At 39.7% G+C, this 144,179-nt stretch overlaps 1 protein-coding gene across 6 annotated transcripts; it reads right to left on the minus strand.

Moving 5' to 3' along the window:
• Window positions 1–35,637: 35,637 nt before the first annotated feature.
• Window positions 35,638–64,873, minus strand: LOC148022204 (uncharacterized). Of its 6 annotated transcripts, none has more exons than XM_087697851.1 (8): window positions 64,363–64,870; window positions 63,465–63,532; window positions 59,364–59,508; window positions 59,106–59,212; window positions 58,951–59,001; window positions 58,795–58,860; window positions 46,072–46,108; window positions 35,638–35,660 (listed from the first exon to the last, which is right to left on the minus strand). In XM_087697851.1, the coding sequence occupies exons 1-8, from the start codon at window positions 64,673–64,675 to the stop codon at window positions 35,653–35,655; spliced, it is 795 nt and encodes a 264-aa protein (XP_087553977.1). In that variant the 5' UTR covers window positions 64,676–64,870; the 3' UTR covers window positions 35,638–35,652. The 6 variants fall into 6 exon arrangements, 4 of the variants coding, with proteins under 4 accessions (XP_087553977.1, XP_087553974.1, XP_087553973.1 ...); XM_087697848.1 differs by lacking the exon at window positions 35,638–35,660 and adding an exon at window positions 43,891–44,968 and having other exon boundaries at window positions 64,363–64,873; XR_015694471.1 differs by lacking the exons at window positions 35,638–35,660; window positions 46,072–46,108 and adding exons at window positions 46,257–46,835; window positions 47,249–47,448 and having other exon boundaries at window positions 64,363–64,860.
• Window positions 64,874–144,179: the final 79,306 nt, after the last annotated feature.

The raw sequence follows: 144,179 nt of genomic DNA on the forward strand, positions 1-144,179 counted from the left end.
CCCCCCTCTCTCCTCCTTAAAACAAGGAAAAGAGGAGAGAAGAATAGTAAAATAATTCTCTTCTCTTTTCACTTTTGCAATCTTGTTTTGCCTTTTTTATATTATCTACAAAGATATACTCAGATTCCTTCTCTCTCCTCATTCAAGAAGTCTTTTTCAACCAAATTTTATATTAAAAAAGGAGTTAGTTACAGGAGTGTGGTGCTTTGTTTTTAATGCAAAATGATTAATAGATACAATGTAATTGATTTTTTAATCGAGAAAAAGAAAAATGAAATTTTGGAAGTTCCTTTTAAGATATTTTGGTAATTTTTTATATTTTGGCTTTTGGTCAAAAAACAAACCAACTAGTCAAATTTCGTGTTTTTTGGAAATATTTTTGGAGGTAAAATAGAAATGTCCAAAATATGAAAATTCTTGGGCATCCCTACCCTCTGAGCTATTTTTCCCCATATCTATACTCTCTCATGGCTCTATTGTGACCTCTTCTCTGTGTTTATTCAGCCTTCATTAACAGAGTGAATTACTTACACCCTCCTTTCCCTTGGCACCTTTGTGTGCCTCTCCGTGCATCTCCACTCCACCTCCTGTGACAACCAAGTAGGCTCCCCATTTCTATTAATAGTAAAATGAATACAAGAAAGAAGGAGCTGCATATTGAGGTAGAGATTGAATACATCCCATTATTCAAAAGAACCCAGTATACTAGTGTCAACCCTAAGGTTTTGCAGAGTTACAAGCAAATGGGATTGAAACATGTGGACTTGTGGGTTGATGGGGGAATCTACCCAATTGACTCCTTAAACAATAGACCTCCAACTTTCTCAGGAATCACAAATTTGTTGAAGTATGTGTGCAAGGGTGAAAATGGGTTGCTCAATTATACTAGGCGAATCAATGATCAAGCTTTCAAAGTATTTACAACTTGCCAAGGGACCATAACAAATTATCATGATGTGATTGTTGCACATCAACTTCATATATAACAGCTCATAGGATAAGTGGTATAGCTGAATGACACTATAGTTCAACAAAACAATCAAATTATTTCAATGCAGGACACTATCCATAACATTGGTATCTCATATGAGGAGGCAAAGGCATAATTGGACGACTTAAGAACGATCAATAGCAAGCTAACACAGGAGTGCAAACGAAAGGAGAAGCCAATCAATGAGTTAATTGTGAATAGCGGCCAGTGGAAGTGACGTATCAAAGCATGTAAGGTAGCTTAGAATGAGAACCTAGGTGAGGGTGAGGTTGGATCATGTATTAGTAGATTGTTGAAGGCAAGTACATTGGAAAACACTTTGAGCAATCCTAAGTTTAAGGCTGTGAAGGAAAAGGTGATTGAGTGCACATTAAAAGATGTGTCAAATGAGTTCTCAACTATGGATGCACAATCCATTTGTGACAGGACCGGCATTAGCACAATGACTTACTCAAAGATATTCAAAGGTGTGAAGGCTGGGTTTGGTTGTGTGCTAAAGAGAAATAGAATCATGCATTTTCCTCAATCTTCAAAGTTAATAGAGCCTGATGGAAACTTAATACAAAGGTTTCTGAGCTAATAGGAGATCCCATGTATGTTCAATGTGCGAAAACACTAAATATTGGGACAAAAAATGCATATGAGGTGAAGTTCACTAAACTCAACAATTACTATTTAGATTTGTACAAGGTGGAGTTGACAATGGTAGTGTACTACAATATGTCTGTTGAGGAATGTAATGGTAAATTGCTGTTTGTTATAAAATTAGATGAAAGTGAGGTCGTCACAGGAGTAAAGCTTGAAAGAATAGTGTAACTTTGATAAATAGAGCTTTACAATTCGACAAGAACAACCTAGGTAACTTTAGTGCTCAATCCGAGTGCCATGTAGGGAAACATTTGAGGTGATGTAGCTATTCTTTATGCACACAAGCATTCCAAGCATCATTGATTATTAGGAATATGGAGAGATGCTCTCAGTTGAAGGGTATGACCAAAACTTGGTTGAATGGCATCTTGCAGGAGATTTGAAAACTTTAAAATGCATGTGTGGAATTTCCAATGGTGCAAATACAAAGAATCCATGCCTATATTTCTTGTCAGAGAGGGTGAAAGGAAAGGACGTAAATAAGAATTGGCAAAGGGTGACAAAGTGTTGCATCGACGCACAATAGAGAAGATCCCACTTGAAAGCCCATCTTCCACATTCCATTGGATTATATTCACATTTTTTCATTGCTTGCTTTTATCAAAATCATGGAGAGACTTGTATATAAGTATATTTGCTTTGCTTATAGGATGCAACCAGAAAAAGAATCCATTGGAATGTGTAGGAATGTGGAGTGAGTGCTATCAGAAATTGGGCTACACAAGCAGCCTTGCTTTGGAGGAGCAAAGGTTAGGAAGTTTCTCTCATCATCCTTTAATAAGGGAATGTCATGGTTTATAGACCATAGGAATACCATGGGTGGAAAAAGTTACATTTTGCAGTTCCTGATCGAAGTAATGGAGAAAAAACAAGGTTGGCCAAAGCTAAGGTTTGGATAAGTCTTAACAAATTGGCTCCCTTACTTCGCAAGATGGTGTTTAACAATGAAGATAAGCAAGATTTTATCAATGTTGTGCATAACTTCTACGAAAACATGGTGGAAGCATGGGGCAAAAGCTCTATCACACATTACATGGTGCATATTAAGTTAATGTTTTAAAATTGTATGAATTGTATAAACTATTGAGCATAGTTTTACTCATGTGTGATATATGTCTTTGTAGCATATCCTTGAGGCACATGGGCCATACTGATGCCAAGAGGCATATTCTACGATAGATTCCATGAGACTACAGTGGATGTCGTGAATTTTCTATTCCACGGTGGATTCCGTGAGGTTTTGCGGTGGATTCCGTAAAACTATATTTATTTGTCGAGGCTCGTATACAAGGTGGATTCCTTGTGTGAGAAGTTGACGGGGACGCTTGTCCTTTTCGAGTGTCAGATTAATTAAATGTGCATGTGGGTGATTTCGTAAAATACATATTTAAATTAATTGATGTTTATGAGTTAGAGTGCACTCGTATTAAATTAAGGTTAGGACTGAGTTCCAACCTATTTATTTATTTTGTAGCTGAAGACTGCTAAGTATTCACTTTTTTTTTGTTTAATTTTATTTATTTTTAACAATTGTGAATGCTTCAGTTGATGTGTAGAGTAGGCAGCAGTGGCATTGGGAAGCATCGGGCGATAGTGTGTATTCAGATTACCTAGAATAAATTATCATTTTTTATGGGTGTGTGTCTTATCATTAAAGACATGGTGCTAATATTTATTTAGGCATGCTTATTTATTAAAGCACTTGACAAACATTTATTATTTTGTATGTGCATAGACGCTCGATTTAAATATTTCATTATTGGACATCGTATTTGGGCACAACCTGACTTTTTGGATGCCCAACCACTTTATTCTTTATTTAGGCAAAAGCAAACACAAAAGCCAAAGCATGCTAGTTGTAAATTGGACTATTTTTAAGCTTGGAGATGAATAAATTTATAAATGCACGCCTTGTGGAGCACTCACACAAGGCATGGGGGGAGATTGTATCCAATTTGTCTTTTTGTCTCATGTCGTGCAAAACCTTCTTCTTGCTTTATGAGTTTTAGTAGAGTTCTTTGTTCTTAGGGACCTTCCGACATTCACTACGCACACATACAGCATCCGATTTGCACACTAGTAGTATTAGAGCAAAGCTGAGATCAAGGGCTTCCAATCACTTACCATCTCGTGCGAAGGCGCGAAGCTCCTGGAATAAACGGGCTCTATAGGCAATATTGCGATGAACCATCAATACAGGTGTGTTCCTGGCAGTGAAGAACCCCTTGTTGTGTTGTTAGATTGTGAAGGACCACTTCCGGGCGATGGAGGACCAGTTCCCAAGCTCCCTTATCAAGATATTTTTTCTCAAAGAAAGCAGAGGATAATTTTCAATTAGCTTGGAGGTTATAAGCTTAAAAAAGCTTAAAAAGGACTTAAGCTATCCAAAACTCAATGTCGATGGTGGTAGCACGTACTCACTGGCGTCGAATTGGACGTCAACATACTGACGTCCTATTGCAGTAATTCTATTTGTTTAAAAGCTTTTTCTTAAAAAGTTTAAGCTTAAGGTTTTAAGCTTATAGTAAGGCTTAAAAATTTCAAGCTTAAATATCCTTTCAAACCACTCCCAAAAACTTCAGCAAACCTTTATTCACACCTACAGTTGGACAGAGTCGATTTCCAACAAGCAGACTATCACATGCAGTCTATTTTCCACTTGGAAGAAGACCGTCATCAATTATCATACTCGTAAAAGAAGCAAGATCGCAAAAAGCCATATTTTTTTTAAAAAAGCAAGCCTTGTAAACCCAAATTTGAGCTACGCTTATCCCTCTAACGAGATTTCGAGTGTGTGAGGCTGTTTGAGATTTTGTAGGATGTCCAATCAAAACATGGAAGATTTTATGGCCGAAGATGATTTGCCAAAACCGACCATGGAGCAAAAATTGGACCTAATTATGATGCAACTACAAGAGGAATGAAGAGTGCGTCAAACTTTGCAAGTGCAACTGGCTACACTTCAACGATCCACTGTCGATCAACATGGAGCACAACCCAAAGATATAATTCAACGTATGATTGACGCGACACTCCACGCACTATCTCTCAGTAAAGAAGCCAAGATAAGTAAAAGAAATTTCAAATTCCGTATTTTTAATTGGCAACATGATGGAAAAACTGTTCTCGCTTTTATCAATTAGTTTGATGATTATTTCCATGAAGAGCAGTATGCTGAAAAAGATAAACTCAAATGCATCATTAACCATCTAGTGGACAGAGCATCGTTATGGTGGACTATTTTTCGCAAGAGTATTGATTGTCCTACTACTTGGGAGGCCTTTCAAAAGAAATTTTTGCAGAATTTTCTCCCACCTCAATTCCATGAAAAAGCAATCAAGTAGTGGGATCTTCTACAACAAAGAGATCGTGAATCCATGCCACAATACACTGAGCGTTTCTGGAGTGCCTTACTACAACTTCGAATGCTTGAAGATGTTCTTGAGGTAATCCACAAGTGCAAGTATATGTCCAGTTGCTTGGTCACTTCTATGCGAAAGTGAATATGTTCAAGCCAAAGACTTTGGAGGATGTGATTTCTTTAGCCCATGATGTTGAAGACAAAATTCGTGGATGAGAAAAGCGACCATAACAATTCTTAACAAGCTGTAATTTTGGTACAAAGCAATTCAATTCTAAATTTCAAAGATTCAATCAAAATCTCTTTGTTCCTTCTTCTTTCCATAAACCCTGGACACAACCCCTTGCTTTACCGTCAAACACAAATACAAACCTTAAGCCATCTCTCCAGCCAAATCCCAACATACCTAAATTTCCAACCATTACCAATAATGTTTCCAAAGCAAAGTCTATAGTTTGCTACAAGTATCAACGACCTGGACACTTAGCAGTTAACTGTCAATCCAAGAAGCCAACTGTTCAAATCAACTACTTGGAAGCGGTTGAAGATGAAGACCATCAAGATATGCCAAACTTCACTGAAGATGACGATGCTATCGGTGATGCTTCAAATACTTTACCAGGTATGCCAAATCCTCATTCATTATTAACAATGAAATGTCTTGTGCATGGACACGAAAAGATTGTTTTGCACGATGATGGGAGCACACTTGATTTTATTTCTGCAAAGTTGGTCAAATAATTGAATTTACATATTGTTCCAACTCATTATTGCATAAAGGCTGCATTCTTAGGCACTAGAGACAATGGTATACAAGAAGTTCATGATTTAGAAATTAAAAGTGGCGATTATTTTGAGCGCAAAAATTTATTGATTGTGCCTTTGCAAGCTAGTGATATTATTTTAAGAATGCCTTGGCATTACAAATATAATCCCAATATAGATTATTCCACACATTCCATGAAAATCCATTTTAACAAAAAACAAATTATATTACATGGAATGCATACCTTTGATAATTTTTCCTTGCTTGGTCACACACAGGCTAAACGTGCATTGAGAAAAGGTAGCAAATCATACTTAGTATGGGTGAATGAAATTGAAGCTAAGGAAAATCAGATGCATCCTAGGCATGCATAATTTCTTTCACAATTTAAAGATTGTTTTGCTGCTGACTTACCACCTAGTTTACCACTACATGTCCTGAAGATCATAAAATAGATTTAATCCTAGGTTCTCAACCACCATGTAAAGCACCTTATAGACACAATCAAATTGAGCAAAAAGAAATCCAAGCACAAGTTGAAGAACTGTTAATTCGAGGACTTATTAGGGCTAGTAGTTCTCCTTTTGGTGCACCTTTCCTATTAGTTAAGAAGAAAAATAATACCTATAGAATGTGCATTGACTATCATGCCCTAAACAAGATCACTATTAAGAATAGATATCCGATCCCTAGGGTAGACGACCTCATGGATAAACTACAAGGACTATTTTTAGCAAGATAGATCTCAAATCTGGATATCATCAAGTATGATTGGATATACCTGACATTTTCAAGACTGCATTTAGAACTCAGTTTGGTCAGTTTGGTCATTATGAATTCCTTGTTATGCCTTTTGGTTTGACTAATGCACTAGCTACATTTAGTCGTATGATGAATCGTATATTTTTGAAGTATCAAAATTGTGTGATTGTTTTCTTTGATAACATATTGGTTTTCAGTAAGAATGAGAATGAGCATTATGAACATTTATCTTTGGTTTTCAAATTGTTGAAAGAGAATCAATTGTATGCTAACCCTGACAAGAGTGAATTTTTCCAAACCCAAACTGAATACTTATGTCATATTGTTTTTTCTGATGGTATTCAAGTTGATTCTAAAAACATAGAAGTAATTTTGAATTGGCCAATCCCTAAAAATGTGCATGAGTTACGTTCTTTCTTAGGTCTTGCTAGCTTTTACAGAAAATTTGTGAGAATTTTTTCATTACTTGCATTACCTTTAACGAAATTATTAAAGAAAGGTGTTGTATATCATTGGTCTAATAATAAAGAAAAGTCTTTTGATTTATTGAAACATGCTTTAACATATGCACCTGTTTTGTAATTACCTGATTTTAATCAACCATTCTTTCTAGTAGTCATCACTGATGCAAGCGGATTAGGAATAGGAGCTGTTCTTATGCAAGATTCACATCCCATAGCCTATTCTAGTTGCAAACTTAAACCCTATAAGCTGAAGTATTCTACCTTTGATAAGGAATTATTAGCTGTAGTACAAACCCTATGTCAATGGAAACACTATCCAATGGGATCCGAATTTATGATAAAAACTGACCAACAAAGTATTAAACATATTCTTAGTCAGCCACAAATCTCTGACCGTCATATTAAATGGGGTACTTTCATTCAAAGTTTCCATCCACTTATCCAATATCAACCCGGAAGAGAGAATGTTGTTGCCAATGCATTGACTAGAAGACCAAGTATCCATAATATTTTCGTTCTATCTTTTGATTCCCTTATTCCTATGAAGGATACCTATGACCATGACCCCAGTTTTCAAGCTGATTGGAATAAATTAGTTGCTAATAACAGGATTCCAATTGATTCTTTGTCTTATTCTGATGGATTTATGTTTTATGAGAAAAGATTATGTGTCACTGTTCCATTTAGATCATTTGTGTTGCACGAAATTCATTGTCCCCCATATCAAGGCCATAAAGGTATTATTTCTATTTTAAGAACATTGGTTGAAGATTCTTATTGGCCACAAATGGAATCTGATGTTTCTAACTTTGTTTTTGAGTGTTTAATTTGTCAAAGAGTCAAGCAACACCATGGTAAGCAATATGGTTTGTTAATGCCTTTACCAATTCCTGAACAACCATAGGAACATATTTCAATGGATTTTATAACTAGTTTGCCTAACACACAAGCTAATCATGATATGATTTGGAATATCATAGATCCATTTAGCAAACAAGCATATTTCCTACCATCATGCAAGAAAACATTAATTGCATCTCAAGCTGCACAATTGTTTTTGAAGACTGTTTTCACTGACCATGGTTTGCCAAAAGTTATTATTTCAGATCGTGATTCTAGATTTTGCAATAATTTTTGGACAACTTTGTTTGCTAATTTAGGTACTAAGATTGATTTCTCATTTGCATTCCATCCTGAAACCAATGGGCAAACAGAAGCTACTAACAGTACAATTCTAGATCTTTTATATGCATACACAATTTCAAAACCACAAACATGGGATACACATTTGCATCTACTTCAATTTGCATACAATAATACACCTCATATAGCTACACATGAAGCACCTTTTGAAACCATTTATGGACATAGATTGCCTACACCTACTACATCATTGTCAAACAAAGTTAAAGCTATTGATGATATTGCTAATATGCATGCTACTATTTCTGCTAAAGTTAAAGATATGATTGCGAAAGCCTACCAATCATACACTAAACAAGCTAATAAGAAAATAAAAGCCATGAGTTTCAATGTTAAAGATTATGTTTGGTTACATATTGAAAAGAGAATATTGCAAGTATTGAGAAACACCCTGTTGTTAAATTAGCACCTAGATTTTATGGACCTTTCAAAATAATTCACAAGATAAATGACAATGCATTCAAATCAGAACTACCCCCACATTGAAAAATCCATAATGCTTTTCATATCTGTTTGTTACAACCTTTTAGAGGCCAATTACTTGTCCACCCTATCTATGGAAACCCTCCTTTGTTAGAAGAAGAAATTGAAATCCTTGAACCTGAAACTATTCTAGACACTGACTTTATGACCACTAGAATTGGCCGTAGATACTCTAGATATTTGGTTAAGTTTAAAAATCATCATGTTGAAGAATCCCAATGGATGCACGCCCGCGACCTAAGTGCTTACCCCTCATTGCTCGCTCCACATTGAGCTAATAGCAATTGAGGACAATTGCTATCCCACCTCGGGGGTATGATGCAAGGAGGCATATTCCACGGTAGATTCTATGAGACCACGGTGGATTCGGTGAGGTTTTTATTCCACGGTGGATTTCGTAAAACTATATTTATTTGCCAGGGCTTGTACATAAGGGGATTTCTTGTGCGAGAAGTTGACGGGGACGCCTATCCTTTTCGGGCATCATATTAATTAAATGTGCATGTGGGTGATTCCACAACATGTAATTCTGGAAAATACATATTTAAATTAATGGATGTTTATGAGTTTAGAGTACACTCGTATTAAATTAAGGTTAGGACTGAGTTCCAACCTATTTATTTATTTTGTAGCTGAAGACTGCTAGGTATTTACTTTTTTCGATTTAATTTTATTATTTTCTAATAATTGTGAATGTTTTAGTTTATGTGTAGTGTAGGTAGCGGTGGCATTGGGAAGCATCAGGTAATAGCGTGTATTCAGATTGCCTAGAAGAAATTATCATTTTTTATGGGCGCGCATCTTATCATTAAAGACATGGTGCTAATATTTATTTAGGTGTGCTTATTTATTAAATCATTTGATAAATATTTATTATTTTGTATGCGCATAGGTACTCGATTTAAATATTTCATTATTGGACATCGTATTTGGACACAGCCTGACTTTTTGGACGCCCAACCGCTTGATTCTTTATTTGGGCAAAAGCAAGCACAAAAGCCAAAGCATGCTAATTGTATATTGGGCTATTTTTGAGAGCTTGGAGATGAATAAATTTATAAATACATGCCTTGTGGAGCACTCACACAAGGCATGGGGGGAGATTGTATCCAATTTGTCTTTTTGTCTCATGACATGCAAAACCTTCTTCTTGCTTTATGAGTTTTAGTAGAGTTCTTTGTTCTTGGGGACGTTGGGGCGTTCACTACGTGTACATACAGCATCCGATTTACGCACCACATACTTTGCGGAAAAGGGAAGCATCAGATTTTGGTCCACACAAAGGATGGAAAATTCACATTGGATAGCGCGTGATGCATACCAAAGAAAAACCAATCATGGTGGAGAGGTGAATGGTAGCAATCCAATGATCCAATTGCTATCTTGGTGTATAGGATTATAGTAGCAGATGAAGCTAAACTCTCACAAAAGAGAGCAAATGAAAGTGCTAATGAATTGGTTGCAGACATGATGGAATCACATTGTGTCACTAAAAGAGTGTGCTATGAAGTCTTAAGTGCCAAAGAAAACCATGCCAAGTGGCTAGAAACAAGACTTTTACAAGTCAGCAAATGTATTCTAAGAGAGCTAAGATAGTAAGATGAACAATGTGTTCAATGTGAATGCAATTCATAGTTTAAGAGAAAAAGAGAGAGTGTGCATCTACGTGAATGAGTCTTACAGTTTAGGGTTATATAAAAGAGGGTTTCACTTTCTATCTTATTCATTGAGTTCTCATATCTCTTGTGTAGGAAAGATGGCTAGGTCTAAGGTAGTTGCAAATAAGCTTCCGCTCAAAACCCCATATCGTGTTCAGCCCCTTGGAGCATCTACTAGCTCAGATGCACCCCCTTCTCAACCTAACCCAGCTTCCTCAAGCCGCCCTCACAAGGGTCCTCCTCAATATCCCCACAAGAAACACAAGTGGAAGCCAGGTATAGTAGCCATGAGAGAAATCAAGAGGTATCAACGCTCTTTTAATCTCATCATTGCAAAGGTGAGCTTCTTGAGACTTGTTTGTGAGATTGTGCAAGACCTCTACCGCACAGAAAGCAAGAGGTGGTCTTTGGCACAAGGTCAGGATAGACCTTTGATCACTTCAAAAAAGAATGTCTTTGGCATGCTCTACAGTGTGTTGTAGAGGGCTTTTTTAGTTGACTTGATGACTGATTCTCAGCATTGTGCAATACATGCAAAGCGCATCAGTGTAACTCCCAAGGACTTTCAACTTGTAAGAAATCTTCAAGCAATGAAGGATGAATTCGTTTCAATGGAATGAACACAGTTTGTGATGTTATCTTTTTTGGCATAGTGTTCTCCTTGTGCATTGTACATATGACTATGTCCTAGTGCAAAACTATTGTACACGCACTTAAAATATGAATTAAATTTTTACTCTTTTCCTTCGCTCTTAACTTTGACTGTGCATCTTTGCTGTATTTTCAACTCTTACGTACAGTTTTTGCTAGCATTGTCAATTTCAATAAAAAAGATATGCAAAAAATTACCATTTCTTGTTGCAGACTTTACTCCTGATGCCTCTATATAGTCTATGTGGTGTAAAGTTTCTAAAGGCCAATAGTCACGATGTTGATTTCTCGATTATCAATCCATCCATAATTTTGATGTGGGATAAATTTTAAAATACTAAAGTGTATCGAAATGCGATGAAACTTCACACGTGCACTCATTAGGTAGCCAAGAGCCCTTTCTTTTTGGAAAAACAATGCGTGCAGACCATAAGCAACTTTGGACCAAGGGTCTGCATGCTTTTTTTTTCCAAAAAAAGGGCTCTTGGCCACCTAACGAGTGCGCATGTGAAGTTTCATCGCATTCCGATACAAGGCTATGGATTTATGATCACATGATGGACAGTGTATGAAGCTGCATTAACCTAGTTTTGGGGTTTAAATGGGTTAAAAGTTCATTCTTCTTCTCATTTTCACATCTTTATTTCTTTACTTCCTCCATTCTCATACCCCCAACCTCTCTCTCTTCTCCATCTTGCCCTCCTTGATCTTGCATGGCATGCACTAAGCAAGCATGTTTCTATTTCGGCCACGGGAATACCTCACGTCAAGGCCCGCCACCTGGAGCACAAGGTGGAGCCTCCTCTAATGCAGCAATAGGTGCTCCCCATAGAGCACAACGACCACCATAGAAGAAGAGGAGATGGAAACCGAGCATTGTCACCCTTCGGGAGATAAGGAGAATCAAGTGCAAATATGAGCTTCTCTTCCTGAAAATATATTTTCATAACCTAGGGTTGTTTGGGAATTCATGCAAGACTTGGAGCTGAAAGGGATGGGAAGATTTTGGGCGCGAGTGCGAGATGGCCCACCAGCACGAAGGTGGATTGTTGCAGCTATGGAGGCCCTACAAACGACTACAGAGGGGTTTCTCATGGACTTGTTTGATGATACACAGCTAGCGGCCATCCGTGCAAAGCGCGTCACAATCATAGATAATGATGCCAGGAGGTATATTTCACGGTGGATTCCGTGCCACGGTGGATTCCGTGCCACGGTGGATTCCGTGCCACGGTGGATTCCGTGAGGTTTTACGGTGGATTTCGTAAACTTTGATGACCGGGGGTCATACACAAAGTGGATTCTTTGTGCGAGAAGTTGATGGGACGCCTGTCCTTTTCGGGCGTTTCATTAATTTAGTGTGTACATGGGTGATTCCATAGCGGGTGATTCCGCAAAATGCATATTAAATTAATAAACGTTTATGAGTTTAGAGTGCGCACTTGTAATAAATTAAGGTTAGGATTGATTTCTAACCAGTTGATTTATTTATGTAGCTGAAGACTGCTAGGCATTCACTTTTGTTGGTTTAATTGTATTATTTTACTAACGATTGTGAATGCTTCAGTTGATGTGTAGAGATAGCAGCAGTGACGGAGGAAAGCATTGGAGGATAGCGAGTATTCGATTTATCATTTATATTTTGATGGGCGCCACGCCTATATTTTGTCACGCCTATTTATTGAGGCGTTGGATATTTATTATTATCTTGTATGCGCATGGATGCACGACTATGTTATTTGTACTTGGACATTGTATTGGGCATGCCAGATTCTTTGGGCACCGTCCATTAGCTTTATTCCTATTTTGTGTTAAAGCAAACTCAAAAGCTAAAAGCTTGCTATTTTGTAATTTGGGCTATTATTTGAGCTTGAAGATGATTAATACAAAAAATACATGCTTTGTGGAGCGCTCACAAGAGGCATGGGGGGAGGTTGTACCCAATTGGTCTCTTGTTCATGTCGTTCATGCTTTTTGCCTTGTAATTTGTGCAAAAAGTAGAGTTCTATTGTTCTTGGGGACCTTCCGGCATTCACTACGCGAGCGTACAGCATCCGATCTGCGCACCAGTGGTATCAGAGCAAAGCTGAGTTCAAGAGCTTCCAATCGCTACCCATCTTGTGCGAAGGCGGAGCTCCTGGAACAATCGGGCTCTACGGTCAATCTCGTCGCGAACGGTCGATACAGGTAAATTCCTGGAGATCAAAAACCCATGTTTCCATCATCAGACTGTGAAGGACCGGTCTGTAGAAGCGGAGGACCACTTCCATCTTTCCTACATCAAGTCGTCAAGAACAGAGATAAGCTCTCTCTTAATCTCAAAAGTTTTAAAGCCTAATAAGCTTCATAAGCTTAATAAGCTTGGTCTAAGCTTAAAAAGCTTAATTGGACCAAATCGTCACGTCTGGAACAAGAGTATACCTGCGATTTTTCTGCCGGCAGAAAAAACGCCCCCCCCACGATTTCACCGTGCTTCACAGATTAAGCTCCTAAGCTTAATCACTTAAGCTTTTAATCAGATAAGTCATCTTAAATCTCCAAGTCATACACAACCAATCAGATTCTACAAGTTTTTCAAGTCAAGTTCTGCAAGTTCCATAAAGCAAGCAAGTTCTGCAAGTCTACAAACTCTGCAAGTCACATTAGTTTGGTACTCTGCAAGTCAGACAAGTCAACTGGAGTCAAAACTGACTTCTGTTCAAAACTCATAGAAGGGTTGTTCGTGCGCAGAAACTCTGAACTGCAAAGTTGTTCATTGGAAGGTACTCTACGTAGACGCAGGTTTGCTGAAGCATTTTCAGCATACGAAGAAGGATAAAATGCAGATTTTTTGAAGATTGTGAAAGTCACACCCAAAAAATACATAAGCCTTGTATTCCCGAACTTGAGCTACGCTCATCCCGCTAACTTGATTTTGAGTGAGAAAGGTCTTTTGAGTTTTGCAGGATGACGAAATCACATATGGATGATTTAATGGCTGAGGGCGACCTACCTGAACCTATGATGGAGCAAAAGCTGAACTTAATTATGATGCAATTGGATGAAGAACGAAGAGCTAGACAAGCATTGCAAGTTCAATTGGCAAATTTACAAAGATTTTCTACCAACAAAGAGGAACCTCAATCTGAAGATCTTATCCGACCTACCATTGACGCGACTCTCGAAACTCAAACCATTCGTGTTGAGTGTTGAAATGACTTGTTTTTTGGCTGATTTTTGTTGTTTTTGAGAGCTGAATGGTTGATTTTATGAGATGATTGATTGGTTTAGAAGTGGTTTAAGAGTGTTTTGGATGTTATTGATTGAGTTTTGGAAGTTCATGATGTTTATTAGTGGTTTTGTGATGTTCTAATAGGTTCTGATTGGTTCTGTATACCTTCTGTTTTGTTCTGTTTTGGTCTGTTTTGTTCTGATTGTCTTTTGTAAGGAGGGATGGAGTATTGATTGATGAAGATTGAGATCTTGAGAAAGCTTATTGAATGGTTTATGAGAGTTTGGAATGGTTTGAGTATGAGTTATGTGGTTTTGATGACCTTCTGTAACCTTTTGTAGGCCTTCTGTAGAGCTTCTGTCTCTGTTCTGTTCTGTTCTGTACTGTAGCTATTCTGGTACTGTTCTGTAGACTGTTCTGTATGCTTCTGTATGTGTTCTGATGGATGAGAGTGTAGTTTGGGAAAGTTTTCTAACCTTGGAAAGAGGTGAATACAAGTGCAAAAGAGCTGAAAGAAGTGAAAGAAATAGCTGCTGAAGACTCAAGTGAAGACTAGAGTGAAGTGACAGTAGTGAGCTATGAAAAGACACTGTAGTGGCTCTGGTGACTCTTCATATCAGACATGCCTCTTGGGAGGGGTATCCAAGATCTAAGAAGGATTGTTGAGAGTGATTTTTGAGAGATTGTAGTAAGGATATGATATATTATTGATGGAATGAGAGAGAGAGAGAGTCAGAGATAGTCAATTCTACTAAAATAGAGTGATTGTATATGAGAGATTGAGAGAGAAGACTATGAAGATATGGAAGATGAATACTATGTGATGTATTTTCATTCAAAGATGGTGTATTCCTTTGCTTTCTTTGTTCTATTGATAGATTTTGTGAAGATATTGAAGAATATGGTTGATTCTATCAAATCCGTGGGAGATCTATATGATGCTGCATGAAGATTTGTGGTGCCTGGTATTCTTTTCTTCATTGTGATCATATGAAACATAATAAACAAGCTTGTTGATGTTACAAGATAGATTTTCTTGCAAGAGAATTCCCTTTTCCTTGGTGTTCCTCTTGGGGCTCCAATCCGCAAGGAATCAAAGATAAGCAAAAGAAATTTCAAATTCCATACTTTCAATGGTACTCGAGAGGGAAAAACTGTTCTTGCATTCATTAGTAAGTTTGATGATTACTTTCATGAGGAAACCTATGCAGAAAAAGATAAAATCAAGTGTGTCACTAATCATTTAGTGGATAGAGAATCTCTTTGGTGAACTGTGGTACGCAAGAGTATAGATTGTCCTACTACCTGGGAGAATTTCAAGAAGAAGTTTATACAGAATTTCCTTCCTCCACAATTTCATGAGAAAGCCATAAAGCAATAGGATCTTCTTCAGCAACGGGATCGTGAACCTATTCCTCAGTACAGAGAGCATTTTTGGAATGCATTACTCCAGTTACGCATGCTTGAAGACGTACCTGAAGCGACACACAAGCGCAAGTATATGTCTGGACTCCTTGGGTATTACTACGCTGAAGTTAACATGTTCAAGCCTGCTACTCTTGAAGACGCAATTTCACTAGCTCACGACACTGAAGACAAGCTGTGAGGTAGAGACAGATGTCCACAGCAATGCCAAGCCAATGGTAACTATGGATCTAAGCAATTCAACTCAAATTTTAGAAGATTTAATCAAGGTCGTTTCACTTCATCATCTTTCCGTAAAAATTGGGCAAAACCACCTGCTTTACCATCTAATGTCAATCAAAACCCTAAGCCTATTCCACAACCAAATCCTAATATACCTAGACTTCCTGCCATTGCAAACAATGTAACCAAAGCCAAACCTATAGGATGCTATAAATGTCACGAGCCTGGACATTTAGCAGCAAATTGCCATTCCAAGAAGCCACCTGTCCATATCAACTACCTTGGAGCAATGGAAGAAGACGAACATGAAGATATGCCTGATTTCACAGAAGATGAGGACGACACTACTACTCCTACGGATACTTTACCAGGTATGCCAACTCCACATTCTTTATTGACTATGAAATGTTTAGTGCATGGAAAGGAAAAGATTATTTTGCATGATGACGATAGTACTCATGATTTTATTTCTACAAAGCTAGTAAAAGAATTGAAGTTACAGACTGTATCTACGCATTATCGCATTAAAGCAGCATTTTTAGGCACTAGGTATAATGGTACACAGGAAGTGCATGACTTAGAGATTCAAATTAGTCAATACACTGAAAGAAGAAATTTTCTAGTTGTTCCATTACAGTCGAGTGACATTATTTTAGGTATGCCTTGGCGTCATCAGCATAACCCAGATATAGATTATTTCACACATTCAATTAATATTAATTTTCAAGGAAAACCTATTACATTGTATGGTATGCATGCATCTAATTTTTTTCCACTGCTTTCGCATACTCAAGCTAAACGTGCATTACGCAAAAGTAGTAAATCTTATCTCATTTGGGTGAATGAACTGCAAGTTAAAGAAAATCATATGCATCCTAGGCATAAAGAATTTCTTGCACATTTTAAAGACTGTTTTGCCGAAGATCTACCACCTGGTTTACCTCCTTCACGTCCGGAAGACCATAAAATAGATTTGATTCCTGGTACACAACCACCTTGCAAAGCACCATATAGGCATAACCAGATAGAGCAAAAAGAATTCAGAGTCAAGTTGAGGAATTACTAAATAGAGGATTGATTAGACCTAGTAGTTCTCCATTTGGTGCACCTGTTCTGTTAATCAAGAAAAAGAATAATACCTATCGTATGTGCATTGACTATCGAGCTTTAAATATGATCACAGTAAAGAATATGTATCCAATTCCTAGAGTCAATGACCTTATGGATAAACTGCAAGGATCCGCTATATTTAGTAAAATAGACCTTAAATCTGGTTATCATCAGGTGAGACTAGATAAGTCAGACATATTCAAGACTGCATTTAGGACACAGTTTGGTCATTATGAATTTTTAGTGATGCCTTTCGGATTGACTAATGCACTTGCTATATTTAGTAGAATGATGAACCGTATATTTTTGAAATATCAGTATTATGTAATTGTCTTCTTTGATGATATTTTGGTGTTTAGTCAAAATGAGAAAGAACATTATGAGCATTTGTCATTGGTTTTCCAGTTATTAAAAGATAATCAACTGTATGCAAATCCTGAAAAGAGTGAATTCTTTAAAACAAAAATTGAGTATTTAGGTCATATTGTATCATCTGATGGAATTAAAGTTGACCCTAAGAAAATAGATGAAATATTGAATTGGCCTGTACCTAAAAATGTGCATGAGTTACGATCATTCCTTGGTCTTGCTAGTTTTTATAGGAAGTTTGTACGTAATTTTTCATTACTTTCTTTACCACTAACCAAACTTCTGAAGAAAGGAATTGTTTATCATTAGACGGATAATCAACAGAAATCTTTTGACTTATTAAAACATGCATTAACCCATGCCCATGTCCTACAGTTGCCTGATTTTAATAGACCATTCTTTTTAGTAGTGACTGATGCTAGTGGATCAGGAATAGGAGCCGTACTTATGCAGGACAATCATCCTATAGCCTATTCTAATTGTAAGCTGAAACCTTCTGAACTGAAATATTCCACATATGATAAAGAATTATTAGATGTTGTACAAGCATTAAGACAGTGGAAACACTACTTAATGGGTTCAGAATTTATGATTAAGACCGATCAGCAAAGTATTAGACATTTACTTAGCCAACCCCAAATATCTGACCGACATACCAAATGGGCTGCCTTTATTCAAAGTTTTCATCCTATCATTCAATATCAACCCGAATAAGGAAAATGTAGTGGCTGATGCATTAAGTAGAAGACCTGTCATTCATAATATTTCTGTTATATCTTTAGATTCTTTGATTGCTATGAAAGATACTTATCATCAGGATATTACTTTTCATGCTGATTGGAATAAATTAGTTCAAAATAACTTGATTCCTATTGATTCACTGTCATATAATGATGGATTTATGTTTTATGAAAATAGATTATGTGTTACAGTTCCATTCCGATCTTTTGTTTTGAATGAAATTCATTGTCCTCCATATCAACGTCATAGAGGTATAATATCTACTTTACGTACATTAACTGAAGATTTTTATTGCCCGCATATGGACACTGATGTATCTAACTTTGTTTCTGAATGTTTGATTTGTCAAAGAGTTAAGAGACATCATGGTAAACAGTATGGATTACTTATGCCTTTGTCTATTCCATCTAGACCATGGGAACAAATTTCTATGGATTTTATTATTGGTTTACCTAATACTAAATCTAACCATGATATGATTTGGGCAGTAGTAGATAGGTTTAGTAAACAAGCATATTTCATTCCATGTAAGAAAACTTTAACAGCATCACAAGCAGCACAATTGTTTTTGAAAACTGTTTTCACTAACCATGGATTACCAAAAGATATTATTTCTGACCGTGATTCTAGATTTTGTAACAACTTTTGGATTACTCTGTTTGCTAACTTAGACACAAAAATTGATTTCTCATCTGCATTTCATCCTGAAACTAATGGACAAACAGAAGCCACTAATAGCACTATTCTAGATCTTTTACGTGCTTATACTATTTCTAAACCACGGACATGGGATACACATTTGCATTTATTACAATTTGCATATAACAATACACCACACACATCTACAAAGAAAGCACCGTTTGAAGTGATTTATGGTTATAGATTATCTACACCTGTTGCATCTTTGTCAAATAGAATTCAGAGTGCTGATGATATTGCTAGTATGCATAACACTATTTTTGATGAAGTTAAAGTCATGATTGCTAAAGCCCAGCAATCATATACCAAACAAGCCAATAAGAAAAGACAAGCAATGAATTTCAAAGTTGATGACTATGTTTGGTTGAGAATAGAAAAACGTAGACTACAAAGTGTAGATAGACACCCAGTTGTGAAATTAGCCCCTAGATTCTATGGACCATTTAGGATCATTCATAAAATTAATGACAATGCATTCAAGTTAGAATTACCACCTCATTGGAAAATTCACAACACATTTCATATTAGTTTATTAAGACCATTTAGAGGCCAATTACCTATACACCCTGTTTATGAAAACCCACCTTTGTTAGAGGAAGAGATTGAAATACTTGAACTAGAAGCTATCATAGACATTGACTTTTTGACCACTTGAACTAGAAGCTATCATAGACATTGACTTTTTGACCACTAGAACTGGCCGAAGATATTCTAGATACCTAGTTAAATTTAAGAACCATCCTGTAGAGGAAGCACAATGGATTCACGCTAGAGACTTAAATGCTTTCCCCACTCTGTTAGCTCCACATTGAGCTAATAGCAATTGAGGTCAATTGCTATCCCACCCCGGGGGTATGATGCCAGGAGGCATATTTCACGATGGATTCCGTGCCACGGTGGATTCCGTGAGGTTTTACGGTGGATTCCGTAAACTTTGATGACCGGGGCTCATACACAAAGTGGATTCTTTGTGCAAAAAGTTGATGGGGACGCCTGTCCTTTTCGGGTGTTTCATTAATTTAGTGTGTACATGGGTGATTCCATAGCGGGTGATTCTGCAAAATGCATATTAAATTAATAAACATTTATGAGTTTAGAGTGCGCACTCGTAATAAATTAAGGTTAGGATTGATTTTTAACCAGTTGATTTATTTATGTAGCTGAAGACTGCTAGGTATTCACTTTTGTCGATTTAATTGTATTATTTTACTAATGATTGTGAATGCTTCAGTTGATGTGTAGAGATAACAGCAGTGGCGGAGGAAAGCATTGGAGGATAGCAAGTATTCGATTTATCATTTATATTTTGATGGGCGCCATGCCTATATTTTGTCACGCCTATTTATTGAGGCATTGGATATTTATTATTATCTTGTATGCGCATGGACGCACGACTATGTTATTTGTACTTGGACATTGTATTGGGCATGCCAGATTCTTTAGGCACCGTCCATTAGCTTTATTCCTATTTTGTGTTAAAGCAAACTCAAAAGCTAAAAGCTTGCTATTTTGTAATTTGGGCTATTATTTGAGCTTGAAGATGATTAATACAAAAAATACATGCTTTGTGGAGCGCTCACACAAGGCATGGGGGGAGATTGTACCCAATTGGTCTCTTGTTCATGTCGTTCATGCTTTTTACCTTGTAATTTGTGCAAAAAGTAGAGTTCTATTGTTCTTGGCAACCTTCCCGCATTCACTACGTGAGCGTACAGCATCCGATCTGCGCACCAGATAAAGACATGAACTTTATCATTTGGCTTTGACATGGCAAGGGGACTCCTGCATAGGTTTAGGGTTTAGAGTTGCAAGGTTTTGTAATGAATGCTATAGCACCATAGCATCTTGAAAGGCCAAAAAATTATGTATACTCTGCCACATTGGAATATATATATATATATATACATAATATCTCATGCGATGTACTGAATTCAAATAATTGAGTAAAGTTGTTTTGTTTTGTTTCTTGAAACACATGACTCTTAATTTTTGTTTAATGTACGCACACATCGAAAGTAGTAATGCGTACGGATATGAGTTACGTTATTTCTTATGCACAATCGCAAGTGTAGAACTATGCATTTACATAATTAAATTGGATTATGTTAACGTATGCGAATGCGCCATTCACGTACCACACATTATCGCACACTTACACAAACCACATATTTATTCAATAAATATTTATTTATAGGGACAAATTAAAATATCTTATATTCATAAAGAAAAATACATGCAATGGCTAATAGTGATGGCAGATACAAAAAGCCGATAGCAAACAAGAACTCTCATTCATTCCTTGGCTTTTTCATTGGTGGAGATGAGGGGCCAGCTTCCGATGAAAATAGAAGTTTATTTTTTGCTTCAAAAATAACACACTCCCCCTTTAACTCTTTCTCCAGGAGAAGCAAATCTAACACTTTAGCAAGGTCACCTAATGTAGCAAGCACACGCATTGCTTCACCAACGCGTTTGGTTAAACAAGTAAAGAAGCTTCAACCGCTTGATTAACACCACCTTCTCCAAGCTAGATATCATAGATATTGCTTGAAAAGGTCCAAACTTGGTCAACAAAGCTTGAATTTTCATGATTGTTTCTTGCCCTCGTGGTCAGCACTTCTTATGGAAAACCACCAAGTCTACAACAAGGTTGCCAATGTACTCCTTTAGAGTTGAATCCTTCCGTTAATCTGCATGTCGAGCTCCTCCTTGCCTTGATGCAAACTCATCTATATACAATATTTATTGAATGACAAAGTCAAATCAAACTATATTTAGCAACTAACTTAGAGTTATCAGAAAGCAAAAAAACTTAATGGTATGGTGCATCGGGTCCCCCAAAGTCCACCGGTGAAATCTTGGCTAAAAAGTGGTCCGAGACGCCAGACTTCGGACAGGGTAGCTGCAAGCGTCATTTTTTTCCAAGATCTCACCGGGGGACCACAAAGTGGCCCCAAACACCAAACTTCGGATAGGGCAGCTAGAGCCATTATTTTTTGCCAAGATTTCACCGGTGGACTCAAGGGGACTGAATGCACCCTACCGTCAAGTTTTGTTGCATAAAAATATATGGTAATTAGAAATCTCACCTTCTCCAGATCATTTTGTATCTTCATTTCCTCGTGTGTCAGCGAAGCACCTCTTTGGCCGCATAGGGATCTACAAACTCCTTTGTAGGAAGTTGGGGCCTTGGTTCTAACAGATCATGATGTAGTGCTTTAAATTCAGCATCCCGCACAAGATAATCTTCTTCAACCAAGGTAACATGCTCATGTGCTACTATGATGGCACTCACTGTATCTAAGCTTGTGCCATCATATCTTCCAATCTCTGCCATCGTCGGATGCACATCCATGTAACCATAATCGATCAGGTCTTCCATTGAATCCCTGATTATGATGGAAAATAACTCTTCTTCCTTCATTTCCAAGTATTGTAGGACATCTGATAGAAGCAAGTATTGTTTACCATCTACTTCAATGGGCGTCACAAGGAGGCAAGGTTGGGTTTGTCGACTTGTGGCTATTTTGAAGAAGATGGCACCATGAGAGCCAACCCTTGCTCTGCCACCACCACCCGATGTTCCTCTTCAACATTTATGAGCTCTTCAATCAGTTCTTCTCCTGTGTATGTGATAGCAACAACCTGTGGAGTTGTATCTTCATCGCTCTCCTCATCTAGGTGTGTATCCAATGCAAGGAGGTAAATTGCCAATGCGCAATCACACTCTACGAGATCCAAAGGTGATGTACCTAGTGCACTGCCCATGGAAATAATGCATACTCTGTGCGAAGGATCCACGTGGTCCAGACACCTATTCACCACTTTTGGGTGATTCTTCCTTGCTTTAAATACCATGAGTTGTTCTAGAGGCACCCAAGTCATGTCGGATCCCTTGATGGAGTAAGTGCAAGTAGCAATGGTGCTCACAAAGTCTTCCAAAACTTGAAGGGGGATCCAGTGATGAGAGCACTCTTTCAAGGTTGAAGTTCTTAGAGAAAACCTGAAATATCTCGTCACCTTAGCTGGCAAAGATAGTCTCACGAATCCACTCGTCAAAGTGTGCGTGAGAATCCATCATAGCATGTAGGAGGGATGTGGTGGATATAAAGAGATGAAGAGAGAAAGTGTGAAATGAAACAATGAAACAAGAACTAAACTAGTTCTACCTTAAAAACCTTAAGTTTTAAACCATTAAGGGCTATTTGCATATGATATTTAGTTATGGCTTTACTTACATCTTTACATGCATATATAAATGTGTTGATGTGAAAAGTGTATAGCAAGTGTATGATTTTGCATAAATATCATAATTTTTAAATATTGCAAGTTTGCAAGCGACAATATTCTATTGGCCAAAAAAATTGAAAATTTATAAGTGTTGGATATTACAAATTGTGGTGTTGGGATTCTTAGGAAGACTCTACAATTTCTAAAATATGTAGAGCCACACACTTTCCACTGGTAACAGTATCCTCAGCTCCGGCTTCGAATTTTCCTACCATCTAGTTTAAAATAGAAGCTAACAGGTGGATTCTACATTAACATTGTAATTTCCTGGTGCATTATACTCAAGGGCCAATCATCCTCAACACTTGGGGCTCGCATCTCTCACAAATGACAGTAACATCCACAACTGTACTTTCACGCATGTCTTGATCAAGGCACAACCATTTACCCTTGAGCATCCTCTATCTACGATACTTGAACACTAGGCATAAAGTTTGCCGTGTGACAAAGTACCTGTAATTGGAAAGGAAAGTTTGTCGATCCATCCCAAAGTAAGATAATAGTCAACTAAGAGAGAAAAATTTTACCTGAAAGCCATGTCCCTTGTTGTGACTCGACACCCCACTGTGTCAGGACTATGAGTCATTTTTTATGTCCAAGTTTTGCCTAGAATCCTTGTTACATAATCCTCCGATGCACTTTTTATGACGTATATGCTTTTGGTACGTCTCAAACCCTTACATTTCTTGAACATGTGTGTAAAAATTGCAATTGGTATGAACTAGCTTAGTTTTACATTCTTTGAGCCGGTCCTTGGCTTCATAGAATTCAATATGTCTGCTGAAATTTTTGTGCTACACATGTGCAAAATGTTGCTACTACACAATGGCCATTCTATGCTACTGAGATTCAATATGTGCATAGATTCAAGGGTTCCATATTCTCGATCCCCCTTGGGCAACATGTACTTGGAGTCATAGAAAAAAACAAGGTCCTTTGAGAGTTGCTTATTTGTACACCCCTCAAAGAGAAATCTACCAATTTTGAGGTGGTAACACTTAAAAGAACATGTGAAACTCTTGACATTTTGCCACTCACAGCAATCCAAAGGGTATACTTCTGTAAATACGAGACAAATAGTTGCATAGATATCATGAAATTTCTCATTCTCAATGAGTTGCAAATACTTACTGTTTGCAATGTTTTGTTGAAAGGGCACAGTGGGCGCAATATGTATTTGTTTTTGCATGAATACATGTTGTACAAACACCTCTGTTACAAGGTGAGAATCAACATTCCTTTGTCTGAGAACTAAACTTTTACCCTTCCAGTGCTTTGATACATCTACAATTGTATATGCTTTCACCCTAAAAGCTCCCTTCATACTTGGATGCATATATACCCAAGACAAGCAATGATACGTATCAATGATCCAATTTCCTTCTTCATCTTTTCTGCTACGTACTTCTATCGAGAGAATTCTTGTTCTTCTCTCATGCATTATAACCTAGGCATTAGATGTAAAGAAGTATGTTTTAACCCCTAAATAATAAGTATTTTAAGTCTGTCTAGTAATCACCAATATGCCATACAAATCAACATGGCATTAAGAGATGTTTACACTTTTGTAAATAGACACAAACATGGATATCGAAATGCATGTGGATATGTACATCGACACAAAGTATAGATTCAATTTCAAGGCATCACTTTAATCATACCATTTACATGAAATATAATGAAAAGAATGACACAAGAATACTTAGAGAATTTTGCCAAAATAAATTTTATTATAATGAATAGGAGTTTGATTTGACTCAATACATTTTATGAAACGTGGGTATTATAGAGTAGTTGTTACAAGGATAGCAGCCACATGGCATGCAAATCTTAATAGGCACATTAGATTGACACCTAAGATATTCTATGACTCAACACATTGTGCGTTATATGGATGATATGATACAAGAGTTTCACATGAAAATCCGAATGGACACACGACCAATAAAGTAGAGGATTTTTTAACCATCGACTTCCAGTAGATCCATATTATCCAACACAAAGGAATCACTCACCACAACAAAATAGCCAATCAAGAATTATGTGCTTCACTTAAACCTTGTACAATATCTGCATGTACAAAAAAATACATGCATGAATCCCTTTTAACAAAAAATATCTAGATAACTACATGAATAGAAGTAATACAAAATAGGGCCAATTTACCTATAAGCTAATCTGTTGAAGATAAGATTGAATTGTTGCTGATCAAAACCCATTGCAAACGATAGATAAAAGAAAACATCAATCCCATCACACATAAAAGTCACTAATTAAATGAATAATTTTTGGCACCACAAAATATGGTAGATTTACCCGTAAATTGAGCCATAGAATCTCTGCTCTACCTTGTGTTAAGTGTTGCAACAACAATTGATCCTTAAGTTAGAACTAGCATCAAACCCTATTGTAAAGATAATAGAAAAGGGATAATGTAGAGAGGAAGAAAGAGAGAGTGTGTGAGTATGCGGGAGAGAGAAAGAAATGAGCACCTATCCAATCTTGCCCAAATTGATATTTGTAAAAGACAATAGCAAGAGTTAGTATTTACATGAAGGTATACTGAAAAAACAATAGAAAAGAGGAAACACAGAGAGGGAAAGAGAGAGGGAGAGAGAGATGAGCACTTGTGCAATGCCACCCAAAATGATCTCTACAATAAAACAACAACAAGGGTTAGAACTAACATCATGTCGTATTGAAAAGATAGCAGCAAAAAAAGAAAACAAATAGAGAGAGAGAGAGATTAACACCTTTGTCTCTTGCTCCAAATAAACTCTACAAGAAAAACAGCAATTAGAACCAACATCAAATTCTATTGAAAACACAATATAAAAGAGAAACAACACATAGAGAGAGGGGAAAAGAAAGGGGAGAGAGAACGAGAGAGAGAGAGAGAGAGAGAGAGAGAGAGAGGAGCACCTTTTCCTCCTGCCCAAAACAACCTTTGCAATAAAACAACAATAATAGTAAGAAGCGACATCAAACCCTTTTGAAAAAATAAGAAACAAGATAAAATGCAAAGAGAGATAGGCACATGTGTTTTGCCCAAAATCTGGAGCTGCATGGAGAAGAAAGTGCAAAGGTAAGTAGAATTCTCAAAACCCTAATTACTCTCACCAAGGAGCTTCAATGGAGACGAAAATTCACCAATATAGAGAAGAGAGGGAAAGTCATTTGTTGCTCAACTTTTGGATCCAACTGATTTCGTGAGAGGGAAAAAATTTGAAATTGAAAATTCTCCAAAAAAAGGGGGAAAATACGAGGTGAGAGAAACTCAAATTTTGTGTACTATTCATTCTCTCTTTTTTTAATCCCCCACTACCCCTTTTTTTAATTAAAGACCAAAGATTTGGAGAGAGAAGATTCACCCTCCATAGATGTCAACATCTAGCCTTCCTATTCGACAATCCAAAAGGCCCACATCTTAAACTATATTATTTTTAAGGGCCCATTTGTGAGTTTATTTTTTTCCTAATGCTCTCTTATTGTGCATGAGAGAGGGAGAGAGGGTATGAGAGAGGGAAAGTGTGAGTGGATGAGAGTGAGGGATCATGGAGAAGCTCTTCTTCTCCTCTCTTCTTCTTCTTCTCCTTTTTCTCTTCTCTTTTCTCGTGTGTGCATGTATGGAGCTTGGAGCTTGAGCTTGCTTGAGCAAGCACCTTAAATTGTGGAGCCATCAAAGGACTTGAGAAAGAGGACTACAACGATCAGATTCAATGGTGGTAAGCTCACTACATCCTTGTGCTGCGGAGCATGTATAGGTATGTGAGAGGTAGCCATTGCCCCTCACTTGAAACACTCGACTCAATAAGTGGTCCATAGGGTCTCGACGGTTGCTAGCAATAGTGACAATAAGTGGCTATAAGAAAGTTAGACTCCTTACATTGAATGCTAGAACTCCAATGGCACAATCTAACATGTTTATAGAGCAAGGTCATGGACAACAAAAGTATGTAGAACTATGGCATAGATGGATTGGACATGTGATCTTGTATAGATTAAACAAAAACAAGACATGCTATTTATGGATTACTGCAATTTGGACATATTAACTATTATCATGTGTGTGAGACTTGCCAATTTGGGAAACAATCTAGGTTGTCATTTCCAAAGAGGGGGAGAATCAGTAAACATTTGGGGGCCATGCCATAATGTTTCTTTGAGTGGTCATGCAAAGTACTACATCCCTTATATTGACAATTTCAATAGAACACTTGGATATACTTCTTGTAGTATAAAGATAAGGCATTTGTAAAGTTTTTGGAGTTTAAACATATGGCTAAAAGGAAATTTTAGACACACATAAAATGCTCGAGATTGGAAAATGGGGGTAAGTATACCTCACATGAATTTAATGGCTACTTGAGAGACAATGGCATTAAGAGATAGATTATTTCATGTATATACGACGATATAATGGAGTTGCAAAAAGGAAAAGTTGCATTTTGCAAAGGCTCTCATAAACCATATACATATGCCACTCACTTGTTGGTAGAAGCAATACATACATTGCTTCATATTATGAACACAAGACCTATAGCTATTACACGTTCCATGTCATTGTATGAGAATATGTATGGGAGAAAACTAATAGTTGCTTACCGTAAAATCCTTGGTTGTGTTTGATATGCTCATGTCTAAGAAGATTGAGAAAAATGCTATAGCACAAGGTAATTAAAAGTATTTTCGTTGGCTATCGAGATGAGAAGAAAGGGTACATATGCTATCATCCTATGTCAAGAGAAGTTTACATAAGTAGAGATATGAAGCTCAATGATTATGAATCATGGTATAGAGCATAGAATGATGGTTTTGTGAATGCATATGAAAGTAATGAATATTATAGTGATATAGGAAAATATACAACCAAGGAGACTTATGAGCAAGTTGTTGAAGATATGTTGGGGCCTTGTGGACAAGAAGAAAGCACTGGTAGTGTATGAGGGAGGTCAAGTGCGCAACAAGAATTGTAATAACTTATCATCTTGCAAATGACTGGGTGTTCCTCCCTCCACGTGGGCCTTATGCCGACATAATACAACTACTCTCTTTCATTCTCAAATCTCTCTTGCTTTCTATTCTCTTTTTTAGCAAAGTGCTTTCTTGCAAGCAAAGGTGGTGGTTTGACCACACGAGATCACAGTGCCAACTGTGGGTGACGAACACAAAGTTGGGAAAAGTACTCTATGCACTCCTAGTGCATCACACTTGTATGAGGGAGGTCAAGAGCGCAACAAGCATTGTAACAACTTATCATCTTGCAAACGCCTGCCCATGGTCAATAGTTTTGAAGATGCAAGGGTAGCAGAACAACCAAGTAGTATACTACAATTGAGAATATAAAAAAGGACATGACATCCAATTGGAAAATTAAGATATAATGGATATGTAGACATACATTATGCATAGATGGTGTCTCATGCGCATCATGAGGAAGCTACTAGTTCTAAAAATTTAGAAATAAATAATGAAAAGATGGGGGGAGAGAGAGAGAGAGAGAGAGAGAGAGGGAGCTCTTACAAGGCACGCAACACACGGACAATGCATATAAGATAGGAAGCCAAAAACCCTAATCTTTCTTCTTCTTCTTCTTCTTCTTCTTCTTCTTCTTCTTCTTCTTCTTCTTCAGTATAACAATCTAGCAAGCATTAAAAAATAGGACAATATATATAATATATAAACAATATCCAAGTTATAGCCCCACGCCCAAAGAAAAATGCATAACAATTGGTTGACTTCATGTCATATACACTGCCTAGCCAATTTGCATTAGTATAACCAAATAACTGCACCATTGAATCAACCTCATAAAAGATATTATAATCTAGTGTACTCGTAATGTATAGCAAGGCGTATCTTATAATGTCTAAATAAGGCTTGTGAGACACTTACATAAACAAACTCTCTAATTACAGTCTAGCTTGGTAATAGTGATGAAGTGGAGCTCCAAGAGGAACACCAAGAAAAATTGAGAATCTACTACAAGAAAATCTATATTGTCACACCAACAAGCATGTTTTTCATATTTTAATCAACTACAAGAAGAAAAACAATGCCAATCTTCACGCAGCATCATGTAGTAATTCTCCCAATGATTGATCAACAAATCTTGAATGTGTCCTTCATATTCTTCATAAAAACCATCAAAGAACCACAATGACACAAAGAAAAGTTTAATTTTGAATGGAATTCATCACATAGTATTCATCTTCATAGTCTTCATAGTCTCTCTCTCTCATGTACACATAATGTTTATTGTTGAATATTGGCTCTCTCTCTCTCTCTCTCTCTCTCTCTCTCTCTCTCTCTCTCTCTCTCTCTCTCTCTCTCTCTCTCTCTCTCTCTCTCTCTCTCTCTCTCTCTCTCTCTCTCTCTCTCTCTCTCTCTCTCTCTCATATGTTTTATCTCACTAGTAGATTGAAATAATCATGAATTGCTCTCCATAATCCTCTCTTGGTCATGGATACCTCTCCCAAGAGGTATGTTTGATATGAAGAATCACTAGAGCCACTACAAACATACCCCTCCCAAGAGGTATGTTTGATATGAAGAATCACTAGAGCCACTACAGTGTCCCTTGAGAGCTCACTATTGTCACTCTCATTGTAGTCTTCACTTCAAGTCTTCTTCAGCTATTTCTTCTACTTCTTCAAGCTATTTCAAACTTGTATTCTTCCTCTTCCAAGGTTGCAAAACATTACCCAAGATAAACATCCATCCATTAGAATAGATACAAAAGCAAACAGATGCTTATAGAATAGAGACAAAAACTCTACATGATACTACCAGAAGGTCTACAAAAGACATAATAACCCTAAAAATCAAACCAAAAACACTTCAAACCATTCAATACACTCTCAATAATTCCTCAAAAGACTCATTCACAATCCCAAACTCATAAGCAAAAAGAAATCAAATCAAATCAACGGCAAAATAGACCCTATAAGAACCAAGCATACACATTACAGAACCTATTCAAACATTATATCTCAACCAAAAACCATCATGAGCTTCTCAAACATACTCAACCCATCCCAACACTCTCCAAAATACTTCCAACACATTCAAAATAAATCAATCCATCACAAAATCAACCATTCAGCTCACAAAACCAACAAGAACCAGCCCAAAAAAACAAGTCAATTCAAGCCTCAACATGAAGGTCAAACTTCCCACCATATTTCTATATGTCATGGGATCCTCCAATATCTCACCTATATCAATACTCAACTTCACATTTTGATTCAATAGCATTGAGATTGGCTTAAAATCATCCATACCATAATCAACATATCCAAGATGTACTACCTTTATGACAACCATATCCCCTTAGATGTTTTTAGCTCCTCAATGCCAAGAAAGTACTTCAACAGTTCCAAATCTTTCATGTCAAATTTATACTTTAAAAATCTATTCACATGCTCCATCTCTTACACATTATCACCCCCAATAATCAAATCGTCCATATACAATGTAATCACAACAATGTCCCTATCACTCTAACGCCCATAGAGCGAGTGATCTACATTTCCAAACGTGGAAACAAATAGAGACAATATATTATGGTATCTTGTGTAAGGTGCCCGCTGTCCAGGCACGCTTTTAGTAGTCTATCGAGAAATGAATCTAAGCGTCATTGCCCGGCACTCCCATGGAATGTTTCGAATATTGCACCTAGGGTTTCTCGAATCCGCCTCACAACAGAATGTTCACAACTGAACCCACTAGGATCGACCTAAAATTTGGGCTCCTAGTGACCAAGGTCTCCTAACAACATTCTAGCATTGGATCCTGGACATCCTACTTTACGCAGAGATACCCAAGCCAAAGCAGACCCATGTCGCATTTGGTTCAAAGTTGGTTCAAAGAGAATGGGAAATGAGAGGGATGCACTGCTCAACCTCTATGCTCGTAGGGCATAGTCCCATTCCGATCCCCTAAAACGGCATGAATTGGGGTTCTATCCTAACAATTTCTAAGGTTGAAGACGGTAAACATTGTGAGAAGCCTCCCAATTCTCTGGGACCACCCTGCCGTAGGACGAACCCCTCGGGGGTTCCGCCCACTCGCTTCCCTCAATAGCTTTAGTTTTCTAATTAGATCCTACCACATTTATGTGTGACACTTAAAGTCAACTTCATTAATTAATCCTTTTAGGGAACATGATTCATTCGCATAGCTTATAGCAGAGACATGAAAATAGAGCAAGCAATCTATTGACAAACAAGTTCCTTAACTTATCTTCAAGCTAATCTTTGTTTCTCACCTATACAGGAGAAATTATATATCCCTTTTGTCCAACAAAAGTATCCCTTCTTCCATGCAGAAGTAACTGGTCCAAATCACATGGCACCATAAATTTAATCCTTTATCTAGAATAGGATCTCCCGACATGCCCAGACATTGGGAGCCACGAAGGTCTTCAACTCCATTCTAGACCTAGCAAGGGGTGTCCAAAGCTCCACATGACCCGCAAGTTGTCTGGGAGCAAAACATCATTCCCCTGGTTGGCCTTTTCACTGCTTGACCTTCGGCCCATGAATCGAGCAGTGCCCTCTCGGGTTAATCTGCGGTGAGATCATGGAGGTGATCCACCCGTGCAATATATACTTCCTTAATTAAATCCTTTAAGAATCTAGCACAACAAGGCATTCAGCCCTAATATCAGTTTCTAGGAAAACATTCATTTATCCCCATGGCAACTTGTCATCGCAGACCCTTGCCATGCATTTACATAAATCAAAAGCACTTGGAACAATTATCCAAACAACAAACTAACAACCAGTTGAATGTAAAAGCATTTAGAATGTTATTCGATCAACCAACAAAAAAACCAATTGTATTCTTGCCAAACAATGCAAGAATAGTCGCGATAATATTTCCATTCATATCTGCTCTTCCCCTTGGGATCAAAGAGCGATTCTATGTAAAATTTACTTAACCCTTGTATGTACAATTTTTTAATGTCATGATTATGCCAGTCATAACCCTTGACCGATTCTTCCTTGTAATTGCTCTATCAATGAACAAGCCATATGTAATTAGGTGTAATTAACTTCCCTTGATACATACACTTTGCAAGCTCGATCTTTTGAATACGTAAGATGAAATGACCTATACTCGCGCATCATAGTATGGGGCCTAGCATATCTCATATGAGGATCAAAACAAGCATCTGTCAATTTGGGCATACATTAATTACGACTGGTACCGCAATCAGATTGACGATGATGCCTTCGTTTGAAGCTTCGTTGTTGGTTATGGGATTGCCAACACATCACATTCTTCGCTCGGGGGCCATCATCCGCAAGTAGACTCAAGAGATTAAGAAGGCGGAATAGATTCGAGATGGGAGAGTGTAAGAGAAGATGGCTTAGTCAAAGACCGAGATAGGGAAAAATTGAGCTAACTCTCTCCCTTACAGCCTCACAGGGTAAGTATTCTCTCTCTCTCTCTCCCTTGCAGCCTCACGGGGTAACTCTCTCCCTTGCAGCCTCACAGGGTAAGTATTCTCTCTCTCTCTCTCTCTCTCTCTCTCTCTCTCTCTCTCTCTCTCTCTCTCTCTCTCTCTCTCTCTCTCTCTCTCTCTCTCTCTCTCTCTCTCTCTCTCTTGCAACCTCACGGGGTAACTCTCTCCCTTGCAGCCTCACGGGGTAAGTATTCTCTCTCTCTCTCTCTCTCTCTCTCTCTCTCTCTCTCTCTCTCTCTCTCTCTCTCTCTCTCTCTCTCTCTCTCTCTCTCTCTCTCTCTCTCTCTCTCTCTCTCTCTCTCTCTCTCTCTTTCTCTCTCTCTCTCTCTCTCTCTCGATTTCTCTCACAATATCTTGGAGGGGTATCCTTCTCTCTACCTCTCTCTCATAGCCTCTCGAGGTCTCATGCTCCTTGTGCCTCCCCATGCCTCGTATTTATAGTGAATTAGAGAAGAGGCTTGTGGTTGAGAAGAGGAGCTCTTTGTGGAAGGGGATCTTGGAAAAATTAGTGATCTGATGCTCAAATCATAAACCTAATGGTTCCATCGAAAGGAGAGTAAAATTCCAAGACACTTGATTAGAAATCTCTAAGTTCACTCCTTCTTCTTTTCTCTCTTTGAAGTGTTGTTTTCTGTCTGTAGACTACGATCGTGGCGCACGCTGTTTCGCAAATCTCTCTTTTTGTTTTTTTCTTTTTATAAAATCTCCAAAACTAACTAAAATATCACTTGTCTTTTCTTTTAAATGACATCCAGTTCTAGAAATATCCATTTCTTTTTAGGAAAATATTTAAAATATACTAGTTTTGCCCAATATCTAATATTTTTGGACCATCCAAACTATACACATTAATAATAGTGATTAATATCTCAGAAGTCTCATTCATGTTCTAACTTCTGTGAAGGGTGGCTATGGTCCTTGTCAATCAGAGAAAAATATCAAATTTACGACTCTCGATTTTTCTAAATATAATATTTTTAATTAAATAAAAATTGTTAGTTATTAATGTTAGTTAGTTTTTACCTTAGTTGGTCTTTAGTTAGTAACCTTACTAACTTATTAATTGATTAACTGACTTTCGAACTAACCAACTAACATTTAATTGCATGGCAATATTACATCTTGTCATGCTATGCCCTCATTGCCTATTTTAGCCCATATAAGGCTTTTCATAGCCTATACAAATAATCAAAGTGAACCATGCTCTCATAACCCTATGGCTACTCTATCTACACTTCTTCTTATAACTCATATGCAAGAATGTATTCTTTACTCCATTTGATAAAAGATCCACCTTTTATTGCAGTCACTACAATGACAGCTCTGATAGTTTCCATCCTTGCTACTAGAGCAAATGTCTCCTCATAATCAATCCCATAAGTCTATGCATAACCTTTGGCAACCAGTCTTGCTTTATATTTACTCAAACTTCCATTTCCATTATGTTTACTTTGTAAACCCACTTGTAGCCTATAGCTTTCTTTCCCTCAAGCAATGGTATCAAATCCCAAGTCCATTTTACATCCAATACAACCATTTCTTTATTCATGGATTTCTTCCCATGTATAAGATCGATAGCTTTCTCAAAACAAGTGGGCTCAACTAATTTCATAACATTTGCCATATATGCATAATGATGAGCAATATAACCGTCATATATCAACCTATTTATGGGATAGCTTACTCTCATGGAACTATGCACTTGTGGAGCACTCTATGATCCCTTTACATCGAATCTTGTTTCTTTTACATCAAGTGTACAAACAATTTAAATACCAAACTCTTCATCCATACCTTGGTTTGAGCTATCAAACTCATCATCTACATGTGAATAGCATGTGGAAACATCTAGCACACCAAATGTGGCCAACCACTTTTTCTTTTCCCTTTTGTAATACATTTTCTATACTTATAAGAGTGTTATTCTCATATAACCTACCTCTCCACGGTCTCTTAGTGGACCTACTAGAAAATGACTCTTTGGCTCACTGAATATATGTGACTATACACTGACATTTTCCACAATTACCTTTTCTTTTACATAATCTAAAGCAATCTATTTTTTAGTAGCATACAAATTGCTCATCTCATCAAATACCACATCTCTACTCGTCCATATCTTACATGTAATTCGATTGTAATACGTGTAATCACTTTACTCAAGGGAATAGCCAATGAATACACACCTTTTAGCTTTTGAATCCAACTTCTTTCTTAGCTCATTAGGCACATGTACACATGCAATGCATCCAAATACTTTAGCAAGTAACAAATCCTTTTTTTTCCAATAAAATTCTCTTTTGGTATCATAACATGCACTACAGTAGTGGAACTCCTGTTCATAATATACACAGCTATAGAGATAGCTTCAACCCAATAATAATGAGGCATGTTCTTTTTATCCATCATAGTTCATGAAATTTTTGCAATGTACCTATTCTTCCTTTTATCAATACCATTTTGTTGCTAAGTATACATGCATGTGGACTACCTCTAAATTCCATGTTGTTTCAAAAAATTACTAAATTCATGGAAGAGGTATTGTCCCCCTCCATTTAACCTTAGGCACTTAATCTACATACATGTTTGTTTCTCAATCAAATTTTTAAAATCTGAAAAGTAAGAGGACACCTCACTCTTCTCCTTCATAAAATGCACCCATAATTTTCTTGTATGATCATCAATAAAGGTTACATGATACTTACATCCAACCATTGATGCAGTATTTGTAAGACCCTGCACATCCAAATGTACAATATCAAGTAAATGCATATTTACATGTTTATCATGATGGAATGCATGCCTTGTTTGTTTTCCAAATTGACACACTTCACATATTTTCTACATATCATCCACTTTTGACCTTAGGTGAGCACGTCACAATTTCACATGATTGCATATTCTTGAACCATTCCATATTTACATGGTCAATATGTTTATGCTAAAATATCAATATCATCCACAACTCTTACATATGCAAACATAGTAGCCTTCAGCTTGAATATATTTACATCCAAGGTAAATATTCTCCCCACATCTTGCCTTTTGCAACCAATTTGCATCCATTCTTGAAATCTTCTACAAAGCAGCCATCTTGATTGAACTAAACTCGCAATCCTTGCCCGATCATTTTTCTAGTAGAAACCAAATTCTTTGTAATGTTAGGCACATATGCAGCACATCAATGTTACCTGTTTCCACAAAACTAGGCGTTTCAACATTTTTCATTTCTCTTAACCATTGTCCTTGAGATGTCATATGGTTACAGGCACCTAAACTCACATATCATATATCATCACTCATACTTGATGTATTTGTATTTACCGCATTCATCATGTGTTACATAACAAATAACTTCTCATTATCAACCTAATTTTGACAGACACATAATTGTTATGCTACCTTCTCCCATTTATGTTATTTCCACCACTTCCCTTTTTTGGATAGGTCATTACAATATGAAAATTTTGACCACAATTATAGCATTCTTTGTTATCATAACTTGCATTCTATTTGCCACGTCCTCTATGGCTCTCCTTGCCTCAAGACTAGCCTTTAACACATGTATGCAATTGCTCTTGTGATTCATGAGATTGCCCTTGATTTTTCCCATAGTGGCCACAATCATGGCCTTTACCACCATGATCTCCACCTCTACTTGTATTAGAGTAGATTACATATTCTGAATTGTTATTGCTTTGTGCTGAGGATTCAACAAGACTCGTGCTTTTCTCTTCTAATATTTACATAGATATTATATCTCCAAAATTAGGGATGGTGTCTCGTGTATTGATGGAGGTTCAAAACTACTTATACTCCTCACCCAAACCATCCAAACATGCAGCCACTATATCATCATCATCAACAACCTACAATGTAATACACCCAAGAGCTTCAACAATGCTCTTAATCTTCAATGCATAGTCATTGATAAACAGATTGCTATGCTTGACTTTGTTTAACTGAGACTTCAACTATAACTTTCTAGCTTTGGTATTTGCACCAAACAGCTTGACTAGATTATACAATGTAATACACCCAAGAGCTTCAACAATGCTCTTAATCTTCAATGCATAGTCATTGATAAACAGATTGCTATGCTTGACTTTGTTTAACTGAGACTTCAACTATAACTTTCTAGCTTTGGTATTTGCACCAAACAGCTTGACTAGATTATTCCATGCTTCTGTGGGGCTATCTACATCCTATATATAGCCAATCATGTTCCCTTAAACATTGATGGAAAGCTAATACATAACTTTTGTGTTGAAATATCGGAGTGGCAACATGGAAATGTGTGCACAAGAGGGAGAAGAGGGCTCAAGTACAAGAAAAAGATCTTTTTTTAGTAAGTTGCTTAAGTACAACTAGAGTACACTCTCCTCATGCACCCTTGCTTACATTGGGTTCACATGCTATACTTCTAACACCCCCGCCCCCTCAATGCCAAGGTGGCATTGGATTACATAGCATGTAATAAATTAGTGGGATGCCTTTATAAAGTAGGCCACATTAATGTTTATTGAAAGATGATACAACTAATACTAGAAAAGGGGGTCATCATATGCTTTGGAGACATAGTTGGCTTCCAATTCTTTTGGTACTTCAAGGGAGTTTGGACATTTTCTAGTGATATGTCCTGTCTGCATACATTTGTTGCACTTCATCTTGTTGGGATATTTTTTCTAATAGTTGTTTACAATATGTCCCTTTTTATTGCAAAAGAAACATTTAGTAGAAATAGTATGGAGTAAGAGTTGATCATAGGTTGCTGAGGTGGATATTGAGCTAGTGCTACCTTCCTTTTGATTTCTTTTCTCCTCATCCAAAATTACACCTTCAACTGTAGGATTTGGTATGTTTTTTAGGGTAGTGACAAGAGTTGAAAAGACTTTCCTTATACCTTTTAAAAGCATTGCAATGGCATCTTCTTCAGCAAACTAGAGCTTGGACCGAAGTTAATTGGGCCTTCAATCCCTTCATGTGGGAAATGAACTTTCCCAAGTATTCTCCTTGCTTGTATTCCAAGCTGAAGAACTCTATTTTGAGAAAGATTTTGGGGTTCTTTCCTCTTGCACCATACAATTTCTAGAGTTCTTACCACTTCTCCTTTGCAGTTCCAAGTCGATCAATGTGGTGGATTAAGGATACACCTAGGTGCAATATTATTATGGCTTGAGCTCTTTCATCATCTTCAACATCTATAGGGTTAGATGGGCCAATGGCTTTGGTTTCTTTGATGAAGGGCCGATAACCCCTCTCCGTCATTTTATATTTCTCTAATACCTATCGTGGGTGAAAGTCTCTTTTGTCAAACTTGTGGATTTGAGGCTTTACATCAACATATTCCATGATAGGAAGGTCTTATCGATTGCACAAGCAATGCCAATGTCTAATCCTTTACAAGATGGGCAATAGAAGCACAATCAAATTGATGTTTTAAACCAAGTAAATAGCAAGCTAAAGCTAATTGATGTATAATTAGACAAATAAAATTAGATGAAGAGATGAAAATGGTCTATGTGTTTATGTCTAACACATAGCCTTATAATGATCAAGACAGAGATGATGAGAGTTAAGGACTTAGTGAATATGCTTAGCATTTAAAAAAAACTAATCTCCTTAAGACTAAGATTCATCATAAAAAAATTTCCACATACTGATTGGAGACAAGATCGTGAGTGAGAGATGTAGCATCAATGCTTACAAGCACTCATCTCATAGAATATGCCAGCAAGTCGGCTTTTGATCATGGACTTAATGATGTCCACCAAGTGTGTTCAGACCTGAGATGGAGCTTCCAGATCTACAATGAGTGCCAAATATAGTTAATCAGTGATTGAAATCACTATTGGAGTTGAAATAGTGATTGGGTTTGAGAAAACCCTAAAGCTTGCAATGAAGCTTGCATGGCTGCAAGGACCCATAGTTAGAGTTTTGCTCTATGGGAGGAGCAAAGAGGGAACTAGTCCAAACCCTTTTAGGGTTAGAAGACCCACTTCATGGGCTAACAAAGCCCCATGGTAGCTTGAATGATTGCACCCCCTACAGCCCACTACAACATGCTTAACTCCATGCTATCCAAAACTATGCCTTTTTTGATCTTGCTGCAATGCTGACATGTATGACACACAATGTTGACGTTTTAGGTGCCAAGCTTGTGCTAAAAAGAGGTCTCTAGAAGAAAGCTAGCCAAGATATGCTCTCCTTTGGCCACAATAGCTCCTCCAACGTTGGCAGGTCTAGATTGGTTATGGAGATTAAGAGATATGGTTGAGAAATGAACTTCTCATGTGCACTTAGGTTGAGATATGGATAGGGGAAGCTCAATGGATCAGAGATGGCTCTGATATCATGCTAAAATATGAGAGTGGCAACATGGAAATGCATGCACAAGAGGGATAAGAGAGCTCAAGTATAAAAAAGATCTTGCCTAGTAAGTTGCTCAAGCACAACTAAAGTACACTCTCTCATCTACATTGAGAGTGACCTTTAGGCTATTTATATAGCCACTAGAAGCTAGGGTTAGGGTTTTCTCTATTCTCTAGTTCATTCACACCTCACCTTTTTTCATGCACCCTTTCTTATCGAGACCCCATACTATAATGCTAACATTTTGTAGCACCTTGGTCCATTCCTTAAATGCCATGGCATTTTCCTTTGGCAACTCTAGAGCATTAGCATTATCCCCTTCAATGTAGTCCCAATGCCTTTATCCATAAGGAAATTTGTTAATCTGAACTTCCAAGCATGAAAGTTATGCTTGTCAAGCTTATTTGCTAACAATCTAATTAAATCCCTCAGACATCATGCAATAAAACCCAAAAATCTACTTTTATCAATAACTTGCTAAACTCAATACATAACCATACACAAAGCAACGTCTGCAATGTCTAATAGTCTATAAATAATGTTTGTCACATCTAACACATGCAACCCATTTGTGAAATGGTGAGGTACAGAGTTCTTAAACCTTATTGGATTCACACATGAATAGCCTTTAACTCCCAAATAGAGGTCAAAACATGCTTGGAATGTGAATCAGATTACACAATCTTAGTCTAGAGATCTGTTATAGTCCCTCAAGCACGTCAAGCTCACGAAGATGGTTCATCAATTGCAGATTGTATAAGAGAGATCTCCACACGTGTACTCCATAGCAGGGTTTCCTTGTGGACTCTTGTGCTTGCAACTCACAGCTTTTCACCTAAACATTGCTTTAATACCATGAAAAGATGGGGGAGAGAGAATAAACTTAAGCTCTTGCAAGACACACAACACATAGAGAATATGCACATAATAGAAAGTTGAAATTCCTATTCTTTCTTCTTCTTCTTCTTCTTCTTCTTCTTCTTCTTCTTCTTCTTCAATATAACAATCTATCAAGAATAAAGAGAGAGTACAACCTACATAATATACAAGAAATCCATAGTGTGACATGCTAATTAGAAAGATGATGAATAGATAGATATATATAACTCAAGTAGATGGACTCAATTGTAATGTATAATTGGAAATATATATTTATACAAGTACCAACAACATCAGTAATATTAATGTGGAAACAATTACCTAGGTACATGAGTGTTAGCTTGTGTTGAGCTTGACATCTCAACAAATCAGGATTGGCGAGAAGCGAGGGATGTCTAGATGGATATTTGAGAAGAATCATATATGGGAACATATGGAGTTACCATTTGGAAAGAAAGAAATAGGATGAAAGTGGCTATACAAGCTAAGTGTAAGGATGATGGTACATGTTAACACTACAAAGCAATGTTATTTGCTAAAGGATATGCAAATATCTAGTTGCAAAGATGACTATAGTTAGAAATATGATTGCATTGGTAGCCGTGGATGTATAGAAATTATAGCAAATGGATGTCAAGAATCCTTTCTTGAATGGAAGTTTAAATGTAGAAGTCTACATGGAGAAGCTAAGGGTAATATATATCTAAAGTACACACGCCATGTGTGCAACTTGAAGAACGATTTATATTGGCTAAAACAAGCACTAATTGTGTGGTGTGAAATGATTAGCATATTTTTGAGGAGTATGGAATTTATGTAGAGTAACATTGATTACTTGCTCTATCGTCAATATAAAAATGATGGAATGGTTGTGATGTTAATTTCTATGGATGGTCTCATCATAACATGCAATATTGAGATAAGGAGATTGCAATCATGAAGGATGGATTACGCAAGGAGTTTGATATCAATGATTTGGGACCCCTAAGGTGTTTCTTAGGCAATGTAACAATAGACATTCAAGATGGTATATGGTTTTCGAAAGACAATATGCGCTAGAGATGGTTGAGAAGTATGGAGTGACAGGTTGCAAACCAATTGATATTCTAGTGGATCAGAATGCAACATTCATGGATGCTAGACATCAAGGATGTCACTATAGATTGAAAGATGGTTGGATATCTTATCTACTTGACAATCACTAGACCAGACTTGAGTTATGTAGCTAGGAAAATATGCCACTTTATGTAGAAGCTATGCAAAATACGCTTGGATGTAGTTGTGAGGATTATGCATTATGCGAAGGTCACCATTAGATATAATTTTCAATATTGTAAGTATCCTATACCAACCTTATTTGGATACAGTAATGAAGACTAGATTGGCCAAATTATGGGTAGGGGATCTACAAGTGGCTATGCTTTCTCATTCAATAATGATAAGTTGGAGTAGCAAGAAACAACCAATTGTAGCATTGTCAAGTATTAGGCAGAATATTATGGGGTAGTAATAGCTACATGTAAGCATACATGGTTGAGACTACCGCTTTATGACTTGGAGATTGATATAGATGGGAGTGTAATACTCTATTGTAAGCAACATCATTTTGGCTAGGAATCCAATCTCCTAAGGAAGACCAAAACACAGTGAAGTTCACTTTCACTTTTAAGTTGTTGGAAAGAGAGATAGACTTTTGCTATGTCAAATCAAATGACCAAGTGGCAGATATATTTACCAAGGCATTGGGTAAAGGTAAGCTCTACTACATAAGTGCTTTGAGAGTTCTACATGTGCAAGCTCATATTGAGCTTGAGGGGGAATAGTATATGTCTGTGTAAGGAACAAAAAAAGAGATAGTGTGAAGGTACATTAGGAAAAAGTCAACGTGAGATATATCCACTTTTGCATCTCAACTATGTGTATGAGACAAAGAGAATGAAGCAAGAAACAATGGATAAAACGAATAAGAATATTGAGCCCTCAATATTGCCTGTCTAATTTTACATCTCATTTAATTCATTCAAAAAAGTTAGTGAAGAAGAAAGTATCTACTATGACCATGAATAGCAAGTTGGAGAAGCTTGGAGGTACTAGGAAGAGTACTCAAGAAGTTTAAAGATACTAAGAAGAGTATGTGTATTGGACTTGCTATGAAAAATGGATTGGCAAAGGCTATTGCCTCTAAGCAAGTGAGTCGCATTACCATTTTTGCTCAAGGATAGCTTGATGATGGATTGTAGATAGTAGATGAAACCCTGAAGGGATTTTATCCATTTATGGGGGGCTAAATGTGTAGCAATAAAATATAACCATTGTAGCCTAAAGAAGACACATCAATGAGGAGTTTGTGTAAAAAATGCCAAGGTAGCTAGAACCATGGTTAGATAACCTTCAAACTTGGACATCCAAAGGGTTTAGGGAGAATTAGTGGTTCAAATATTTGCTTTTATTTAAAAAATAAGTTCATTGGTTGATGAAGGGTCACAAAGGAGTAGAAAGAACTTTTGGCATGGGGTTCAAGTCACGAAATTCAAGTTTTGAGAGCATTGCTTTAGTGTTGTTGATGTCCAAGAGTTGGAAATTCCAAGGTGGTTAAGTAGTAGTCTCCCCTATAAAGCTCATGTGGTGTTTTATTTGCTAAAAGTTGAAATTTTTAATTCTTGGTCTTCAACAACACCAAATCATAGATCTTTAACCTATTATTTCTAGTTAAAGTAGGGATTGTGCCTCCCTATTGTTTCTTCAATCCTCATCTCTAATGTATGCAATGATCTATGCATTAATAGCTAGTGTGCTTCTACTCTTTTTGAATAATTCTACTGGTGTGGTTCCAAATTAGACATATCTACTTCATTTTCATGGCCATGGCCTTCATTCAATACATGCATAGATTCAAGTAATTATAGTGCTCCAATTTAGGAGACCTCATTTTTTCTCCAAGATTTGCATTTTTTAATGCAAGGATACATGATTTTTGGAATTGTATGCTGTTGATTGGGCTTTTGTGCAAATAGAGATACACACCTACAAATCTGTAGGAAAATCCAGGTGGTGGTATCAATATACTATATGAAAATTTTTTGGTAGCTTGGTTGTCATGTTGGATATCTTTGGAGTGTTATTTGCCACCCAATAAAGGTTCCTAAAAAGACTTTTAGCAATTGATTCGCTACATAGAACGATACACATTAAAAGGTGGATTAATTGTCTAAACAAATTGCAAGAAGTTTAGTGGCAACACATTTAGAGGTCTATTTGGACCATTTATACTAAAAGATTTTCATTTAGGTCATTTTGAAGAGTTGAAAGCATAGAAAGATACATGCATTCAAAGGTGGATTAAACATCTAGACAATTGCAAAAGTTTAGTAGCAACACACTATTTGGGCCATTTATACTCAAAATTTTTCCTTTAGGTTGTTTTGAAGAGTTGAAAAGTTAGGGCGTACAAATTTTCTTTTTACATAATCTTCATCTCTAGTTTCAAAGTTATGATCAATTCTACATGTACCACTCTTGTAGACATGCCAATTTTTTTGGGCATGTCTCCTCTTACTTGGATTCAATAGCTTCTCTATTCTCATCATCGTACTCTTGTTGATTTACCTAGCTAGATATTTTACAATAAATCAAACGATTTTTTTCTTGTTCATCTTAGGCTTTAGATTGCAAATCATTATCACATGTATTATACTTGAATTTTCATTTGGCACTTACCTAGGTGCAAGACAATTTGCAACATCATGGTACATTCAACCATAAGAAGGGTGTATAATGGATATCTTGGCACTATGTGCCAATGCTAGTGCATCGTGCAAAAGTCTACACCGATTAGATTCAACTTAATAATAGAGTAACACCATAGTCTTATTTCTATAATGCAAAGCCTCACAAAAGCTACACATAATGGTATGCATCAAAGTAGGAACATCCCACTACCACTCTCATTGTATGAGGAGTTAGAGAAAAGCCTAAATCGTGGCTTCACTCCCAAACGGTGGAAGGGCAAAGTAGGGTATAGCTCTCCTTGATCTATAGAAGCAAAACCCAATTATAACATTTTTTTCTCCCTCTAATTGTACATGGTGTGCTATAAAAAGATCTCACATGTCAACAAGATGTACCCAATGTTCTACCACAAATAAAATGTGTAAAGACATGAGGTGGGACAAAGAATATTAGAGAAACTTTTTTGGTGATTGACTTTGAGCACTATATTGTCTATTTCATAGGACTAGTTATATCCATGATCTAAGAGAGGATGTTAATATTGTGCATATCATCTGCATATGAGGCCTTTTATTGGCTTGTATTTGGGTGTGTGCAGTCACTTTATGGGCAGCCTAGTGGTACTTTACTAAGCCAACCTTGGCCTTCTCGAGTGGCACCTTGGCCTCCCACCCTAAATATGTTTGCACCTCTCATCACATTTGGATGAGAGAGAGAGAGAGAGAGAGAGAGAGAGAGAGAGAATTATATCAGGTGACTAAAAAAGAGAGAGCATTGGAAGGGGCCCACACTTGGAGCCATACACTTCCATTGGTATGATTTGCATCTCTGGTTTATGATATGGATCTCAACAATGAAGTTCCTTTCTCTTCATACGTTTTTGGCTGAGATACTTCTTCCCTTCCTCATTAAGTACTTGGGACCCTTGTTCCCAAACCCACACCACCTGACTGCTACTCTAGCAATTCCACAAGAGCATGGATCCTCCACCTTTGACAACATGATGCACAGAGGCAGTACTTGGGTCCTCTTCTGCCTTCAGCTTTGACTGCATGGCGAGAGGAGGCACGTCCCTCTTTGAACATAGGTTGTGGTTTGTTTGTCTTACGGAATCAACTTCCTGTCCTTTATACTAAGAATTTTCCACTTGCATTATTGTGAATTGACAAATGATCAGTGCAAACCCCAACGAGGATGCTATTCACATGAAAACCCCCTGCTGCACATCCCAACTTGCATCTACTTGCCATAGGATTGTGCATTGTGATTGGACGATTGGTTATCGAATACCCAATTGGATGGTATACCATTTTTCTCTTCACAGACAGTATTGATGGGCTCTCTTTCCGTTCTCTTCGACCATGGATCCTCAAGATACTTCCTCACTCATGGCAATCCTCCTCAAGACCCTTGCTTGTAATTTCCTTTTGGGATCCCTTTTGGGTGAGGAGGGAGCGTAAAGCTACAGAAAATCAGGCCAGAATTATTCCAAATTTTGGCCAATTTATTCAGTTCTCATGCAATCCAAAATAGAAATTCATTCAAACCCAAGGTAAACCAAAATTTGAGAGCTTTTGGTGGGACAATTGTCTCAAAATGTTGCATAAAAAGGGAACCAAGGGCCAGGTCACACTTCATCCCACTTTTACCAACTTTCATTGCCAGTTTCCTCACCAGCTCTCAATGACCAGTTTTGCTACCACAACTTGTCATCAGCTTGGACTCTTCCAAAGATGTACTGCAAACTGCATCTGCTGCCCCCAAATGCATGTGTTTTAAGTGTTCCAGCTGCTCCAAGTGACCAAGTTGCTCTCCAAGGAATCCATGCTGCTGTTGCTGATCAAATTGCAACCTTCCAGCTAACATCAGCGGCTGTGCTAACCACTGGTACCTCTTCCTATATTGCTGTTCTCCTGCAAAATAACATAGCTTCAGCAGCCCCTGATGGCAACCTTTGTGCCACCAAACGCAGCTATGCTGCTCTGGACTGCTCCCTACAGCAAAACACTGATTTTTGGTATATGTACTTCCGCAACTCTTAACATGGCAGCTGCCTAGCTTCATTATCCATTCAAATACATCACATGCGATCCTGTTATTCATGGTGCCTATGGCCGCTCTCTCAGCCCCTGCACAAGCTTTAAAGTTTATCAAACCAAACTATTGTGCGAATCCAGTACTTTCTTCAATTGGGATTACCAAATCTGTGCTCTGCCCTCTGCTGTTTTGAGCGCACTGGTCCTACCACCCCATATTCATTCATTGTATTTATTGCCTCACTTGTACAAAGGATCTTGTATCCACTACCATTCTCAATATTTCTTACCCTGCTTGTGCAGAGGATCTTGTACTCACCTTTCCATTCACATTTATTCATTTCATTCCAAGCATTCATGTGTTATTTGTGTTGTTCATTCACTTTGTGCCCTCCATTGGCCCCCTTCGCTCTTATGGTCTCAAATCCTCATAAAGAGACCATGTGAGAGAGCACAACCTAAGTATTAATAAAAGAAACAATTGTAAATCTTTGAAGAGAAGAAGGTGCACAAGGAGATAAAGTAGGACCTCTATGTTCAATGGTGAGCAAAAGAAGACCCGTGACCTGTACATGCACGTGCATTCAATGGTAAGACCTCACACAATGATTAAAACCATTCTATCATGTACAATTAAATAACCAAAGAAATCAAGCAGGACAACCAGTAATCTTTAAAATATTAACTTTTACTTCACAACCACCAAAATAGTATCATGTAAGCATTTTAAAAAATATCTATTACTCTTGTTGACTTTGGCTCAATGGGGGCATATAGTGTGCATGTCTTGGCCTTATGGCAGGACCAAACATATTATACAACTTTGTGCAAAACCTTGCATTGCATTCTTGATATTCTTGAAAACTCCTGACTGAAGCCATTGTGGATCAAGAAAGAACACCCATAATCTAAGAACTTGCAAAAAACTGAACAAGAGTCCCAATGCAACTATGGTTCATTGAACTTGGGAGTATCTGTGCATCCGAAATATGCCAGAGTGGCTCTTGCCTACACTTCTCTTAGCTCACATTTGGAGGGGAGGTACCCCCCTTGTGGGTGTTTGACATGCGTCTTATCTCAAGGAAAAAAGGTGACCCAGCCAACAAGTGGAGGAACTGTAAAGGTATCCTTTCTATTTTACAAAACAGAAACCCTTTTAATGGCTAGAAAGGTGAAAAGGTTTGCAACTACTCCCTTCTGTGGGCATTAAAAAAGAAACAAACAGGATCTCCATCTGTGGCCTGTGGATCTCCTTCCTCTTTAAAGGAAGGGGCCTGGCTCCCACGTCTGCAGCTGGAATAAGAAACCTGAAAAATATTTTCACAAATCCCTGTTTCTCTGTACACTTTTTTGCCAAAAATTTTCTTGAAATAAGTTCACATAAGGACCTGCAGTACATGCTACGTAAAGACTGCATATCGTCCAGAAAGAATATACAATGCACTGCATGAACTAATTGATTCTGATCACATTCAAAACCTAGTTTGCAGGTTAAGCATTGCCATGTCAGGTGGATAAGACTGGACTAAATTGCTCCTTGCAGACCGTATGGACAAGTCTTACATCAGAAATGCTTAATCACAGAGCACAATGACCTTTCCTTACAACTTATGAGCTTTGCATAAGAAGAGACCTAGGCCTTACAAAGATCAGAAAGACAATCTACGGAGAGTAAACTTTGACCAACTTAACCAAAAGAAACTTACAGATTGCAGTGCTTGATATAAGGACTGCATGTATGCCAATATAGTAAGAGAGCTTTTGTTTGGAACATCCACCAGGTGCATTGTCAACGTTGAGATCATTTGTACCGTATGCATGATGTGCCCTGGAAATGGCACTTAAGTGCCTTTGGGTCAGACCATGAAGAGTTTGTGTATGAATCATCTTCATCCTCCTCTAGCTTCTGCATAGCAGCATCAAACCATAGTGAGGAAACTGCTCCTCCTCCCCTCCCCCCTTCTATGTGTGTGTGTGTGTGTGTGTGTGTGTGTGTGCGGCATGAAGGTTGCTGAAATTTAAGAATAATCAGATGTGCAAGATGCCATCTGGGCAGCATGCAAAGCCATATTCGCCACCGAAGACAACAAAACCTAAAATGTGTGTGTGTGTGTGTGTGTGTGTGTGTGTGAGCAAAAAACTAGATGTCCATTTGGCCTTGTAGTCCATTCGGATTGATTTCATGACTCTTTGTGTGGGTGGGTGGGTGTATGCGCATGCACGCATATATATGGGTGTATAAACAAAAAACTAGATGTACATTTGGCCTTCTCATCACTTCGCAAACATGCAAATAGATGAAAAGCCAAAACACCACCTTTCAAAGCCATTTGGAATAGAAAAATAAAACTCTAATATTCCATCTCTAAATGCATGTTAAGTGAGACCCACATAAATCATGCACAGCAACCAAGTGAAGTATGGATAAAGTCACACCATGAAGCAACAAAGTGCAGATGACAAAAACAACAGCAGTTGTAGAAGCCACCTGCCACACCAATAAACCCCTTGTGTAGGCGAAATAACCATAATTGTGAGATGTTGAATTGAAGACAGAGGCCTTTCTAGCAGGATATTCAATAAAGTACAGTGACAGCTATCAAAATGCCACAATAGTTTGCAGAAATTCCTAAAATACCCCCCTCAAAGATTGGAAGTCTAGTATACCCTTTTTTTTCTCCCAAAATTTCTCTGAAATTTGCATGGTTCCTTCTTTTCTATACCAGGACCTAGCTTTGAGTGTTTTAAACAATAATAACCAGTGGATGAGCTCAAGAATAATCAACATTTGTCTCCACAAATCACAAGTTTCTTGCCTCATTTGTGGATAATACCATTAAAATTTATCCTCCTCTCATCCCATACTTATGAAACACAATATCCTCATAAGAACTTGCAAAATGTGATGTGTTGAATTACTTTTGGAAAACTATGAGGGGCATTTTGGGAAATTTGACCCATAGTTACCAAGAATGGGGAACGGGAACGGGGGGAATGACCAAAGTGAGGGAACGGGAACGGAGGGAACGGTATATATATATAAAATAGAGAGAGAGAGAGAGAGTCAACACTTGTCTTAGAATCTAGAGAGAGAGATCATATCAACCATAATTCGTGAAATTAGACTCTAGAGACATAATAATCAAGTTTTAACAATAATAAAGATTCAAAACATTGTAACCAGCAATGGATTGTCACATTGTAATCAACAATGTTGCATAAGTCCAACTAGCAACAAGTGTGCATTGCAAAAACACAAAATATGCACTAAACTTTAAAGCCTAAATAGTAAAGATCCAAGTTACAATAGCTCCAATTTCCAAGTCAATACTCTAAAGTTCCAAAAGGCTAGCTACTAAGTGCTCTGATTCATGGAAGATGGCTCCGTTGTGCCTCAATACTCATCCTGCTGAACAACATCCGGCCCATCACCATCACCATCATCATCATCATCGTCATCTTTTTCCCAACGTATAAAAGAATCAGCCTTTGCAACTGATGTACGAGCTAGCAAGCGAAGATTGGAGCTCACATAAACTAGGTCATTCATCTTCATTGTACCAAGACGATTTCTCTTCTTTGAGTGAATGTGATTGAATGAGCTCCATAGTTGCTCTAAACAAGAAGAGCCAATTGTTTGGCTAAGAATACGAATAGCCAAACTTTGCAACTCAGGAGCTTTTGCCCCGTAGTCCTCCCACCATAAAGCAGCCCCAATATTTGTCATGTCCTCTAGTGCATCCTCTGTACCAAACATCCCTAATATTTGCCGACATACAGAGAGCTGATTTTTAATTTTGTGTTGCATTTCACGGCTAGGATAAAGCCTTGCAAGCAATGTGTTCCAAGCCTTGACCACCTCAAGGTCTCTTTCTTGCATCTTTCCTTGAAACTCAGGATTAAGCACATATGCTGCAACATGCATAGGAAAGTCATACTCATTCCATCTGCTGATGCATAACTCCTTAATCTGCTCATACCTATCTGCATTTGGTTCCAAACTCTCCAACCTCTCAATCATGCGATCTATACCTTCATAGATCTTCCCAATGCATGGATCCATGCCATCTGCAAGCCTCAACATGTGCATAATAGGATCAACCATTTGGTTGGTGCGATTCACCTCACCCCAAAAATCTGCTGGAGCACGCGGATAGCGGAAGCGTGAAGATTTGCAGCAGAGGAAGTGAAGGTGAGTGAGAGTGAGAGTGAGAGTGACGAACTGATTTTTGGGTGTACCAACAATGTGTTGGTACACAAAGAATAAAATGTATTTATACTTAGGGCCCGTAAGGGTACATTCACATGTACAACATAACAATACACGTGTAAAATACACGGAGGTGAATAAATGACCTTTGTATCCCAACAACCTCCCACTTAAAGGTCCGGAGTGAACCTTTAACCAACTCCCACTAGTCGTATGCAATACTCATGCTGAGCCTTGCCTAGAATTTTAGTAAAAACATCTGCAGGGTTGTCCTGTGTTTTGATCTTGGTCAATGTGATTAGACCATCCTCCAGAATCTGTCTGATAAAGTGATATCGCACATCAATATGCTTTGTGCGTGAATAATACATGGCATTTTTAGCCAGATACACAGCACTCTGGCTATCACATCCCAACACTGGAGTACTCATAGACATGCCGAGATCCTCTGCGAGTCCGCTCAACCATATAGCTTCCTTAGAAGCTTCAGTAGTTGATATATATTCAGCTTCAGTAGTACTCAGTGCTACAATGTTCTGCAACCTGGAGCACCAAGAGACGGCCCCTCCAGCAACTGTAAAGACATACCCGCTAGTGGACCTGCGAGTGTCTAAGTCACCTGCCATGTCTACATCACAATAACCCTGCTGATAGATAACGGAGAGTCAGATCAGCGAAAACGATGAAAAGCACGAGTCCCTTCTCCTCCCAACCACGCCTAGATAAGTGCTGGCCCTCTACCCGGATTCCTTTGCCAGCCGTCAACTTCCTGGAGTCCTACTATTCCTGGACTCTCTTACTCTCTAGGCTCCCCTTAACCCCGTTCGGGCGCCCAAGAGCCCGGACGGTCATTCTCGTGCATGTTCCCCTAGATTTACCTTAATGTGACATTAAATGTCACTTTTAATGTCACATTCCATATTTATGACCTTAATGTGACATTAAATATCACTTTTAATGTCACATTTCCTTCCCCTTAAGAATCGGTTTCGTCCTCGAAAACGATACTTGGAAGGTCTAACTGTAAATCGGAAAACCTTTTCTTTAAAGTATTTACTCACTCCCATGTTGAGCTTTCTTCTGAACAATCTTTCCACTTAACCAAACATTCTTGATAAATAGTATTCCTCGTTCGCCTATTACGAACATTTAATATTTTTTCTGGTTCATGTGTATTAGATTGGTCATAGAATAACTCCTCAATATCATCATTTAAGATTAGATTATCCAAATCACCCAGCTTCTTCCTTAATTTACTTACATGAAAAACTGGATGTATTTTACTACCAGCAGGTAGTTGGAGCTTGTAAGCCAATTCTCCCACCCTTTTAAGTATTATGAAAGGACCACAATACCTTGGTGAAAGCTTTGGACAATGTCCCTTTTTCATAGTTTTAGTTTGTTCAGGCACCTTAAGATAGACCAATTCTCCTTCTTCAAAGGAGATGTCTCTTCGGTGAGGATCTGCATATGCTCTAGCTCTATTTTGAGCTTTTTTAATATTTTCTTGAGCAAATTTTAACATATTATTCATATCCTCCAAAAAATCTTTAGCTGCCTGAACCTTTTCCTTATGCAGTCCTACTGCAAAAGGAGCTCCGGGCTGAAACCCATACATTAACATAAATGGACTATATCCAGTGGAAGAGTGCTTGGCACTGTTATATGCAAACTCTGCTATCGGCAAATACTCTTCCCAATTAGTTTGCCTTTTACTTATATATGCCCTAAGCATATCTTCAAGAATTTGGTTAACCCTTTCAGTTTGCCCATCTGTTTGCGGATGATCCGCCGTACTCATGCTAAGTTTAGTATCCAATTTCCTAAATACCGCACGCCAAAAATGGCTATCAAATTTTCTATCCCGATCAAAAACTATATTTGCCGGAAGGCCATACAATTGGTATATGTTCTCTACGAACAATCTAGCCAATTCTGGTGTTTTAACATCAGTTGAAGTTGGAATGAACCTAGCCATTTTGGTTAACCTATCTACAATCACCCACACAGAGTCGTGCCCCCTCTGTGTTCTAGGTAAAGCAACAATAAAGTCCATGGAGATACTCTCCCATTTTCCCGAAGGAATTTCTAATGGATGGAGAAGTCCTCCCATTTTTAATTTTTCAGCTTTATTAACCTGGCATTTATTACATTTGACCACATAGTCAAGGACGTCCTTATTCATTCCAGGCCAATAGAACTGCCTTTTAATAAGACTATAAGTCTTATTAACTCCTGGATGTCCCGCACTAGGGGTATCATGACACTCAAAGAGTATCTGGCGCCTTATTTCTATATCTTTCGGGACACATACCCTACCCTTGTAGAGTAAATAACCATTATCAATGGTAAAATTCTTCCACTTGAATCCAGTTTGAGCAACCCCTGATGCTCCATTTCCTTGTTGAACATCCTCAGATATTCCTTCCTCAGTAGAAGCACTTTCATTTGGATTCCCATTTTTTATTGCTTCCCATATGTTGGAATATGTCCGATCAACCTGGCATTTCCCTTTTAAAGATTCAAGCAAATTGGAAGTGAACTGAGTAAAACTCAATTCATTAATGATGGGCATTCTGCTGAGTGCATCAGCTACTATATTATACTTTCCTTTTCTATATCTTATCTCATAGTCGAACTCTTGGAAGAGTTCGGCCCATCTGGCTTTACGCCCGTGTAAATCTGGTTGATCATTAAGCCACTTAATGCTTTCATGATCCGATAAAATCAAAAGTTTGGCACCATACAAATAGTGCCTCCATTTCTTCATTGCATGTACTATTGCATACAGCTCCCTCTCATAAACAGAATAATTCTGTTTTGCACGATCTAATTTCTTGCTTTCAAAAGCAACTGGTCGACCTTCTTGTAATAAGACCGCGCCTATTGCCTTATCACTGGCATCAGCTTCAATCACAAATGGTTTATTGGGATCCACTATTAATAATACTGGAGTTGTAGCAATAGCCACCTTAAGTTTTTGAAAACTTTCATTTTGATCTGTTCCCCAATTGAAACTTTTCCCTTTCCCTTTAAGTTGGTCTGTCATTGGAACAGCTATTTTGGCATAATCTCGAATGAATCTACGATAAAATCCAGATAAACCTAGGAAGATCTGCAGCTCTTCCAGGTTCCTTGGAGGTGGCCATTCAATAATTGCCCTTACTTTTTCTGGATCCATGTTGATTCCCTCTTTCGAGATAATATGCCCTAGATATTTGACCTCTTGTGCAAAGAATTCACATTTAGTTTTCTTCGCATAAAGGGAATGTGTTCTTAACAGTTGGAATATTAATTGTAAGTGTTCCAAATGTTCTTCTCTTGATTGACTAAAGATCAAGATATCATCCAAAAAGACTACTACAAAATGTCCTAGATAGGGCCGTAAAACACTATTCATCAGCTTCATAAAGATAGCTGGTGCATTAGTGAGGCCAAAAGGCATCACCAAAAAATCGTAATGCCCGTATCTAATACGAAATGCCGTCTTGGAAACATCTTGTGCCTTAATTCTTATTTGGTGATAGCCTGATCTTAAGTCTATCTTTCTGAAGAATTTTGCCCCTTGTAATTGATCAAAAAGATCTTCCATTCTGGGCATAGGAAATTTATTCTTCACCGTTATTTTATTAAGTGCTCTATAGTCAACACAAAGTCGCATAGAACCATCTTTTTTCTTTACCAATAAAATTGGTGAAGCCCAAGGTGAATTACTAGGTTGAATAAACCCTTTATCCAGGTAATCCTTATTTTTGTCTTTCAACTTCTTGATGTTGTGTTTCACTTAACCTATACAGTGGTTTTGAAATTGGGTGTGTATCCTTATTTATATCAATTGGGTGATTTATATCACCCCTATCTGGTGGAAGGCCACTTGGTAAATCAGAAGGAAACACATCTTTAAAATCATCTAACAAACTGTTCAATTCATTATTAACATTCAACTCACAAACATAAGAAAATTGTTGCTTAATATTACAGAAAGTAAAAGTATTCTGTACAGGAAGAGACCATAGCATATATACCTCACAAACTTCCTTCTTTAGCAGCTTCTGAACTTCAGTAGAACACAGCAAAGGATTATCAGATACTTCATGTTCACCTTGAATGACAAAAGTCTTACCATCCCTTTCGAATTCCAGTGTATTATGGTGATAGCTACGTTTTAAGGATGGTTCCAATCCCCATAGCCACTCCCTCCCTAGAGCAATATCAGCTCTTTCCATGTTCATTATTTGGAAATCAAGCTTATCTTTATATCCTTGAATCTCAATTTCCAAATTGGATACCATTGTATCCCATATTTTATTGTCTTGGCCTTGCATCATACGAACAACATATTGATGCTCACTGTTTTGTTGGGGAAGTTTCAATTTTTTGACAAGTGCATCATGTGGCCCAAAAGTAGGCTGCCACATAGAAGTTGACATACAACACTCATATTGTACATCCATGTGCAAGACCTCTAAAGATTTATACTTTTCATGGCCCTTTAATTCTAAGGTCTGCACTACATGGATTTGTTTTTCTTTTCCCTTGCCCTTGTCCTTATCCTTTCCTTTGTCTTCCCCCTTTTTCTTTTGAGGGCAATTCCAAGCAGCATGGTTAGGGGATAGGCAATTAAAACACAACTTTTCTTTCTTGGCCTTATCAAAGTCATCAGGACTTAACTTTGGCCTCATATATGGTTTCTTTTCAAAAGGTTGTTTTTTACCCTTGAAAAATGGCATTTTCCTTTTAAATTTGCCCACAAATTTTGAGGTTTCCAATTCCTTAGACTTGGGCTCCGTATCAGTGAGACTAGTGAGTGTACCTGGACGCGTACTATCTTCATAAATTAATGCAAATTTAATTGCCTCTTCCAGCGTCTTGGGTAAACTCCGTTTTACTTCCTTTTTACAGGCTTTATCCAGTCCCCTAATGAATCCTCTTGTTTTTTGGAATTCATCAATTCCTTCCAGTTTGAGGATTATCTCACGATATTCCTCCAGATATGTCAGTAGGGGTCGTCCCTTTTGTCTGACATAATCCCAATCTTCCCAATTTCTTTCCATTTCATTTTCAGGAAGAAATTCTTTCAAAAAGACAGATTCAAATTGAGCCCAAGTTTCAGGTATTTTATTCGCCTCCTTTAAAGTTCGCCACCACTTATATGCTTTGGGCCCCAAAGTTAAACTAGCCTCCAGTGCTTGGAGATGTGGTGGGGTATTTTTTAATTTATGTAAATCTTCCCATTTTTGGAGGAAATTAAAGATTGTGTCTTTATTCCTATCTTTTTCCTCCCCGTAAAATTGAGGTTGTTTCATATCCTTTAGAACTGGATTATCCCTCAATTTATGGTAAGTTTGGGGTTCCTTAGGATCTCGCATAGTCACATCTAAATCTTTCGATGAAGATGGGACATCCGAGGTTTCTATCTTATTTTTATCTCTTTCCAACAATAAAGTTAATTGAGATTTTATTTCAGTAAGTGTTTGGGTTAAAAATTCCATTTGAACCCCCTGAGTTTGCACACGAGCAGTAAGATCATCAAATTGCTCTCGCGTAGCAAAAAATTCTTCCCATTGTTCTTCTTGTATGTCTGGTTCATGGGGATCTACCATAGGTTGATCCCCGGAACTAGAACTTTCCATTACCCTTTCTTTCCCTTTTTCTGCCATTATTACACTGGAATTGGAAAGCAAAAATAAGAAATTTGCATACAAGTAAAATACTTCCCTGATTTTTAATGGCAGACAGTGGCTGTTGATTTGGAAAGAAACTCGAAGAGTAAGAAACAGATTGTATCTTCCCGGATTAGAACAGTGAAGTAACCATGCTGGAAATCCAGTTTCCTGACTTCAGTCGTATATGACATTCTTCTGTCCCTCTCACAGCAGTCGTAGTCATATCCGTCTCAGGAGCAGTCGAAAACTGTCGCCAGCAGCTGCAGATGAAAAACGCAAGTAGTAGAGGGTGCGTAGGCAGCAGGCGATGGCAAAACTGCAAAAAACGCAAGCTGAAAACAGCCCCAAAACAGGTCGCCTGGCTGCGACAGCAGTCGTCTGATCAGCAGGGGTACAAAACAGTCCTGAAATCAGCAATAAAACACAGCAGAAACACAGATCCTGAAAACTGATACCATGTCAGAAGTGGAGCAGCGGTGGAAGCATAAACATGTGCTGAAATAAACTGCTGAAACACAAGACAAAAAGAGAAAAAAGAACACGATACAGATGAGAACTCAGATGTATGCACGGGAAATGGAATCCATATATCTGAACACGAAACAATCGCATACAACAGTGAGTCACTGGCTGCGTGGGCACTGGCACTGGCACTGGCACTGGCTCTGGCTCCTCTCTCCACAGAGTCTGCAAATAGTGAAGGTGATGATGATGATGATGATACTGACTGAGGAGGAGCACTGAGTATAAATAGGCTGAAAAAGTGGGGAGCAATAATGCTGGTCGGACAGCATTAATGCTGGCCGACTGGTGCATAAAATGCTCCACTGGCATAAAATGCCACACTAGAAAATACCTAAAATACCTAATAAAAATGCCCAGCCCAAATCAAGCTCAGACTCACACATGAGCTGACAAATACTCTGCTAACAAGAAGGTCAAGGGAGAAACGGATCCTAGGGTGGTAAGAGGAATGCCAATGTCGATGAAAAGTACTGATGAAGAAGCTCCTCACGATTGTGGGAAGTCCCCCTCTGAAACACTAAGGGCCAGGAAATCAACAACCCCATCACCAAGATCGTCCCCCTCTAAAAGGGATTCGGGGTACAAGGGACCATCGAAGGAGAGGGTGGGAGATGGGAAGAAACCTATGAAAAAAAGGGTGCACAAGAGGAAACAGGTGTAGCAATAGACCATTGCCTCGGAGGACTGTACATAAGAGAAGGGGAATTGAGCCTGTAAAGCCTGCTCTCCTACCAACCTGTCGCGATAACAACCCCTATAGTGGAATCCTCAATACAAACGGTCTGCTCAATGAAGACAACCCGAGTACCAAGCCTTGTGAGGCCATAAACGGAGAGGTGTGGAAAGCCCAAATCTGAAACATAAAGAGCTTGTGAAAGGGAGCTCAATCCATGGTTAGGAAATAAAGGCAAAGTGCCAACACCACAAATAGGCACCAAAACAATGTCACCAAATAACGGAACCCTCAGAAGGGCATAAATCCTGCAACAAATCACCTCGTGGAGTCATATGACTAAAAGCACCACTATCAACCAGCCAAGGCTTCTCAAAAGATGAGGCAACCATTGAGGAAGGCTCCTCAACAATATGAAGGAACACAGACTCATGGGTAACTGCTTGAGTAGAGGTAGAAGGCTCGGATGCGGTAGCTCCATACTTCGCTCTCGAACGAAGGTGAGGGTACTTCTTCAAACATTTCTCCTCTCGATGTGTCCCCTTCCCACAATATGTTAGCAGATTAGTCAGTTCATGGTTGAGTCTGTACTTGTGGTACAGCAGGCTAGGCACAGAGACATTTTAGGCATTTTATTTGCCATTGTTTATTATGGTTTAGCCATTATTTGCAGCCAATCGGCCAGCATTTAATGCTGGCCGATCTGTCATATTTTGGGCATTTATTTGTCCTATATATTGTATGGCTTCCTCCTCCACTTATTCATTCATCACTGGACAATTCTTGGAGAGAGGGAGCAGGTGCCAGTGCCTCCACAGCCAGTGACTCACGTTATATCAGTACTGTCTCATGTCTTGGTATATGGATTCCATTTCCCGAGTATACATCTGAGTTCTCATTTGTATTGTGTTCTCTCTTTCTTTTCTTTTGTCTTGTGTTTAGCTAAATATTTCAGCACATGTTTATGCTTCCACTGCTACACCACTTTTGACACAATATGGGCATTTAGGCTTCTCCAAGTTGGAGTTAGAACCTGAAGAACTCTCTTGTCTTTTAGCCTTTGACTTCCCTTTCTTCTTCGTTCCCCTTTCCAAACCTGCAACAAAAGCTTTGGTGGAGATGGATCCACTGGCTACCTCTTTGGTGTGGACTAGCACCTACACAAGAACTATATGCATGTGTTTACTGAGGAGAGCTATCACTTAACCAAGGAACACTACATTTGTAGCAGAAGACTATCACCTGACTCAAGAAGCCTGTAGTCTCTAGCAAGAGAGGAAGTGGGCAGCAAAACAGGTACCTGGCACAAGAAAAGCAAGCGCCTCCAAGCAAAAAGCTCTGTTTTCAGCAAAACACTGATGTGGCAAGGCCGCCTCGCAGTCTGGGGTGGTCCCCTCCACCAGAAGTCAGCTCTATGTCTCTTAGACAATAATACCATGTGAAGAGTGCGCAACAAAAGAAGGAACTCGAACACAGAGGAAGAGAGAGAGACAATCTGCAAGAGAAAAAGAAAATAAACCTACACTGAACAAGGAACTAATGCTAAATACAAGAGGACTGATCAGTCCCTGCACACAACCCAATGTCAGTGAGAGCACTAGATCATGCTGATGATGATGGCAGCACCGAAGATGGAGGAAGATGACGGAGTCAGAGAGTGCACCTACCAAGGAAGGAGGAAAGATGATAATCTAAATGACTGCCAAGTGGGAAATGGCAATAAATGGCCAAAAATCCGAAAAACTGGCCGATCCGAAATCTAGGGAAAAAAATATGGCCGACCAGCATTTAATGCTAGTAAAAATGCCAAAAATGCTTAGAAAAATCCCGGAAAGGGTGGACAATGTCCGATACGTGACGCAGGTTGAAGAATGCAAAAACTGCCCCGGAAAATGTACACAAAATCCCGACTGGAGGAGAAAATGCACTGAAATGCAATAAACAAAGTGCTCCTCGGTCAAAACAAGTGATAGACAGGTCAGAACTCCTAAAGTCATCGTCTGACTCAGATTAAGGCTCACATACAAGAGATGACAAGGCATGACAAACATGACTGCTAACATTGTTGTGATTTTTGAAATTTGAGGGTTATTTTTTATAACTTTCCTAAAACAACTCCACAAACATGAAAATTTCAAAAAGTCCATGTACACAAATGTAAGTAACTGCATGCACCACCTTCTGCTCCTGTTGCTGCTTGTAATACCAAGCCATCATTGCCTTTTGAGTTTCTGCATCTACTGGCTGCAAAGGACATGAGGAGAAGCAATGTGAAAGAGAACCAAAATGATTACTGTTACAAATGAAATAGATGTATGATCTGCAGCTACTCACAGGTTCACGAGGTGGTGGAGCACGACCTCTAGCTTGAAGTTTGGCAATAACCTAACCATTATAAAAGTTAAGAATTACATCACAGTAAAAGTAAAACCAGACATGCTGGAAATATGTTCCTGGTGTAGGACAAGTCCAAATAGACTGCTACATACCTTGGTTTTTTCATTTTTCCCTACATGATCAGATAGCCTCTTTTCACGGAAAAACTCCTTGCCAGCATACCACATTTGTGCTGTGTCAGGATCCAGCAAATCACCATCTACAAAGAAATAGCATGCTTTAAGGATTGAAGAAGAAGGACACTCCAAGGAATGCAATACATCTTAGTCCTGCTCCTCCATAGAAATGGTTTTAGGATGCAAACAAATAACACACCAAGTCCTCAAAGAAAAACTACAATGCATTTAAACCTTTGTAGGTTCCATTCAGCAATTGGTGCACTGGATCATAGTTGGGCAGTCCCATGGGATAACACATCATTACAGCCCCTCTAACATTTTGTAAGGCCTCCTTCAATGTAGCCACATTGAGTGTCACCTTATGTTGTACTTGCTCCTGTTGGAATGCATCATTTGGACTTCCAGTGAGTGACAGGTTTAAGATGAAAAATGCATGTTCCATATCTAGAGAGGACAGCAGATGAGAAAATAAATCTAGTTATAAATGAAATGTTGACGTGCCCAAAGAAGCACATGCATTTGTCTGGTTATTGGGAAAAAAATCAGATGAGATAATAAATCTAGTTATAAATGAAATGTTGACATGCCCAAAGAAGCACATGCATTTGTCTGGTATGAAAATCCAATAAGTAAAGCAACAGCAATGCTACAGGTTGAGAGATACTTGAAAACCATCTCGGTTATAGTGGGCTCAAATCGACAATCTTTTTTCAAATGAAGTAAGAGATTGGATGAACTCTTGGGAATACTTCCTACTATGACATGGCTAATAGTTTTAGATGTACAGTGTACCATTGGATTAGAGTATACTACATGGTGTACACATCGAGATACAACATTATTGCATGCATCAATTGTGCCAGTGGAAAGCTCTGTCCAGTTGCCGCCAACAGCAGTGGGCCAGAGGACCCGAGAGAGGAGAATCTCCACCAACAGCTCTGAAATCTGATGACTACAGAAGCATGCTTCATTGACAGTGATCACAAACAAGACAAACAACAGCTACAGACAGTAAAGTAGGTTCTGGTCACTAGAAACACAGTAAATTAGCCACAAGCAGGAACAACACACATCGAAAAACTTTTGGTGAGGCTGCAATATCTAGCCACCTTACACTCACTAGAATACTGGATGACAAAGCAGAAAACAGAAGGCTGTGATAAGCATGATGAAAAAACCCAACGTGTCTTTCTAGCATAGTGACATCCTCAATCAACTCACTCTCATGTACACTAAGCTTAGCATTAATGTCCAAAGGCATAGAATTGGCTCACAATCAGTTATACCATACTTTTTCAACATATCCAAAGAATATTGTCCTTGTGACGGCCATATGCCCTTTAGAGTCTCCATTATCTCAATGCTAAGAAAATAACGCAAGTCTCCTAAATCCTTCATTTCAAACTATGCCTTGAGAAAACCCTTAACATAATCAATCATTGTCTCATTGTCAACCATAAGAATCAAGTCATCTACATATATAGTGGTGACCACAATACCTATATCACTCCCATATACATAAAGTGAGTAATTCGCATGTGCTCTACAAATCCAATGCTAAAAAAGTGAGTTGGCATTCTTAGCCAATGACTCACTGTTGTACGCGACTGTCTCGTGTTTGGTATATAGATTTCATTTCCCATGCATTCTTCTAAGTTCTCTTCTTTGCAATGTTCTCTCTTTCTTTCTCTTTTGTCTTGTGTTCAGCAGTATATTTCAACACTTATTTATGCTTCCATTGCTGCATCACTTCTAACAGGGATATGATTGTGGCCCATAATGCTACTAGCACCCATCCTAATGTCCAACGATGTAACAGGACATCTCAACAAGCATTCCCCTGGATCTATGTTGGATGATTTCTAGTGAGGGGCACTAGTTCCCCCTTTGAAAGCTTATTCTAAACGAGCACAATAAGCTCACTAACATCAACCTACATCCATAGTAAGAGAAACTACCTTAAAACTAATGCAATAAGTTGGCTAGTCATCATACATACACATGCAATGGTAAGTTGATCTTGAAGTCATTTTACCTTTATAAGAGCAGCACTTTAATGCTTTATGGATGTAGGGTAAGTTAAAAGTTGGATTTGAAGGGTGATGGCATGGGAAAAAGACTGCTAGTCATAGAGCTCTCCCAAAACTCCTATACCTCATCAGATATCTCCAAAGATTGAAACGACAAGGTTATGTCAGCATAAAGATTATTAACTTGCAAGACCTCACTCTTGCACTCTAAAAGCATATAAGCATATAAGCATGCCTCTTGTTGGCTCCTAGACATCCACTCAGGTCTATTGGCTTCATGTTTTCATGTATAGATAAGCCAAGCCCTCCTTCCAGTTTTCAATCAGTGTAGTTAGTGCCATCAAGCACATGCCTGTGATTTAATGATAAATGTTTGCTTGGGTAGTAACCGTGGCTTTTATGCCAATGCTCAAAGGGCCTAAGGCGGAGAAGCACCAAGCTTGCTATTCACAGCATCATTGTTGTTAGATAGATGCAAACTCTCTTGCTGTAGATAGATGGACCATAAGATATTCATGTTTCTACATCACAAAGGTCCATAATATTTTTACATTATTAAATGATCTAGGATACACCACACCAAGAAAGGTCTCAGCAACATTGACTGTGAAAATGTGTGCGATTTAAATGTCAAAAACTCAAAGTCAAGCTTCTATATGGTACAATTCTTTGCCAAACACAGGGAGAAAATGATGCCAAAATGTAGAGTGATCACAAATTACTCTGGACCTCCGAAACTAGCTTGTCAGGAATGATCATAAACTGCATAATTGAAAAAATTTGCCACTTGCATCAACCAGAAAATAACCTTTCATTATACTCCAAGTTTGTACAGCACCCTTGTATGGGTTTCTACCTAGTCATTGCAAAAAACCCTAACCTAACATGTGAAAGAAAGTCATGAAATGTTCATAACTGAAACATTGAAAAGATCAGAAGTAAAACTTATCAAAGCATGTCTAATGAATTAATCTAACCCTTTACATCATATCATCCAAACTATAATATTTTTCCAATGAACACAAGGAGTGTGTTCAAGATAATCCATCATATGCATGTCTAAACTCGAGCTCAATTAAGACTCAAACTGGGTAGCTTATCCATGTCATATGTGTTGGATAAAAACACCACAACGGTGTTCCAAGACAATTCATCATATGCACATTGAGCTTGAATAGCCTGTTCAAACCACTCAATTTAGGTGGCTTATCTGACAGGTTCTAATTCTTGTATACTTCTAGCCAGATTACACCTAAGCATGGGTACCATCAATTCATGCCTAATTCTGAGCATCCTTCTAGTTCAATAATGCCAGATAGCCATTCCTAAAATCAGTTCAAATCCCATTTTAAAGCTCCACTCCTAGCTCATTTATACCTACGCTTAGTCCTAAACATGATAAAAAGGATGGAATGCATTCAAAAGAAACACAAAAGAATGGGAATGACTTGAACAACGCCAAGGCAAGAGAAAGAATAAGAATGTAAGGAAAACAGATGGGAGTTAAATGCAATGGCCAGGAAAAGGAAGTTGCTAATGCATTATGAGGAGAAACGAAGTTGGTGATGGTTATGGTGATGAGAGATGAAGAATGAGATGGGCATGGCAATGAAGGAGGAAGCTGGAATGAAAATAAAACTAGCAAAAGCCCCCCCAGAATTGAACTTGATGGCTTTGATACATGTTATGCATCTCATCTGAAGTAAATCCGATGCTTCCAGGAGTAAGCCACGATCTTGCACAAACAGGATGATGATGGTCCAGCAGGAAGCCTGGGCACAAAACCTCCAACTCCAAAAAACTGTCCTTGGCTCATGATCATGAACATTGACCTAGTAAATCAACATCTGGCCTTATAGACATTGAGGGATGCACATGCACTCCCAAGAACCTTCACTATGTATAATACTGTTAACCGAAAAAATCAATTTTGCACATGTAACATATGTATCAGGAAAATAACAAATTGACTCGGTAGAAGGCAAAAACTCCCCATAGGATGATTAGGATGCTCCACTTGCAGTAGGGGCCTCAGCACATTGAGGACCAAACATAAGAGGAAATCTCCCTATAGACAGTTTGCACCACTGGAGACTGCTCTTCTTGGGCCATAGGTGATGACTGGGTCATCTAAAGGAACACTGCATAGAGGGTGTAGGACAAACACCTATGCTGAAGTAGCACAACACAACCTATGCCGAAGTAGCACAACACAAAGTAAAAAGAAAGAGAACGTTTGGAAGTTTAATACAATGAAAATTAAGAGATGAGAAAATACTAGGAGAGAGAACAATAATATAACCTTTGAAGCACAAGCTTCAGCCTCTGCTAATGTCTTCTTGAGGGTTTCAGCAATCATTGGATCACAAGCTGTGCATGAGAGAAAATGACTCTTATTAGAACATCATCTTAGGCAATGCAAAACAATCTGACTTGCTTATGTTAAGAGAAGTCGCCAACAAACTGTAGCATGGCAATAATCAGCTAGAGAAAAGTCCCACCAACAAGCCACTGAAAATGTAATTTGTGATTGCCACATGAAAACATTACATCTCACTGTTGTATCTAGACTCTACAACTAACTTTCTCCTTGAAAACCCTGATAATGAAACACTTCAGCCGACTATACCATTAACAATTTAGCATGTAATAACCACAACAAAAAATGTATCCAAAGAGGTAGACCAAAAACTAAGACCTTGATTATACAACCAAGAGGTTCTGGGTGCAAGTTCTGCTGACTCGTTTCTGGCTATTTGAATAATGGATTATTTAGGTCAATACAGCATGGATCTTGCCCAAATACTCGATACATGTCTGTGATGGCCCCAAGCCGTTGTTTTAAAGCAACAGCAACCACATATAAACATATGATCAACAAGGTATTCAACAGCCACTTATCATATTTTGTTCCAGAGGAGTATCGACTCTCTAGTACAGATACTGGAAACAGAAATTCCAAAGTTCAACGGACTTTACCTACAGCATCGTCAAAAATCTTCCGGCACCAATACCCAACCAACACCTCAAGGCTCAGACAATCTAATGATTACCAGTAAAGGATTTTTTATTAAGAGAAAGACGCCACTATGCGTTCATTTGTTGTGAATCTGGATACTATTTTGGGTACAGAGAACATCCAAAAAGGATTGTGATATGAACTTGATTGAACAAGCTTTTGATTAGACAGAGGGGCCAACCTTCGCCAGTGCGTTTGCGAGCGGGATCTTTCCGGTAGAAAGGGCCATGAACCCTGCGGCTACATCCCGGCTCATGAAGATTACCAGACGAAGGGTTATCATCGTCATCATCACTGTCTTCTTCACGGTCAGTTGGAGGCTTGGAAGGTCCATAAAGGCACAGCTGCTCACCTTCTTGGGCTAGGACCAGTAATCTGAGCTGCAGGTTATGGATAAGCACGACATCCCTGATGACCGAATCCACACTGTGCGTGGAAGGGCACTCGTAGAGGAACTGCCTGTGGTCGCTTTGCTTGACATGGATGAGCACCATGTTTTCTGATGTCTCTGCCTGTCGATGAGGTCAAAGAATTCACGAGAGGGGGTGGATGCCTAGTGGAATTTCGCTTCTCAACTGTCGTGAAACTACCACCACGCTACGCTTTATATTCACGGCACGCAGGAGCCAATGTTAGGACCCACGTAACTGCGGGGTTTTAGGGCACCTGTAATACCATGGTGTTTTAACTCCTTGTGAGGATAGCGGGGTGTGAGCGCTTGGGCAACCTAGCATTCGCTCACCCCTCCGCACCACGTATTGCCAAGGAGTAACCATCTGTCTTTCCCCCTAGACTAATGAGGTTCTCCAAGGAGCCTAGGTAGGCGGCGGGGCCCAATGTCCTCCATGTGGGCTGAGGCAAGCAAGGTGCCAAGTGACCATGCTAAGAAGCTACATTGAAGTCATGTGCCAAGGGCGAGCCACAACATGAGGTGGAGATCTTGTCTCGAGGGGACTATGATGCGCTAAGGCACTATGGCAAGGCGACACGATGTGGTGAGCAGTGTCGACCCCGAGTGGTCACCCCACGAAGGCTTGAGCCCTGCAAGGCATGATATGGTGCCAAGGTGGGCAAGAACCCCGCTCGACCCTTGATATGAGATAGTTCTTGTAGTGCATGCTAAGGCATGTAACCATCCAGGGTGTTTGGTCTTACACATGAACTCTACGGCTCCCTAGGTTCATGACACTTGGTAAAAGAGCTAGCTCAGCTTGACTGTCGTCATCAAGGGTGAAGTTTGGCATGATGTGGGCCAGAGCAAATCTTTTTTGCACACCAGGTGAGATGCAAGCATGTATCAAGGGAGGGTCTCTGATCTCACCCTCCCTTGTTATGCACCATGCCGATGTCTCAGACCTCACCCTCCCTTGATACACTAGGTGCTACTTGGATCCGAGAACCACCCTTGATACACACTGGGTGAGATGCCTCAACCTATGTCGATGAAGGCCTATGAGCAAGATGGAGAAGTGGCTAATGCTCATGATCTTGGAGCGAGCCAAAAGAAATTGAGATACACCACCAAGGGAGGATTTGGAAATAGGTGACTTGGAACTGGGACTAGGAAGCTTGCAACTAAGCCCTTTCCAAGAAGCAAAGGAACTTACGTGGGAGAATTGGACCCCATATGAGGGAAAGCGCTTCTCAAAAGAGCTAGTCACCCATGAGGTAGTGAAAGTAATCTCTCAATCACAGAATTTCTGCAATGGATAGAGCATGTGGATTGACTCAATTGGTGGTGGTAAGAATTGGCAACTCATGTCTACAAAAGAAGGTGACACTTGCAACCTTTGGAATGTAGAGCCACCCATGAGGCAATGGTGTTGATCTCTTACTCCTCGGGAGTCTCTACAATAGGATAAATAGCCTCATCATCAAGAGACTTGGAGCTCGCCTACATATCCGATGTTTAAGTAGTGTGCCATTCACCTATTAGGGGAACAATAGATGGTCTAGGTAAGATGTGTGTCAAGAGTGTGGATAGGCCTAGGCCCTTGATATGGACATGGCACTATGCCTTGGGAAGTAAATGGTAGAAGATAACTTCGGTTCGAGTTTAGAAAACAAGTGAAAAATCACAAGTGACAAATGTGCCTTTGATGCGGAAGCTAGCGTAGTGATCGGGTGATGGCAATCAGGATTCCTATGGAAGCAAATCATGGGCTAGCATGAACTTCCTTGAAGTCTACGAACCAAGTCAAGCCCTGGGTTGAGAACTAGCAATAACTTGTTAGTCTTATTGAAAGGAGGTCAGGAGACACACGAGGCTTGGGGGTAAGACAAGTTGAGTCATGGGGGTGAGTCATGGCAAGATGAGGCATGCAAGGTGCCAAGTGACCGTGCTATGTGAGAAGCCCCATTGGAGTTGTGTGTGCTAAGGGCAATCCATGACATGGGGTGGAGATCTTATCCCAAGGGGATTGTAACACACTAAGATGCTATGGCAAGGTGACATGACGTGGTGAACAGTGTTGACCTCGAGTGGTGACCCATGAAGGCTTGAGCCATGCAGGGCATGATATCATGCCATGAGGAAGAACCCTGCTTGACCCTTGATATGATATAGTTCCTCCTATCCAAGTTTGGCCATGAGACCGTCTAGGGCATTTGGTGTTGTGCATGAACTCTGAGGCCCCCTAGGTTTGTGATACCCCCTACTCTCTCTCTCTCTCTCTCTCTCTCTCTCTCTCTCTCTCTCTCTCTCTCTCTCTCTCTCTCTCTCTCTCTCTCTCTCTCTCTCTCTCTCTCTCTCTCTCTCTCTCTCTCTCTCTCTCTCTCTCTCTCTCTCTCTCTCTCTCTCTCTCTCTCTCTCCTTATAATATATACGCAACACACAACCCTCTCTCAATATTTCTCACTACATCATAATGCATGTTTGAGAGAGCATGTAAAACATGGAAATTTCATCTTAGATTGCCATGCATAAAATCAATAAAAGACAAACGGTCAAAGCATAACTTAATCTTAAAATAGATTTCCTTTACAAGTGTAAGTAAAACATTGTGTATATTGGGCATTCATAAGCATAACTAAAACATTGTGTATATTAGGCAATTGGTAGTGCATCCAAAAGCATAAAGAGTCTCAAATCCATAGTACCATTTTGTGTATATGTAAGAAAATTGCAAACATAACTAAAACATTGTGTATATTGGGCAACTTATAGTCCATCCAAAAGCATAAATGAGTCTCAAATCCATAGCACCATTTTGTTTATATATAAGAAAAATGCATGTTTACAAGAGTGGGGGAAAAAACAATGATATCTAAAAGTTGCTTGCATATCCAAATTATAACTTCTAGCTTCAAATAGTCTTATTTTGTGGGCATTGCTAATCGATGATAGCATGTTTCCTCATTAACACATAGACTTTACTTCTGTAAAAACATGCTATGTGCTACAACAACACAACAAAACATTAGCAAGAGCACATTTTATGAACACACAAAACAACAAAAGTAATTACAACGAGGGCAAAGAAATACATTGGTCGATATTCATATTCAATTGGTGTAGCACAACTAAGCAACAATAGGTCATGACACTCCCATCACTACCATAGAGGAGGAATCCTCCTTGAGTGTGACCAAACACAATGTGGCTACAGACAATCGGGTGCCACGTAATAGCACTAGACATATCCCTCATAAATCATCTCAATGAACAAGCCTTCATGCCTCTGAACAAATGGAAGATTCTCAAGATGCTCAACCACATGTGCAAGAGATCTACATATTTTAGGTTCTGGCTTCATTTCTTGCCTCTATCCTTAGTCCATCACACTTTGTGTCACCCATTCTCAATCTATAGATGATATCCATTGCAAAAGCAAAACTTCAAATTTCCCCCACATCTTTCATGGTGAGCATGGATCACAAAACATCAATATTGTCACAAATTAAATCCTCAACTGCACACCCAATTGCATGTTTGAGGCCTCCTGTAAACACTAAAACTACTCATCGTCGTTCTCCAACATACCCATCATTGCACAAGCTTCCTTGAATATGGAATACAACACATGCCCAACAATTCTCAAATATTTATAAGATGTGCTCGCCCTACAAACATAAATAGCACCGTTCACCACATGGAGCACCAAAAACATCCATGCAATGGTATTATCTTTTTTTTTTAAATCCAAGCCCTTCTGCTTGCATTCCAAACCCATTGAGAAGGAAAATCTTGGTACAACAACATCCTTGCTTTTGAATATTGTTGATTGTAAGAAAACCATTTTCATGAGAGTGGACTTCCTAGCATTATGATTAGCAACCATATCTTGCACATCATCATCATCTTTGAAAACCAGTGTTTTCTCCTGGCAAATGGACTTGCAACCTCTGAATGTTAGGTGACTCATTGTATAGGTGAAAATCCAAAATACACCAAAATGCCTCGAAGGCAGACACATAGCAAGCATCAAGGTATCTATCAATCTCATCAATCATTTGAACTATAGCATTTGTACCGTAACCTTTTGGTTTCACAAATGCAAGTATAATTGTAGCTCTATCAAGGCCTCTATAAATGTATTTGTAAAGATACTTCATGGTTGTGATCGTGGAATATATCTCAATATTGATATGTGTATTATATTTCTTTGAAAGGTATAGATTATAGGGCACAACCCAATGATTATCAATGACACTATCCCTAATGTTCACATTTTTATCATCATCACATCTTCTATAAACAGGATAACCAGTTTTACAATAGTCTCATGAACGAGCTTCTTTGGGTACCCTTTTGTACACTTTCCTTCACTCATATTTGGACTATGTAAATTAAATGGTCTACATGGACCATCTATGTTACATCTAACCATTGTCTCATGCAATGTTAGAAATTTTTCTTTGTCCTATAGCTCTATGCAAGCTATTCTATCATAATGCTCTATTTTGAAAGGCTAAAATGCCTCTTTCAGAATCAATGACATATGAGAGTGAGGCAACCCCCTCTTTTGAAAGTCTACAACACTAACATATCGAGATATACTCCTAAACAATTTTTCCTTGATAAGTATGTCCATGAAATCAACATGCTTTGTATGAAATACGCGAAGTAGTAAAGTTGGGGCAACTATGTGTTGATTACCCTTGCAATAGTGCTAGTCTAATCTTTGGCCAATTTGGGTTGCATGTAAAAGTTATACAAAGATTTGGCTTCCTCTTTGCATGCACAATTCCCATAGCATCTTGATACAATTGATGCATGAACCTTGGACCACAATGAAAGAGGAAGGAATAACAATTATCTTACAAAAATTTGCCCCCATGACACAAATATCAACATTATCTACACCACAAACCATGTTAGCCAACAAACCCTAGTAAAGTTCTAAATGTAATATTCATTGATTCTGATGGCACCGTTGCAAGCCTGCATTGCTCAATACTACATTATACATCCACCATCCATTGTTGCAATAGCCTTGCTCCTCTCAGAAGACATGGATTTGAGTCATTGTGCACTTGAATATGGTATGCATAGAATTGCATTTTTGTAACACAAAAATGATTTGTTACTTGCTCTAAAATCACATCATCTTCCACATCACTATATGGAATCCTTGTGTGCCATCCATCTTCTCCACTTGGGAAAAGCAAGACATACAACATTGGCATATACACTCCATGCAAATTTGAGATTCGCACACACAATCCCTCCCATGTGTAGACATGGATATCACGATGTGGCTGAGCTCATCCTCATCACCATTCCCAAGTATACTTGCAAGACATACAACATTGGCATATACACCCCATGTAAATTTCAGATTCGCACACACAAGCCCTCCCATGTGTAGACATGGATATCACGATGTGGCTGAGCTCATCATCATCACCATTCCCAAGTATAATTGCAGCAACCTCATTTCCAAGAGGCATTGCATACTGCCTCAACATAGAATGGCTCTCTATAATCATCATCCTTGACTCCATAGCGTCATTATATTGACAAATAGCACCAATAGAGCCAAAAGCTTAAGCATAGATGTTGTAACCATGCATCATCTCTTGAAGTTGATGCAATAATTTAGGAATCGAGCTAGACATCACTTGCAATCAATTTGATAGTTCATGCTTTGTATCATACATGTACAGTTGCCTGAATCAAGGTCTTGATTCACACCTGGTGCAAAGAAAAATTCGAGCAATGCGATGATACATGGAGCCATGTATATGAAAAGTATATCCATTTCTAGTACTATCTATAAGCTCATCCACATGTCCCCCCATTATTGAAACAAAGGAAAGGGCAACTATTATACCCTTGGATATTATTTTTGAACTTATGACTATATCTATGATGACTATCTAACAAATTTTGCAAAAGTGGAGGAGGTTCTTGCAAAGATAGTAGTCTAATCTTACAATTTTACAACAATGTGTGCCAAATGTTTGAGAATGCACAATCCTTGTTTCCACATGCCAAAGCATCACGAAGTAATGGATGCATATTTATTGAGACTTTAATGGAAATCACTTTAGGATCTCTAAATGCCAATATATTCATTGAGGGATGGCTTTCCAACTCACACAAGACATGCAAAATGGAGCCAAAAATCTCATTTTTTGGGAAAAAAAGAGGTTTTGCGCTACAATGTCTCTTCCGGAACATCCATTTGCTCTTCTACAATCACTTGTTCTTCCTAAATAGCATTTTTGTTAAGCAATGTGCACCTCTCATTCAGAAATGGAGCTTCTTTCTCCACAACTTGGTCTCCCTTGGTCCGATGTTTATGTAGCCCACTAAGTAAGACATATAATAATTATAGCAATGATAAATGAATTTATAAAAACAAATAACAATCAATGATGTCTAACATATGGATGTTAAAATAACATTGCTCAAATCACACACACACGCGCGCACGTGAATTGAGTGAGAGCGAGAGCGAGAGTGAGAGATCATTTTAATCTAACATTACTCATAAAGAGAGAGAGAGAGAGAGAGAGAGAGAGAGAGAGAGAGAGAGAGAGTGTGTGTGTGTGTGTGTGTGTGTGTGTGTGAGGGTGGGGTGATTGTGTATGCATGTGTAATTGAGCAAATGATAATAGCAAGATGAAATCTTTAAATTTGCAATGATGACATCTCATCTTAGAAGTCCGAATAAAACAATTCAATAAAATAGTTCAACCATTCAGCAAAAGGAGTCTTTAATGTCTAACAATAGTGGATGTGTGCAATTTCTCGCTCATTTTTTATAGGCTTGTTAATTGTCCTAGGAATAACTTCAACTGCCCAAACCTTCCATCGCAGCATTGGCACATGCTCCAACATTGAAGAAATGGGCCACAATAGTCACACTAGCAAATCAAAGAGGCGACCTCTCAATGGTTTCGGCTTGAAGAAGCACATTCTCCACATCATGCAAGAGGCACAACTTTTGTATCTTGCACCATTGGCAGTGTCTAATATTGGATTAACTTCTTCCCATTAGAAGGTCTTCCAATGGTCCATAAAGGTATCTAGAAATATTTTCAACCAAACATAGCTCTTTCCAAAGCATGCCCACTTTGTTTAATAGCACACATATTAAGTAAGGCTTTTGAATACTTCTTTTTTAACATGGAGAACCACCCATTCATGCATGCAATGCATATTTGACTGTTTTGTGTGTAATTGAGTTGTGGCAACTTCACATGGACATGCTTGGTATAGGCATGCTCAAAACTATGTTCAAAAAGAAATCTCCATACTCCATTGTCACAATGTCCATGCAATCCATCTCAATAGGCTTTCTAAAAAAACAAAACAAACAACAATAAAATAATGAACCACACACCAATACAAATAATAAATATCCACATCTCAAAAAATAAGATGACAAATCTTTTGAAATTACCATCACAAAACTCTATCATCGACTGAGAATAGACCAAAAACCAATATAAGCTATCATTATTTGTTTTTTTTAAAATAAAGGGATAGAGCTCTAGAAATTATCATTACAAGTAGCAAGAAAAGGCACACATATCATTTGAATATAGTCCAAGAACTCTCCATGCTAGAAATTCTAAGTAACAAGAAGGCTACATTCAAGACAATCTACATCTCATCAAAGATTGCAATCCCTTGAATCTCTGAATACAAAATTTCAAGGATATAATTACTTGTCACAAAGTGGTCACATCCCCTCTCAACTAGGAGAAAGGCAGGGTATATCCAATCCCACATAGGGTGGGCCCTTGAGAAGAGTCCTCTCCCCAAATAACCTTCCATATATCATCAAAGATGATATGTGCAAACTGATTGGTTTTTGTAGTTGTAATCCATAGCCCCTTTACCTCTTGCATGACTTCAGAGGACCACACAATAAATATGGTCTCCACATAGGCATTCAAGTTTCCATAGTCCTTGGCCAAGCACTTGTAACTTTTTTCAAGAGATTTCAAGTGCCTTACACAATTGAGGTACTTTGTCATTGCCTTGTGAAGCAAATCCAACTCAACAATGCTGCTTTTTGATAGCTCCTCCATTACGGACTTTCAATATCCTACATGCATTTTTGCATGCTTGCTTAGAGCATGAAGATCCATTGGAACCCGATTAACATCCTTAGGCTCATTTGTTACACACCAACAGCCACCCACTAGCTTCATTGGCTCGAGCCAATAGAATTAAGGGGGAAAAAAAGGCTGCCCCCCTTACACACAGCAGACGCCCCCAATAGGTCCAAAGGGAGGGGGTATTGAATGCCCCCCATGCACCCTGTTTGGCTATCGACAGGGCAGGGGAGCTCCCCCATCCTCTTTCCTTTGTGAGGGTGTGAACCAATTAGTGTGAGATGTCAAGTCCCTCCATCTCCCTCCATCGCCAAGAAGTCATTGTGCGATTGTGTGCATATGTTCCTTCCATCACGTTTTTGCTTGCTATGCCCTACATCACATTTTTGTTGCACATCATCAAACGTAATCTCTAAGAAGAAGAAGCAAGCTAATCTCTAGTTCCAAACTCTGAAGAATTCCCAAAGAGAAGAAGAAACCTTGCAAATGTGAGTTTTCATGCCTCTTTTGTATTGCATGTTGATGCTTTCCATGTCTCTCTCTCTCTCTCTCTCTCTCTCTCTCTCTCTCTCTCTCTCTCTCTCTCATGCTAATCTTTGCACTTAGCTTGCATAAATCTTTGCACAAATTGATTTATGTATGCTTGATTATGCATAAAGTTATTTGCATAGAATGCATAGAATTGTTTATGTTTAAGCATGTTTATTCATGTAGACACTAGGCTAAATTGATCAATGCTCAATCTGTAAATTGAATTATGCTAAATTGGTTATGCATTGATTGGCTATGTGTAAATTCATTATGTATGCATTGATTATACATAAATTGATTATGTATAAACTAGTTGTGCATTGATTATTTATGCATCATTTGATTATGTATATAATTTTTATATGCATTGAAAATCTAGTGTGCCCATTCTCTCATTTACATGCATAATAGATGAATAGGTTATGTGTAAACTATGCATGGATAGACTGTGCATAAATATAAACAATACATAACCTGATAATGGATAGAGTATGGATGGACTATGCATAAACAATTATGCATCATTTGATTATATATACATAAATTATATTGCATTGAAAATTTAGTGTGCCAATTCTCTCATTTACATGTATAATCGATGAACAAGTTATGTGTAAACTATGCACGGATAGACTGTGCATAAACATAAACAATACATAAACTAATAATGTGGATAGAGTATGGATTGATCGTGTATAAATTGATTATGGATAGAACATGTATAGATTATGCATAGATTGATTATGCATGTATAGCCTATGCATGGATTGATGAAGTATAAATGATTATGTGCAATTTGATTAATCATTAATTGATGATGCATGAATTGTTTTAATGTAAACCCATCGTGTACAAATGAATGTACAATGAATCATGCATAAACTATTGATTATGCATAATTTAATCATGTTCAAACATATTTGTGTGGATCTTTTTCCATGTTGAAATTTATGATGTTTGAATTGGTTATGCATTAATTGAGTATGCATAATTTTATTATGTATACATTGATTATACATAAACTGGTTAGGTATATTGGTTATGCATTGATTGTTTATGCATAATTTGATTATGTATACAATTTTTATATTGTGTTGAAATATCCTTTATGTATGACATAGACATATCCCCAATGTTTTTTGCATGCCTCACCGTCTTTGTCAAACTCCGAAAATTGCTAGTTGTGTGGCTAGCTTGGACCAAATTTCCACTTCTTACTTTGGTGGCTTTGAGAACTCTACACTCATGGATCCTCGAATGTAAATGAGCTACACTGTCCATGCATCCTTCCATTGAGCAAACTATTTTTTTGTGGTTGCTGCATGAACTTGTGCCGGATGCGTTTTCCCAATTCTTTCCTTTCGTGCCCTCTTTGGTTTAGGAAGTTTTGGCGCATCAGACTCTGATGAAGTTTGCCATGGACATAGCTTGTTGGCATTTTTGGATTGTAGCACCATTAATACTTGGGTCTGAACCACATCAACCTCATCACGTGTGTCCTAGATTGCACCACAAGAACTTATTGCTTGTGGTCCTTGTTGAAGTGATGCCAAGGGGCCATGTTGAGGGCTATGTGAAATTGGGTGAAGAATTGTATTATTGTGCATTGTTGTAGGTCCCTCTACACCTAACTATCTTGGTTGTTGGAATAGTGTGAATTGAGGAGGGTGAGGAGTGATCATAACAAAAGAACAAGGTGCAACACTTGAATAGGTTATGTGCATTCACTTATCTTCTATTAATATGTTAATTACAGTATATGGATGGACTAAGAGGTTGATTAAAGTTTACATGGATGATCCATTAAAGTCGTCGACGTAGATTTTCTAACTTTATAAGCATTGCATATGCCAAGGCTATGCACTAGACTTTCATGGAAAAACATCCACACAAACATGTTTTAACATTATCAAATTATGCATAATTAGTTCAAATATAATAAATTTATGCACAATCTGTTTGTACATGATGGGTTTATACTAAAGTTTTTCCATGTAGGTTGATGCATGAATGCACACTTTGCTTTAAGCATTATGTTCACATCAAAGAATGCATGAATGTACAAGTCACTTTAAGCACTATCCACACATCATTTTATGCATTTTTTGTCATATTTTCTGACATATGAATGGACGATGAAAATCTTTTGATAATGTATCATCAGTGTTGTACTTGTTGTCATGGCAAGGTTTTAGCTACTATTAAGTGATTTGGATGATGGGACGATGACATGCAATTGCATGTTTAGTGCATGGCTCAAGGTTACGTTGCACATCAAGCCAGGATAGCTCATCGAAGGCATGATTGATGGTCATGTTGGGCTTATCCTAGACCACAAACTTTTAGGAGCAGGGGCTTTTGGGGAGTTATTCAAACTGAATGTTTAAAAGTAAGTTATGAGTTAGATGAAGTGCATTTGAATATCTCATCGTGATGTTAGCACCACAAATGCGATGTAAGGACATGAACTATCGAAGAGTAATACCTATTGAGAAGTGGGTTTATGTGGCTTTGCATCATTTGACGAGTAGCTCAAATTTGGGACTTATAATAGATTTATACAGAGTCTCAACATTGTTTACACAATTGACTATTCTGGACTTTTGTGATGTAAGAATATGAACAATCAAAGAGCAATACCTATTGAGAAGTGGGTTTGTGTGGCTCTGCATTGTTTGCTGACGAGTAGCTCAAATTTGGGACTTATAGAAGATTTGTATGGGATCTCAACATCATTTACACAATTGGCTGTTCTGGAATTTTGTGATACACTGGTTGCATCTACATTGCATGGTATGTACATAAAGTGGTCAACATCACAACAAATGCAAAAATATGTAGATGCATTTCAAGGCCTTCGGGGTATACCATTTGTTGATGGTGCATTAGATGGTAGTCATATACCCATCATTGCCCCAAGAGAAAATCATGAAGATTATTTTAACAGGAATGGCTTCCACTCAATTATTCTACAAATCATTGTGGCAGCCAATTGTGTTGTTTGGGACTAGAACATTGGCTAGACAGGTTCTATGCATAATTGGAATGTATTTCAATGTTTTGATTTAGTAAAATGATATGTAAACAAAGATTTGGGTCAATATTATCTACAAGGTGATTGTGCTTATCTTGCATGCTTTTGGATGATACCTCATTTCCAAGGTAGCAAGGATGGACTATCTCCAAAACATTATTATTGTGACAAAACATGGATCTTGGACATGGCTATGGTGGCTGAAATTCAAAGAACAAACTCATGGAGACATAGACTAGAACAATGACAATCACATAGGTTAATGAGGTTCCAAGATTAAGTGCTTGGACTCATGACCACAAACTTGTGTGTATAGATAATGACACTGACTCTTGACCAAGAACAAAAGTACAATCGCATTGCATTGAAAAGTGAACCAAGTACATGCCTTTATAGCTTTCTAGCAGCTCTACTCTCCTCACTGTGCTTATGGGATACAACTCTCCTCATCTTGCAGTATACATCATTTGACCTATTCCCAACACCACCCCTCAAATGATTAATTTCTACACTTGTTGGCTTTTGCCCCCCTACATGATAACATGGCTTGGGAGACTAGCCTATAGGCAGCCTAGTCAAGTCAAGCTTGAAATTTTACATTTTTGGCAAGGGTTTTTTTAATACAAATCCACTAAGGGAAAGAAAATATCCACTATGGGAAAAGATACAAAAAATTTATCTAGAATAATCTGTCAGAGTTTTTGATGGTGGCAGAAGCATCTTCTTCTTCATGCATAAACTAGCTTTGGTGGTGATCTTCTTGCACCTATTGTGCTCTCTTCTTGTGGAAACATTCACTGGCTACATGGCTAGTCTTGCCATAGTAATGAAAAATAATTTGGTCCTTGTTGCTGTTGGTGGTGAATCCTTGACCACGTCCTTTTGATGCATAAGTACCCTTGGTGTACAAGAGGTTATCTCCTTCCAGGCATGAAAGCCTTCTCCATTGAACTTGGCTATTTGTTCAAGCTCTGCCATGCTGATTAGCTTCAACAAACTAGCAAAAGAGTTGTAGTTCAATGTGTTAAGAGGCACAAGAAGATCAATGTCAGCTGACACTAGTTGAGTATCAATGGATACTATTCTTGAGTTTAATGTTGGATGTTGGTGCTTGATCTGCTTCTTGCTTGATGATTTGAAGTGTTGATCTTGCTAGGAATTGGGTTCAGTCTTAGATTAGAGTGGCAGTGAGTTCATTGTACTAAGAGGAGTGAGAAAATGAAGTGGGAAAGGAGCTTGATGTTGAAAGCTATGGCTTCCAGTTCTAGGGTTTCTGCAACAGCCTGGTTTTTTGCTTATAGCAGATAGAGGAAGGGATCATTTGGCATGAAACTTTAGTGGAAGGTAGCTTGGTTAGTGACCTTTGAAATCCCTATGGTGGCTACCATGATTGCACTATGTACTGCGAGCATAGCTGTACGAACTGTCACACCATTGGAGATTGCGTTGTTTCTGGAAATCACACGATGCCGCCTTTTGAAAAAACCAATGTCGAGGTCCAACGTGCCAATGAGAAGTGGCCAAAGTTAGGAAAGCTAGCCACAGAAGAAAGTTTGTAAAAATATGGCCTGTAGTGTGAGATCCAGGAGCTCAAAAATAACAAGGTCTGGCTAGCTATGGCAGACAGAAGTACAGTGTGTGAAGATGAAGTAGAAGATGAACTCAAATGCTTGAACTGAGTTGACCATAGATTGTGATGGATTGAGAGAGCAGTGAGGAAAACTAGAACATTGATACCATGTGACAAAACATGGATCTTGGACATGGCTATGGAGGCTGAAACTCAAAGAACAAACTCATGGAGACATAGACTAGAACAATGACAATCACATAGGTTAATGAGGTTCCAAGATTAAGTGCTTGGACTCATGACCACAAACTTGTGTGTATAGATAATGACACTGACTCTTGACCAAGAACAAAAGTACAATTGCATTGCATTGAAAAGTGAACCAAGTGCATGCTTTTATAGCTTTCCAATAGCTCCACTCTCCTCGCTGTGCTTATGGGATACAACTCTCCTCATCTTGTAGTACACATCATTTGACCTATTTTCCAACAATTATTGGAATTACATACAATCAAATAGTCGTATACTAGTTGAAAGAGCATTTGGAACCCTTAAAGTGCAATTTTGTATATTATTGAAGAGATGTGATATGGTTTTACAAAATGTCCCAAAGGATGGTAGCATGCCTTATTCTACACAATATATGTGTTGTGCATGGAGATAGCTTTGATTATATATGGATACATGAAGCAACAATGGAACTTGAGAAAGAAAGTAATGTACCTCGTCAAGACATGGCCCAACAAAACATTTTAAGGAATGGATTAGGAGAGGCTACTATGCTAACAAACATAGGTACCATGCAAGCAATTCAAAGAGCTCAATTAGTGGACTAGCACCAAGATCATAAACTTGGAGGAGTAGCTCGAAGAGACAATGTTGCTCAAACCATGTTTCAAGAGAGGGTGAATACAAATGTGATAACAGTATCTGGTGATTCTGACTTTGTGGAGGAGATTCACGATGAAGACAATAATGAATAAACTTTTGTAGCATCTACATTATAGGTGGGAAGGTGGAAAGAGGGGTGGTGTGCCGATAAATTTTCCCTCTTTCCACCTTCCTATAGAGAGCTTAGTAGAGCCATGCCTCAACAGCATGGTGAAGTGGTTCAACTCCCCTATTCTTTATTTCAATACTAATTATTATGTCTACAATGATCATTTATGTCAATAATATGTGTTTTGTGAATTGTGTCCCTATTTGTGTCAACAAGGTGAACTTGTGTTATCTAGCATAAATGATTGTGTTAATTAGGTATTCAAATATTAATTATTATGTCAATAATGATCAACATTGATTATTATGCCACTAATACAAGCTTGACTAATGCACATCTATAGTGTTAATTCGTTCACATGTGATTAGGGGATCTAATTTGGGAAGCGTCCAGTGTACATGTGGTGGTCGAGGTATAAACGATTGTAGACGGATGGTGGCTAACACTTACTCACTAGGAAATGTGTTCACTACCCAATGTGTAAGTAGGTGGTGGGATAGCCAAGTCGACTTTTCCTATGCCCACCAATTGGATGTAGTAACTTTGCATGCATGCATGCACACACGCACGTGCGTGCACACACACACATGAACATAAGGGACCTTGATGAATAATTTTGAAAACTTGACAAAGGAGGATGAAATGAATCTTAACAATTTGATGGATTCATCAAAATCCATCATTAAAACTTTATTCCAACATGTTGGTATCCAATTTCAGAATGAAAACCCAAGACCTAAGAAGTACTTGGATTTTGATACTCCTACTCCTTTTGATAGGACCAAAAGGAAAGTCTTGGTTTCACATGACTCTTGTAATTGTCATCAATATTCTACTTCCTTTTACTTCAAGGATTATGGGAATGTTGGTACCACCAATTTGGATATTATAACATATATATAATTGAGAAGCAATTAATCGTAGTAAAACAAAATAAGCCTTAATCTTAGGATTTATTGATATTCTCAAACTCTTGGGATTGAATGTCCACAAATATCTGGCTAGATTCAAGTACTTCATTGACAATAAACTACAAGGTATACCTACCTTGGAGCAAGTCATCCATGACATTGGCCATTACTCCTGCGACATAAACGAACTCCTAGATTACTTCTATATAGTTGGCATAGATAAGGGTGGTAATATACAAGAAACTAGTGATGCTCCTTGCGGACTATATATTCTATTTCCTAGACTTCCTAAGTGTGAACTTTGACATTTGTGCCTTTATTGATGACACGTAAAGGATATCTAAGTCAGTAATTAGAAATGATAAGAAAGATAACCTTCCCTTTCTTACATGCACCTTTAAAGCACATAAAAATGAATTTCAGTGGCTCACCAATGTGACTAGCTCTATCTATAGTGATGGCACAAATAATGTTACCATCATTTTAGAAACTTGTAAAGAGGTCATGATGAATCTAGTAGGAATACTTAACAAGAAAATCTACTTATCTTTTGGATTACATATTTAGTCCTTTTAGCTTGTTAATTCCGTGTAAAAAGCTTTTATCAAATTTCCTAATACTACTTTTAGTTGTTGTTCGGCTGATATTGTAAAATGCTATGTGAATATACCACATCACGGGGAATTCGGGCTATTAGATATATTTGGGAAAATGATTTCACTAGCCTTCAAGCATTGCAAGGCTAAATTTTTGGCCATTGACCCAACATGAAAAAAGCGTGTTGGACAAGCCAATATAAGGAAAACTGGCAATGTCACGATATACCAATGGGGTTCAACTATTCCCTCATGTGGTGTAACCTCTATCTCTACTTTTTTAAGAACAATTTTTGTAAAAGGCTTGCCATGGAAAATAGACTTGATATCTTGAAGCCCTTCCAACATGCATATAGATTCTATGATGATCTACTTCTAATAAATATTCCCAAACCCACCATCTTTCTTAATTAACAACATACCTCAATATTTTCTATTTACCCTGGTGTCCCCTTCAAATTTGACATCTCATCGAATTGCTTCCATTTCTTCCCTAGTGGGCACTTTGTATCTCTGGAAACCCACTTTCTGAATATGCTTATTAATTTCTCACCTAAGGCTTTGGTCATTGAAACATATTATAAAAATGAAAATTTACTCTTTAATTGTATTCACTACATTCATAGGAGTAGCAACAACTGACCATCAGGCTAGTCAAATAAGGTGATAATATCCCACATCGGACCTATTATCTATATCAAAAAACCTAGCACATATTGCAATGGTACACATCAAGACCCTAGTCCATAGACTTGCTTCCAATGGCTTTGAAAAATCATGCTTATGGTGACTTATAGTCGGGTATTTAAAGATTGATCGACCATCGCTTAATTTGGATTTAGCTCAATTAAGAGCACTTTATAAGACCAAACTTAGCATGTACTTGTGGTCACTACATATGATAGATGGACTCTTAATACATTTCATCTCCTAGTCATAACCCCAATGTTAATGCTTAATGGGTGCATCATTATTATAGCTTCAAAGCTTTCATAACTATGGGATTGTTGTAGTTATTGAAATACATCATGTTGATACTCTTACCCCCTCTTTATAACTACCATGGTATTAGTTACCCTAATGATTGATGACTTGAGACCCCCTTGGCTCTAAATATTTAGTATATTACCTTTGTCCCCACTATTATTGTTTAACATTTCAATTACATTATAAATCCCTTGATTGATAAAGTAACGTGATAGTTTGCTAATTCTTTAAACTACAAACTAGTGTTACATATTTAATATAACACCTTGGTCGTTAATGTTAATGCTAAAGTCTTAGTATGGCTTAATAAGTTAGATCTCATGGTCAATATAGGTGATTCTACCCTCTTAAAAGCCATAGCAGTATTATGTTGTTATTGATCCTATGATAATTTGACATTTGATGCAATCCCATACAAGCATACCTTAGTTGGCTCCCCAATAACCCTAACCCTAGGCACTTGATTATTAAAAACCCTCCCTAACTCATTAGTCTCTCCCTTTTTTGGAACTACTATCATGGTTACCCGCTTGGTTACCCCCCACCTCCTTCTCTCACTATATTATTTATTTATTGTTGATGCCTTGGCTATGATACAAAGCTGTCCTTGTCAAAAAGGTAAATATGATATAGTTATCTTGCATTCACTTGCTGAAAATCGGTTTCCCTACTGACATGCAGGATGTGTCTGATTTTGGTGGGATGGTTTTTTGTAATAACATCATGGCTTGGACCCATGGCATTGGCATAACTTCTGTTATGTGGGTGCCAGTTGTTAGATAGAAATGGTAAGCTCCTACCATGGGTCCATGATGATCTATTTTGTGCAACAACTATTCTCTACACACCTTGATCTTTCCCCTGAACAAATGCATGCTGATTGATCTGAATATCTAAACTTGGGGATATTTTGTTATTACTCTGTTTGGTTTTGGTGGCTTATAACTATCGATGATCCATAAATTGTTTATGTGGCCTTAAAAAAGTGTTATATCTTAGTCTAAATGATTATGAAAAATGGCAGCAATGATCTCCCCTCTATTTGAGCATATCTCTAGTTATGTTACTGCATGGATTTATATATACTGTTATCCTAAATGGTTTACGTTTGATGTAGGGATGATATAAAATTTCCTCCCCCATGGTAGAAGTTTTTCTATTTAACCCATTAAGGCTAATCATCCCTTTGTTATATGTAACATTTTCTTTTTCTTTAATGTATGTTGAAGAAAATATATATGGTTTATATCTATTATAGTCTGATTTTCGGATGTATTTTTGTCGGACTGCATAAGAAAGGTAGTTTTGAATTATTTATGTTATAGGAAAACTGATGTAGGTGTCTTTGGAAAATTTTAATGATACATGACTATATTAGGCCATGATGGGGCTTTATTCACCCTTTGTCCTTGTGAGGATTGGACTTGCCCCTCTTAACAAGTCCATGATATGACTAGGCCAACTTATCCTTTAGCCCACTTCTACAAATGCTTGCTCTTGACTATGTCATGAGTTCTCATTGATAATATGCCTTTAATCTTGAACACATAATTATTGGACTATGATGGGGTTCTAAGCACCCCTACTCCTGATACAAATTGATTTTCGTCCAATTAGCAAGCCTAATCCAATGCATGACATAACCCTATTTATATTCCCAAAATACTGTTTGAAAATCAACTCTTATGTAGTTAAGACAAATGATAGGGTATCTTATTACCGTTAGTCTTTATAAAAGTAGATTATATTTTCACTTACACCTAACCTGGCTCATGATGTGAGTATATTGTACACATAAACTAGCTTTATTTGTGTTTTTTTTTTTGCTCCAACCTCTCTTATGTTTAATTGACCATGATGGGGTACCTCATAGCCGCTAGTCATATATACGTCAAATTCCATCTCCCTTTACTTTTTTCATGCTCATGATGAGACAAATTATAATACACATAAACTATCTATTTAATGTTGATCTTCTCTAATTTATGATATAGTTCTCCTCTATAAATACTTATCCTCAACTTTGTAATAAATAGTAATTGAAAATTAGGCTCTACTCTTGAATCCATTAGACCATGATCCTTTTGTAAATTGAAGTTGGTCCATTTTAGCAAGTCTAATTTCACTCATGTCATGATTAGAATTATGTACATATCAACTCTTAACATGTCTTATGGAATGAAAATAATGATAGCATACTTCAATACCATTAGCCTCCAAAAAATTTGATTGAATATTTCATTTGTACCTATCCTGGCTCATGATAGGATTGGTTTGGTACTCATAAACTAGCACTATAAGATAAGGTTTTTTTCTGTTCCACCCACTTCTTATATGGTTGACCATAATAGTCTACCTCATCGCCCCTAGTCATATACTAATTTGATTCAATTCTCCTTTCACGTCTTTCATGCTCATGGTGGAATAACACTTATAAAATATCACTATAATGTAAACCTTCTCTAAATATTTTATGAACCTAACTTTAATAGATATTGTTTTTCTCTAATATATGCCAATGATGTCTAGTGAAAATCCATTTTAATGGTAAGTTTTCACCTAAGGTAAGGATGAGTAAATCTTCTCCCTAACCCTCCAATAACTTGAAACCTAGTTCTTCCTTTACACATTTATAGTAAGTATATGGCCAAATGGTGTATCTTTCCTAACCTTAAAATCCCCCTTAATTATAAACCTACCTAATCCTTGTTACTAGCCCACATATTTAACGAGAAATGAGATTATATTTATGAAACTCAATAAGCTCTCCTTGTTTGCCTAATATGGCTTAAAGGAGGAAAAAACTTACCCATGGCATTACACTACTCCTTCCCATGAAGAGCCATCTCATATTAACACGTTGTCTTCTCTCACCTATGGCCTATATAAACTACTTCTAAGGCCATCTCATTCTCCACCATCTTATACAACTCATACCTTTGCATACTTTTAGCTCAAAGGATGACTACCTCTCATCAACAACTTGAGAAGTATCATGGACATGGACAATGTACACTTGTTCTACGAGGGTGACAATGATGGTAACTAGATATTACCATTGACACTTGCAACACATGACTATTTATTTAGTTCTTACTAATAGGCCTCTTGTTCAGTTTTGTAGGTAATAGGTGATACCCTTATCTCATGAATGCATGTTAACCCTAAGTTGAGATGGTGGAAAAAGGAAGGAAAAAGCAGAAAAAAACATGGAAAAAGAGCAAAGACACGCAGGTGACCTCCAAAACTAAGATGGGGCAAAAAGCGCAATTTTAAATGAAGGGCACCTCAGAAAACTTGGAAAACTCTTGTAAAAGAGCGCCAGGCTCCCTCCTGTGCCAATTGTAAAATACTAGACGGGTGTAGGCTAGAGGCATAAGGCTAGAAGAGGGAAATGGAAAAAAGACCTTGCCACAAGGGTTGGTCATGTAAAAAAGGGATGGGTGCCCATGGGATTTTAGGGTTTGTATATATAAAGTTCAAAAAGTGAATGAGAGCTCATTCTTTGGTGTGTGGCTAACAAGACTTCTTCTTCTTCACTTCTCCTCATCTTCTTATTGCTTGTGTGTGGTCTTAAGAGAGGGAGTGTGAGAGTGTGAGGGAGTGAGTGTGTGAGCGTGTGAGAGTGAGGGATCAAGAGGGTGAAGCTCTTCACCATCTCCTCTCCTCTTCTCCTCTTCTCTTCTCTTTTCTTGCGCGCGCGGCTATGGAGGATGGAGCTTGGAGATGGAGGAGGCTTGAGGATGCTTGAGCTCACATCTAGGATCATATAGCTACCGGGGTGTGTGAGAGAGGAGGCAACTCGTATCGGCATCAAGGTAAGCTCACTACACTCATAGGATCGACGGCGCGTCGGCTAGGTGAGAGATAGCCATTAGAGCTCTCTTGGAACGCTTGAAACAATAAGCGGTCCGTGGGTCTTGGCGGTTGAGCGAAAGCTCCCACATTTTGGTTCCGTTGCCGGGACCAACGGATTCAAGCTTGAGCACTTGCGCGCCTCATATCGAGCATCGAAGTAAGGGATTCATTCCCGAAACGGAGCTTGAGATAGGTAGGAAGTTTGGGTGTTTTTAATCTTCAAAACAAGTAAGTATTTTGGTATATTTTGTTTGTTTGATGATTGGGAAACATGGAGAAATTATTTCAGTTTTTTGCTTTCGATTCTTGTTGCATTTAGAGTAGGTTAGGATTAGGAAATCGCACTGGAAAAGGGTAGGGTTTACTGTTGCAAAGCAGGGCAAAAATCGTGGAAAACTTGGCAAAAAGCTCGCTTGTGATGCTTGAGATCAGCAAGTGAGTGATTGGGGGCATCAACACCATACCCGGAAAGGGACATAAGAGCCAAGAGGCCAATGTAGAGCTCATTTGTGACCATTTCAAAGAGAGAGAGAGAGAGAGAGAGAGAGAGAGAGAGAGAGAGAGAGAGAGAGAGAGAGAGAGAGAGAGAGAGAGAGAGAGAGAGAGAGAGAGAGAGAGAGAGAGAGAGAGAGAAAGAGAGAGAGCTATCGGCCGATTCGATCCGATTGCACCATCGACGAGCCTACCGCTCTATTCAGGTATATGAATCCTTTCCCCTACCCCCCTAGATAGGATCTGGAGGTTGGTGCTTGCTATGATTGAGTGAATCGCAAGAAATGAGTGAAATCAAACTCTTGCTGTTGACGTTGCGCCGCGTTCGGCCCGTCCGAGCGGTCGCTTCAGGGCCGAGTCCTAGCGGCCCTCGACCCTTTTGTATTCGGCCCACTCGGCCCAGACTTACTCGGCTCGTTTGAGTCGACCATTCGGACCATTTGGCCCTCGGCCGTCCGACCCAAACCATCCGAGTGACCCCGTTCGAGTGAACTCATCCGAGTGACCTCATCCAAGTGTGCGCCTCGGCCCGTTCGAGTCTACCTTGTCCGAGTCCCAAATTCAGTCCTTGGCCCATGCGCCTCGACCCATCCGAGTGACCCACTCGGACCCTACAATTCGGACTAGCTGGGCTGAGTGAAATTTTTTATCAAATTCTCAAAAATTTGACCTGACCCGACTGGAGCTCAGCAGCGCAAACTGTCTAAAGTCCTTCTGACACCCAGAAGTCGATTCTGGCACTTGGAATAGACGCAATCGTAGGGAGCAGCCGCTTGGCAGCTTGAAGTAGGCAGCAGTGAGACCCAGAGACCTAGACTCAAAGCGCTAAGCAGTTAAAACCTGATTGGCCAAGAACAAACGAGGCAACATACTAGAAAGACCCTGAACCCTATCAAGGCAGCCAAAAAATTGACCAACAAGCCTATCAGGCCTGAAACAAAGCGAGAGTACATAAGACGCTTCGAGGTCGTTTGCTGCACTTACCTTGAATTTCTGCACTTGAATGCACTTAAAGAAATTGAAAGCCTAGTTGAGCACAAGTGCACTAGGAGCGACACGCACGCTGAGTGACCATAAATTGAGGATTGTAACTCACTCAGATAAACCACTCAAGGAACCCACTAGTAGGCGAGATCCCAAGACGTAGACAAACCATCAACGCGCGAAGTAGGACCAAGCAGGTGGCGTCAATGACATGGATCTGACAAATCCACTCAACCCGATCAACAGCTTGGAGGAGCACAACAACACAACTATGGTAGAAGAAGGCTCAGACCATAGGTCTAATGAGGAACTCGACTTAAACGTCTTCTTGGAGGCTATTCAGCAGCTGGTCAGCGGGCTACGATGCACTCACCTGGTACGAGCACCGCGGTAGGACGGTAGACTCTATCATCGCAGACCTAGAAGAAGAGAGGAATCTAGCTGCAAGGCTTTGCAAAGCATAGTCGAATACAATAGGGATTAGTAGGCTAGGAGCCAAAGGCGAAGCACGGAGTTGCGTGAGGTACAACGAGTGCTAAACTTAGCAGGAAGAAATTGAACAGATCACGAGAGAGCCCTAGAAGGAGACTTGACATTGAGCGGCTTCTCATGAAGCGGCTGTTAGATAATATGGCAGCAGAGCAAAGTGCTGCGGCACTAGCGACATCTCTGCTCGCGAGATTAGGAGCGAACCAAGGCTCAAAGAGCCAATCTAAAATCCCTATCATTGCTAAGCAACTCGACAAATACCAACCCCACGATGATCCATACAGCTTTGTAGAGCAGTTTGAACAAGTCTGCGAAGCCAACGGCCTCAATGACCTGACTCAACGCTCTCAAGCATTTGGGCTCTACTTAGGTGACAAGGGAAGGACTTAGTATACAAGCCTAGATGCGCCAACTTCAGTGGCCTCAAGGGTCTTTTCATTAAGAGATTTGCCGAGCCTAGATACTCCGACAATCTGCTAGTACGCTTGATGAATGTCAAGCAGAAAGAGAAGGAGGACATTCGTGACTACGTAACCCACGTGAGGAGTCTCTTCAAGAGAATCCCTATGGGCGAGTGACCGACTGAAAGAGCAGTTTTGATTGTATTCATCAGCGGAATTCAAGATGAGGAGTTATATAAGGCTTTGGCAGGCAAATCGAGCTTGCAGCGAGATGCGCCAGCTAGAGTGTTTGAGGAAGCCATCAGAATCGATGATCAAATGAAGGAGCGGAGCTCCAGGAGCGCGAACCTAGAAGAGACCAACTCGTGAAGCTCAGAGAGAGCGTTAGCCTCTAGTGAGCGATCGGTCCCATCATCCCAAGATAAGGGAAAGGCCATTGAGATGAACCAAGACTCGGCTGATGTAAAGATGTAGTTAGCCAGGTTGCAAGACATGTTGAGACAATCAACACGCCCACATGTCCAATGCGTGTACTGTGGCAGAAACCACTTACCAGCCGAGTGTCAAGACCCTAGGTCAAGACCTTGTGCTAACTGCGGTAGGTTCGGTCATGACATCGCGCATTGTAGATTACTAAGAAGACTTCTGTATTCATAACCCTACGGCCAGCCTTACCTAGCGAACAGGCCGCATCCATTCTTCAGAAGGGGAGCCCCATTAGCCCTTCTTGCACCTAACGACATTAAGACAATTGTTCCTAGGATGGACATAAACCCTACTGGCATACCCAGACCACCTAGTCCTTATGTGACCCATCTACTGAGCGATGCTCCAATCCACTATGTGAAAGAACCAAATGAGGAAGAAGCTTATATATGCCCTTACGTCTTATAGGACGATGAGGGCAATGCTGTCCTCATGAATTATCACCCCGTGCTGGTGATGGTGTTAGGAAGAGGACGAGGTAGAGGCCTAGGAGGGCAGATGCAGGATCCAATCACCTGTTGGACTTGTGGTCACCCAGGTCATGTCTCATCACGCTGGCCTGAAAGGGAGTAGCAAAACAGAGACAAGGCTGACCAAAGGTGTGCTGAGTGCGGAATCACTCATCTCTTTGCCGATTGCCCAAAGCAAAAGCCGTCTTCTAGCTCAGCCTGTCCTGTTGGGGCTGTTTGAAGTCGAGAACCTCGATGGGGAGGTGACACCTATTTCGTTACGGGTCATGACATTTTCCCAGACAAAGCAGGTCGGCATGTCACTGCCAGGACCTAGCAACCTTGACATAGCTTCAATAGGGAAGAAAAGTCACAGGCGGAAGAAGAAGAGGTCGGAAGCTAAAATCGCATTAAAAATGGAGAGTGCTACAACTCTGCCTACTGGAAAGAAGATATCTGACATGTAGAGGTAGAGTTTTCAATCCCTAAGATAGCCGAAAAGGGAAGCGCTAAGGTAGGGGAATACCCGCATCCGAAGCGATAGTTAGAGACCATAGAAAAAGTGAAGGAATGGGTGAAGGAGGCTCAAGAGCATCTAAAAGACGTTGAGCCCATCATAGAGGATGAAATCGATGACCTCTCCAGCATAAGCACGCCAACCTCACCTCCTCAACCAAAGTCGGGAGAAGCAATTGCACCACAAGAAGTGTCGCTAAGGCCAAGCCTTGGTGCTACAGGGCCGTGGTTCAGTCACGGCCACTGGTTAGGATGATCCAGGTTAGGAGAGAGATGAGCACCCTGACCACGTTGGTAACTACCCCTGTAATACTTAGCCTGGGAGATCTGCTTAGGCAGCACCCCACCCTATGGCAAGATCTTAAGCAGTGGATTGAAGGGTCATGAGAGCAAGTCATGGTAGACCCTCATGACCATGATGCAGAGACGCAAATACCGAGTTTGACGCTGCACTCTATACCTAAATCCTTACACGTCAATGCCTTCTTGGAAGGTTCCGAGATGCATGTGGTCTTACCGGTTCTAGCCCTAGGAGATACAACGAGAAAGGGGATCATGTACATGGGAGCTGGGGTTAGTGTGCTTAGCCACATGGTGCTTCAGACTTGGGGAAACCCGCCTGTCGAAACTGCTAGGTTTAATGTCAGATTAGCAAACGGTATGAGAGTCAAGCCATTCGGGGTGCTTAAGAATTGGCCAGTGAAGATCGCAGGTGTCCAATTCTTTGTGGACTTTATAGTCATGAAGGGAGTGGACTACGATATCCTATTTGGCCGGCCCTGGATGCGCAACGCTAGAGTCATCGAAGATTGGGGTAACGGCTTGATCTTCCTTGGCAATAGAACGGATGCCGTGAGAATAGTGATGGACACTTGGGAGACCTCACCGGTCGACTTAGATGCCATCTCTGCTATGCTTAAGGGTAACACCTAGGTTAAGAAGTCCTATGGGCCCCTAACCAAGTCTATCCCATGCCTAGAGGACAAGCGGGATTGGATGCACATTCTTGCTATAATCGACCTGCCGTTCTCTGATCACAAGGTGTATGAGCAAGCCATCAAAACAATTGGCAAGTCTAACGACACACCCTCCGCACCAGTCTGCATGATGGCAGGAATCCTTCGGAGGAAACCTAAACCTGTCAACTTCCAAGTCCCAACCAACAAAAGGGAACTCAAGGAGATATTGGAATACTTAACGGACAAGCTAGCTGGCAATCTAGCTGCCAACTTCAGCCACTCTAGGATCTCCTAGATGAACCCAAGTGGCAATGGACTAGAGTGCATGACTTAAACCTCATGTATAACTAGGCACGAAAACCGCAGGACCTCCCTAAACGATTTACGAAATTCACAAAAGGGGATAGGGTAGTAGTTCTGTTAGGTGCCAAGCGTCAAGGACAAACGAGCAAACCAATTGAGGGACCAGCCAAGGTCAAGGAGATGAACCTAGCCTAGGAAGGGGAAACACCCTGACCAGTATTCATTGCCGATGACTTGACTGAGGAAGAAGAAACGAGTCTTGTCGCTCTCTTGCGAGAGTACATAGATGTGCTTGCCTGGTCCTTAGAAGAGCTTAAGGGGGTAGATCCGAGTGTCGTGACTCACAACATACCCATGATGCCAGACGCAACGCTGGTCAAGTAGCGACCGTACCCTATGAAACCAAAACACGCTCATGCTATCAAAGAGGAGATTGATAAGCTAATGAGAGCGGGATTCATTTACGAAATTGAACAAACAGACTGGGTGTCACCCATAGTCATCATGATGAAGAAGAATGGAAAAATCCGAGTGTGTGTCAATTACAAGAAGGTGAAGCTGCTACTAAGAGGGACAACTATCCATTGCCGTACACCGAGCACATGCTTGAGAGAGTGGCAGGCAAGGAAGCCTACAGTTTTCTGGATGGCTTCTCAGGGTACAACCAAGTGCAAGTGCATCCTGCGGACAGGCACAAGATTGCCTTCGCCACTGAGTGGGGCGTCTTTGCTTACATAGTCATGCCCTTCGGGTTGACGAATGCCCCTGCCACCTTCCAACGCCTCATGTGCACCATCTTTAAAGACATGCTTCACAAGGAGTTGAAAGTCTTTGTCAACGACCTTTGTGTTCACTCGACCTAGATCGAACACTTAGACAAACTCCGCGCAGTCTTTGAGCGGTGTCGCTTATATCGTCTCTCCTTGAACCCCTTAAAGTGCCAGTTTTGGGTAAAGCATGGATGCATCTTGGGGCATGTGGTGTCAAAGAATGGCATTGCCACTTACTTTTCGAAAGTCAGGGTTATTGTCGATCTTCCACCCCCAATCAACTACAAGGGAGTTCAATGCTTCCTAGGCCATACGGGTTACTATCGGTGGTTTGTACTGAACTATGCATTGATCGTGAGACCCTTATACAAGCTGCTGATCATCTTCGAATGGATCGAGGCATGCCAACGAGCATATGAAGAGTTGAAAAAGGCTCTAACCACATCACCAATTCTACGAGCCCCAGATTGGACCATTACTTTCCACGTGCATATCGATGCTTCTAAGTTTGCCGTGGGGGCAGTGTTGTGCCAACTTGGCGAACACAACTTAGACTATCTAGTGAGCTTTGCTAGCAGACAACTCACTGAGACAGAAATGAACTACTCGACGATAGAAAGAGAAGGGTTAGCCATGGTATTTGCTGTGAAGAAATTTCGACACTATCTATTGGCCACACCTTTTACCTTTTTTTGTGGACCATCAAGCCCTGCTCTATCTAGTAAACAAACCTTGCGCTACATGACGCATAGCTCGGTGGCTCCTTCTGCTCTTGGAATTCGACTTCTCTGTGGTTGTACAAAAAGGAAAACAACACTACATGGTTGACCATATGTCTCGCATTCCCACGGGAGAGGCCGCTGGACAAGGCATTTTTGACGAATTACCTGACATCCATCTCTTTAACCTATCCAGTGAGAGAGATTTATTCAAGGATGATCTAATGCCATATTGGGCAGATGATATAGTCCAAGTGCTTGAACATGGACTACCTGATCGACCGACAGAAAAAGCCCGACTTAGCGATTAATCCTTAAGATCCAGCCCTATCAGCTGATCGCAGGCCAACTCTATAGGCTAGGGCAAGATGGATTGCTGCGTAGATGCGTATGCGAACATGAGATGCACGACGTGCTCTTGGAGGTGCACGGTGGCATTGCTGGAGGGCACTTTAGCAGAGACACGATAGCATGAAAAGTGTTGCAATCTCAACTGTGGTGGCCCATGCTTTTCCGCGATGCAGCTTGATTCGTCAAGCATTGTGACGAGTGCCAACGGATAAAAGTATCGATTCGCAAGTATAAGATGGAATTGACTCTTGTTATCGCAGAACAACCCTTCGAAAAATGGAAAATTGGCGTCATAGGACCCATCAGTCCTGTTGCCCAGTATTCATTGGCCAAGTACATCATTGTGGCCATGGACTATCTCATGAAATGGATAGAAGCAAGAGCGATACGAAAAAACGACGCTAGGATGACTGCCAAGTTCTTATGGGAGCAAGTGATCTCATGATTCGGCTGCCCCATCGAACTAGTCAGTGATCAAGGCACACACTTCATCAACGAAGTGATAGCGCATCTCCTGTTCACCTTTCTCATAATCCATCGCAAATCCTCGCCATACTATCCTCATGCAAATGGCCAGGTAGAATCCACGAATAAGATTCTTATCAATGTCCTGACCAAGGTGGTCTCAACCTCATGCAGCGATTGGGACAACAAGCTGATGGCAGCTCTGTGGGCTTACCGCACAGCTTATAAAACGGCTGTTGTCAAACCCCCTTCATGCTGACCTATGGAACTGAAGCGGTTCTACCATTAGAATTCTTTGTTCCTAGCGTGAGAATAGCACTTTAAGAACGATGGGAAGGAAAGGAGGCATGGACACAACACCTGGTCGAACTCGAGTGCCTCTCAGAGACTCGCCTTCTAGCCACCCATGTGCTTATATGTGAAAAGGCCCGATGCAAGAGTTGGTTTGACAAGCATGTCAAGCAACGCGACTTTGAACAGGGCGACTTAGTGCTCCTCTACTCAGTTAAGGGGCATAAGCAGAAAATGAATTTTAGAGGTCTTGGACCTTTCAAGGTTCGTGCGATCAGCCGCACAGGCAATGTCGAGCTCGAGACCTTAGATGGTGAGGGCATAGGCTTCTTCAATGGCAGTCATGTCAAGAAGTACTACCCTCCCACCCATCCTTTGCACAAGCCCTCGATGTTAGAACCGCCTGTCAAGATACGAGTGGCCACAATCATAGAGGTTGATGATAAGGATGAGGAAGCCGTAGAGTCCGCATACCTCCATATTACGGTCACTGCAAAACAAACATGCACTTTCAATGCCTTGATCGACGAGGGAGCAGACTTCAATGTCTTAACTCACGATCATTGGACTCAACTTGGCAGACCACCACTTCAATCCACTAATGCGAAATTAAGCCCATATGGGGCCCATTTCTACGCACTTCTTGGCAAATGCAGAGTCGCCATTTCTATTGAGTCTGAGACTATCCCAATGGTTTTTTACGTGTTGCCAAATGTTAAACACGTAGGCACGGAGTCGCTACTGGGGCAAACTTTCAAAAAGCAGACTCACTGCAATGTTGATTATGAGTCACAGTGCATCCACCTCACAATAGGCAACGTTCGCATTGTCACAGCCTTCAGCAAGGGTTGCGCGACCTCATCACTGTCCGCAATGCCACCGGTAGAAATATCCGTAACCAACTCCAAGGAGGGGGGTAGTGCGTGACCGCCACCGCCACCGCCCAGATTTCATGAATCACAGCCCGCAACAGCAAAACCTAAAGTCCAACAGCCTAGATCTCAATGGCAGCCTAAGCAACTACAACCGTCGCCTAAGAATCGCCGCTCCTATCCTCATAAAACCAAAAATGCTAAATCTAAGAGTCTAGGACGCAGTCACAATAAGCGTTGCATAATCAAGCAAAGATGGGTCCCTAAAACCCTCTTGCATGCGCAAGGCTACTACATGGGCAACACCTGGCTGTGGATCCCTAAGGCCTACATGGCCAAATGCACTACTCATACGCCGGCCTTAAGCTTGATCAACCCAAGTCCCATAAACCCTCCAAACCATTCACCGGAGCGCCCTCCAAAACCACAGCCATCTGACTCATCCACGCCTAAATCCAAGAAAGTCACACAAGCTTATCGGCCCAAACAACAGACTTCGTCACATGAGTCATCACCCGACCAAGTCAACCCGACTCCCCAAATCCACCCTGAATGCAGCAGCCCGTCCGTCGTGGCTGCTCCTAATCCACCCATAATCCAAGCAGCTCAACCATAGACTCAAGCACACACCCAACCGCAACTCTTTGTTGCCACCAGTGCTAGTTCTAGCAAACCGCGACCACCCGTCGGCCTTAAGTCCTCCTATGAACGCAAATCCTTTTTAGTGCTGGCCGCCGACCTTGTTGAGGACACCGGGGATGACGTGGTGGAATGCATTAAATGACTAGACACCACCTTCATGTCATTAGCACTAAGCTACGACTGCTTGGACTTAGGATTATTGGAGGAACCCTTTGCAATTGAAGTTTAAACCATGCCCTGCTCCTGGGAGACCTTTGAATTCGCATTCGCAAACGCTTCTCGCTCTGGTGCTGAATTGTTCAACAGCGAGATCTCTAGGGAACAAGCCATCAAGCAGCGCCTCATCATGTCATACAATCAGCGAACCACTTCTGCTATCACTGATCAAGAAATCACATTGTTATCAAAGCTCGCTGATACTGACTCCCCATTCTTGAAGCATTGGTACACTCTAAGGTTGCAATGGGAAGTCGAAGGGTGCTGCATAATGACCAACGTTGAGCAGCTCCGCGCTATCAAAACAGCGGAATACGACCCCACATATGTCGCGCCAACCTCGTATCGAGTGTTAACCACTCTTTGGGGCTGCCCCATGGAAGAACACATCAAAGGACACCCCTAGCTCGACCGCTTGTTGACTGAGAAAGAGTTACACATTGCTAGCCGTGTCAACTTTGGTGACTTTCTAACAGATGTTCTCACATACATCATGCAAGTGGGGATTCAACCCTCTGATCTGGACCGCGACGCTCACTTAGAGTACAACCCCCAGTTCTATGATTGGCTCCTTCACAAGTAACTCCTACGCCACCATGCCAAACGCCCTCGCCCTTCTGACCCTAAATCCTAGGAAGGATTCTTCTCAAGCTGGAAGGGGAGGGGGTGAGTGAGGTGAATCAAATCAGGCCAACCAAATCAACATTAGTGAAACACATAAACATATATTATGAAAAATGGGCAAAAAGTCAAAGGCTGAAAAGGAAAATCTAAAATGGTTCTTAATGAATTCATTCAAAAAGCATATAGTTTCTCTTTTTCAGCAATCAGCAAATTACTATGTGGAAAGAACTAATGAAAATCTCGGTTTATGACAAGAACGAAAAATGTCGCAACAAGACCATGCCCACCGGCTTCCATTCATGGAAGAGGAGAGAGTGCAGTACAGCATCACCCTGGAGAGCCGCCCCTACAACCAATTAAAATTCCGAAGTATTCATAATATAGAAGGATTAGTGGCCAAGGAAGAGGCGACCAGGAGAGTCATTGAAAGCTGCAACTTCAACAAGTACCTGGAAAGATTCACACAAGAATCCGACCACACAAGCTGTGTGGAATTTCTTAGGTCTTACTACCCCGACAACAAATGCGGCACCGTCACAATAGGAAGGGGACAGAATGCCAAGCAAGTATTGGTTCGCTTAACCCCGGCCCTGGTGGAAAAGGCGCTGGGACTAGAACCAAAAATGGAAAAGAAGCAGAAGAGAGATGTGTATGCCATGCTGGGGATGAGAAAGGAGGACGTGCTGACAAACGATGGCATCAGCATCCAAGATATCCCTAATGCAGAGACCAGACTGCAGGCGAAACTGATACATGTGCTCTTTTCCAGCCAGCGCTACAATGCATTGATGCATCGAATTAGTGTGCAGGTACTGGAGAATGTGGCGGCTCATACCCTGCATGAAGTCGATTGGAACGGCTACATACACAAAACCATCGACCAGGCAGCTAGAGCACTAGCCTTAGGAAGCATACCCGCAGGAGGAGAATCCCCAGCGTCTAAGGCCGCAGAAAGAAAAAAGGCCTCCTCCAAAGCCTCGTTCATCGCCTATGGGAGCATCTTAATAGTGCTCATCCAGGAGGCCGTGAAAGAGACATATGATGTAGAAGAGGGGGAAGGGAAAACACTTGACAGGTCACCCCCTCATCAACATCAGGAGAAGTCCAGTGACAAGACTGAGACCGAGGAAGAAGGGGAAGAATAGAAAAGCAAAAAGCAGGTCAAGGAAACCAAGAAAAAGGCAGTGCAGAAGAAAAAGAAATAGGATGAAGGCCGCATGAAGGAGAACGAAGACTTGGAAAAAGCAAAAAGACAATCCCTCAGGGAGGCTGAAGAGGAAGCACGAAGAAGAAGAAACAACAGAGCAAGTCAAGTGGGCTAAAAAGGCGTCAAAGCAAGAGGTTGAAAGGAGAAGAAGAGAAGAGCAGGAGGAAAAAGAGAAGCTTAAGGAAGAATACAAAAAGGCCGAAAAGGAAAGAAAAAGAAGAGTTGCAGAGGAGGAAGAGGAATTAAGAAGAAAGGAAGAGGAGGACTTGGCCGAGGCTACACGCCGGTCCATTGAGCAGCAATGCAAGGCGCATGATCCAGAAGCCTGGAACCAGCCAAGGGAAGAAGGGCCTAGCTCCAGCACGCAGGCACCAGAAGCCGCGCCGCCCACAATCCTGGAAGGAAAAGGCAAAGCACCCCTCCATCCTATCCCCACCCTCAAAGCACCCTCCACTGAACCCACTATGCTCACCCCTAGCATCCCCACTAGCTTGGAAGTTTCCAATCTGGTGGCCTGGATGCAATACTTCATGAGTAAAGAAATGGCCCAAGGGAAGAGCACGGAAACCATGAACACGGGGCCAAAAAGGCCAGCTGCAGATGCAGAATCGAGGCAGGACTAGAAGCGTCTGCGTGTGGAGGCCTCAACCACCCCCACCCACGCAATAGTGATGCCACCAGCCAGTTACGACGAATACGTCACCGAGCTGCTCTCCCAACTGGAGAGGGTGAAGGAGGAAAAAAGAATGGCGGTGGTGGCTGAGTTGGTGGCAGAGAAAGAGTTAGTGGCGGCCTTCCAACTGGAGAAAACCCGCATCATAGCCATGCAACAATGTCAAATATTTGAACTCAAGCAAGAATTGAAAGCAAAAGAGGACATGGAAAAAAGCTACAAACAACGGCTTGAGGACGAGAATCAAGAACTTGTGCAAATGCAGCGGGAATACAAGCTCCTTCTGATGCAGCATAAGGAACTGGAGGCAAAAACCGCCACCATTGACCTGATGATGGAGGAACTAAACGCCAAAGAAGAGGAGAGAAAACAAGAGAGGGAGCAACAGCGAAAAGAGATCGAGTCCATGACCGATCAACTACACCTCGGAAGGAAAGAGCACGAGAACATGACCAAAGAACTCAGAGCCTAGGAGTAGAAGCTCGTAACCCTAGCACAAAAGCAGGGGGAGAGCATGGAAGGAATGAGCAAAAGGGCCGAGGAATGGGCCATGCGGAACGAGAAACGGGTGAAGGCACTGGCATGGTGCCTCGCCTTGGTGGAGAAAGAAAAAATATTGGCGGAAAGCAAAGCGGGCGCCGCCCAGATAGCCTTCACTGCCCAGCAATAAGCCTTCCTCAACACACTACTGGACACAACCCAGTCGGAGGGAAAGGAGTCGTTGGAGGTGATATAGAAGAAACAGAGCATCGCACGCAGAGCCTTGCATACGGGACTACAGATGCCACCCCAACCTGTGGAGGTTAGGCTGGGCTTAGAAGAACAACGAAAGTACCTGCTATTGGCCGGCCTAACCCCCCAGGAGGCGGATGGACTCGGCTTTGAGGAAGGGGTGCAGCTAGACAATCGGCAAGGGGAGGACACTGACATTGAATTTGTCATAAGAAGAACCAGCGAAGAAATAATCCCACAACCCCCCTTGCCGCACGATCAGGAACAACAACAACTTGACCCGCCCCCGGACAAACAAACCACGCTCAAGGAGCGACGGAGAAAATTAGTGGAAGAAGTTAGAAGGCAGTTGCAAGCCAAACCAGTCGTGTGGCCATCCGCATCCCTCCCACCATGCCCCGATGACCTCCCAACGCAATTCCACCCAGAGCTGGTAATTTGGGAACAACAGGAAATCGAGAAGGACCCTTTTACTTGTCAAGATTGTGGGAGAGAAGGAAGGAGTCTCACTTGTAGCTTTCTTGCTTGCACAATGGGGGAATACACACACAGGTGGAGGCTTAAAACAGTTTTCCTCTTCTTAGTTGTGTAAGCCAAAAGAACTCAAGTACATAGAAATAGAAGAACCCTATATATATGTCTCAAACCAAACTCAACTAACTAAGGTGGCATACTAACTGAGCCACAAACTAGAGTAGATAAGGATAGCTGTCATCTAGCTATTATTCATGGGCGGTGTACCAACCGCATCTGCAACTGACAAGTCGGTGACATAAATGCACAACGGTCACCCTTGCATATCACGAGTGGAGCTCGATATCTCAACACTCCCCCTCGAGCTCAATCCCAATTCCTGCACACCAAGCAGGTCTCTGAACTTGCGCAGCTTCTCTACGCCCAATGCCTTTGTGAATATGTCAGCTACCTGATCCTCTGTGCTAACATAAACTAGATCAATAAGACCTAGTAAAACCCTCTCCCGCACATAGTGATAATGCACCTCAATGTGCTTTGTTCTAGCATGATAGACTGGATTATTTGCCAAGTGTATACTACTCATGTTGTCACAATAAATGACAAATGGCCCATCTGTAGACTGATGCATATCATAAAGTAGCTTATGCAACCAAGCTACCTCACATGCAGCCATTGCTGCACCCATGTACTCTGCCTTTGTGCTCGACAAGGCAACTGTAGGTTGTTTCTTGCTGCTCTAAGTGACTGCAGCACTCCCAAAAGAGAACACATATCCACTGGTAGATCGTCTATCAGAAATACTACCAGCCCAATCAGCATTAGTGTATCCATGCAACTATATCTAAACCCCAGTCTCATAAAGTAGTCCATACTGCAATGTGGACTTCACATACCTGAGTATGCGTCTAGCCGCATCCAAATGCGGTTTCCTTGGAGCTTGCATAAACTGACTTACCAATCCAACAGCATAGCTCAAATCTGGCCTGGTAATAGTCATATAAATCAAACTTCCTACTATGCGTCTGTACATAGTAGGGTCTTCCAAAAGCTCACCTGCATCTGCGCTCAGCTTCACATTCTGCTCCAAAGGAACTGAAATAGGCTTACAGCCTGTCATCCCATATTTGGACAGCATGTCCAATCCATACTGCCTCTGTAAGAGCCATATCCCACTTGATGATCTAATCACCTCAACGCCCAAGAAAAAATGCAGCTCTCCCAAATCCTTCATCTCAAACTTCTGCTTCAATAGCATTTTCACATTAAGGATATCTTCATCACTGTCACCTGTCATAATCAAATCATCAACATAAATGACAAGCAGCATAATATCTTTCTCTGTTTTTTTCACATAAAGTGAGAAATCTGCCTTGGAAATTTGAAAGCCAATAGTGACAAGATACTGTCCTATCTTGTCAGACCATGCTCTAGGTGCTTGCTTCAAGCCATACAAGGCTTTCTTCAACCTGCAAACAAACTCAGGATGAACAGCATGCACATAACCTGGTGGCTGCTCCATATAGACCTCTTCTTGCAAATCACCATGCAAGAAGGCATTCTTTACATCCATCTGATGTAAAGACCATCCCTTTGATGCAGCCATAGCAATGACTGCTCTTATAGTTGCTATCCTTGCAACCGGATTGAATGTTTCTTCATAATCAATGCCATATGTTTATGCATACCCCTTGACTACTAATCTTGCCTTGTATCTATTCACAGAACCATCTGCATTGTGTTTCACCTTATAAACCCACTTACAACCAATTGTATTCTTATCTTTAGGCAAAGGTACCAATTCCCATGTAGCATTTGCTTCCAAGGCATCCATTTCTTCATCCATGGCTTTCTCCCATTTTTCTTTTCCCATGGATTGCTCAAAAGAAGTAGGTTCTGGTTCCTATATCACTTTGACCATATATGCATAATGAATGGCTGTAAATCCATCATATTTCAGCCTATCCATAGGATACCTAGCTCTGGTAGACCTATGCAAAGTAGGTTTACTCCCACGTGCTCTCAAAACATCCCTGGTCTTCCTTACTCCAGGTGTAACAATAGAAGGAATACCCAACTCATCATCAATGCTCTGTTTTGAGCCACTGGATTCACCATCCACATAAGAGTGAGCTGCATTCACATCAAACATGGGCTGATCAACCTTCTCTTTTCCTTTTCGTGATACCTGCATACCACTATCTGCATTGCTTTGAGAAGATTCTCCTGATCTCAATCTGCCTGTCCATGGTGAAGAATGTGAACCACTGCTAGAGGACGCTCCAGGTCCACTAATATCTTGTGACTGCTGCTGTGAATTCTGTGCAGCATTACCATTTTGTGCATCTACATTATCAATCACATTTACTAGTTTATACCAGCTACTCATCTCATAAAAAACAACATCTCTGCTCACTGTAAACTTACGAGTAGAAGGGTTATAGCATCTATACCCTTTCTGCAAAGAGTAACCAATAAAGATGCACTTCTCAGCTTTTGGATCCAACTTGGATCTCAACTCATCTGGCACATGAACATAGGCAATGCAACCAAAAATTTTCAAATGAGAAATATCTAGTTTCCTACCAGTATACCTCTCCTCTGGAGTCATCCCATGTATTGCTGTAGTGGGAGTCCTGTTCATTATGTAGACTGCTGTAGCAACTGCTTCAGCCCAGTAAAAATCTGGCAAGTCTTTTTCATTGAGCATGGCACGAGATACCTCTCCAATATGCCTGTTTTTCCTTTCTGCAATTCCATTTTGTTGTGGGGTATGACTGCATGAATATTGCTGCTTTATGCCATGCTCTTGCAGGAACCTTGCAAGCTCATTTGAGAGGTACTCTCCCCCTCCATCTGACCTTAGGCATTTTATTTGCAGGCCTGTTTCTTTTTTCAACCATAGCTTTAAGAGTTTTGAAATGCCCAAAAACTTCACTTTTCTTTTTCATAAAATACACCCAAACTTTTCTGCTATAGTCATCAATAAAAGTGACAAAATAATGACAGCCTCCAAGAGATACAGCTTTAGTAGTCTACACATCAGAGTGGATTAATTCCAATGGCTTCTTACTCTCTTGAACATGTCTTGGAAATGGTTTCCTTGCCTGTTTTCCGAATTGACAGGCTTCACATACCTTATGCATTTCTGCAACCTTGAATTTAGGCAATCCTACAATAATATTTTGGGCCTGCATTGATTTAAGTCGCTATATATTAACATGACCAATGCGTTTATGCCAGATATCAATATCTGCAACCGGTCCCATGTGCAAACATTGCTGCACTCAATTCAGGCATGTCTGCATCCAGCGTAAACATTCTGCCCTTCTTCTTTCCTTTTGCTATCAAGCGACCTTTATTTTTCATATCCTCAACAAAGCATCCATGAGGATTAAATCTGACCTGCAAGCCCTGCTCAACCACTTGACCAACAGAAACTAGGTTCTTGGTGATATTCAGGACATGAAATACATCCGACATGTATTTCTTTTTCCCATCCTACATAGACAAAGGAATTTTTCCAATCTGCACAATAGGATGTGCAGTATCATCACCAGTCTCCACAAATCTTGGTTTTTCCATTTTCCTTGCATCCTCCATCCATTTTGCATGACCTGTCATGTGGTTTGATGCACCTGAGTCAACATACCATACATCATTGCTTTCTTCTGCACTTGTCACAGAATTGGTCATGTGCTGCACCATAAACAAATGCTCATTTCTGTCATCACCCTGTCTACTAGAAGATGCATAATTCCCTTGTTGCAATTTCCCATTCATGATGTCATTCTGCTTTTTATAGCAGTCCTTAGCCATATGACCCATTTTACCACAGTAGTAGCATTCAACATTGCTGCTTGCATTTTGGCCTCTTTGCCATCCACCATGACCTCTTTGGCTCCCCCTGCCTCTAGAGTTACCACGTCCTCCTCCATAGGACTGGTTTTCTTGAGTTTGCTGCATATTCTGATTTCTACCACGGCCTCCAGATCGGCCTCCTCTACCTCTGCCTCTACCTCTTCCAGCATTTGAGTAGAAGACAACTTCTTTTGAAGTTCCTCCTGAAGAAGATGCACCACCATTTCTCTGCTCCTCAGAAATTAGAAGAGCAATGAACTCCTCAAAATCAGGAAATCTTTCACGGACGGAAATGGATGTTCGAAACTGTGCATAATCCTTTCCTAGACCATTCAAGGTCACAGAAACTAAATCATCATCTTCCATTGGCGACCCAATGGAAGCAAGTGCATCTGCAATCTTCTTCACCTTCATGTGGTAGTCATTGATGCTCATATTTTCTCTTTGCACATTATGCAACTCTTGCTTGAGCTACATTTTCCTGGCTTGCGTATTTGTGCTATACATTATTGACAAAGTATCCCATGCCTCCTTTGGCGTACTTGCATCTTGAATATGCACAATCATAGAGTCTGAAATGCTGATAGACAGCCAGTACATAACTTTCCTGGCTCTCTCATGCCATGCTTTAAATGCCTGCATTTGCTGTTGATTGGGAACATTAGGAAGAACTGGTTCTTCTTCATTTCCTGCAACAAATTCCCAATATCCTTTTCCCATAAGGAAATTCGTCATTCTAAACTTCCATGCTTGGAAATTGTTCTTGTCAAGCTTTTCAGTGACAATTTGTGAAAGAGAATCAGACGCCATTATAGAACACTGCAAAAAATTCTGTCACTGCAAAGAACACAGCTTCAGCCTCACAAGGGCAAATCTACAAAACTGATAAAAGTGGTATTTGACCACACAGTCACTTCCTAGTGACAATTTTGCATCAACAGGCAACAAGGATGATTATGTAACTCCCAATGTCTCTGTGCACAGGCATACCATGCAATTTTTACAGTAACTTTTCACCGACCTGTAGAACAGTGGTCGCACAACATAAAACTGGGCCTTTTTCTGAGTGCGTGCAGAAAACTTCCGCCTCCAAAACAGGCCTCGAAATGGCCTCAAATTAAAAAAACAGGGTCACTGAGGGCTAAAGCCCCTATCCGCAGTATATATTGCCCTCTTGCTTCACCGCGAAGGGCGTCTCAACCTGAGACAATGCACTCTTGCACTTTCCGGCTATGCTACCTACAGAGACTTGCTCTCAAAACAGAAGAATGAAAGCAATACTGGTCCTCTTACCAGAACACTGCGAACTTGGCTTGCTTTCTTGAGCTCCTTACCACGAACAATTCTCTGATACCATGTCAAGATTGTGGGAGAGAAGGAATGAGTCTCACTTGTAGCTTTCTTGCCTGCACAATGGGGGAATACACACACAAGTGGAGGCTGAAAACAGTTTTCCTCTTCTTAGTTATGTAAGCCAAAAGAACTTAAGTACATAGAAATAGAAGAACCCTATATATGGGTCTCAAACCAAACTCAACTAACTAAGGTGGCATACTAATTGAGCCACGAACTAGAGTAGATAAGGATAGCTATCATGTAGCTATTATTCATGGGTGGTGTACCAACCGCGTCTGCAACTGACAAGTCGGTGACATAAATGCACAACGGTCACCTTGGCATATCACGAGTGGAGCTTGATATCTCAACATTACGTTCAGTTTCCTCATGCCTAACAGCCTGAGAAGAGTCCTGCTGATTAAAGTAATGGAGGAGTTGATCGCGGTTGGCAGTCGACTAGGCCAAAAATGGCTAGAAGATAGGGCAAAGACCCCCACTCTGTGGGGCACGAAGGAAGCAGAGTTTTGGTAAGACAAAGTGTTCGAGGTGCCACACACTGTAAGGGGTTACAATTGCCAACCTCTCTAGAGAAGGCGAATATGCGATATTAACATGCTTGCCTGGATGGCATTTTGCAACACCCTACCCTATGAGAGGAACGACCCCACATTCATGTCGTATCCTCATAGGGTAGGCGTGGATTTTGTTGCCACTCTCCATGGGCGGCATGACTTCCCCATCATCTACAACTCCAATGCCACCTCCTTCGAGAATGCCCTCCTTTTTGATTTAGGAAGCCTAAGTGACTCCATGACACGCTTTCTCGCAGACTTCTCCTCCTGTCCAGATCCCGCCTTTATAACTACATGTAATTACCTTAGGTTTCTTAAGCTATTACTTAAGCAAGATCCAACATTGTAAGAGAATGGCTTGCCCCCCCTCTTTTATGATCCCAATGCTGTTGATAGCTGCGCTATGGCACGCTTAATGATGAGAGCTAGCCTACTCCCCTCCTTTTGCCTAGCTCTCCTAGAGGACATGAGTGACAACCAATTTACTAGGTGTAATCACCCCTTCCTCTCCACCACCTCTCTCCACGTCCACATGAACCTGAAAGGGTACATGCAAAGCCATCAATTTTTGCACAAATCCATTCACCCTCCTTCCCCCCCTCATTCAGATGAAGAGGATTAGGCCTAGCTGTCATTCATTCCACTACTGTATTAAAAAAAAAACACACCAAAGAAAACAACAGTAATAAAAACACTGACTGGACAACATCACCCACTTGCAGAAGCACTTACCACCACATAAAGCACGATCACTACACCTAGGGGTTCTTGAGTTAGGTGTGTCCGGTGGCTTTGGTCGGCCGGCTCCACTCCCGCTCCACTCCCAACCCCCTAGCCCTTTTGCTCCCCCACTTCTCGCTTAGGGGCACATCAAGGGCAGGACATACCTAGGAAGGTAACACTCGCCTATGGTTAGACCTATCATCCTAAGCCACTTGCACCGCACCCCCCTTGGCACAAATGGGGTCCTCAAGTATGGGACATCACCCAGGCTTGACCCACCTCCCCATTCCATTAGCACGAGCACAATGCACTAACATGATGAGGTAAGCACTTCCCTTAGGAATAGCAATGCACCTCCTCCTTCCAAACATCAGAGAGAAACAAACCATCGACTTCGGAGGCCCCGTCAACCACGCAATACCCGTTTGGCTCCTCCGACAAAAATTTCACGGCTCCTACAAGCACCTAAGTCTCCAAGTGGCCCTCACCATTGCACCACTTGGCCAATTTCCTGCCAACCTACAACAACACAAAAGTACCATGGGACTGGCACCCGTCTAGGAGGGGGGTAATGTTAACCCCAAGTCGAGATGGCCCCAAGTCGAGATGGCAGAAAAAGAAAGGAAAAAGCAAAAAAAAACATGGAAAAAGAGCAAAGACACACAGGATACCTCCAAAACTTAGTCGGGGCAAAAAGCGCAATTTTAAATGAAGGGCGCCTCAAAAAACTCGAAAAACTCTTGTAAAAGAGTGCCAGGCTCCCTCCTGTGCCAATTGTAAAATACTAGATGGGTGTAGGCTAGAGGCATAAGGCTAGAAGAGGGAAATGGAAAAAAGACCTTGTCGCAAGGGCTAGTCATGTAAAAAAGGGATGGGTGCCCATGGGATTTTAGGGTTTGTATATATAAAGTTCAAAAAGTGAATGAGAGCTCATTCTTTGGTGTGTGGCTAACAAGAGTCTTCTTATTCTTCACTTCTCCTCATCTTCTTCTTGCTTGTGTGTGCTCTTGAGAGAGGGAGTGTGAGAATGTGAGGGAATGAGTGTGTGAGAGTGAGGGATCAAGAGGGTGAAGCTCTTCACCATCTCCTCTTCTCTTCTTCTCTTCTCTTCTCTTTTCTTGCTCACGCGGCTATGGAGGATGGAGCTTGGAGATGGAGGAGGCTTGAGCTCGCATCTAGGATCGTGGAGCTACCGGGGTGTGTGAGAGAGGAGGCAACTTGTATCGGCATCAAGGTAAGCTCATACACTCATAGGATCGACGGCGCGTCGGCTAGGTGAAAGATAGCCATTAGAGCTCGCTTGGAACGCTTGAAACAATAAGCAGTCCATGGGTCTTGGCAGTTGAGCGAAAGCTCCCACAATGCGTTATTCTTGTCTATGTCTTACTATGTCATGATTCACAAATCATCTATTTGATGCCTTTGTTGGCTTGATGCAATGCTTGCTGACTATATGTACACTCTATTAAAGTTCAAATATACTATGTTTCATTCTTTTTGATTGATTAATGTAATGTTGTAACACACCTAAAGGGAGATAAAATCAACCATTGTGGAAAAAAAGGGAGGGGTACACATCCATATAAACATGCAATATGAGAGAGAGAGAGAGAGAGAGAGAGAGAGAGAGAGAGAGAGAGAGAGAGAGAGAGAGAGAGAGAGAGAGAGAGAGAGAGAGAGAGAGAGAGAGAGAGAGTGTGTGTGTGTGTGGGAGCTTTCGCTCAACTGCCAAGACCCATGCACTACTTATTGTTCAAGCATTTCGAGTTGAATGCTAATGGCTACATAGCCATACACACCCTCTACCCTATGAGTGTAGTGAGCTTACCTCCATGCTCAATCAAGTGCCCTTCTCTCTTGAACCTTCCAGTAGCTCCATGATCCAAGATGCAAGCTCAAGCAACCTTAATCCTCCACATTCAAGCTCCATGCTCCATAGCTGCGCGAGACAAGAGATGAGAAGAAGAAGGGAAGAAGAAGAAGGGAAGAAGAAGAAGAGAGGAGAAGATGTAGAGCTTCTCCACCACAGTCCCTCACCCTTACCCTCTCACTCTCCCTCACTCTCTCTCTCGAGCACAAGCAAGAATAAGAAGAAGAGAAGAAGAAGAGGAGAGCCACTTTTTGCTACACACCAAGAACAAGCTTCTCTATTCACTTTTTAGCTTTTATACATGCCCTAATCCCTTTTGCGCACCCATCCCCTTTTTTACATGACCGGCCATCTTGCCTAGGTCATTTTTTCCTATTCCCTTCTATTTACACTAGTTTGGCACTTTTTTACAAAAAATTAGGAGCGTTTTTGCATTTTAAAATGCAGCTTTCCCCTTTTGCATTTGCCTTTAACTTTTAAGGTTGCCCTTGTGCTTTTGGTATTTTTTTCATTTTTTTCCTTCCATTGGGTTGCCTTTTTCTGAATTTCTGAATTTTCTTTTGCTTCCTTTTTCTCTATCTTGCATTGGGGTTAATAGTGTGAGTGAGTGAGTTACTAATAGGTCTCTTGTTCAGTTTTGCAGGTAATAGACGATACCCTTATCTCATGAATGCGTGGCATGATGTAATGCTAACTATATGTACACTCTATTAGAGTTAAAATATACTACGGTTCATCCTGTTTTATTGATTAATGTAATGTTGTGATGCACACAAAGGGAGATAAAAGCAACCATCGTGGAAAAAAAAGAGAGGGAAACATACAATTTTACACATCCTTATAAACATGCAATATGAGAGAGAGAGAGAGAGAGAGAGAGAGAGAGAGAGAGAGAGAGAGAGAGAGAGAGAGAGAGAGAGAGAGAGAGAGAGAGAGAGAGAGAGAGAGAGAGAGAGAGAGAGAGAGAGAGAGAGAGAGAGAGAGAGAGAGAGAGAGTTAATGCAATACACATTGGAGCAATCTAGCATAAGAAAACCAAATTGTAAGTATCACAACATTGCAAAAAGCACACAAAATGAAAATAACACATTTAAAGTATTTCATGATTTACATTGTTAAAATAAAATATTTATACCCTTGAGCTATCATATGCATTGTATAGTCCATATATGGATTCCTCACAATGCATATAAAAGTATTTCATCAACTACATTGCTTAAAAATATATATAAACTAAAGAACAACAAGAAATACACATATAATGAAGATGTATTGCAATAGGAATGACACTAACAAATTAATGGTAACAATTATAGTTTTATTTCCTCTACTAGGTTTAAAAATTTGTAAGTGAGAGATCTCATTTATGTCAAAACATAAACATTAATATTGGGAACATGAATGCATCCCTAAACATAAATTTTTAGATTGCATTAATACAATAACATAATACAATATTAAATATCAATGTCAGCATAAATGTTTAGGAGCACATTAATATTTTACCACAATAACACATGATAACATTAAATTTTAATGCTAATATTAATAACATTAACAATACCCAACATTAAACCTTAGTAACAAAACACAAACTTATACATCAATGCTAGCATTATGTTGAAAATACATAGTTAATAAACTAAACAATAGCCCCTAACTTTAAACAAAAATAATATGCCTCCTTGAGTTCTACAATTGTATTTATACTTCACATTTACTATTCTCATATTTATTATTTTTAAATTATTATGAATGATAGCATTAATAACATTAGCCAAATTCAACATCAAGCCCTAGTAACAAAACACAAACTTGTACATCAATGTTAGCAACATGTTAAAAACACATAGTTAATTTGCTAAAAAAACATCCTCTAACTTTAAACCTAAATAATATGTCTCCTTGAATTCTTCAATTGTATTTACACTTCACATTATATATATATATATATATATAAAATTCATTTGAAAAATAGTTTGGATTCAAAAATGCAAAAAAGTAAAAACATAATTTATAAAAATAGCCCAATATATAAAATAATCTAAGAAGCCATACAATGCGAACACAAAGTAAATAGGTCCATGAATAACAATCTCTTGATTATACGAACACAAATGTAAAGGTCCATATCTATAGCTAGGTTCACAATGTAGGGGATAATGTGAAGTCATTATTGTATTTTTTATAACATGGGTTATCTTACTAGCCCCTTCAAAGCCTCTCCTAGGATGCTTAGCTAATGTAAACCTTAATGTAAATAATTGACATTTATAAGAGTTTTGTTTTGTTGTATTAAAAATGCCTATAAAGCCATTAAGGACCAAGAGGCACATTCTCAACTTAATTAGATGCACATTTGCTTTAAGATTCTCAAAGACATAAACCTTAAATATGTATTCACTTCTTTACCATATAGAGAACCTTGTAAACCAAGGAAGATAGAAATATATATCACTTGTAAATCTAACAAGAGGCAGCTAAAGAAGGAAGATAATGACATAAGGTGCCAAGATTTTGGCATAACATACATATATAAATTGCCCAATGAGTAATGTTTTACCTTGTGGGGAAATCATGATAATAACAGAATGCACACATGAAAGAAGATACAATAAGAGCTTTAGTCCAACGCTTAAAGTGACCAAAACACAAGTCTAGAGAGTTTATCGAAGAAGATGGATTTTCCTTGCCTCCACTAGGAACTCCCACTACAAAGAAAAATATAAAAAGAAGGTTTATAAAGAAAACAACAAGACCAAGAATGGCATCACATCACCTAAACTAAGTGGGGTGCAATGATTTTCTTTTCAAAGTCCTTTCTCAAAAAACTAATCAAGATTTGGCTACAAGATCCTCAACTTGAGAGGTATGTTATCACATGTTGTTATATAACTTTCAATGGATGTTTGTGGGTATCCATGATTTTTCTCTATAGATATAGCCATTTTAGGTAATTAAAACTCAAATTTCATGCCAAAACTTTCAATATTAGGCATATGATTTGAGGGCTAAAAAATGACCCTTGTTTCACTTGATTTACTTGCAAACCCATATTTTTAACCTAAAAAGTAAAATGTTGCTTGAAAGAAAAACATAAGTTGGGGGATTACTTCAAGACCTCAAAGCCCCAATGTAGAATCCACCAAGGTCTATTGGAAAAATTATCCAATGCTACTAGTAGATCCAAAAGAAAAAGCCATAGAGCCCAATTTAGAAGCCAAGGGCCATGGAAACATAGAGCATAATGAAAAAAAATTGAAAAGATGTCCCAAAGTGCTCATGGAAAATGAGCACAAGGAAACCTTCTATCTCTACACATGCCTCAAGAAGAAGGAAAACCCAAAACACAACATAGGAGTCACAACCATCACAATTGTCAAGCTAAGCAATATGTGACCAAGGCTAGTGCAACCTCATTAATTTTATGCTTAGCTTAGATGATGATGAACCATTGCCTAGGCCCAAGCCAGTGGCACTAAGAACAACCACATCCAACACTAAGTATGGTAGTGCCCAAAGCTAAAGAACAATAAGTCATCTCACATGTGACCAAATAACAATTCTCTAAGGTGGGAGTAGTAAGACCAATAAGGACACATGAGAGGACCTTTCAAAGGGTACTTAAATCCACATGCAAGGAGTGTGAATAAACAATATCCAATTGACAAAAAAACAAATACATGACCTTTCACAACAAGTGGCAAGGCCATAAAACCAATGCTCAAAAAGGCTAAACCAAAAAACAATCACGAAGGCTAACATAAACAATGACAAGGAATATGTGATAGCCTTACCATCAAAGTCCACCTTGACAAGTGTTAATGTCTACAAGAAAATCCATGCCAAAGTAGGAAGTACAACAATAGGAGCTCCATGTTGCCATTTGTTCTACATCTTTGCATTCCAAGGTCAACATTAGTCCAACTTTGGATCCACAACACTTGCAACCCTTGACCTCTAGTTTTTTCACAAAGAACAATGTATCCTAAGTTCTTCCATGCCACTGTGAAACCCAAACATAATAGACCTTGATTATTGCTACCACTACATTGAAGGATGAATCAAAGGAAAAAGGAATGTGGAAAATTCAAACAATTAGCAAGCAAATCAGAGGTAACTAATGAACATCTACATCAAGTATGCTCAACAAAATCTCAAGCTTCTTCTAAATGAAAGCCAATATATGAAATCAAATCCATCTTTGAAATGGATGAAGAGCTCACCAAGCAAACATTCCAAAAAATAGTGGAATGTTTTCAATAAACAAATGGAGTGTTCAATTCACTTGCACTTAGTTGACATAGTAGTTCTAGATAAGGAAAAGACAAAACTTATCACTATGATACATGTCATGTGGGAGGAGCAAGATCACATCTTTAGTAAACATGATGCAATGGTCAAAGACCTCAAGGATACCATATCACACTCTAAAATTAAGGATACATGCCTTTCATATCTTATAAGACAATTGACAAAGGATACATTTAGGCGTTAAAGAGGAAGAGTTGGACTCATATCCCATTCTTAAAAATACATGACAAGCTTCAAACGTAATGGAAGTCAACTGAAGAACAATATTGAGCAATAGAGGCCTTTCGAAACTTGATAATGCAATGCAACATATGTTGCAAACAACAACTTCCCTTAAAGTGATGGTTGCCAAAGCAATATTCTTTTAATAGTTGATCAAGAGCACCCAATTCTATTAGATAAAATTTTAACTAAAACATGGATTGCATGAAACAAGTCATTTAAGGCTAGGGAGCATGGTACAAAAGAAAGTTGTTTTCAAACATACTCTTCATCTAAAGGAAGCTACTTGGTGGGAAGAGTTTGCTTATAATCATTTTGCCAACTCTGATGCCATTAAGGTTGACTTTTTGTCCCATTTTTTGTGATACAAAAATTTTCCTTATATGGTCAAAATCCTTTGTCCATGAACTAGAGAAGATCATGATGTGGAGAGTTGTGAAATGCTATGTTACTTGATTCTATACTCTACTTCAATGGATTTCGTGAATGAAATAACCTCCTCAAGAAGTTCAAAATATTTCCTTTGTGGTTTCTGGGGAAGGGCAAGAAGTGAGCTTTTGAGCGAGTCTTTTGGGCAACATCATATTTATATTCCACATTGTCATTAAATTGATTGCTTATTACACATTCTCTATTTGATAAATTTATGTCAATAAATTAATGACTCAGTTTTCTTTAAGTGTTGATGATGATCTAGCATGGCCATGAGACCATTTAGAGACCAATATTCCTAGTGCATCACTTAATGGGGTGATCACAGCACTATGACGGGGATATCTGGTACATGGAGTCAAGTTATGAAGGGGGAAAGAAGTATATGCCAAGTGTAAGAGTGTACACAAGAACCAAGGAGTTACACATAAATGAAGATGGATTAAGTTATAACAAGAGGAAGTGCATTAGCATTGTGTATATGTATTTATGTGTGCATCCAAGGATGCCTGGGAATGTTTACTTGTGTGTAATGAGCATTGCATTCATTTGGGGTCATCCTCTCCCCTACAAGTCAAGGTTTAAGGTATTTTCTTTCATTAAGAACGACGAGAGAGGGAATTCTCTCACTAAGAAAGACAAGAGATGTGATCCTTTGGAAGTGAGGATAGAAGTGATTTTCTCTTTCTAAGGTCTAAAATGGCACAAGCTTTTGTGTGGAATTCAATCTTAAGGTTGAGGCTCAAGGCAATCTAATGAACTCTCCTTATCTATGACTCAAGGTGGTTGCATGGACCACAAGTTAAGAGTATAGTTTAAAAAGCTATTTTTTTTGGAAAATCCATTTTTAAAATATATCACAATAGAAGAAAAATCTCTAAAAATGGTCCGCGAGGGTTATCAAAAACAGGAGATCTACAACTTTCGTGTTGGGCATTTTTTCATCCAAACAACGCACAAAGAGATATCTCGAAATTAGTGTTGCAGAGTGGAACAACCACATCTTGCATGAAGATCAACTCAACTCTCTCTCTAAGAAGAGAAGCTCTTAAAAACCTATAAAAGAGGAGGCTCTCCTTGGGTGTAAGAGAGAGGTGAAGGAAGCATCACTTATCATGTATCCAAGAGTAGAAGAGAAGGTGCAAGTACTGCAGAAGCCTTGCTGAAATCAAGTGCTATGGAAGCTCTACTGAAATTAAGTTCCAAGAGGAGAAAAGAAGGTGCAAGTGCTGTGGATGCTTTGCTGAAATCAAGCGCCAAGAGGAGAGTCCTACACATATTGTGTAGGAGAGAAGGAGACTCAAGAAGGATCAAAAGGTTCCAACTTCCAAGTTGTGCAAGTGTTAGCCGGTTGTATACCGTGCAAGGAACTGTGATCTTGTTTCCAAGATCTATAAGTAAGAACTGGCTTATGTGTAATGGAGGAGCTTGCTCCTTGTCAATAATATAACTCCGATGAAGAGAAGAAAATGAAGTTTGAAGCTGGCTTACTCCCTCATTTACATAGAATCATGAAGGTGTATCCATATGAAACCTTATCTCGCACGATGGAGTCTGCCATCATAGCTGAAAGTTTCCATACACCTGGTACATCTCGAAAGTTGGAGATGAGTTCTTATAGAGCTAGACAAGAGCAGCTCTATGATCAACCAAGAGACATGACTAATCGAAGAAGACCTACCTTTACCCATGACCAATATTCAAAGCCAGAGGGTATTAAGAAGAAGCATAAGTATCTCTCACCTTCTGAGATACAAAAGTACAAAGAGGAAGAAAGGTGCTTTCTTTGTGGTGAGTTAGGGCATATAAAGCCTGATTGTCCTTACAAAAGGAAGGAAGCAAATGTGGTTAAAGATCCTCCTCCGCCATCCTCAAATTGTGTTTCGGATGTGCAAGCTAATACTCATTCAAATGAGAAGAAAAGACAACTCTTAAAGGGTTGGGGGACACTCGACAATCAACGAGTTTTGATACTCTTTGATCCAGGGTCCACAGATAATTTTGTGTCAACAGATACTGTTGAAAAGCTACAAATTCCACCGGATTGATTGGGAACACCAATTGGATCAGGTTCACATTTGAAGGACTTACAACCAATTCTACTCCTATTCAAGGGAAGTTGAATCTTAGAATTGGGGATTACCGCGACCAAGAATTTTTCCACTTGCACCCATAGGTAATTGTGATGTTATCTTAGGCATGCCTTGGCATTACAAGATTAGACCGCTTCCCGATTTTGTTAAGAAGACCCTTACATTTCAATTCAAGGGTCGGAACATAGTATGCATTGCTAATGCTGGAGATTGGCATGTGCCAATGGTTAGTCATGTTAGCATTTCTAAAGAAATGAAGAAAGCTATTTTTGCATACATGATTTTTGTGAGAGAGTCAAAAGAAACTAATGATTCAAGGGAACTTGGTGCCTCTAATGAACACACAATACCAACTAATGCTTCTAAGTCTCAGGCTTTAAAAGAACCCCTCTTTTTAATTGATTAAGCTAGACACGATTTTGTTAAACAATATGAATATTGTTTTAGTGATTCACTCCTAGGAGAGTTACCTCCTAAGTGCCTGGAAGATCACACAATTGATCTTATCCTAGGCAGTTCATCACCTAACCAACCACCTTACCGAGTAAGTGTAAGTCAGTAAAAGGAGATCCTAACACAAGTAAACGAATTGTTGGAAAAAGGGTTAGTTCAACCTAGCTCTTCTCCATACTGCTCTCCAATCTTACTTGTTCAAAAGAAAGATGGTTCTTTCCGTATATGTATAGACTACAGATCTTTGAACAAGATCACAATCAATAATCGTTTTCCTATCCCAAGGATAGATGATATCTTAGATAAGTTGCAAGGGGCTAGTATCTTTAGTCGCATTGATCTCAAGAGTGGCTATCACAAGCTACGGATAGCACCTGAAGATGTTCATAAGACAGCTTTTTGTATGACATTTGGACTATACGAGTTCTTAGTCATGCCATTTGGTTTGACTAATGCACCCGCCACATTCAATCGAATGATGGAGAGAATTTTTAGACCTCACTCAAAGTTCACTGGTGTCTTCTTTGATGACATCCTAATATTTTCACGGTATGAAGAAGAGCATAGAAAACATATATCTATTGTTTTCAAGAGCTTCGCAAGCATAGACTACAGGTCAATGCTAAGAAGAGTGGATTTTTCCTTTTGGAAATTCATTACTTAGGCCATATTGTTTCTCACAATTTGGTGAGAATGGATCCTGACAAGATTCAAGCCATCGTTAAATGGCCTACACCTACTTCTGTACATGAAGTTAGAAGTTTCTTGGGCCTATGTTCATACTATAGGAGGTTCATACGAGGTTTTGCATATGTTGCATCACCTCTACACGACCTTACTAAGAAGCGAATGCCTTTTTGCTGGGGATCAAGACAACTACAAGCCTTTGAAAGAATTGAGTTTCTTGTGACTCAAGAACCAGTTCTCATAGTTCCGGATCTTCAAAAACCTTTTGAAGTTCACTGAGATGCTTCTGGGGATTGCATTGGAGCTGTGCTAAACCAAGAGCATCATGCAGTAGCATTTGAGAGCCAACGCCTCAAGGACCATGAGCTACATGCTCCAGTATATGAGAAAGAGCTTATGGCAGTGGTAAATGCTCTTCAAGTATGGAAACACTATTTACTTGGTGTAGATTTTGTTATTAAAACAGATCACCAAAGTCTAAGATACTTCCTCACTCAAAAGAAGCTCTCAGAGAAACAGATGCATTGGGCAAATTTCTTATCTATGTTTCATTTTCAAATCCTTCACACATCTGGAACTAAGAATGTGGTAGCGGATGCTCTATCACGGCGACCTTGAGTGAATGCAATCACAAGTGTTTACAATAATGAGTTCATGGATTTACCCAAAATGTATGCAACTGATTCCGACTTCTCAACTATATGGGATCAGCTTAACTCAACAGCTTAACTCAGGTCAATCAATTACACCTTACTCGATTCGAGATGGTTATTTGTATCATCATCAAGCAATTTGTGTAGCATTACCATTGCAACACAAGGTAATGGATGAAGCACATGCATCTCCATATGCTAGACATAGGGGTATTCTGCCCACTACTCAAGCATTGGAAAGATATTCCTTTTGGCCCACTCTTAGATCTGACATTGAAAGATATGTCCGCGAGTGCAATATATGCCAAAAAGTAAAGTATGACATGCATAAACCACCTGGTCTACTAAAGCCATTACCTATTCCCATGAGCCTTGGAAAAGTATAGCCATGGACTTTATTATGGAGCTTCCTTGCACACAAGCAGGCAATGATGCAATCTGGACTATCATTGATAGATTCAGTAAGCAAGCTCACTTTATACATGTGAGACAGACAATCAAAGCCGATCATATGGCTAAGCTATTCATTGCTCATATTTTCAAGCAACATGGCATGCCTAAGTCCATTATAAGTGATTGAGATCCCGCATGACCAACCTCTTTTGGCAAGCTCACTTTGAGAACCTCAGGACAAAGTTAAAGTTTTCATCCTCTTATCATCCTCAAACAGATGGGTAGAGTGAAAGTGCTAATTCTATTGTTTCGGACCTTTTGAAATCCTATGTTTTTGAAAAGTATTTGCCTTTAGTAGAGTTTGCATACAATAATACAGTGCACTCTAGTACTGCTAAGGCACCCTTTGAGATAATCTATGGTATGCCTCATTTACCACCCATTCTTCTTACGAAGGATAAGATCTTTGCAGTAGATGAGTTTGTTAGAGACATTGATACAACTTTCACACAAGTAAAAGCTGCTATCCAAAGGACACAAGAGAAGCATAAACACGAAGCAGATAAGCATCTTCGCAAGTTAGATCTCAAGTTGGGACAGTATGTTCTTCTTAAGTTTGAGAAGACTCGCTTGAAGAAGCAGAAAGGTCAGAAGGCCAAAGTGGTTAAGCTTTCTAATTGCTATTATGGCCCTTTCAAGATCACAGATAAGATTAACGATGTGACTTTTTTGGATCTACCAAGTCATTGGAACATTCATAATGCTTTCCATATAAGTTTGCTATGTCCCTATATTGGAGAACCTCCAATGGAACAAATCAAGAAAGATTTACCTCACATAGAAGAAACAGAAGAGTTCCTTGTGCCTGAAAGAATTTTACACCATCAGGACAATGCTCTAAGGTCAGGTAAGGTATTACAGAAGTATCTGGTTAAGTTTAAGAATTATCCCCCATTGGACACTCAGTTTATGACTGAGAGAGAACTACAAGACTTTCCAGATCTTCTTAAGGACTATGTATCCCCTCTACAGTTGAGGTCAACAATTTAGAAGCTAGAGGGATGTCACTAAATTGATTGCTTATTACACATTCTTTATTTAATAAATTCATGTCAATAAATTAATGACTCACTTTTCTTTAAGTGTTGATGATCATCTAGCATGGCCATGAGACCATTTAGAGTCCAGTATTCCTAGTGCATCACTTAATGGGGTGATCACAGCACTGTGATGGGCATATCTGGTAAAGGTAGTACAAGTTATGAAGGGGGAAATAAGTGTCTGCCAAGTGTAAGAGTGTACGCAAGAACCAAGGAGTTACACATAAATGAAGATGGATTGAGTTATAAGAAGAGGAAGTGCATTAGCATTGTGTATATGTATTTATGTGTGCATCCAGGGACACCTGGGAATGTCTACTTGTGTGTAATGAGCATTGCATTCATTTGGGGTCATCCTCTCCCCTACAAGTCAAGGTTTAAGGTCTTTTCTTTCATTAAGAAAGATGAGAAAGGGAATTCTCTCACTAAGAAAGACGAGAGACGTGATCCTCTGAAAGTGAGGATAGAAGTGATTTTCTCTTTCTAAGGTCTAAAATGGCACAAGCTTTTGTGTGGAATTCAATCTTAAGGTTGAGGCCCAAGGCAATATACTGAACTCTCCTTATCTATGACTCAAGGTGGTTACACAGACCACAAGTTAAGAGCACAGTTTAAAAAGCTGTTTTTTTGAAAAATCCATTTTTAAAATATAACACAATAGAAAAAACATCTCTAAAAATGGGCCGCGAGGGTTATTGAAAACAGGAGATCTACAACTTTCTCTCGAAATTAGTGTTGTAGAGTGGAACAACCACATCTTGCATGAAGATCAACTCAACTCTCTCTCTAAGAAGAGAAGCTCTTGAAAGCCTATAAAAGAGGAGGCTCTCCTTAGGTGTAAGAGAGAGGTGAAGGAAGCATCACTTAGCATGTATCCAAGAGGAGAAGAGAAGGTGTAAGTACTACGGAAGCCCTGCTGAAATCAAGTGCTACGGAAGCTCTGTTGAAATCAAGTTCCAAGAGGAGAAGAGAAGGTGCAAGTGCTGTGGAAGCTTTGCTGAAATCACGTTCCAAGAGGAGAAGAGAAGGTGCAAGTGTTAAGACTTCAAGCTCGATCTACTATCTTTGGTATGATCATACCCCACACTTGAGTTGTCCAACCGTACTACATGATGCGGACATTAAATAAGTTGGTGGTTAGGACTTAGCTGTTTTGTGTGAATGGTCCTAGACCTTAAGTTGTAACTATTCTCTTTAGTGATGTGTGGAATGGAAGAATAGAAGAAACGTGTGAGAGCTCATTGCTCTACACTATTGAGTCAACCAACCCCTCTTTATCTCTGTTTTAGACTTCTAACATGGTATCAGAGCACCCATGACTGGGCTCTATGGAGTGCGTGCGGGAAGAAGATCTGAAGACTAACCTGCCAAGGTTGAAAAGAGAAGGGCTGTCTGCCATTGTCTTTCTGAAGGTATGCATTGGTTTATCAGGTCTCCATTTGGCTCAAGTATTGGTTGAGGATTGTCTGGCTCTTGTCTGGAGCATTTGGAGGTGCCATTGATCACATTAGAGAGGGCATTAATCAGTATGAAGATCAAATGCTGTTGCTATATACTCCTGGGCAGTTTGCGTGATTGCGCCAACTGATATAATGAATCCCCATGGCTTCTTATGAAGGCAATGATCAGTACTTAAGTCATCTACAACTTTATTACACTCTTTGGAAGGCACTTTATCACCCTGGCATGCTGGTACATGAGCATGAGCTCATCTAGGAGTTCTGCAAACTAATTACAAACCTAGAACAGAAGCCTGAACTGTTGTATACAGAGTATGCATAGCATATGCAACACATTGGCAAGAGCTTTGAGCTCCTTGGCATGCTCAAAAGGACCTATTGGAGCACATACATGCTATGTAAACATATGTATTGGATATTATGCTTGAAAACTAAAGATTGTTTACAAAAATACTCAAATTTGGGAGTATTTACTTGGCTGAAAACTGTCATTCACTATCTACAACATATACTCATTGACTTGAAGAAATACATGCCTTTTGTTACCTACAGGGAGTTGTATGGTACGGGATATGATTGTTAAATGCTATGAGCATTGAAGGGTCTTAAAAGCTAAAATCTGAATCAGAGAACAAATGCTTTGACAGTGTATTGGCTGGTCATAAACAATCCATGTACTTTTTGACATTACTTCTTGAAGACAAAGAGTTTGCGAATGCCCGTATGGTTATGTATTGATCCCTACACATAGTGGCATATGTATGAAGTGGCTTGAGGATCTCTTGGACTGAAATACATCTTGGTTTGACACTTGTACTTGCTGGATATGCACTGTTTTGTGCCCGTATGACTATGTCTAATTCCTACATATACTAGCAAATGTTTGGGAAAGTTTGGAGCATGTATGTCATGATTTAAAGTGGTTTTTTGACTATAAAATCACTGTTGGTTATTGAAAAATTACAGGTTTTAGACTGCGTATTCTCTTCACTACAGTAAGCTTGCATGACACAGAGTTACAGTACCTGCAAAGTCTATGTACTGACTGTTATACCTACGGGTTAGACCACTTGTTTGTGGGCTATTTTGAGCTGTCGTTGGGCTGAAATACCCTGGTTTTTTACTACAATTAATTGCACAAAACTATCATAAATAGTTGAGGATTGAACTTGGTCAGTCATACTTGTTGGCTTGTAGTAAGTCAGACAGTGACTAAATATTGTCTGGTACAATATGACTAAAGTAGAGAGGACTGACAACATAACCCAAATAGTGGGAGAAAAGCTTGAAAATAACAATTATGCCATATGGAAGTTCCGCATGGAGAACTTCTTAATAGGGAAAGGCTACTGGGAGTTGGTGACTGGAGCGGAAGTTGAACCTGAGTTTCCAAATCAACCTGCAGCTGATCGGAGACGATTACATCGCGCTTGGACAGAAAGAGCTCGTAGAGTCTTGCACTGGCTCTCTTTATATATCTCAGATGCCATGGTAATGTAGATAATGAACTGCAGCTCTCCTAAGAATGCATGGGACATTTTGGTCAAGTACTATGGCACAACCACAAGTGCCAGGAAGATACAATTGAAGCAGAAGTTCAACAACATGGAGAGAAAGAGTAGATCTATACTGGATTATGTCACAGAGGTTAAGACCATATCGGATCAGCTGGCATCTGTTGGTTCACAGGTTGAAGATGAAGACATGGTTGCTGTGACTTTGAATGGCTTGGGGCCTGAGTATAAGTCTTTTGACACTTTTGTGTCTGTGAGGGCTGAAATGCATGATTTTAATGAGCTAGTTGCATTGCTTATACATGAGGAGGTTAAACTTGGCTTAGTTACAGGGTCAAGCAGTTCTAAAAATAAGGATGCCGTTTTTTATTTGAATTAGTGCGGCCGTGGCAGCCAAGGTAGAGGCTATGGATCTGGCAGAGGAGGCCAGCAGAATGCATCCTATGGCAATAACAACTAGCAGGTATCGAATGCAAGAGGTGGTGGAAACTTTAGAGACAGGGGGAGATCTAGCCCTAGAGGCAGAGGCTCCTGGCAACAACATCGTCCATCTAACAATCCGAATAAGGATAAGGATTGTCATTACTGCGAGAAGTATGGTCATATTGTCAAGGACTGTTAGAAGAAGCAGAGCAATCAGAAGAGCAAACAACATGGACATTTTGCTACGTCTAGTCATGCAGATGATACTTCAGGAGATAGATTGTTTGCCATGCAATATGTAAAAGATAGGGATGCTGAAAAATCCACTGATGATGCAGTTTGGTATACTGATTCAGGGGCATCGAACCACATGACCCCTCACGGTGATTGGTTCACTGATATGGTGGCTGAAAAACATGGCTATGTCTGTACAGGTGATGACACGCAGCATAGCATTGAACATAAAGACAAAGTGCCTCTTGTGGTTCATGATGGCAGAAAGAAAAATTTGCACGATGTATTGCATGTTCCTTCGATTACAAAGAACTTACTATCTATCGGTTAGATGACGGAGCAGAACTTGTAGGTTAGATTCAATAAGCATGGCTGCTTTATTGAAGAGTTTGGCAATGGATGCAAGTTGATAGCTCGCGGTCACAGGAATGGCAGAATGTTTACTCTTGATGCTACATTGCCAGAGCTAAATTCAGCTATGTTTGCCCATGGTTCTGGCACTATTAGAGATTTGGAAATTTGGCACAAGAGAGTGGGGCATGTGAATTTGCAAAGGCTGCAAATTATGCAGAAAAAACAGCTTGTTACAGGTTTACCCAAGTTCCAATATTCAGATATTGGTCATGTATGTGATGCTTGCCAGTTTGGTAAGCAATCCAGGTTGCCATTTGTCAGGCATGTAAGGCAGAGTACACGTCCATTGCAGTTAGTGCACTCTGATGTTTTATGGGAGGCTCGAAGTATTATGTGACATTCATTGATGATTACAGTCGCTATACTTGGGTTTACATTCTGAAGACAAAGGATGAGGTGTTTGTTGTTTTTCAGCAGTTTTGAAAAGCAGGTTGAAAAGGAATTTGACTGCTATATCTGTTGCTTGAGATCAGATAGTAGTGGGGAGTATGTGTCAAATGAGTTTGACAATTTTCTGGCTGAAAATGGCATACGTAGGCAGCTTACCTGCAGCTACACTCCTCATCAGAATGGGGTAGCTGAAAGAAAGAACAGGGTCTTGTTGGAAGATACTCGTGCCATGATAAATGAGAAGAAGATGCCACTCTATTATTGGGCTGAGGCTGTTATGACAACCATGTATATCTTGAATCGGACTCCCACTACAGGTATTCATGAGATGACACCGTTTGAGAGGTTGTATGGCTATAAGCCGGATGTAAGTCACATGAAAGTCTTTGATTGTCTTGCTTATGTGCACATTCTAGATGAGAAAAGGAAGAAGCTGGGTCCAAAAGCGCATAAGTGTGTTTTCATTGGATATTCATAGGAGAAGAAGGCATACAAATGCTATGATCCCTCTACCAGGGAGACTTTGGTGAGCAGGGATGTTATTTTTGATGAGATGGGTTCTTGGTATGTATCACCGGCTACAGTGCCATTGGATATGCCTTCCACTCATGTATCTACAGTTGATTTGTAGCAGAGCATTGCTATGACAGGACCTAGTAGTCAGTCAGTATCCCCATGGACAGGGAGATTGAGGAGCTCACCGTCCACTGACACCAGTATGCCACTGAGGGGGAGATATGATGTCTTGGACAACAAAGGAAAAGAGAAAGCTACTGAGGATGCATCTGGTATGATGACACTGGTAGAATGACTTCTGGATATGAGTTTGCTGACACTTTAGATAGTGAACTTGGTATTCCGACTGTCTATACGCTTGGCACAAGGCAGAGCACGTACATTCCGCCTCATGAGAGAGGGGAATCGAGCAATGCACCATAGCCTAGACGCTCACAGAGGGTCAGATACCTTGGTGACAGGTTGACATATAGTGGCTACTCTGCAAAGCATTATGCTTACATGACAAAAGTGATGGAGATCAAAGAACCAGGTACATATGCGAAAGCAGTGAAAGATGAGAACTGATGTGCAGCTATGAACGAAGAAATGAATGCCTTGGCTGAAAATAAGACATGGGATCTTGTGCCACTGCTTGAAGGGAAAAAGACCATTGGTTGCAAATGGGTCTACAAAATCAAATGCAAGTCAGATGGTAGTGTGGAAAGGTACAAAGCCAGGCTGGTCGCAAAGGGGTATGCCCAAGAGTATGGACTTGATTATGAGGAAACATTCAGCCATGTTGCCAAGATGGCAACCATACGCACCGTGATTGCTTTGGCTATTGCTAGAGGCTAGAAGTTGCAGCAGATGGACATTAAGAATGCATTTCTTAATGGTGACTTAGCAAAGGATGTCTATATGGTTCAGCCGGAAGGGTATGTTCACCTTGATTTTCAGCATTATGTATGCAGGCTAAAAAAGGCATTGTACGGGCTGAAGCAGGCTCCCAGAGCTTGGCATGCTAGGATCAGTAACTACTTGCAGAGATTGGGATTTGCTATTGGTAGGGCTGATCACAGCCTATTTACAAAGAAGACTTGGTAGTGCTGGTCATATATGTTGATGATTTGATAATCACTAGTGATGATGACTTGGGCATATAACATGTAATGAAGATGCTGAAATCTGAATTTGACATGAAGGACCTAGGAGAACTGAAGTATTTCTTGGGAATTGAGGTAGTTCCAGCTGAAAATGGTTTATGGCTGATGCAGAAGCACTATGCCATGGAAATGCTGAAGAAGTATGGCATGGCTGAATGCAAACCATTGGTGGATACACCTCTTGATTAGAATGTCAAGCTAGACATGAGCACTGGAGCTGAAGTAGAGGATGTGACTATGTACAGGCAAATGGTTGGTAGTTTAATTTACTTGACCATCACTAGGCCTGACTTGAGCTATGCTATAGGGCTCATAAGCCAATTTATGTAGAAGCCCAGAAAGCCGCACTTGGATGTAATTAGATGCATTATGAGATATTTAAGTCCATTGTAGAGTATGGGCTGTTTTATGTCAGAGATAAGCCCTTGAAACTCATTGAATACACGGATGTAGATTGGGCAGGATGCTCATATAATGGTAGATCTACGAGTGGATATGCTTTTGGATTTGGTAGCGGCGTGATTAGCTGGAGCAGCAAGAAGCAACCTACAGTTGCTTTATCAAGTACTGAGGCAGAGTACAGAGGTGCTGCATTGGCAGCATGCGAGATTTCATGGCTGCTCAAGCTTATGGCTGATTTGGACATATAGGTAGATGCTCCAGTGAAGTTACTATGCGATAATCTGAGTAGTGTACCCTTGACCATGAATCCAGTGTATCATGCCAGAACGAAACACATAGAGGTACACTACCACTTCATCAGAGAGATGGTTCTTGCAGGATGAGTTGATCTCATGCATGTAAAGACTGATGAGCAGGTTGTGGATATCTTTACCAAGTCCTTGGGTAAAGATAAGTTTAGTGTTTTTAGACAGTTGCTTGGTGTGCAGATGCTGTCTTGAGCTTGAGGGGGAGTGTTAAGATTTCAAGCTCAATCTACTATCTTTGCTATGACCATACCCGACACTTGAGTTGTCCAGCCGTACTACATGATGCAGACATTAAATAAGTTGGTGGTTAGGGCTTAGCTGTTTGGTGTGAATGGTCCTAGACCTTAAGTTGTAACTATTCTCTTTAGTGATGTGTGGAATGGAAGAATAGAAGAAACATGTGAGAGCTCATTGCTCTACACTGTTGAGTCCAACCCCTCTCTGTCTTTGTTTCAGACTTTTAACAGCAAGTGCTGCGGAAGCTCTACTGAAATCAAGTTCCAAGAGGAGAAGAGAAGGTGCAAGTGCTGCGAAAGCTCTGTTGAAATCAAGCGCTAAGAGGAGAGCCCTACACATATTGTGTAGGAGAGAAGGAGACTTAAGAAGGATCAAAAGGTGCCAACTTCCAAGTTGTGTAAGTGTTAGCCGGTTGTATACCATGCAAGGAACCATGATCTTGTTTCCAAGATCTACAAGTAAGAACTCCCTTATGTGTAATGGAGGAGCTTGCTCCTTGTCAATAATATGACTCCACAAGGGGGGGACTGGCCCATCTTCCAGTCCCTAGTGTGTTGCCAATTTCTCTACCTCTCTCTCTACATCTTTCTTTTCTCTCATCTATTCTCCCTTTGTGCTAACATAATATTCAATATATATACTTTAAGTATATAAGAAAGTCGAGTGTGTATCTCAGATTTTATAACACACATAGCACAATTATTTCACCCTTTGGTGCAATAATCACCACCAGCACCACCAGCACCACTTGCAGCATTACCACCACCACTACTTCTACCACCTCCACTACCAACACCACCTCCACCACCATCGCTACCACTTGTCTCTTTTATTTATCTCTCTCTCCATTTGCATATTCATCTTCTACAAATTGATTCGCATAATTTCAAAACAATTGTGATTTCTTTATGACAAATTTCAAGAGATGATCTATTAGTTATTAGTGATGTTGTAATATTTACATATAACTAAATTGACTTTGTGTGTGTGTGCATGCAATTTTTGTTGATTATTTGTTATGAAGGGATGTCAATTTGGTAGGAAAAAGATTGAATTTTGATAGCTTGCATAATCATTGAAAACTCTTCATTGTGAATTTTATTTCCCATTAAGTATTCTAACAAAACCCTAATCATTTGTTAGGGGATCTAAACTTCATCTAAATTTTCTTAATTATTCTTCCACTTTCAATTCCCATCGATTTCCTTAGTAAGGATGTTAGAATCTCCATTTGGAAGAAGAATTCTAATCCTTGAATGAGTGGATTTATTCTTGATACTTATCCTTTCCTTGGTATGCTTTCACAATTCATTATGAAATCAACTACATTCATGGAGTTGTTCATCCTAGCATATGAGTTTGTTGGCATTTTTCTGAAAATGAGGACCACAGGAGATCATCCATAAGAAACTTAGAATTTGTATTGGTACATGGCTCTAGCAACCTCACTAAAAACCAGTTTTTAAAAAAATAATCATTACTAAAGCTTGCATATTTGTTGTATTTATTGTGTTAGCAAGAAGGGATGTTGATTGGTGAAAACAAGAATTCTATGCACACACACACACACACACACACACACACACACACACACACACACACACACACACACACACACACACACACACACACACACACACACACACACACACACACACACACACACACACACACACACACACACACACACACACACACACACACACACACACACACACACACACACACACACACACACACACACACACACACACACACACACACACACACACACACACACACACCATCTTGATCTCTCAATATGGATATCTCTTGCTAAATTGACATTATGTTGTTGTAATATTAGAATTCATAGGCAATAAAATACAGTTACACTTCTTTAAACTAATCATGTGTATGTGTGTGTGTGCACATGCATGTGTATGTTAGGATTTTCAATATATACACATAGATATGTGGACATGTACCTACACACATGTATACATATATGTATTAGAGAGAGAGAGAGAGAGAGAGAGAGAGAGAGAGAGAGAGAGAGAGAGAGAGAGAGAGAGAGAGAGAGAGAGAGAGAGAGAGAGAGAGAGAGAGAGAGAGAGAGAGAGAGAGAGAGAGAGAGAGAGAGAGAGAGAGAGAGAGAGAGAGAGAGAGAGAGAGAGAGAGAGAGAGAGAGAGAGAGAATTATTGATGAAAGTCAAGAGAGGTGTCTTTTTGAAAAAAGATTGATAAGAGAGAAAATAAACAAATATGAAAAGTAGTTTGGATAGAGACGTATCTTTTTCAAATTGATGTAGGAGAGGCCCAAAAGTAGTATTGTAGTATTATAGGAGAGAGTTGCTAGAAAATTTTTAAGCTCAAGAAGGCGGCGCCAGTCTTTTTAAATAAATATTGATAAGAGAGAAGAGAAAATATAAAAAGTAATTTGGATAGAGAGGTATCTTTTTCAAATTGATGTAGGAGAGGCCAAGAAGTACTATCTTTTCTTAATATTAAGAGAAGGTCGGGGGGGAGGTGGGGACTAGCCATGTGGCACTCTCTTGCCCCTCCTACACTTGGTGGGGCATGTGCCATGTGGCATGTGTCCCTCCTGACCTTTCGAGTGTTTGCACTCCTGCCCACACTCCCATTGGCATTCCCGAATGTCCAATCGCTTATGCTCTTGAAAGTCTTGCCGGCCACACTTTCAAACCCTTGTGTAGTTCTTTCTCTTGCCTTCATCCCTACCATCCACCTAAGGTCCTTGCTGCCCACCTAGTGTTCTAAGTGCCACTGACTGTACCTTGAGGGGAGTTCCTTGAGCTATGGATGGTCACGAATCGATGCAAGGTGATGGTCTCAACCTTCCCTCTCTCTCTCTTGTATATAATAGAGATGTCTATTATGGTTCCCTCCTTAACACTTTGATTGTAAGTAGGTCCAATACATTCTCTCTCTCTCTCTCTCTCTCTCTCTCTCTCTCTCTCTCTCTCTCTCTCTCTCTCTCTCTCTCTCTCTCTCTCTCTCTCTCTCTACTCACTCACTCACTCACTCACTCACTCACTCACTCACTCACTCACTCACTCACTCACTCACTCACTCACTCACTCACTCACTCACTCACTCACTCACTCACTCGCTCGATGCAAGTACTCCCCCCCCCCAAAGCATGGTGATACCACCATGCAACTTTATTGCTGAGAGTACCACCCCATCCCATCCCATTCCCCCCAAAGCATATTGAAACCACCATGCGACTCTGTTGTTGAGAGGACCCCCATGATAGTAGGTATCCCCTGTGCCCCCCTCCCCAACAAACCATGGCGATGCTAGGTACCACCCCCCTCCCAAACCATGGCGACCTCCCATGCTACTACTAAACATCCCCCCATTTAAATACATTAACATTTTCATGTTTTTGATGATGTATATATAATGCGTGCGTGTGTGTGCACGTGCACGTGCGTGCTTAATATATTTATGTTAGATGCAATAGGAAAAGATATATATCACAATTTTTTGTCTAATATATGTGTGTATATTAATGCATGCTTAGATATATTAATATTTTCGTGTTTTTGATGATGTCTATTAAATGTTATATGTATATTTTTTATAAGCTTATGCTAGATTATTTATAATGTTTGAACATATTTATAAAGTTTTAACTATTTTGTATTTTAATACTTTAATGATGTATATTAAAGGGATGTGTGTACACTTTTTATGATGTAGATTAAATGGAGGTATTTATTAATGCTTCTCTTTATCATGAGTGGTGTATAGGTTTATATCAAGGTTTTAATCTATATGTGCATATTAACATGTCCGTCACACACACACACACACACACACACACACACACACACACACACACACACACACACACACACACACACACACACACACACACACACACACACACACACACACACACACACACACACACACACACACACACACACACACACACACACACACACACACACACACACACACACACACACACACACACACACACACACACACACACACACACACACACACACACACACACACACACACATCTCAATTTTTGGTTTAATATATGTGTGCATATTAATGCTTAATGCTTGCTTAAATGCATTAATATTTTCACATTTTTAATGCGTGTGTTAAATGTGTGTTTATATATAATTTTTATATGTTTATATTGGGGATGTGTGTGTATGTGTGTGTGTGTATGTGTTGATTTTTGGTTCTAATGTATGTGTGTATATTAATACACGCTTAAATAGGTCAATATTTTCATACTTTTGATGATGCTTATTAAATGGTGTATGCATATTTTTAACATGTTTATATTGGATTGCTTATAATGTTTAACAAATTTATAAAAGTTTAAAGATTTTATATTTTAAAGGAGTGTATGTATACATTACATGATGTATATTAAATAGATGCATTTATTAATGCTTCTCTTTCTCTCTCTCTCTCTCTCTCTCTCTGTCTTTGTCTCTATCTCTCTCTCATGAGTAGTATATCAGTGTATATCAATGCTTTAATCTATGTGTATATATTAACATGCTATTATTTTATATACACACATATGAATGTGTGTATATTAATGCATGCTTAAATGCATTAATATTTTCATCTTTTTGATGATGTATATTGTGTATGTGTATATTTTTTATATGTTTATGTTGGATGCATTTACACACACACACACACACACACACACACACACACACACACACACACACACACACACACACACACACACACACACACACACACACACACACACACACACACACACACACACACACACACACACACACACACACACACACACACACACACACACACACACACACACACGGATGTGTATATATTAATATATACTCTTGATTTAATGTATGTTTGTATATTAATGCATGCTTAAATATTTTGATGATGTTCATACATACATACATACATACATACATACATACATACATACATACATACATACATACATACATACATACATACATACATACATACATACATACATACATACATACATACATACATACATATAGGGATGTGTATATATTAATATATACTCTTGATTTAATGTATGTTTGTATATTAATGCATGCTTAAATATTTTGATGATGTTCATTAGATGTATATAAAATTAAATGTGTGCATAAGTACTTTAGTTTGTTTCAAGTGGCTCTCTTCCTCTCTTTGGAGTAATGAATGAGGTTGAGGAGAGAGAGGAGAATGAGTAGAAGAGAGAGAAAGAGAGGAAGAAGAAAAAAGAGGAAGACTAGAAGAGGAGAGAGAAATATAGAAAAAGGGGGAGAAGGAGGAAGGAATCCATGGAAGTTGAAGAAGAAGGTGAAGAATTAATGCTTGATTATGTCTGGATGCCCTAAACTGCGTCTCTTACACCTTATATACCCTGGTTAGTGTGGCTAGGTATCTAACCCCTAGTTCCCTTGCATCCGACTCATTATATTCCATCCCGACCTAAAAGTTTTTGCTCTAAAAAATAAAAGGCAACTGGAGGGACTTGATAGAGTGGCTAAGGAGTGGTACTTTGATCCACATTACAATGACAAGATTGGGTGAAGACTATGGACAACATGTGCTCCACTATAGGCCTATTGAGGTAAATCTACCATAACTTTTGATGGACTACTCCAAATGGAGTGTGCCGCATGTCGAAACAGATCTTATGACGAGCATTTTTAGCCCATGTAGGAAGCACATGTCTATACTTGAGGCAAATACAAAACCGTTCTAAAATAATGTGCAGTTTGCATATAACATAGGGTCAAAATGAAACCTAAACCAACTAGTTTTCAGCCCATTGGGCCTCTTGGGGATGAGGAAATTCATCCACAATGGTGGTTGGGTGCCAGGAGGCTTCTTTGAGGGGTAGGCCTTGCCACTTGATGAAGCATTCCTTGATGGGTCAAGATCTCAAGTGTTTATCTCGTCGCCCAATGATTACCTCAGGGATATACTAAATGCTGCCTTATTTATCTATGGGAGGCACTCTTCACATAGTCTACTGAGGTGCCAATGAAAGTCTTCAGCTGACTGACATGAAACACATTATTGTGAATCTTGGTGGTGGGGGGAGGCTCTAATTGGTAAGCCAAGTCACCGACTCTCTCAAGAATTTGGTAAGGGCTATAGAAACAATGGGCTAGCTTTTTACTATTGCCCTCCTTGAGAGTGGGGTAATGAGACTTAAGCACTTTCAAGAGGACTAGCTCTCCCTCTTGGAATTCCAAATGCCTTATTTTCTCATTAGTGTAAAGCTTCATGTGGTCTTGTGCCTTCTATGTTAGAAGATGGGCATAGAAACCCACTGTAAGCAAGGGAGTATAAGGGTAGATGAGTGTGAATAGCCCTAAGGGCAGGGGAAACCCTAACCCTAGCTGGCAAAGGGCTATATAAACAGCCTATGGGTCACTATCACTGGTGAGAGAGTGTACCCAAGTTGTACTCTAAGCAACTTAGTAAGCAAGATTTCATTCTTGTACTTTGAGCTCTTCTCTCCCTCTTGTGCACACATTCTACTACTGCAATCTCTGATTCTCAACATGGTATCAGAGCCATCTCTGATCTCCTCAGCTTCCCTCAGCATCAGTCATCACTAAGTGCACACTAGCTGTCATTTTCTTCACTCTATCCTTCTTTCCTCCATAGCTGCCTGCAACCTACCTCCATTGGAGGACTTGAGGAGGACAAAGGAGGCCATATTAGCCTGAGATTTCTTCTGGAGACTTCTTCCCCACATCAGGGCGCAGCTCCCTGTCAGCTCAAGCACTGACATTGTCCACGCCTGAGGCTAGCATTGCCAACATTGAAAAAACGGCGTAGTCTGGACAGGCGTGAATCTCGGGCTGAATCGTGGGCAGCAGATGACGCAATCCCAGCGACTATCATGGGGGTTTGATAGCCCCCCAAGTGGGCTATCCTCAGCCAAGAGGGCTCTGGGAAATTCCTCTTCTGCTAGCTGCTACAAGCCAAACCCTAACTGTGTTTTTTTGGGCAGCCATAGCCAACAAGCTCCAAGCTTGACATTTTGGGATTTTTACACTCTGAGCTTCATTAACAGTGATTCTAATCACTGAAGCAGAGTCTCTGAATCCTATTCCAGAGTCTAAAGCTCTTGGGCATGATTAACGGACATCACTAAGCATCGGGAAGCCGACTTCAAACCGGGTTCCATTCAAGCACTTCACTAAGCTTGACAATAGTGTTCTCTTAACACTAATCATAAATCATCAGTTGAATAGCTTGCTGGACATTCACTAAAACCAGTGAGTTTTTTATTCCTCTTCATATATTGTTGTAAGGTTATGTGTAAAATGAACACATAGACCATTATGCACAAGAAGTGCATTGCATATCGTAAGTGACATTGTCTCAAGTACTTTGGTCAGTAAAATCAATAGCATGAGTGTCATCATACTCTCCTCAGAGTCATCAGCAACAAGCATTGAGATCATAGACAAACCGTGTCCAACACAAGCCTCATCCACTAAGCCGTACCACAAGGAGGAGCCTGAAGTCTAGTCTAGGTTTACTTCATTAAAACCTAAAAAGACTATTAAACCACGGAAGAAGTTTGCACATAAGAAAGGACCACCAAAGTCATACCTGGAAATATTACACTTATATGATTTTTAGCCTTTCTCTTCATTGCAACTTTGACTTCACTTTGTCTAAATTGCTTCCGCATTCAGTGAAAGGTTTGTAAGGGACTAGACACTACCCTTGTCCCAACAAGTGGTAAGACCTTCCCAATGACTACAACATATGCTGATGTCCGTCCTCAAATTCGAAAGTTTGATGGTAAGGATTTCCATCCATGGCAGGTACTTATAAAATACAAAATGATGGAGAGAGGGTATTGGCCTCTTATTCAAGGCAATAGAGTTGTAAACTCTGCAAATATGATTGATATAGAGGATGACCAACGGGCTCAAGCAATCATAATGCTACACTTAGATGAATCCTTGATTCATCATGTTGATCAACTAAACACTGCTAAAGAAAAATGGGATGAGCTTGAAAAGCTCTATGGAGCCACTGGGAAGAATACTAAAATCTTCCTTAAAATTGAATTCTTCAGCTTGGAATACCGTTCAGGAGAAGATTTGGGAAAATTCATTTCTCATATGAAGGGACTTATGGCACAACTTGCTTCTGTACAAGCTCCAATACTTGAAGAAGATGCTATTGCTATTCTCCTAAAAGCTGTAAAACAGGTGTTTCCTACTCTTGTAACCACTCTCACCAACATTCCAGATCCTACTTTGGCAAGTACCATTCAATCCTGTTTGGATGAAGAAAAGAGGAACCACAAAGAAAGCAGCAATAGTCAGGCCACTTCAAATTCCCGTGAACAAGTATTGGTTCATACAATTCTCACTAAATGTTCTTTCTGCAAGAAAAAAGGACATCTTGTAAACAACTGCTGGAAGAAGTATCCCGAGAAGATGAAATGTAACAAATGCAAGAAGACAGGGCATATAACAAGTAAATGCCCCAACACTCCTGAAATACCCAAAGAATTGGTGGCCAACTATGTCTCCAATTCATCTGAAGATCGACTGTTTTGACTATTTAAATCATCTACCTAGAACAACCTTGTAAGCCTGATTTATAAAGGCATCCAAAAAGGGGGGGATCTTTTACATGTCTTGTAATCCAATGCACCCTGGCATTGAGGGGGGGTGTTAGAAGATGGGCATAGAAACCCACTGTAAGCAAGGGAGTATAAGGGTAGATGAGTGTGAATAGCCCTAAGGGCAGGGGAAACCCTAACCCTAGCTGGCAAAGGGCTATATAAACAGCCTATGGGTCACTATCATTGGTGAGAGAGTGTACCCAAGTTGTACTCTAAGCAACTTAGTAAGCAAGATTTCATTCTTGTACTTTGAGCTCTTCTCTCCCTCTTGTGCACACATTCTACTACTGCAATCTCTGATTCTCAACATTCTAAAGATTCACATTGTATTACTAAAGTAGGGCATGCATGTGCTTTCCTTTGGGGATTAATCTTATCATTGAACAATATGTAGGGAGGGGGATCTTATACCTATATGATGCCTCAAAAGGAGAAACCCCAATTCTAAAGTGGATGGAGTTGTTATATGTTAATTCAGCCATGTGGTTGTACATCATGGCGAAAGTGTTGTAGGTAGGTCGTCTCAAGCCATTTATTTATCCTTTTGGTATGGTCATCAGTCTATGGGTGGTATATAGTGAATGGAGCAAGCTTGGTGCCCATAGATGTGAAAATTGGCTGCCAAAAGTTATAAACTTGGCCGTGCTCCATAAAGTGAGTGGCCACCTCTGAGAGGCAATGCATTGGGTCTTAGTTAGGATAAAGTAGGTAGCCTTGGTAAGGTAGTCGACTACAACATATATACTATTCTATATTTTCTTGGTAACGAGGAGGCCAGTAATGAAATCCATAGTGATATGTGTCCATTTTCCTTCTAGAATAGGTAGGGGCTGCAAGAGATTAACGGGTCTAAGTATGTTGTCCTTGTTATGTTGGCATGGAACACAATTGGCTACAAAATCCTTGACATCTCTCCATAGACCTTCTAGTGAAAGCTCATGGCAATCCTATTGTATATTTTGAAAACATCCAAATGACCAACAATTGGGCAAGAATGTATCTCTTCTATGATCTTCCATGTGAAGGGAGAAGTGTGGGGGATAAAAATCATGCTATGGGACCAAATACGACCATTTTTGAGTGATATTAGGAGTTTTCATTTATTACCCTATGCTATAATTTATAAAATATGTGGTTGAAGGTCTTATCCAACAAATGGGCTTCCTAAAGTCCCTCAATACGATCACTATACAACTTTGAAATGGAAGACACTTTGCATGCTCACATTTGGTGAGAGTGAATCAACCACTATGTTATCTTTGCCCCTAGTGTGAGAGATGCCAAAATCATAATTTTGCAACATTGCCACATATCTCCTCTACTTAGGAGTTGAAGTAGAATGAGTCAGAAAGTACTTAAGGACTCATTGGTTGCTCTTCACTCTAAACATGCTGCCAATGGTGCCATTTCTTAATAGCATGGAGGATGGCCAACATCTCCTAGTCATAAACATTCATTTATATCTCCTTTTCATCAAGCTTATAGCTCTCAAAAGAAATCACACCATGCTCTTGTAGTAATACAATACAAATACCTCAGCCACTAGCATCACATTGAATGATAAACTCCTTTGAGAAGTTAGGGCATATGAGGATGGGGGTTGAAGTAAGCATTTCCTTTAACTCGTAAAGTTGTGATTATCAATAGCATCCTAAAAGAATGATTCCTTCTTTAATTGATCAGTTAAAGGTGCTGCAATGGTGGCATAATGCTTGATGAAGTGTCTATAAAATGAAGAGAGACCAAGGAAACCATGTCACAAAGTAGTGATGGATGGTGTGGGTCCAGTCCCTTATACATTGCATGTTTTTAGGGTCAGCATGTATGCCATTCTTGACTCCTCAAGTAAAGCCTTCAAGGCTGAATTTTGAGATACTTTGGAGGGCTGATCTGAATTTTTGAATTGTGAGATAAAGATGTGCAAACATTTCTTAAACTCCCTTTTGAGTTACTTTGCTATAACTAGTGAAAAATAAGCATTATTATGAACTCCCTCTAAGCGGATGAGCTATCCATGCATCATTAACTCCATGTAGAGCTGAGAGAAGTCCATAGCAATTTTATCCAAATGTTTCAGCGAATCATGACACAAGAAAACATCAGTGGGGCCCATGTCTAATGCGATTAGATTAACTATTGCCACATAATTTTTAGCCAAGCATAGGGAAAATTTGGAGTATACATGTGTGCTGATTTCTTCTTTATCATTTGCTACATGAATTTTCACGAGATGCCATAATTCCATATTGGTGCATTTCAATCAATCAATGGTTGATTTATTGAAAAAATTGTATGTACTACCACTATCCACAAGGATAAATACATGCTTTTCATTAATACTACCTTGAATGCATAGAGTATTGGGCTCCTAGAGCTGCTCTATACATCCATGGAGATGGAGCAAAGAGAAGTGGTAGTATGGTGGGGTGTAGTAGGGGTATCAAGAACATGAGATGGGGTTTCTTTTAGCATTATGAGAAGATATAACTTTAATAGACAAAAATGTGTATACAATAATACCTTTCTCTATGCTGCTCAGATCACCAATCTGATGTCTTCATTGGCTCCGAAAGGGGGTAAAATACCAGCAGGCCTGGCAAAATTCTGTCAGGCCAAAATTCTGCCAAATCACTCCTTCTTCATCTCCCACTTCGGAGTGCTATTTACTACTTGAAAACAGCGATCGTGCATCGCGCGATTTCACCAATCTCTCTTTTTACATAAAATCCTCTCAAATTGGCTGAAAGCTACATGCTTTCTTTTACATGTCATCCTAATCTAGAAGTTGTCTATAGTTTTATGGATTTTTACAGGAGATAATATCTAAAATATCAAACATTGGCTAAAACTTGTTGAAAAATCTAATATTTTTGAACCACGGACACTAACACTAATGTCTAAAATGGGAGTGGCTCTCTAAGTCAATAAGAAAGCCATACTCTAGATTTTTTTTACACTGTGTGCACGTAGCGGCACGACATCCACTCCGTCCTAACCTGCACATCCTCTGGCATGTGCCAAAGTCTTACGGATCTGTAGTGTCAGAATAAGTATCTTCTGCCATGTCAATGCCTTCATCTTCTGCCTCTTCTTCTTTCTCTATGTCTTCATGCATCCAAGTCTTCTAACTCATATGTTGAACTTTCTCTTCATTTGAAGAGCTTGATTCTTTTTCCAGCTACGGGTATCTTTATGCTGGTCCCATCCAATTTAGCCAATGAATATGTGGCATTGTCATGAACGACCTTTACCACATACGAGCCAAACCAATGCTTTTCCATATTCCTAGAAGCACTGTATTGATTGTCCAGGCTGCTGTCATAGACAAGCACCCTCTTATTTTCTTGAATTGCTCTTGGCCGAAGTCGATGTTGCTTATTAAATCTTCTTTTGCTCTTTAGTCTTGCTGGCTTTAGCTTCTCAATGGCTACTTGAACATCTTCAGGCCTTCTTTCTAGCTGCCATATGCGCAAAGTTAGCAACTCTTCTCTATTAATGCCTTCCTCCCAAGGTAGAAGATTCCATGTGAGAATAGATTCTTCAATTGGCATAATTGGTTGTTGTCCATGCATAAGTTCAGCTGGCATATAGCCAGTCACTGTACTATGAGTAGTCCGGTCAGCCCATAATGCAAAAGGTAGCATTTTAGGCCATTCTTTGATCTTTCCTCTACAAGACTTTGCTAGAGCTTTGAGAATAGCCTAGTGCCCTCTCTCACTTTTCCCATTGCCTTCAGGGTTGTAGGCTAATGTTAAAGCCAACTTAATACCCAATTGAGCAAAGAAGTTGCGTGCCTCATCAGCATCCAACTCTCCTTTATCTGCAGTTACTTTACCCACACAACCATATCTACAAAACACTTCTTCAAGCAAAAAATGATGAAAAGCTTGAGTGGTCTTGGTTGTTAAGGCTTTGCCTTCAACTTGATTAGTTAGATCCTCTCTTAAAGCACTAAATATCGCATATTTCATATTCTTATAGGCATAGTTACAAGATCAATAACCCATATATAATGTATAGATAAGGGATAAGTTGGTTGTAACCCATCTCGATGCTTGACCATAGAATACATCTGGCACACATAACAAGTTTCAACAAAATGTGCTATGTCTCGATACATGTTCTTCCACCAATATTTTTCTTTGACTTTACTAAAGGTTCCCCATATCCCTCTATGGCTAGCCCACAGGCTTTCATGAAATTCCCTCATTACTTGTTGTTGCAATCTTTTGTTACCTAAAACTCGGGCAGGCGCTCCTTTCTTCTTCTTTGCATGCTTCCATAGATGCCATTCTTTAAGAAAAAAGCCATAAGCTTTCCTCTTAATATGCTTGAACTCTTCATCAGTCCAAAGACTCCTCCTTCTTCATTGTGCTCAAATATTGGCCAATCTTCAACCAATCTTCTTCATAATCTTCTTCAAGGAAATGAACTAGAACTTGAGCAATGCAATGAGCATGCTGGCTTCTAGTTGACCACCCTTCTTCCATAGATAAATCTTTGATCTTTATTGCTGTATGCTGATTTACAACAATACCTTTTCTTGTTCTAACTGTACTTAATGCTATATCATTAAAAAGATCAGCTTCACCTGTAAGATTTAGCTTTGGGTTTGTATATGCAGCAATTGAAAATGTACTTTCAGTGGCCATGGAATGAAATTTAGCAAGTATAGATTCTTTAGCTTCATCTTCTTCCATAATCTCTTCTTCATTGTCATATCTTGCACGTGATAGCATGTCAGTAACTGGATTTGCCTTTCCTACAATATGCTTTAATTCGGGGTTGAGAGATTTAATATATGCAATCCATCTTAGCATAGCAATGTCGGGTGTAGAGGCAATTGGCAATCATACCCAAGAGTGGAAGACAATCAGTTTCTACCACTACAAAAGCACCTATAAAGTATTCAAGATCACACTTTAATGCTATTGCAACTCCCCACAATTCCCTTTTTACTTGTGCATACCTTCTTTGACGTTCATTGAGAACCTTTGCTTCAAAACAAATTGCATACCTACTATCTTCAAGGTCTTCTTGGCCAACAACCCATCCTATCCCAATGGGACTTATATCCACAGTAAGGATGATGGGTTGACCATTTGAATAATCGGCCCTTTTGAGAGTGGGGGATGAAATTAACTTCTTTAGTTTGCATATACTGAGAGTATGCTCTTCCCCCCAATAGAATCTTTGGCCTTTTCTTAATAATTGATAAAGATTTTCGGCTACATGAGCAAAATGTGGTATCCATATGAGATAGAATACACATGCACCAAGAAATCTTCTCAGCTCTGAAATATTTGTGCATTTTTTTTACATTTTACTGATGGCATCTATCTTGATTGGTGAAGGTTTACGTCTGTAGGGGCCACACAGATGTCCGACCACTAGGACTTCTTCTACTCCAAAAATTGACTTAGCTCCATAAAGAGTAAGATGTACCTCTTCTAGCCTTGTCAAAATTCTGTCACAATCATGAATATGGTTAACTACAAATGTCCTGCAGCCATCTTTGTCAAGCTCCTCATTCTTTTCATTAACTTCATATCCCTTAGGCACATCATCAAGAAATGGAAAAATAAAGCTGTGGTATGGTAAACCATCGATTTGAGTAAGGTGCTGAAGAAGGTTCTAAAATCTTCATTCTGATCTTCTCATTTAGAAGTTCCAATCATTTGGGCAAATGTCCCCTTGGAACATGAATGGGCTTGACGTTCCAAGGCACATGTGGGATAGTAAAAATGACCATAGGAGCCACAATATTTGGATCCACATAGCCTATTTCACTTGGTTGAAATGCAAAAGATTTTCCATGTTTCATTAGCATTTGCATAAAAGAGTGTTTTTCAGCCAGCGAAAGGAAATAATTTTCACCTATTTTGAGCTCTTCTATACTTTTAGATGTGAACTTGTGACCAATGTTGGAAGGATCACAGAGAATTGGCTGATTTGCTGCCCTATCAGCCAGCCCTTCACTTTCAGGAGGTAGTGGGACTGCCATATGCTTGACTTTTTTATCCACCGTCTTGTATTTTGTCTCCACTTGCGGTTCAGCCTTGTTGAGTAAACCAATGTCTTCCTGCTCAACAAATTCTTGAATTGTTTGATAAAAATCCAATGTACATACTTCTATGGATTGATTTTTAGCTTGATTTTCTATACGAGCAACTACATATATTTCATCCAATGTGTCAGTAGTAATCAGTCCAAAAAAATATTCGAAATATCTTCATTTTCAGACATAATGTCATAAGTTTTCAGCTCCTTTTTTACATGACATAAATATTTTCTTTCAGCTTTATTCATGGCTAGAAGAGACTTATACAAACCCATACTATTGGCTATACATACATACATATTTCCTAGAGACATAGTTTCTGCAGCATAAGGAGGTTCAATCTTTTTACATGACACACTGCCATAGCCTCCTTTTATAGTAGTGCAGCCTAAAACCCTTGAAATCTCGGGCATTAGGAGGCATAGGATAATCACAAAATCGATCTTTGTTTCGATGATGGTTAACACACACAGTAAGAAATTGGACAGCTCGTTCATTATCCTTGCTTCGAATTCGAGCATAGGAAGAATCATCATCAAGAGCTTTTGTTTCCAAGCGGGCTTAAAAAATGTAAGGTTTCCCAAGAATGATAGGGTAACTACAAGAGTCTTGAACAAAAAAGTGAAAATTGTCTTTTATGTCTGCAATAGTTACTTGCACATTAGGACATGTAGCATATAGCTCTCCAGAAGAGTTGTTTGTAGCTCTCATTTGCCAACCTGGATCAAGATCTATGGGCCATCCGCCACTTTCATAGAGACTCCTTGCCATGACGTTTATCTTCGAGCCACCGTCTAAGAGTGCAATACATAGTGTTTTGTTTTCTCCAATTTTGATGACTGTCTCCGTTGTTGCTCTTGCCCAATGCGTACGGGAGTAGTGACTACTTGGAATGAACCGAGCCTCTTCCTTCAATTTTGCTTCCTAGAATTCATTCTTCTAGGACTCATTTGAGATCGATTTGTAGATTCTATGTCAGATTGCAATTTGTAGCTTGGCTACTTGCCTTTCTTCTTTCCTTTGATCTTCTTTGTTTGTGGCACATCTTTCATCTCTTGATCTAGGGTTATATTTTCAGCAAGCTTTGGTTGTTCAGGAGTTCTTCTAGTTACCCGTTTTGGAGGGCCAGAAGAGGAAGACTCTAGTTCATCTTCTCTTCTTTTCTTTTCTTCAATTAAGACTTCTTTATGATTGACGTCAGCCAAATCTGCAAAGGTAGAAAAAAAATCTACCGGTTCTTTCCAACTAGTTATTCCTCGAATGCACTGACTCGCGTTAGCCAAATCTTCTTTGGTTGCTTTACCACGTTCCATTTGATCTAGTGCATGCATCCATACTTTAGATTGCACATTAGCTTTACATGATTTCAAATTTGATTTACTTGATTCAATTTGCAACCCATAGATAGCTACATCAATTGCTGCATAGGCATTCTTTATAGCTAAATCTTCTAATCTTTTCTTCATTCCGCCATTGCCAAAATTTGGGTCCAGTGGAAGACCAGTTTCAACTGCATGAATTTTTACGTCTTTCCAAAAGACAAGCTTCTGTGCTTCAGCCTCACAAAAGGCAGAACACTCCCTCTTGTCATGTTGTTGACTGTCATACTAAATACATCGCCTCTTAAAGCCTTCTCTCATGGGTCTTTGAGTTGATGATCGTCCTCGTTCTTCAACTTTGACATCCAGCTTCTCCACCTTGGAACTAATTTCTGTAAGATTTAGATGAAGGTCACACATGCTTTTAATGAGTTCATCCATGACATCATTTTTAGAAGGAACAGAAGAAGAAAGAGTTGGTTGATTAGTTAAAGGAATAGGGGATTTTGAAGGTGAAACAAGCTCCATCAATGGAGTTGTTGAAGTTGAAGTAGAGCCCAATCTTAGTCGCATCCTCTCTATTCAAGCAATCATGTTAACTGCATCAGTAACATCTGTCCATGCAGTCTTGTCTCTTGATTTGGAGGTAGCATCTTTTGGGCGATCAACAAGCTTCTCTTGCAAAATGGGATCTGCAGCCTTAAGGAATAATTCAATGTTCTGACCTTCCATACTTTGTTGGTCTTTAGCATCAAGTTGTCCAAATTTACTTTCAAACTCATGGTATAAAGATGTTATAGCTAAACCTTTGTTGGGTTTCTCAACCCAATTAGTGAAACTTTTATTTGAAACTTTTCTTCGTCATTGGGCGAGAGTCTTCTAAGAAGAATTCTTCACGTAGGGCTTTTTTTGAATGCAGCCCAATCCGCATCTTGCTGAAAAAGACCATGGATTCTTTCTTGAAGACCATGCTTGGCTAGTCTAACAAAATAGTGACTCCATGCATGTTGCGGTACACCAAAGAAGAGCATTTTCTCAACATACAAGTGAATAAAAACAAAGACATTTTGACCATTAAATTGTTTTAATTCCCACCCAACTTCCTCTAGGGCCTTGGTAGCTGTGGAATCAATCTTCTCTTCATCTTGCCTTTGTTGTTGTTGTTGTTGTTGTAACATTTGGATTTGTTGTTGCTGAGTCTATTGCAGAGTATGCGCACCAACTATTGTAGAGTATCTCTTGAAGAATCACCCACCTTGGAGTTCTCTTACACCGGCCTTCATGTCGGGTTCATCAATGTCGCAGTGCGTAGGGTTGAAGGTCACCATAGGGGTTTGGCAAGAAAACCGGACAAGATAGATAGAGATATGTCTTCCAGAGATAGATAGATTACAATGAATGTTTAAAGGTTCAAGAGGTACTTCACGATCAATCATAGGGGTTTGAGAGAGAAGAATGTATGGGGGTTCAAGAGCTTAGACTCTGGAGATGGTAGATATAATGAAAGAAGCTGAGAGGAGAGAGAAGGAGAGCTGAGGAGAGAGAAATAGAATAATAAAAGAAGCTGAGAGGAGAGAGAAGGAGAGCTGAGGAGAGAGAAAGAGAACAAGAAGAAGAAGGAAGAAGACTAGAACAAGAGAGAGAAAGAGAGAAAAGAGGAGAGAAGGAAGGAGGAAGCCATGGAAGCTGGAGATGAAGGTGAAGAGTATGATCTTGATAATAACTGATTGCCCTAATCTGGGGCTCTTATACCTTAAATACCCCGGTTAATGTGACGGGTGTCTAAACCCTAGTCAGTGTGTATCCCGTTTGTTACAATCCATTCCCACTCGAAAGGTTTCTGCCCTAAAAAATAAGGAGAAATAGAGGGGAGTGATGGGTGGGCTAAGGGAGGGTTGCAGAGTACTACTCAGAGCCCTTTGACAATGAAGATTAGGTGTGGAGAGACTAGGGACATCATACCGTCTAGAACCAATCTGCTAAAGTAAACTGATCATAACTTTTGATAGGCTGCTCCAAATAGGGCGCACCATATGTCGAAACGGAGCTTATGATGAGTACTTTTAGCCTATGTAGAATGCACATGCATGTGATTTGAGTAAGTACAAAACTATTCTAAAACAGTGTGCAGTCTCTGCAGGCAGAAGGTGGGCAATTTGGGGCATGACCGGCTAGTCTTCCAACTGCCGTTGGGGTTCACGGAGGTAGGGAACTTCATTGAGGATGGTTGCTGGGTGCCAAGAGGCTTCTTCCAAGGGTAGGCCTTGCCATTTGATGAGGTATTCTTTGATGGATTGGGATCGTAAGTGCTTATCTCACTGCCCAATGATTGCTTCAGGGACATATTGAGTGATGCCCTCTTTATCTATGGAAGGAAGCTCTTCCACATAGTCCACTGAGGAGCCTACAAAGGGTTTCGGCTGACTAACATGAAACACATTATGGATTTTGGTGGTAGGGGGGAGTTCTAAGTGGTAGGCCAAGTAGCTAACTCTCTTCAGGATTCGATATGGGCTATAGAAGCGATGGGCTAGCTTGTTACTGTTGCCCTCTTTGAGAGTTGAGTAGCGGGACTTAGGCACTTTCAAAAGGACCAATTTCCCCTCTTGGAATTTCAAATGCCTTCATTTTTCAACAGCATAGAGTTTCATGTGTGTTTGGCCTTTTGAAGATTCATTTTGCATTGCTGAAGTAAAGCTTGCATGTGATCCGATTCAGCTTGACTCTGAGGATTGATCTTATCAGTAAACAAGATTGTAGGAAGGGGAACCTTATACCCGTATAAGGCCTCAAAACGGGAAACTCCAATGCTAGAGTGTGTGGAGTTATTATAAGCAAACTCAGCCAAGTGAAGCCACGTATCCCAACTGTGCTATACATCATGGCAAAAGTGCCTCAAATATGTCTCAAGCCATTTGTTCACTCTCTCAGTTTGGCCATCACTCTGAGGGTGGTACGTAGTGGATGGAGCAAGCTTGGTCCCCATGGAGGTAAAAAATGTCTGTGAGAAGTTGCTCATAAACTTTGCATCCTGATCATGTACTATGACTTGTAGTAAGCCATGCAGCTTGAAGAAATTTTCCATAAACTGAGCGGCCACCTGAGAGGCAGTATATTGGACCTTAGTGGGGATAAAGTAGGCAGCTTTGGTGAGGCGATCAACTACCACATAGATACTGTTCCACCCTTTCTTAGTCACAGGAAGGCTAGTGATAAAGTCCATTGTGATGTGAGTCCATTTCCCTTTAGGGATAGGGAGAGGCTACAAGAGGCCAGTGGGCCTGAGTGTACTATCCTTGTTCTGTTGGCATGGAGCACATTTGGTCACAAAGTCCTTGACATCCCTCCATAAGCCTTTCCAGTGAAAGCTCTTGGAAATCCTGTTATACGTTTTGAAAACACCCAAGTGACTGGCAGTGGGGCAAGAATGCATTTCTTCCATGATCTTTTGCATGAAGGGGGAAGTGTGTGGGATGACAATCTTGCCATGGGACCAAATAAGGCCATGCTTGAGCTGATATTGGGAGTTTTCAGCCATAACCCCATGCTGTAATTTCTGAAAAGTGTGGCTGAAATGATCATCTAACAAGTAAGCCTCTTGGAGCTCTTCAAACCAATCACTGTGCAATTCTGAGATAGAGGACACTTTGCATGCCCACATTTGAGAGAGAGAATCAGCCACGATGTTATCCTTGCCCCGTGTGTGTGAGATGTCAAAGTCATAGTTCTGTAAGGTTGCCACCCATCGCCTTTACTTAAGAGTCAAAGTAGACTGAGTCAAGAAGTATTGGAGGACTCAATGATCGCTTTTTACTTGGAAGCGGCTGCCATACAAATAGTGGTGCCATTTCTTGATGGCATGGAGGATGGCCAACATCTCTTGGTCATATACATTCATTTGCATCTCCTTCTCATCAAGTTTGCGGCTTTCAAATGCAATCACACCATGCTCTTGCAACGAGACTGCACCAATACCCCGGCCACTGGCATCACAATGAATGGTAAATAGCTTAGAGAAGTCAGGGCAAACAAGGATGGGGGCTGAAGTAAGCGCGTCCTTTAATTGTTTGAAGCTATGATCTGCAGTGGCAT

This window comes from Lygodium microphyllum, chromosome 17 (assembly GCF_053477565.2).
Source record: "Lygodium microphyllum isolate KBCC chromosome 17, Lygodium_microphyllum_v1.1.10, whole genome shotgun sequence".
NCBI classification, from domain to species: Eukaryota; Viridiplantae; Streptophyta; class Polypodiopsida; order Schizaeales; family Lygodiaceae; genus Lygodium; species Lygodium microphyllum.

What these genes read in the sequence shown, in the direction of transcription:
- LOC148022204 (XM_087697847.1), bottom strand. Translation starts at nt 64,675, where the DNA reads ATGGTGCTCATCCATGTCAAGCAAAGCGACCACAGGCAGTTCCTCTAC. An exon ending in TCGCAAACGCACTGGCGAAG is followed by an intron (nt 63,533 to 64,362) that starts GTTGGCCCCTCT and finishes TCTCATGCACAG; the next exon opens with CTTGTGATCCAATGATTGCT. An exon ending in CTGAAGCTTGTGCTTCAAAG is followed by an intron (nt 59,509 to 63,464) that starts GTTATATTATTG and finishes GCATTCCAACAG; the next exon opens with GAGCAAGTACAACATAAGGT.